Source organism: Marmota flaviventris, chromosome 16 (assembly GCF_047511675.1).
Source record: "Marmota flaviventris isolate mMarFla1 chromosome 16, mMarFla1.hap1, whole genome shotgun sequence".
Taxonomy (NCBI): Eukaryota; Metazoa; Chordata; class Mammalia; order Rodentia; family Sciuridae; genus Marmota; species Marmota flaviventris.
Window position 1 is genome coordinate 36668419 of NC_092513.1, and position 121896 is coordinate 36790314.

At 39.3% G+C, this 121896-nt stretch overlaps 4 protein-coding genes and 1 pseudogene across 7 annotated transcripts; 3 read left to right on the forward strand and 2 right to left on the reverse strand.

The window, feature by feature from the left end:
• The first annotated feature begins 9841 nt into the window (after positions 1–9841).
• Znf396 (zinc finger protein 396) lies at positions 9842–18188 on the forward strand. The gene is made up of 4 exons (XM_071602813.1): positions 9842–9893; positions 11942–12442; positions 12703–12847; positions 15597–18188. Exons 2-4 carry the CDS (start codon positions 12023–12025, stop codon positions 16040–16042), a joined length of 1011 nt encoding a protein of 336 aa, XP_071458914.1. The 5' UTR covers positions 9842–9893; positions 11942–12022; the 3' UTR covers positions 16043–18188.
• A 15407-nt stretch (positions 18189–33595) lies between these two features.
• On the reverse strand, positions 33596–34813 carry LOC139702222 (lysocardiolipin acyltransferase 1-like; annotated as a pseudogene).
• Positions 34814–40582: 5769 nt separating this feature from the next.
• Znf24 (zinc finger protein 24) lies at positions 40583–51686 on the forward strand. 3 transcript variants are annotated; one of them, XR_011704820.1, is made up of 6 exons: positions 40583–40681; positions 42927–43429; positions 43671–43818; positions 46250–48065; positions 48840–48900; positions 51289–51686. XR_011704820.1 is itself a non-coding variant. In XM_071602811.1 (4 exons), exons 2-4 carry the CDS (start codon positions 43010–43012, stop codon positions 46786–46788), a joined length of 1107 nt encoding a protein of 368 aa, XP_071458912.1. In that variant the 5' UTR covers positions 40583–40681; positions 42927–43009; the 3' UTR covers positions 46789–48794. The 3 variants fall into 3 exon arrangements, 1 of the variants encoding a protein (XP_071458912.1); XR_011704821.1 differs by having other exon boundaries at positions 48850–48900; XM_071602811.1 differs by lacking the exons at positions 48840–48900; positions 51289–51686 and having other exon boundaries at positions 46250–48794.
• A 17696-nt stretch (positions 51687–69382) lies between these two features.
• Positions 69383–113751, reverse strand: Znf397 (zinc finger protein 397). Its single transcript, XM_071602812.1, is given in 6 exon segments — positions 69383–70028; positions 70030–71452; positions 108546–109586; positions 111164–111305; positions 111504–111998; positions 113678–113751. Coding segments are annotated over 6 exon segments (3456 nt in total). The 5' UTR covers positions 113750–113751; the 3' UTR covers positions 69383–69745.
• Zscan30 (zinc finger and SCAN domain containing 30) lies at positions 89554–104599 on the forward strand. 2 transcript variants are annotated; one of them, XM_071602810.1, is made up of 4 exons: positions 89554–89611; positions 95510–96020; positions 96296–96434; positions 101665–104599. In XM_071602810.1, the coding sequence occupies exons 2-4, from the start codon at positions 95613–95615 to the stop codon at positions 102594–102596; spliced, it is 1479 nt and encodes a 492-aa protein (XP_071458911.1). In that variant the 5' UTR covers positions 89554–89611; positions 95510–95612; the 3' UTR covers positions 102597–104599. The 2 variants fall into 2 exon arrangements, with proteins under 2 accessions (XP_071458911.1, XP_027791521.2); XM_027935720.3 differs by lacking the exon at positions 89554–89611 and having other exon boundaries at positions 95180–96020.
• Positions 113752–121896: the final 8145 nt, after the last annotated feature.

The following is a 121896-nucleotide window of genomic DNA, read 5'->3' on the forward strand; positions in this document are numbered from 1 at the left end:
CACTAATCAGTTTGTTTGTTTTGGTTTTCTGGTACCAGTGATTGAATCCGGATGCACTTAACCTCTGAGTCACATCCCCAGCCCTTTTTATTTTTTATTTTGAGACAACATCTCGCTTAGTTGCTGAGGCTGGCTTTGAACTTGCTATTTTCTCATTTCAGCCCTTGGAGCTACTGGGATTACAGGCATGCTCCACCAGCCATTGATCAGTTTATTGATCCTAACATTAGTACCACACTGTTTAAATTACTCTAACTTTAAAAATCTTCATAGCCTTTAGAACTAATCCTATCATTACATTAGCTTTTAAGAGTGTCTTGACTCTTAACATTTTGTATTTCACAGTTAATATCAGCTTTTCAGTTTCCTCAAAAAAATTTCAATTTGGGGAGAGTTGCATTAAATCTAGAGGTTAATTTTGGAAGAATTGTCTGTTTTACAATATCAGGTCACCTAATCCACAAAAACAGAAAGTCACTCCATTTATTTAGATCTTCTTTAATTTCTGGCAGTAATATTTTTACTGGTTCCTGAACATTCTTCTCTATAAATTTTTATTTTATGAGTCCTGTTAGATTTTAACAATTGTGATGACATACACATGACATGAAATTTACCATCTTAACCATATATTATTGTGCAACTCAATAGCGTTAAATACATTCACATTGTTGTGTAACCAATCTCCAAAACTCTCTTCATCTTGCAAAACGGAAACTCTATACCCATTAAAGAACAGATCCTCATTGCCTCCTCCTCTCAGCCACTGGAAACCACCATTTTATTTGCTGTCTTTATGAATCTGGCTACTCTAGATACCTCACATAAGTGGGATCATATGGTATTTGTCTCTGTGACTGCCTTTTACTTGGCATAAAGTCCTCAAGGTTCATCCATATTGCAAAATGTGTCAGAATTTCCTTCCTTTTTTAAGGCTGAATAATATTCCTTTGTGTATGTATCATATATTATTTATCTACTTGTCTATCAGTGAACTTTTGGGTTGCTTTCATCTTTTGTTAAATGAATATTGCTGCTAAGAACATGGGCATAAAAATCTCTCTTCAAGATGTAGCTTTTTATTCTTTTGGGTATATGCCAAGAAGAATAATTACTTTTGATTCTTTTTCCAACTTTTAAAGAAATTGCCATTCTTCTTTTTTCTTAATGGCCACACCATTTTACATTTCCGCCAATAGTGCACAAGAGGTCTGATTTCTTCACCTCCTTGCCAACGCTTTCTTTTTTCTGTTTTGTGTTGATAGTAGTCATTCTAATGAATGTGAGGTGGCATCACACTTTGGATTTGATTTGCACTTCCCTAATGATTAATGAGGTTAAGCATCTTTTCACATCATTTGCATAGCTTCCCTGGAGAAATATCTATTCAAGTCCTTTGCCCAGCTTGTAATTAGGTTGTTGTTGAATTGTAGGTGTTCTGTTTCATAGAATTTGCTCTGTGCTTCCCAGGTACCTAAATAAGGCTATGGGTTTATTTCACTTTCACACAAAAGTCCCAGTGGTTGGATGATCCAGGCCTCTGTATCTCTGTCTTTTACTGTTATTCAGAGATGCAGGCTATTCTGTCCGTGATGTTAGCTAATCCCTACAGGGTTGTCCACATTCATAAAGTAGAAACTGGTCAATTGTTCCCATGTGCATAGTGTTAAGTCAGTTTTCTATCACTAACAAAAAAGAACTAAAATAATGAACTTCAGAGGAAGAAGCTAGATTCTGGTTCATGGTTTCAGGGATTCAGTCCACAATTACTTGGCTGGGTTGCCTTGGGCCTGTGGTGAAGAAGAACATCGTGGCAGGAGTTCTTAGAGGAGAAGTTTCTCAACTCATGATAGCCAGAGAGCGAAAGAAAGAGAGAGGGAGACGCTGGGGTCTCAATGTCCCTCTAAAAAAACACATCCCCAATACCTAACTCCTTCCATTAGGCCTCACCTCCTGAGGTTCTGCTGCCTTCTAATAGCACCACAGGTTGGGACTCTAGTTTTTAACAGATAAGCCTTTGAAGGGATAGTCCAGATTCAAACTATAGCATACATGTTCTATTTTATAGAAATAAAGAACACCTAAGTTAAGGGCAAGGAACTTCCTTTCCAGGATATAACTGGGAAGCAATAATATATACACTAGCACACCTTGCCGTAAGGGAAGCTGGGACATGTCCTTTGCTCATGAGTGATTGTATTAGTTTCCTATAGCTGCTGTAACAAATTTAATGGCTTAAAAAAAAAAACAAAACAGATTCATTGTTTCACGGTTATGAAAGTCAGAAGTCTGAAAGCGCTCTAACGAGGCTGAAGCCATCATGACATCAGGGCCGTGCTCCTTCTAGAGACTCCATGAGAAAATCTGTGTCCTTGCTTTCCAGGTTCTAGACATTGCCTACACAGCTTGGCTCATGGCTCTTTCTTCTATCTTTAAGTTCAGTAATGTGGCATATTCAAATTTCTCACTCCGAAATCCTTTTCTACCTCCCTCTTCTACTGTAAAGACCTTTGTGCTTTCACTGCGCCCACCTAGATAATTCAAAATAATCCCTTAAAGTTAACCAATATGCAACCTAATTCTTCCATGACAACAACAACGTATTCACAGGTTCCAGGGGCTAGGACGGGGATGTCCTGGTGGGGGCATTAACTGACTATCACTCTTGCCATCTTCAGTGTGCTTGCATTTCATCTTTTTGTTATTGGCATCACAGTTTCCAAATAACTGGTGCAACTTCAAGCATTACCTTCTCACATAGCTGCATTCAAATCAGGACTAAGAGGAGGGGGTAAAGAGCTTCCTTTTATAAGAGGAAAGTCTTTCATAAAAGCTTTCCAGATTTTTCCTACATTTTCCTCACTAAGAATGATCTCTCTCAGCCAGCCCTAACTGCAAGTGAGGCTTGGAATGTGAGTAGAAGGCAAAGAGGAGGAACTGGATTATGATCCGCCAGGGAGGCACACTGGTTTCCCCCCAAAATAAGGGTTCTTTTTGCAACAAAAAGGGGGAACTGCAGTTGGACAGGCAACTACTGTATCTCTCCCCCAGAGAGCCACCAGCCACTGTTTTAATCACTTCCCTCCAGCATTCCTGTTTTCCCACCCACTTGCTGGCACCATTTTAATTCATGCCATCACCAGGACAGTGGGGATGTGGCTCGGTGGTCAAGTGCCCTTGAGTTCAATCCCCAGTACAAAAAAAAACCCCAAAAAACAAACAAACAAAAAAACTTCAGTATTGTAAACAAACAAACCTTAGCTCTAAAGACTATTATGCCTGTTATGAGATTTTAAAAAATTATTTAGCAAAACTCTTTGGGTTTTTCTGTCTCCTGAAAATATCCTTTCAGGCTTACGAGTTAACGTTCATGATAGAAGGCGAGGGGGACATTTACAGGAGTCCACAGAAGTTGACATTTCAAAGTCCTGTCCTCTCAGAATTTAGTTTCTAACTCACTGGAATCTGCATGTGCTCTCACACCTTTTCCTGGAAACAGTTCTGGGAAAGGGGATCACAGATCTGCCACTCTTGGATTCAATAAGGATTTTCAATAAGCGGCTCTAGGCAGAAAGCCCCTGCGAGAAGCTCCCCTGTAGACTCCCAAGACTCAGCAGCCCTGGCTTCTGAAATCGCTTGCCATGGAGCCTTTAACATCTGGGGTGTTCTACAGCACCAAAGGACTGGGCTGCAGAGGAGACCAGCCCTGATTCAATGGGTGACAGGCACTTCCTGTTGGCAGAGAGAATTCAGTGAGCTGACAGGTATAAAGCACTTGTCACAGTGATAGGGGACAGACACATGTAAGCAGTGGGAACAAGAGGTTAAGAGAATAATTATATAAACTGGGCCCACTGGGCTGACCTCCACATGCTTTTTCTTTTAAAAAGCAATTTACCTGCAGTCCTGCCTGGCTTACGCTGACAGGATATATTACATTCCTCAGCAAACTACCTGCTATCTATAGGAGAAATGAAGGCCTGGAATGTTGATAAAAACACAAGTTGCCCTGAAGGGAGGCACTTTTAAGATCCTTATGTGGAAAAGATTAAGATTCCATAACTTAGGGAGACAAGGATAATTCCCCCTAACCATAAAATCTATAAGAACAGCTTCCAATTAGAACCGTCAGCATGGACCAAAGTGACCTAGGGTTGTTATGGCAGTGAGGACTTGAAAGTTTGATGCCATCCTCTTGTCAGTCAAAGGTCAAGAAGTGGACATGGCAAGACTCTCTGGAAACTACCCTAATAAAACTTTATTGGGACCTCAATACAACTGGAGGGCAGGAGAGGTGTGCTGCCCCTCTACTTTCTGAGAGGACCCACTCTCTTTCTTGAGAATATTCCTTATCCCCTTTCCTGTCCCTTCTGATGAACTCATGCCCATTATTCTGAGTGACATGTCTGAAATCTTTCTGGACTGATTGCAAGAATCAGGGTTTGATAGGGGTGCGGGGTGGGGTGGGGTCTGTATGCTGCCTCAGTTTGCAGAAGATCCCAGCCCTGTAACAACAGTAATGTTAAGTTCTTACAAAGTGTAAGTTCTGTTGTTGCTAATATTAGTGAACTGATTTCCCATATGGGAAAAGGAAAATCTCAAAGTTAGGCTCTTTGGCTTTCTTTTGTGGAAAAGAAAATTTTGGAAAATGCATAATAATCTGTATTCCACTCTTAACTCCATTATTCCAAAGGAAAGAATGTCTTTCTTCCTGAATCACTATATAAAATTCCAGGAAAGAACTTTCTATCCAGGTCACAAGCCCACCCCATGTCACCCTAAGGCAGTTCCCTTTAGCAGGGTAAATATCCTGTATTAACCGTAATGGGAGCCGTATCTTCATGCTGGTAGAAGTTCAATCTCCTTATTCCAAGTTCAATTTAGTGCTTTACAACAAAAGCATTGTTCTAAAATAAATGTGACTGTTTGTATAATGGTGTTATAGCAGCCTTGTAAATTATTTGGGAAACTTAATTATGTTTCCACTGACAAAATTCTCTTATCAAATATTGCCCTCATTAGGAGATAGAAGTCTATGTTCCAAGGAAGTTTTGCCATTTGCCATTCCTGGTTGACTTCTGAAGAGGAAAACTCACGATAATGACTGTTTTTTCTGTTTTGCTTCACAGCCAGGATGTCTGTTGAGTTTAGAATAGGCACCATGCAGATTTTCTGGGCTGTAAAGAAAAGAGGAACCAGTATAAACTGAAGGGGGAAGAGAAACGAAGCCGAAAGCCACAGGCTGTAAATCTTTCTAAAATATTCCAGGAAATTTTGCTATTCTGCTTCACCTGAACCTTGTACAGATCTGAAGTGCCTCTAAGAACCTTGCCAACTATGGTTGAAATAAATAATATATGTAAAAGGGCAGCCTCTGGTGCTGTGGTACTGGAACAGTTCCTAGCCTTTTTGTCTAAGGATCTTCAGCCAAACTCCAGCAGCAGCAAATAGAGAAGAAGCTAAAGTCTGTTGGAGAACTATTCTTCCAGAAGCAATTCAAGAAACACCAGAGCAGCCAGGTGCCGTGGTGCACGCCTGTAATCCCAGTGGCTCAGGAGGTTGAGGCAGGAGGATCGCGAGTTCAAAGCCAGTTTCAGGAATTTAGTGAGACGCTAAGCAACTCAGTGAGACTCTGTCTCTAAATATTAAAATACAAAATAGGGTTGGGGATGTTTCTTAGTGGTCGAGTGCCCCTGAGTTTAACCCCTGGTACACCAAAAAGAAAAAAAGAAACATTAGAACACTCAAACTGGATCTCCTTGTGCTTTTATTTATTTGTATATTTAAATAACATTTTTGTTTCTGAGGGGCTCCCTAAACCAGTGCCTTGCACAAAGTGCTGAACTATGCACCCAGGCTCCCAATGTGCAACTTCTTTAATGACCAATGAGATGATCAAAGTTTCATGTGCTTATTTGCCATGTTTTGAAAAATCAGATCATTTGTCTGAGTTGTAAGAGTCTATTTACTATGAAGACAAATGCTTCACTGGTTATTTTTTGCAAATATTTTCTCTCAGTTTGCCTTTTAATAGTGTCTTTTGAAGAGCAAAAAAAAAAAAGAAAGAAAGAAAGAAAAATTTCCCTATAGTTCTTCATTCTCATGTCTTATCTTAAATAAACCTTTGCTTAACCTAAGGTCACAAATGGTGTTTTTTGGTTTGGGGTTTTTTTAAAAAATATTTTCATCTAGGAGTTTCAGTTTTAACTCTTATATGTAGATTGGTTACCTATTTTATAACAATGTTGTATATGGTATAATGTAAGGGCCAAGATGCACTTTCTAGCAGATTTGCCCTTTACGGAACATTTCAACTTTCCCTTTAGAGGCTTAATGAGATGAGGGGAACAGATAATATAATGGTAAGGAGTCAGAGGAAACCCTCTCTCAGGTAAGGGCAAAACATAATGCTTTTGTACGAAATATGGGCCAGTTTTGAACTGCCTGGGTTGTTCAGCAAATCTCAAGGCTCGTGTATGGTTCAAGGTGGTCCTGGGCAGATAGTGCTTCCTGTTTTCTGGAAAGTAGCAAATGAAAGCCTTCCCTAGAAGCAGGTACCTTCATTCTAATCTCAAATTATTCCCATGAGTAGCTTCAAATACAGCCAAGCAGCCAGACATACACCTGTAGTCTCAGCTACTTATATCCACAAAGTGTGTCGTTTTGTCTGCCTGATTACTAGAAGCCTCCTCTGCAGTACATAGTCATGGCTCACTGGAGAGCAGAAACATCACTGTTGTGCCACAGTAGTGGAACTTGCTGGAAATCTGCCCTTCAGAACTTGCCAGAAATCTTCCCTCTAGGGTGCAGAGGAAAACGAAAACCATTTACTGGGAAGCAGCTCATTGGAGGCACTCTTTTACAAGACTGCCAAGAACATGCAGGCAACTGCTGCCAGGCAGGAAAGGCTGCTGCTAGGTCCTGGAGAATCTGGCTGCGGAGTTTGCCTTGCCAACACATCAGAATGGGAAGGAAAGCACTCCTTCCTGCAATGTCCCTCCAGCGCCTTCTACTGACAATCGCAGCTCCACATTCCTTACTATAGGGAAAGGATTGATAAGGTCCATTTTATGTTAGTAGGAAAATAAGGATGAATTTTAATAAATTGCTAGCTGCACCATACTGGATTGGGAAGCAGATATTGCCTTGGTTTCTTTGTAGATAAGATACAGGATCTGGCTTCTAGATTCACAGCCTTGCTACTTAAAACATTATCATCATCTGGGGAGGGAGGGGTGAGTGGAGGGTGTTAGAAATGCAGAAAGTTGGTTCCCACTTCAAACTTACTGAATCAGAATCTGCCTTTTGACAAGATCCCTCAGGGATTCATATACATATTCAGGGTTGAGAAAACAGTGCTCTGGAGCCTAGATGTACTTGAGAAGCAGATGGAAGATGAAAAACGAAAAGTCTCAAACCCAAATAGCAGGTGAGGACTTTGACCAAACTGAGGAATTCATATTTTATGTAAAACAGGTAGTTAGTACTTTACCCTAAGCATTTATCCTAAAGGAACACAGGACCACTACTTCCAGTTTCTTCAGTTTTAAGAGATAATTGAGTAGTATAGCTTTTTGGAGATATAGCTCAGTTGGTAGAGTGCTTCGTTCATATGCACAAGGCCCTGGGTTCATCCCTAGTACCATCACCACCAAAAAAAAAAAAACCCTTAAATATTTTTAATGTATAAAATCAAAATTTACATGTTGAGAATGAACTTAATTTTTAAACAATGAGTCAAGTAAAACATATCAACATACTAGTTTTTGCCAAAGTTAGTAGCTTGTGTCTTCTGTTAAACCTTGTCCCCAGAAAAGTGCACATGTGCACCTTGAAACACATATTTTAGGAGGCAAACAGTAGTGTCTAATGGAACTTTCTGCAGTGATGGGAATGTTCTATCTGTGCTGTTTTGTATGGTAGCCAGTAGCCACACGAGGCTATTGAGCACCTGAAATGCAGCAAATAAGACTAAAGAACTTAATTTCTAATTTGCTTTAATTTAAATTTAAACTGAAGTAACCACACGTATCTAGTGGTTACTACACTGGGCACACAGACAGCCTACATGCCATGGGTTAAAACTCCTCTGAAACATCTACTTTCTCAAAGCTTTCCTTTTGAGGCAGTTTTGCATTTAGGTAAAACAAAGTTGGCTGCTATGTTAAGTTTTAAAAGAATGGCCCTTTAAGTTGTCAGGTACTAATTTAGTGAAATGTAAATTTTACTGAATTTGGAAAAAAATGGTCTTTGCAGATGTAATTAAATTAAGGATTTTGATCTGAAAAGATTGCTCTGGATTATCTGGGTGGGCCTTAAATACAACCACATGTATCTTTAGAAGACAGAAGTAGAAGGACACTTGAAGATGCTGGCCTTGAAGACTGAAGTGATGAAGCCACAAGCCAAGGAATACTGGTTTCTACCAGAAGCTAGAAGAAGAAAAGAATGAATTCTCCCCCTAGAACTTCAGAGCAAATATTTCCCTGCCCTGCTGACACCTTGACTGACACCCAGTGAAACAGATGTTTTGCTTCTGGCCTCCAGAACTATGAGGGAATAAAGTTTTATTTTAAGCTGCTAGGTTTGTGGTCATTTGTTATGGAAGCAACTAATTTGGTTGTTCATTGTTTTTTGTTTGTTTGTTTTTAACTTCAGTCTCTGAGATCTGGCTATATGATGGAACCCATACCCATGAATTCAACCCTGACATCTTGTCAAATCTTACAGCTTTTCACAGTTCCTCATTCTCTTTCCATTTTCTCCTTCAATCACTTGTTGTGACTTCACATCCTGGCCAAATATCACCCTTGTTTCAGAGTCCTCATTGCCTAGAGTCATTTAACCCAAATACATCATCTTAATAAACACATTGCCTTCTGCACTTCTAGGCTATCATGCTATTTGTGCTGCCGGTTGGAGGGTTGGGGATTGTTTGATGTAGGAGTTTCCTCAAAAGTAATGTCATTGTAATTTGAGAACAATTTTAAATTGTAATTTTTCAGTGTCTTCAAAGTTAGTGTCTTTGTTTCCCCCCCTAATGCCCTAGGTCATACTGAGTAGTAAATCAGCCTTTTCTTTTTTCACTTCGGGCTCCAATACTAACATACTCTTTTTTTTTGGGGGGGGGGGTTACTAAAAGGGTTTTAACCTTGTTATTGCTGTTTATGAATAAGCGAATGGCTTTCTAGCATCTCTGTCCTGTCCCTAATTCCCCACTTCTCTCTACATTTTCCAGGACTCCCTTAGAAACTGGAGGGTGAAGTTAGGAGGCTGGGCTGTTATATTTTTTAGTTCCAAACTTTTTTCAATTACACTTAAAGTCACCTGAGGAAATACAAGCGTGTGCACCAGTGACGAAATGAGTGTGGGGACAGGCTCTCACCTTTTTAAGTACCACTATGTCCTCCTATGAAAAACATGGGAGTTGGGAGATTCTTCTTGAAACGTCCTACTCGGGGCATAAGCACAGTCAGTAGCACGGAGGGCATCAGAGGAACGCTGTGCCCAGAAAGCACGGTGGTCCTCCCACCCCCACCACATCTGTGACCTGGGCAAGTCCAGAAACTTAGGGTTTATTTTTGTAAAATGTGGATAACTTTACCTAGTTGTAAATGACATGATGTTACGTAGAAGCACTCGGAGAGATAGCAGCGCCGGTTTATTGGAGCCCGACGCAGAGCAGCAGGGTTCCCACCGCGCCAGGCGACTCCCGGTCACTCGCCCCCAAGCCCGCAGTAGGAAGCCAGGTCGCGCGCCGCTCGTCTCCAGGGCAACCGCTCGCGCATCCCGAGCCCCGCCCCGCCCCGCCGCGAGCACCGGAAGCAGCTTGGAGCAAGGCGTTCCCGGGGTTTCTCCCAGGCTGCTGTGGGCCAATCCTTCCCAGCTGGGAGGTGAGAACCCGGGGTGCCGAAGCTGCGGGCAGAAGCGGCCATCACGGGGTGGGTCGGGCGCAGACCTGGCGCCACCTGTCCCTCTGCCGCAGGCGCAGCTCCTCTGCACCCCCGTTGGGGTCCTCTCGGCACCCCCCCCCATCTCCTGCCCCATCTGGGCTGGCACCTCCCCCTGACTTTCCAGGTGCTTCTGCCCCTCCAGCTGAACCCGCGCCCGCGCCCCACCCACAGCCCGCGCGCCCCGCACGGTCTCGCCGAGGCGAGATGGGGGAGCGGGAGGAAGGGGTGGTCGGGGCGAGTCCCATACCTGCCCTCCCAAGGAGAGTTTAGAGTGGTTCTTCCCCGCAAAGACTCCTAGATCCAGGGGTCTGGGGGCAGCCATGGCTCCAGGGACCCCACCCCTTATAGGTCATTGTGTGATGTTGGGGAAATCGTGCCTTCTGTAGAGCTGAGAGAGTTGCAGAGACAATTGATTCTTCCCCAGACGATGAAGTGGCAGTGTTTCCCTGGTGACTTTCTCCTGCGACTTCCAGAAGGTTCCTTCAGCCTTAGGGTCCCTCACATGGTCCCTAGAGTTCCTGGAAGGCTCCATTTCTTTTACCCTTCCCTTACTCTTTTCTGGCCCAGGTTCATCTGTGTGTGCTGCTCCTGGCCTTTTTCTTTTCTGCACTGGGCCTGTGAGCAGTAGTCCCTCAAAAGGCCTTGCCTGCCTCTGGCCTCATGACCACACAGCACCTGGAAAAATGTGAACCTCTTGGATTTATGCCCCTGCCCTGACCTTTTGTTCTTGGCCACTAAACCTAGCTTTTTTAACAGGTTCCTTATCGACAACATGGAAATAAAAATAACCTCCTAGGGCTTTTGTGGGGATTTTAAGTGTGTTTTATTTATTGAGGGCTTGGAACAGTGCTTGACACATACTAAATCCTGTATGTGTCCACTATTATTTGCCTCATACCATAAATTATATAAAGTTGTATCATTTATGCAATGTTTGTGAAGCCACAAACTTTATTCAGGTAACCATCAGGTCTCAGTATATATAAATGCTTGGTGAAGTGAAGGGGAATCAAATAGCAGCCTATAAAAAGAGGAAAAGTGATAGGGGCACACCTAAGATTTTTTAATTAGTCATTTCTGAACTTGTACGATCATTATAACATACTACTGTCCAGCTTTTAAAATGTGATTAGTTATTGGTGTTGCATATCCTAAAATGGTACTAAGAAAATGGTCTTTCCTGCTACCTTCCAGCCAACAAGCTAATAATAACTTACAGAAATCATCACCTTGACTCATTATTGTATTACTGGTGGCACTGTGAATTGATATGGTCTATTTTGCAATTTAGTTGAATGTACATAGCAAGACAGAATTTTTAACACTCTTTTGACCCCAATAAGCAAAGGCCTTGGTACATGCTTGAAGGAAATGACCTGAAAGGAGAAAAATAGTATATTCATGAAGATGATCCTCCCAGCATTAATTGTAATAGTGATAATTAGACACATGCAAATATTCTATAATAGTTGAGTAAATAATATAGATGTTATGATGGAAAATAGAAGCAATTATGAAAATGGGATTACATTTAGATACATGAATATGGCATGTTTTTTTCTTTTAAATGTTTTAACGTCAAAGTAACATTATTTTAACAATTAATGTAAGAATTCACAGCAAGTACTACTCTCATAAGACTGTTTTATCCAGTTCTTTGCAGTAGACTAGATAAAACTAATTGATTCTTTGAATGTGCTCCAGAGTCATAGCTTTTCCGGGGTTTCCCTTATTTAATTCTTTGGAAGCTCCTTTGAAATCCTGGCTGATCTCCTTTTGTAATATTTAGCCTCATGGGCATGAATTTCAGAATAAATTGGGAATTACTCATGCACATGAATTAATGAGTCTTAACTCTTCAGTTCTCTAAGGAAGTATTCTTTGAAAGCATGGTTTATGTTGAGGTTAAGGTTGGTACTTTCTTGCAGCCTTATATTCTAATCTTAGTTGTTTGGTTCTGAGAAGCATTTGTCTTTTTTCTTTTTTAGTTGTATTTAAGGAGTGTCCATAAGGAGAGTACTGCCTCCTTGAGGGGAGAGCCTAGCAGTCCTGAGCCATTGCCAGTCAACATGTCTGCAAAATCGAGAGAGTCGTCAATGTGCCTCCCACAAACTCCACAGGAGCCCGACAGGATTTTAATAGTGAAGATGGAAGAGGAAGAACAGGCCTGTGATCAGGACTCCAGACTCCATTGGAGCAACTGCTGTAGCCCAGAGACCTTTCGCCAGCGTTTCAGGCAGTTTGCCTATGAGGATTCACCCGGGCCCCAGGAGGCTCTGAGCCAGCTCCGGGAACTTTGTCATCAGTGGCTAAGGCCAGAGGAGCACACCAAGGAGCAGATCCTAGAATTGCTGGTGCTAGAGCAGTTCCTGGCCATCCTGCCTAAGGAGCTGCAAGCCTGGGTGCACCTGCACCCACCAGAGAATGGAGAGGAAGCTGTGACTCTGCTGGAGGATGTGGAGAGAGAGGTTCATCAGCCAGCTGAGCAGGTAAGAAGGGCACCTGCTGGGGCATGACTGTGGCAGGTCATGGGGAGGGGTGTGCTATCAAATCCTATTCCCACTTAGCACAACTGGAGGTGCTGGAGGTATGGGCTATGAAATGTGTTCCTGTATATCTCAGGAAATAGGATGTCTGCACATTTTCCCTCCCTTTTCTTGTGTCCAGGGTACTTTCTTCTGTGTTATTTTATCTTCAAGTCCCTATCCAATGCGCTTCTCCAGCCTCAATTATACCTAACTCTTCCCAGGTCTTTTTTGGACAAAGAAAGGACAGAACTGCAGAGAAGGTGGCACCTTGGGAAATCACTGAGGACTTAGCAAGCAGTCAGCTCAAGCCTTTGAAGAAGCAGTTCCAGTGGGCACCGTGGGAGCTACACTCCTTAGGACGTCATGGTGAGGGTGCAGGGGGCAGGACTTAGCTCATGGTGGGGATGAAGGGGCCCCAGCCTACCAAATACAGTTGGCTGCTTTATTAAAGAGGTCCCAAATCTCTTGTCTCATCCTCACAGTGGGAATTTCCAATTATTTGTCCTGTTCAATGAACAGTCTTGGTGTTTGGGTTTTGTTTCTTTTTTATAGATTCTTAGAAAATCTTTAATTATAAAATCCTTGAATCAACTCCGTCAGGATTTTCAAACTTTTTAAAAGTATGGCATGACCTTTTCTCATATGAAATTTTACAAGGAATTCCATTATATAAACCAGAGGAAAACACAGCTACTTTGTCTGAAGCAGGAGTGGGCAGTCTCAGCCCACAAGACCTCCAGATCAGCCTCATTCTCATCTTTTCCCTTCAGGAAGCCTCTGAGGCCCTTCTGTGGGACTTCAAGGTACGCAGCATAGCCGCTAAACTGTCTCATCAATTTCTGTGTAACCGCTTGCTTAGTTACTTGTGGGAGTTGCCCACAGTACTCCTGAGATGACTTGGCTCTGTCACAGCTCTGAATATATTTCTCTGCTCCTTCACATCCTAACTGGCTTCTTTTGCTCTTTGCATCAGTTTTTACAAAAACGCTCCAAACTGGCTGACATAGCAATCTGTTCTTCCATTGCAGAAACTTAAAAAATGAGTGTTACGGGAAGAAAACAAAGCAGAAATAAGGGGGTTGAATGCCAGAGATCAAGAGAGAAATCCCATTTGGGAAGGATTGCTATACACACACACACACACTGCTTCATATTCCAGAAGTGGTTGATCAGCTAAGCAAAGTTAGGTTTTTTCCAAGGAAGTTTTGATAAGAAACTACAGGAAAATGAAAATATAGAAATTTAGAGAGAGATTTACTTTTGCTTGGCACTTAACACCCCTAGTCTCAAAATCATCTTGGCTTAACCAAGAAGATTAATTGTTGGAAAAAAGTGAAAGTCTTTCCATACTCCACTAAGAGTAGGAGGGTAAACATCCCCTTCTGTTATGGTGGGAACTACAGAAGTGATCATCCTCAAAGCCAAGGCCTGTGCTCCTGGTATTGTTAAGGACCATGTTCCTCCTGTGAATGTCCTCACAGGACCTTTTCTACATTTAAAAAAAAATGAATAAAAATTTGAAGCAGCCAAAGACCCCAGGATTTTGCAATACAAAACATACAGAACCAGGACAGGATAACAAGCATCGCTCAAAGCCACAGCATGATTTCAGTGGTGTGGTACTCAATCATGTTTTATCAGGGCTTCTACAGATGACCTGTGTCTCAGTACTCTAAAGTGCTAACTTTGCCAATATTTTGATAGTAGTGACTAAACTTTGAGGTCACTTTATAATGTGAGCTATCAAAAATGAATTTGAAACAAAATCTTTACAACTTATAAAATGGTAATTATAAATAAATTATAAACATGTAATTATAAATAAACATGTAATTTGTGAACAAATGCAAGAAATAATTAAATTCATTTTGTAATAACTATATGTAGACCCATTTTAAGTTAATTCTAAAGATTAAAAAACACTCATAATTCTCTTAGCAAGTATCATACACAGTACTAACATCTTTTCTCCCTCAAATCACTTTGTTATTCTTTTGATTAGGCCTTGAGAGGACCTACAGAATCACTTATCATCAGTCCCTCTCTGTGTTTCCTCAGTCCCATTTATATAATTATTTCAGATGAAGGAACCTCCTGCTGTCACAGTTAATCCCAGCCAAGTCATATCCTCAGCCATTCCTCAAATTGCCCTGCTTTGTTTTTGCAGATTAATTTTAATGGCCATCTGTGTTCAGCTTCCATTAAAATGCTACCCTGAGGATTGATGAAGTGATCCTTCAGTGAATACTCAAAAGTTGCCATTCTGTATAATAAGTTCTAGAGCTTCAGGCAGCCTGAGTCAGAAGGTACTCTGCATTAAGCCATATTTGAGTGGCTGCAGCCCCTAAGCAGATTTTTTTTATAGATATTAAATGCAATATAAAAATAATATAGGAAACTGGGCTGAGGTTGTAGCTCAGTTTTAGAGTGCTTGCCTAGCATGCATGAGGCAATGGGTTCGATCCTTAGCATCACATGCAAATATAAAAAATAAAATAAAGGTATAAAAAATACAGGAAACTGAGCTATTCAACCAGTACTAAAAATATATATACAGGAGAGGTTTTCATAGATGGGTATTCTGTGCTGCCCTTTATCTTTTAAGGTGCCAATTTTCTTAGTCTCCCTTTTTTGTGTAAATTTTATTTTCTGACTTCATTTTCCATATTTCTTTTTGATCCCTTGGCTTTCTTCAGCTCATTTCTTAATTATTGATTCATTCATCATTACTAAGCTTTTGTTTATCAATGCTCTTACACTAAATCTTGTTTATTACTCATATTTGACTCCTCTCTTTCCAATTGCTCTTCTTCTCTAACAGTGCTTTATCTTTTAGGCCCTTTCTTTTCTCCCAGTCTTTCCTCAATCTCTGACATATCTTTTTACCCCTACTCATGATTCTCTGTTTTCCATGGAGCTTTGCATCTTTATATTTGGATACCTTTTTCTTTGCCTTATGATCTCAATATCTTATATTACCCTCTGCATCCTCCACATTGTGATGTTCACGAACATTCTTGCTAATAATTCATATATTTTTTCATTTGGATCATTCTTTTCCCTTTCTTTCTGAACAGAAAACTGGTGACATTTACTTTTCTGTTTATTATTTCAGATGCAGACACCAAAACTACAAATGTAAAATCTGCTTCAAGGCAGAAGACTTCCTCAGGCATGGGGCTGTGTGCTAATACCCTTCATCTGAGTGCCTCCCAGAGTTTCATATCTAGAGGAACCTGGGAACAAGGTGGCAGGTTTGAAAGAAAACAGGGAAACCTCTCTCGCAAAAAACAACACAAGTGTGAAGAATGTGGCAAAATCTTTAGTCAGAGCTCTGCCCTTATTTTACATCAAAGAATCCACAGTGGAGAGAAGCCTTATGCATGTGACGAGTGTGCAAAGGCTTTCAGCCGGAGTGCAATTCTGATTCAGCATAGAAGAATCCATACTGGGGAAAAACCCTTCAAGTGCCATGAATGTGGCAAGGCCTTTAGTCAGAGTTCAAATCTTTTCAGACATAGAAAAAGACACACTAGAGAAAAAGTCCCATCAGTATCATGAGGGAATCAAAGCACATAGAGCTTTTACAGATAAGACCCGACCCAAGTAACAAACACACCTTTAGTATAAATCAGTGGTTTTAGTGGGCACCAGTTTCCTTTCAAGGGTTATAAAAGTCATGGGAAAGGATGTAGAATATCTCAAGTCAGCATTATTTGCTTTTCTGCTTATCAGTGCAGGTCAGTTTAAATGTTTGAGATTACAAAGCTTAATTCAGAGTTTTATCCTTAAGCAGCCCTTGAAAAGACGTCTTCAGATGTATTTTACTATTTCCATTATCAACCTAAATGATGAACTAGTGTATTTCCTTTTTAGACAAATGTTTTTTTTTCCCTTTTGAGAAGGAATGTGTTACTCAGTTTAAAAATAGATATTGTCCTGTGTTTCATAGATTAATCACTAGAATTCTGAAGACCCAAAATTCAACGGCTCTTTAAAATTTTTCCAATTTGGTCTTCTGTTACTAGATTTACACTATGAGAGCAGGATTGAGGAGGCCTGTTATGGTTTGGGTCTTAAATGTCCCCCAAAGGTTCATGTAGGAAAACTTGGCCCCTGGCTGATGATGCTCTGGGAAGGCTGTGGAACCTATAGGAGGTGGAGCCTAAATGAAGCATGCTGGACCACTGGGGTAGTGCCCTTGAAGGGTACGTTGGAATCCTGGCCCCTTTCTCTCTCTTTGCTTCCTGGCTGCCATAAGGTAAGCTGCCTCCTCCGCGTTGAGCTCTGCACTGTGAGAGGGACTATCTTGTCACAGACCCAAGGACAACAGAGCCAAGCAATCATGGACTGAAACCATAAGTCAAAATAAATCTTTCCTCCTTTTAAGTTGATTTTTCTGGGGTATTTTGTCACAGTTATGTAAAGCTGACTAATGTAAAATTAGTACCGAGAAGTGGGGTCATTGCTGTAACTACACCTGACAGTGTAAAATGGGTTTGTGAGAGGAGTTTGGAAATGTCTGGAGGGGCAGACTAGAAAAACCCTATAGTGCTGTAAGTGGAGCTTAATAGAGATTGATGGGTGAGCAGAAGACCGGTTTCTGTAGGAATGCAGACAGTAAAGGTTGTGCTAATGAAGCTTTGGCTGGAAATGAGGACTCCATTAGGAATTCAACTAGCAGCTATTCTTGTTACAATTTAAGCAAAGAACTTCTCTACATTTTGGCCATGCTCTCAGACTTTGTAAGAGACTGGATTTAAAGGTAATGGACTAATTACTAATTAACTCCCAAGTTTTCAATTCTGCAAATATTTCAGTGATATAGGTGTATTAAAATAGGTTTTAAATCAAATCTGAAATTTATATATCCTTTCTTGTCAATGATAAAAAAATACAGATAGTCCTATAAATAGGACACTGGGACAACATAGTATCTTTTACATATATGTATGCAATTCTATAAATAGGACATTGGGCACATGTTACATAATGTACAAAGAACTAACTTTCAACAGTTATTTTTTGGTGTAAAGAAGCAAAGCACTTCAAACAAAGGGTTACATTACATTTTGGATAATATGTTGGTTTCCCAATACATGGTTTGTTTTTACATCATAGTTGTTCCTGCTTTTTGAGAATAATATGGCTTTTCTTGTTAAATCTGACATCATCTTGAACAGTAATAGGTCCAGAAGTATTATATTTTCTTCCTGATGGGTTCTCCTTCCATAATTTTAAGTATGATAAGCACATGTCTCTTTGGGAATTCAACAAGCTTATGAGGTCTTTCTTATCTTTGTTCACAAATTTGATAATAATTTATGCACATATCAATTATTTAAGTGAAAAAAGGCCAATACCAATTTTTAACCTCTAATAAAGCAAAATATAAACCTACCAATCATGTTTATCCACACCACCACTGAAATTATTACAGGTACACACTACCCTTGGTTGAGTCACACTGGCTCTATTCTCTTTTACTTTGTCAACTTGTTCCACTGTATTTTAATTTATTCCAGTCATTTATTGTGTAACCATTTTACAATAAGAATTTCATTATTTGTATCAAATCTGAAATTATACAGCCTTCTTGCTTGTTTTATTCATTAGTGTTGTCAGTTTCAGAGGACACTGATTAGTCTGTTTCCCCTCATGGTGTGTGTAACTTGGAATCCAATATTTCAAAGGTATTTCAAGAAGTCATAAGCAGTGAATAAATTGTTGGAAAAAACAGGGTATGATTGTGAATTATCTACCACTTCAAGTTTTCATAAAACTATCATACTCCCAGGCAAAATATGACTGTTGGATTCTTCTCAAGTGCTTTTTCCACAATATTAGTCACAGTTATAGCAATATCCTGATTCTCCACACAGTACCAAGCATTTTTTTTTAAAGAGAGAGAGAGAGAATTTTAATATTTATTTTTTTAGTTTTCGGCGGACATAACATCTTTGTTTGTATGTGGTGCTGAGGATTGAACCCGGGCCGCACACATGCCAGGCGAGCGCGCTACAGCTTGAGCCACATCCACAGCCCCAGTACCAAGCATTTATAACCAAATTTTTTGGACTTCCCTTTTAAACATTGTTTCAGTGGATTATGTCTATAATAGCTGATAATAATTTCATCCACTCTCTTTCTTTAAAGATACCCAATTTCATGCATGACTTTGGAATCACACTTATTAAAGAACAAATTTTAAAAAGAAGCTAAATACTTCACAATGAGATAATAGGAAAGATGCCTTGAGGACATCTCAGAAATCATCAAGATTCCACCCATAGCCAACTCAAAGACTTTTGTTAGAGAAGAGAACCCCAGAGCACCCTGCCATGCTGGGTTGTCTACAGAATTGTTTTCCAGGATTCCTTTTTCCAAGTTCAGCCATCAAGACACTCAGAGGCCACAGTAGCAAAGGTTCAAAATGGCCCTGGTGATAACACCATATGCTGGTGGCAGACTGTGGCATTATCCATGTGATGCTGGTTTTGCAGGCATGCAGGAAGCAAGACTTTGGGAGGCATGAAGGCTTTTACTAAGATTGCAAAGGAAAGCCTGGGAAGCCAGGCGGTGTGTGATAGGAGCAGAATCCCTGCAAGCAGCCTCTGTGAGGGTGAAGCCCAAGACATCCTGGAGACATTGGAGAATTGGAAATGCCAGGAACATGGAATGCCTGTTGAGACAAACTTCAGGCAATGAATGTAGCCATGTGGCCGGGTGTGGTGGCACATGCCTGTAATCCCAGTGGCTCTGGAGGCTGAGGCAGGAGGATCAAGAGTTCAAAGCCAGGACTGGGGTTGTGGCTCAGTGGTAGAGCACTCGCCTAGCACACATGAGGCACTGGGTTTGAACCTCAGCACCACATAAAAATAAAGGTATTGTGTCCACCTACAACTAAAAATATATATTTTAAAAAAGAAGAGTTCAAAGCCAGCCTCCGTAATGGCAAGGTACTAAGCAACTCAGTGAGACCCTGTCTCTAAATAAAATACAAAAAAGGACTGGGGATGTAACTCAGTGATTAAGTGCCCCTGAATGCAAAAAAAAAAAAAAAAAAGTATCCATGTGGATTATAGCTAGTGAAACAAAGAGGCAGGGCTTCCCTGTTTGAGGTCCACATCTTGCCACCATGGGTCCTTGGATGCTAGACACAGAGCTATAGGGTTTAATGTTTGCCTGCTAGGTTTTGTTCTTGTATTGGCCTAATTTCCCCTTGCTATTTTCCTAAACCTGCCTTTTGGAATGGGAATGCTTACCCTCTGCCATTATATTTTGGAAGAACATAACTTGTTTTTTGATTTTTTTTTTATGGGTGCCCACAGCTAAGGTTTTCCTCGAGTGTCAGAGATACTTAGGACTTGCACTTTTGCATGTGTGCGTGTATGTGGTATTGGGGATTGAAACCATGGTCTCACACTTCCTAGGTATGTCTCCACCACTGAGTTACATTCCCAGCTGAACCTCAACTTTTGAACAGTTCTGGAACTGTTGAGACTTTGGGGATTCTTGGAGATAGACTAAATATGTTTTGCATTATGAGGTTAATATGAGACTTTGGGAGCCAGGGACAAATTGCTATGGTTTGGATCTGAAATTCTCCCAAAGGTCATGTACTAAAGGTTTGGTAACCAACTTAAGGAACTATTGAGAAATGGTGCAACCCTTAGGAGGTGGGGTAGTGAGATCATGTGCCCTTGAAGGGCCTCTTCTCCCTCCCTTCCCTCTGCTTCCTAGCTGCCATGGTAGAGCACCTTTGCTGTACCACATGCTCCCTGTCATGATGTTCTACTATTCAACAGAACTCAAATGATGGGGCCATATGATGATGGATTAAAACCATAGCCCCAAATAAGTTTTTCTTTCTTTCTTTCTTCCTTTCCTTCCTTCCTTCCTTCCTTCCTTCCTTCCTTCCTTCCTTCCTTCCTTTCTTTCCTTCCCTTCCTTCCCTTCCTTTCCTTCCTTCCCTCCCTCCCTCCCTTCCTTCCTTCCTTCCTTCCTTCCTTCCTTCCTTCCTTCCTTCCTTCCTTCCTGGGATTGAACTCAGGGGGGCACTCAACCACTGAGTCACATTCCCAGGCCTATTTTGTATTTTATTTAGAGTCAGGGTCTCACTGAGTTGCTAAGTGACTCGCCACTGCTGAGGCTGGCTTTGAACTTGCAATCCTCCTGCCTCAGCCTCCCGAGCCGCTGGGATTACAGGCTTGCACCACAGTGCCAGGCTTTATTTCTTTTAAGTGCATTATATCAGGCATTTTGTAACAGTAATGGAAAGCTGCCTAACCTAGGACCAAAAAGAAAATATATCTCAAAACTTTGACTCAAGTTTCCAAAGTCATTTTTAAAGGGTAAATAAATAAAGGGATTTAATCTCTTATAAAAGCTCACAAGGGCCTACATACTGCTGATGATACTAAGTAATTTTCTGTGTTAGAAGAAATAGTCTCCTTTATTATGCAATTAAGAAATAACTCAATGGAAAATTAAGTTGCTGAGACTGGCTTTGTACTTGCAATCCTCCTGCAACAGCCTTCCAAGTCATTGGGATTATAGATGTGTGCCACCGCAACCAGCTAATGGAAATATTAATATGCGTCTTAAAGGAGTGGCCTAACCTTAACCTAATAAATAGGGCCATTCTATGGGTGCTTATGTAAGATTGATGATCATCTTAATATAAAGAAAAGAGAGATATGAGGAATAAGACCATCCAAACAAGACTGATGCAGCACAAATGTTGGCAAGGACAGTGTGTGGCTAAGATATGGACCACAGCTTGCCTGGGAGGCAAGTCCTCAACAGCTGCTGAATCTCCTTCAGTGTTCTTTGTGTCTCCTTTCCTGGCATAAATCAGCTGTATACATATTTCAGGCATCGTAAGACAGTCTTTTCAGGGTTGGTAAGATAAGTTTCTACATACACTGTCATGAAATGAGATGCTTAATTTTGATGCTCTTGTACAAATGAAGAAATCACTGAAGTTCAATTTAAAGAATCTACTCTGGGGACTAGAGATATGGCTCAGTTGGTAGAGTGCTTGTCTTGCCTGCACAAGGCCCTGGGTTCAAATCCCCAGCATCACCAAAAAAAATCCACTATAATTTTAAGACAGAACTGTGAGTTTTAAGGCGTTTTTTGTATACATCATATGTAGGAGATGAGTACCTAGTTGTATATATCATATGTATGTATATACCATAAGTATAAGATTAGTAGGGAAACAAGTAAATGCAAATTTTATTATACAATTTTCTGATAATGATTATTCTTTGTAGTTTTTTTGTATATATCATATGTAGGAGATGAGTACCTAGTTGTACCCATATTTATTCAATCAGATTTCCTGTTTAAAAATAAAATGATAGATGTGTTTGTTAAGTCCAACATTATACAACTTAGTGTTTCTTTTCCTGAGCTTCCCCATAAAATTCTATAATGTATCACAAGAACACATGTATGGTTGTGTTTCCCATGGAGCAACAGTTAGTTACCCATGATGGAGGCTGCCATCAGAAGTAAAAGTCCTTGTAAAGATAAGAGAAGAGGTTCATAGTTAGCTTCTTTGTCTGACTGGTCTCCTGATAAAGTGTTAACATTCTATTCTCAGAAAATCCAACCATACCTATTGCTGGATTCCAGAATGAATGTGGAACTAAAAGTGCTCTGTTTAATTAATATATTGATAAGTATAAGATTAGTAGGGAAACAAGTAAATGCAAATTTTATTATACAATGTTCTGATAATGATTATTCTTTGTATTTCTAGTGAATGTGTATTGGTTTTGTGTATTATCAGATATTAAAAATTACTTGGGGCTCATTCTCTTTGCAATCAAGAGAGGAATAAGCCTTTTATTATGCAACAATACTTCAGAGATATATGTTTTGTGGATTGCTGCTTACTTGTGGAAAGAGTTTTTTAGATTCTACATGAATAATGTGGCAGGTTTTATATCAAGTATTCTGAGAGAAGCATCTATAATACTTTCAAAGATTGTATTCTCTTTATTGTAAATAATCTGAAATTAAACACCATAAAGTAATGTAACTCATATTATCTAAGTATATGATAAATCTTTAGAGAATATTAATGGGCACCTGGAATCATTTTGCACTTGTATAAGTCTCTCCTAATAAGTAGATAGAACTAGTTTGTCTAAAAAGAAAATTACTATGACTTAGACTAAAGTTGATAAAGATTAGCATGCTATTAGCATCCTCATTAGATTGATTCATTTTCGGGGATAATAAGTACTCCAAAATGAAATTGGCAATGTTTTACAAATATTACTTTACCTGGACCATTAATATTACCAATAATCCTATGTTCTGTCTTTACTTCTGTTGTCTTCAGAGACCAAGTCAGATGTTCATTACTTTTATTCATCTTTCTGTATTAGTTTGGAATGCTTGCAGATGCAAAATCCATCTTTGGTGGCTTAAACAGAAGTTTACAACCTGAAATTCAGAAGGTAAGTTGCTGCTGGTTCTCAACAGCAGCAAGACAGTGATTGGTCTGGTCCTTTTGGCTCTTCTCTCATGCTTATTTTCTTGGGTTTTAGAGCTGTCCAAGCTCCAGGAACTACATCTGGAGTCAAGACAGGAAGAAGGAGGAGGTGCTGGTCATGCCCATATCCTTGATTAGGAGGAACAAAAGTTTCCAAGAAACCCTAGCAAATTCTGCTTATGTTTCTTTATTGCCTGTTCAGCCTCTAGAGGGAAAGCAACAGGGCCAAGGGGAATTTGGACTGAGACTCAGGTCAAGTCAGTTAGCAGTATTAGCCACACTGACCCATTGATTCCTTCCTTTTTATAGGCAGATGACTATGCTTTTGACTACTGCATTATAGAAAAAATGATGAGGACCCTAACAATCTCCTGCCACTAAATTTTCCAACTTATTTATACTCCACCCATTTTTCCTCTCTCCTTTCTCTCAGGATAAAAGAGAGCTATCTCCTTTGATCCTTACTCTTCCTTCCCATGTATTTTAGTCACCTTTTCTGTTGCCATGACAAAGCCTAACAAGAACAATTTTAGAGGAGGAAAAGTTTATTTGGAGGCTCATGGTTTCAGAGGTCTCAGTCCGTGGACAACCAACTCCATTGCTCTGGGCACGAAATGTGACAGAACATCATGGCAGAAGAGAGTAGTGGAGGAAAGTAGCTCAGGACATGGCCACCAGGAAGCAGGGAGTTTTCCTCTCACCAAGAACAAAATATATAACCCAAAGCTATATCCCAGCAACCCACCTACCCCAGCCACACCCTACCTGCCTACGGTTACCACCCAGTTAATCCCTATCAGGGGATTAATGCATTAAGACTCTCACCCATTATTTTACCTCTAAACTTTTTTGCATTGTTTCACATATAAATTTTTGAAGGACACATCACAGCTAAACCATAACACCAGTCCATAGGGCTTTGGCTGCCACTGCTCATTCTCTCTCTTCTGCTTCTTTACCCACTGTCTTCCTTTAGGATCCATCACTTCAACATTTAAAAATGCTGTTGTGATCTCCCTCCAACTTAAACTTTTCCAGCATATATCTGCAAAATCAAGGTGGTAGCTAGTCTCTGAGTGAGGGGACACTTAATGGTTCTTGATTTTGCCCTCTTCATATACATTCATTTCTTTCTACCAGAATAATCTTTCTAAAGCACAAATGGTATCGTGTTCTTTCTTGCTTAAAGTGGGTTTCCCACTGCTTTTAGGATAGAGTGAGACCTGCTTTATGAGTTTTTGAGGTTTTTTATGATCTGAATACAATGGCACTTACAATTTTCTCTCTTGCCATTGGCTTCTTTCATGCTACAGCTATTTTGAATGATCAGAAGTCCTTCTCCTGACTCTGCACCTTTAATGTGTCTTTTTTGAACTTCTAGACAGCTTCCACATGTCATCACACCGCCTTGTATTCCTCATGTTCTCATTAAAGTGCCACTTCCTCCAGGAAGCCTTCCCTAACAGCCCAGGAGTAGGTTGAGGAACAGCACCACTCTGCTATGGATCCCATAGCAGTCTAATCTGGCTTTATATTTATCACATGAAAGAAAATATTTTTTAAATATTAAACTGTGAATATGGCCCCATGAAAGAGGAGGAAAATGAGTGACACTTTGGGAAGGAAGAAGTCATGAGGCAGCAAAAAGGAAAGTTTTAAATTCCCCCCCCCCCTAGTCCTGGGAATAGGTGAAACAATAATGGGATCAGACAAAGGGGTCCTTCAGAAATTGTGGAGAGGGTTGAGGGAGAACTTGAAAAGAGGCAGGGTTGTTCTTACTTGCCATTGAGTGCACTGGGAGGACAAATGTTGAATAGGTTGCCTGTGCTCCAACACTGGATGTCTATAAAAATGGCAATGTAGTGTTAGACGAAAGGCCTCTACCAGGTTGGAAGAGGTATAGCAGCTTCCTGTGCCCACGGGGAACATAGAAATTGGCTAGCTATATAGCTGGGGGAGTTGGAATAGTTGTGCAGAGTGAGCTTGTGGATCCTGTAGCTAAGAGCTGGCCACAACCAACTGTGTCTGAGCCAGAGCTTAGAGAGGATCTATAGCTCTTTCTAGAACAAAGTGTCAGGCAAATCAGCAAGAAAGGATACTGGCTCTCAGCCCAGTCAAAAGAACAGACCACTTGTGGCTGCTGTGGTGAGCAAACACCACAGCAGACCAGCTGGACAGCATCAATACCAGAGAAGATCCAATCCACAGCACTACCTCACCATGAGGAATGAAGCCCTCTTCTCAAGCCTCCACAGGGCAGGGAGAAGCAGAGACAGAAAGAGTCAAGATAGGAGTCAAACTCAAATGGACTGAGTAATTTAATTTAACTCTTTCACTGCTGGAACCCTTAATAGAATAGAGATTCAAAAAGCAAAAACATCAGTTATTTAAAAAAAAAAAAAAAGAAGCTACATTTTCCTTTGCATGTTTGAGAAGCAAACTTTATGTATAACTTTAGGCTATAAAGTTATACTTTATGTATAACTTTAGTCCTAAAAGGACACTCTATCTGTTTCTGTTTGGGCCCCATTACTTATGCTTCTTGAAAGCATGAGTTGCCTCATTCACTGTTAATTCCCAAGCATCTGGTTTAGAACATAACCCATAATAGACACTCAAATGATGTGGAATAAAAATATTTGAAAATCATATATCTGATAAGGATTAATATTCAGAATATATGAAGAACTCCTTCAACTCAACAATAAAACCGACAATTTTAAAAATGGGCAAAGGACATAAATAGATATTTCTCCAAAAATATATATATAAATGACTGATAAATCACCAGCACCAAATGAAAGATGCTCAACATCACTAATCTTTAAGGCAATGCAAATCAAAACCATAATGAAGTACCATTTCACACTCAGAAGGAAGGCTATTGTCAAAAACAAAAGAAAATACATGTTGGCAAGGACATGGAGAAATTGAATTTGTAGTTCTTTTTTGATGGAAATTTAAAATGGAGCAGCCACTGTAGAAAACAGTTGGTAGTTCCTCAAAATGTTAAACATAATTAACACATGATTCAGCAATTCTACCCCTAGATATACCCAAAAGAATTGAAAGCAGAATCTTAAACAGATACTAATACACCAATGTTCATAACAGCAGTACTCACAATACCCTAAAGAAACAACCCAAATTCTCATCTATGGATAAAGAGAAAAACAAAATGTATTATATGTGTATAGTGGGATATTATTTAGCCTTTAAAAAGAATGAAATTCTGAAAACATGTTACAATGAGGATGAACCTTAAAAACATGCTAAGTGAAATAAACATGACAAGAAAAGACAAATATGTGATTTCTCTCATATGAAGCATCTAGAGTAGACAAATTCATAGAGATCTAAAGTAGAATGGGGTCACGACAGGCTGGACAGAAGGGAGAATGGGAGTTATTTAATGGATATAGAGTTTCTGATTAGGGTGATGAAAAAGTTCCTGAAATATCTAGTGGTGATGATTATATAACATTGTGAATGTAGTTAATACCACTAAATCATACACTTAAAAATTATTAAAATGGAGAACAGGCCCAGCGGCCCGCTGGCGTGGTAGACACGTCACCCCAATTGGAGGAGGGGCAGAGCTGCCGCCCGTACCTGCAAGGTCGACAGAACTGCAACCTGGAGAACAGGCCCAGCGGCCCGCCAGCGTGGTAGACAGATCACCCTTATTGGAGGAGGGGCTCAGCCTTTGCCCACAAGGTAGGCAGATCACGCGACCTGGAGAAGGGGCCCAGAGGCCCGCCGGTGTGATAGACAGATCACCCCAATTGGAGGAGGAGCACAGCCGCCGCCCGCCCCTGCAAGGGAGACTTTGCAACTATACAAGAGCAATATAAATATATAGGTGGAAAATTCAAGAACACAACAGTTTCACCAAGCAGAAAGAAACGCGAGCAGTATGAAAAGACAAGGAAAGAAAGGACCACAAGCAATGCAGGTCAACTCAACCTTAGAAGAGGTAATAGCTGCAACAGATGGAATGTCAGATAAAGAATTCAGGATTTACATGCTTCAGATGATCTGGAGTCTCAAGGAAGACATTAGACAGCAAAATCAGACAATGAAAGATCACTTCAACAATGAATTACATAAACAAATCCAAGAAGCAAAAGATCAACTATACAGGGAGATAGAGGTTATAAAAAACAAACAAACAGAAATCCTAGAAATGCAGGAAGCAATAAACCAACTTAAAAACTCAAATGAGAATACTACCAGCAGAGTAGAACACTTAGAAGATAGAACATCAGAAAATGAAGACAAAGTATTTCAACTTGAAAAGAACATAGACAGCTCAGCGAGACTCTTAAGAAACCATGAGCAGAACATCCAAGAAATATGGGATAACATAAAGAGACCAAACTTAAGAGTCATTGGGATACAGGAAGGTATAGAGGTCCATACCAAAGGAATGAGCAATCTGTTCAACGAAATAATATGAGAAAACTTCCCAGACTTGAAGAATGAGACAGAATCCCAAATCCTAGAAGCCTACAGGATGCCAAACGTGCAAAATCATAAGAGATCCACACCTAGACACATTATAATGAAGATGCCAAACATACAGAATAAGGAGACAATTTTAAAAGCTTCAAGAGAAAGGAAGCAGATTACATTTAGGGGTAAACCAATCAGGATAACAGCTAATCTTTCAACACAGACTCTGAAAGCTAGAAGATCCTGGAACAACATATTTCAAACGCTGAAAGAAAATGGGTTCCAACCAAGAATTGTGTATCCAGCGAAATTAAGCTTCAGGATGGAAGATGAAATTAAAACCTTCCACGATAAACAAAAGCTAAAAGAATTTGCAGCTAGAAAACCATCTCTTCAAAACATCCTCAGCAAAACATTACAGGAAGAGGAAATGGAAAATAACAATGAAAACCAACAGTGGGAGGCAGTACAGTAAAGGGAAAAAATAATCAAAGAGGAAAAACAAACCATGTTAAGTAACATAAATAAACAAATATGGCTGGAAGAACAATCCATATCTCAATAATAACCCTAAATGTTAATGGCTTAAACTCACCAATTAAGAGACACAGGCTAGTAGAGTGGATCAAAAAAAAAAAAAAAGATCCAACAATATGCTGCCTACAGGAGACGCATTTGATAGGAAAAGACATACATAGACTGTAGGTGAAAGGTTGGGAAAAATCATATCACTCATATGGACTTCGGAAACAAGCAGGAGTGTCCATATTCATATCAAATAAAATAGATTTCAAGCCAAAGTTAATCAAAAGGGATAAAGAGGGACACTACATACTGCTCAAGGGAACCATACACCAACAAGACATAACAATCATAAATATATATGCTCCAAACAATGGTGCAGCTATGTTCATCAAACAAACTCTTCTCAAGTTCAAGAGTCTAATAGACCACTATACAATAATTATGGGAGACTTCAACACACCTCTGTCACCACTGGACAGATCTTCCAAACAAAAGTTGAATAAAGAAACTATAGAACTCAATAATACAATTAATAACCTAGACTTAATTGACATATATAGAATATACCACCCAACATCAAGCAGTTACACTTTTTTCTCAGCAGCACATGGATCCTTCTCAAAAATAGATCATATATTATGTCACAGGGCAACTCTTAGACATTATAAAGGAGTAGAGATAATACCATGCATCTTATCTGATCATAATGGAATGAAACTGGAAATCAACGATAAAAGAAGGAAGGAAAAATCATGCATCACTTAGAGAATGAACAATAGGTTACTGAATGATCAATGGGTTATAGAAGACATCAAGGAGGTAATTAAACAATTCTTAGAGATAAATGAAAACACAGATACAACATATCGGAATCTATGAGATACAATGAAAGCAGTTCTAAGAGGAAAATTTATTGCCTGGAGTTCATTCCTTAAAAAAAGGAAAAACCAACAAATAAATGATCTCACACGTCATCTCAAAATCCTAGAAAAAGAAGAGCAAAACAACAGCAAAAGAAGTAGAAGGCAAGAAATAATTAAAATCAGAGCTGAAATTAATGAAATCGAAACAAAAGAAACAATTGAAAAAATTGACAAAACTAAAAGTTGGTTCTTTGAAAAAATAAATAAGAACGACAGACCCTTAGCCATGCTAACGAAGAGAAGAAGAGAGAGAACTCAAATTACTAGCATACGGGATGAAAAAGGCAATATCACAACAGACACTTCAGAAATACACAAGATAATTAGAAATTATTTTGAATCCTTATACTCCAATAAAATAGAAGATAGTGAAGGCATCGATAAATTTCTTAAGTCATATGATCTACCCAGATTGAGTCAGGAGGATATAGACAACCTAAACAGACCAATATCAATTGAGGAAATAGAAGAAGCCATCAAAAGACTACCAACTAAGAAAAGCCCAGGACCGGATGGGTATACAGCAGAGTTTTACAAAACCTTTAAAGAAGAACTAATACCAATACTTTTCAAGCTATTCCAGGAAATAGAAAAAGAGGGAGAACTTCCAAATTCATTCTACGAGGCCAACATCACCCTGATTCCTAAACCAGACAAAGATATTTCAAAGAAAGAAAACTACAGACCAATATCTCTAATGAATCTAGATGCAAAAATCCTTAATAAAATTCTGGCGAATCGGATACAAAAACATATCAAAAAAATTGTGCACCATGATCAAGTAGGATTCATCCCTGGGATGCAAGGCTGGTTCAATATACAGAAATCAATAAATGTTATTCACCACATCAATAGACTTAAAGATAAGAACCATATGATCATCTTGATAGATGCAGAAAAAGCATTCGACAAAGTACAGCATCCCTTTATGTTCAAAACTCTAGAAAAACTAGGGATAACAGGAACATACCTCAATATTGTAAAAGCTATCTATGCTAAGCCTCAGGCTAGCATCATTCTGAATGGAGAAAAATTGAAGGCATTCCCTCTAAAATCTGGAACAAGACAGGGATGTCCTCTCTCACCACTTCTGTTCAACATAGTTCTCGAAACACTGGCCAGAGCAGTTAGACAGACGAAAGAAATTAAGGGCATAAAAATAGGAAAAGAAGAACTTAAATTATCACTATTTGCAGGTGACATGATTCTATACCTAGCAGACCCAAAAGGGTCTACAAAGAAACTATTAGAGGTAATAAATGAATTCAGCAAAGTGGCAGGATATAAAATCAACACGCATAAATCAAAGGCATTCCTGTATATCAGCCACAAATCCTCTGAAATGGAAATGAGGACAACCTCCATTCACAATATCCTCAAAAAAAATAAAATACTTGGGAATCAACCTAACAAAAGAGGTGAAACACTTATACAATGAAAACTACAGAACCCTAAGAGAAATAGAAGAAGATCTTAGAAGATGGAAAAATATTCCCTGTTCATGGATAGGCAGAACTAACATCATCAAAATGGCGATATTACCAAAAGTTCTCTATAGGTTTAATGCAATGCCAATCAAAATGCCAACGGCATTTCTTGTAGAAATAGATAAAGCAATCATGAAATTCATATGGAAAAATAAAAGACCCAGAATAGCAAAAATAACTCTAAGCAGGAAGTGTGAATCAGGCAGTATAGCGATACCAGACTTCAAACTATACTACAGAGCAATAGTAACAAAAACAGCATGGTACTGGTACCAAAACAGGCGGGTGGACCAGTGGTACAGAATAGAGGACACAGAAACCAATCCACAATATTACAACTATCTTAAATTTGATAAAGGGGCTAAAAGCGTGCAATGGAGGAAGGATAGCATCTTCAACAAATGGTGCTGGGAAAACTGGAAATCCATATGCAACAAAATGAAACTGAATCCCTTTCTCTCGCCACGCACAAAAGTTAACTCAAAATGGATCAAGGAGCTTGATATCAAATCAGAGACACGGCATCTGATAGAAGAAAAAGTTGGCTACGATCTACATACTGTGGGGTCGGGGCTCCAAATTCCTCAATAGGACACCCATAGCACAAGAGTTAATTACTAAAATCAACAAATGGGACTTACTCAAACTAAAAAGTTTTTTCTCAGCCAAAGAAACAATAAGAGAGGTAAATAGGGAGCCTACATCCTGGGAACAAATCTTTACTCCTCACACTTCAGATAGAGCCCTAATATCCAGAGTATACAAAGAACTCAAAAAATTAGACAATAAGAGAACAAACAACCCAATCAACAAATGGGCCAAGGACCTGAACAGACACTTCTCAGAGGAGGACATACAATCAATCAACAAGTACATGAAAAAATGCTCACCATCACTAGCAGTCAGAGAAATGCAAATCAAAACCATCCTAAGATACCATCTCACTCCAGTAAGATTGGCAGCCATTATGAAGTCAAACAACAAGAAGTGCTGGCGAGGATGTGGGGAAAAGGATACACTTGTACATTGCTGGTGGGACTGCAAATTGGTGCGGCCAATTTGGAAAGCAGTATGGAGATTTCTTGGAAAGCTGGGAATGGAACCACCATTTGACCCAGCTATTCCCCTTCTCAGTCTATTCCCTAAAGACCTAAAAAGAGCATACTACAGGGACACTGCTACATCGATGTTCATAGCAGCACAATTCACAATAGCAAGACTGTGGAACCAACCTAGATGCCCTTCAATAGACGAATGGATAAAAAAAAAATGTGGCATTTATACACAATGGAGTATTACTCTGCATTAAAAAATGACAAAATCATAGAATTTGCAGGGCAATGGATGGTATTAGAGCAGATTATGCTAAGTGAAGCTAGCCAATCCCTAAAAAACAAATGCCAAATGTCTTCTTTGATATAAGGAGAGTAACTAAGAACAGAGTAGGGAGGAAGAGCATGAGAAGAAGATTAACATTAAACAGGGATGAGAGGTGGGAGGGAAAGGGAGAGAGAAGGGAAATTGCATGGAAATGGAAGGAGACCCTCAGGGTTATACAAAATTACATACAAGAGGAAGTGAGGGGAAAGGAAAAAAAATAACCAGGGGGAGAAATGAATTACAGTAGATGGGGTAGAGAGAGAAGAGGGGAGGGGAGGGGAGGGGAGGGGTGATAGTAGAGGATAGGAAAGGCAGCAGAATACAACAGACACTAGTATGGCAGTATGTAAAAAAGTGGATGTGTAACTGATGTGATTCTGCAATCTGTATACAGGGTAAAAATGGGAGTTCATAACCCACTTGAATCAGAATGTGAAATATGATATATCAAGAACTATGTAATGTTTTGAACAACCAACAATAAAAATTAAAAAAAAATTTGTTAAAATGGGACTGGAAGTGTAGTTCAGTGATAAAATGCTTGTCTAGTATACAGAAAGCTCTGGGCTCAATCCCTAGAACTGCCAAAAAAAGGTGGGGAAGGGTTAAAATAATAAATTTTTTATTTACAAATTGTTATTAGTACATTATAGTTACAAATACTATTGGGGTTAATTTTGACCTAATTATACAAGCATGGAGTATAATTTATCCAATTTAGTCCCTAGTACTTGTGCTTTCTCTCCTCTTCGCCCTCCCTCGTTCCCTTTCCTCCACTCTGCTGGTCTTTCTTCTGTTTATTTACAGGGTTTTTTAAAAATAGTACATTATAGATATACAAAAGGTGAAATTCACCACGGTATATTCATATTTGTGCATAGGATAGTCTGATCAGTTTCATTCTGCCATTCCTCCTTTTCCCATCCCTCCTCCCTTCTCCTCAATCCCCTTTATCTACTTCATTGATCTCTCTTCTATTTTTATGAAATTTCCCTCTTCTTTTGCCCCCTTATTTTGGTTTAGCTTCTGCATATGAGAGAAGACATTAGATCCTTGACATTCTGATTCTGGTTTATTTTACTTGGCATGATGCTCTCCAGTTCCATTCATTTAGCAGCAAATGCCATAGTTTCATTCTTCTTTATGATTGAGTAAAACTCCATTGTGTATATGTACCACATTTTTTAAAATCCATTCATCTGTTGACAGACGTCTGGGCTGCTTCCATAACTTGGTTATTGTGAATTACACTGCTATAAATATTGATATGGCTGTATCCCTAGAATATGCTGATTTTAGATCTTTTGCATGTATACCAAGGAATGGGATAGCTGAGTCACATTGTGGTTCCATTCCTTGTTTTTTTGAGGAATCTCCATACTGCTTTCCAGAGTGGTTGTACTAATTTGCAGACCCACCAAAAATGTATAAATTTACTTCCCCCGCCATATCCTCACCAGTATTTATTACCGTGTGTGTGTGTGTGTGTGTGTATGTGTGTGGTAGTGGTGCCAAGAATTGAGTCCAGGGCCTGTGCATGCAAGGGAAGCACTCTACCAACTGAGCTATATCCCCAGCCCCCAATACCATGCTTTTTAGTATTACTATTATTATAGCTCTGATTGGTATAAGGTTTGATATTGTGATGCCTGCAACATTACTCTTCTAGTTTAGGATTATGTGGCTATTCTGCATCTCCCATTCTTCCAAATGAATTTTAGAACTGTGTTTTTAGTTCTGTGAGGAATGCCACTGGTATTTTCATTGAATATGTATAATGCTTTTAGTAATATGGATGAAGGTTCTTCTTGGACATACAACATATTTTATGTCAGTGGACATGAAAGTGGATTTTCTTGGGGAAGTTCCCATGGAGGAGGCATCTCTCTGTTTGAGGAATGTTGTGATATGCCGCAGTGAGGTCAAGGATAGCATCAAGATTCTTACCTTCTCTTGGGCGGTCTGCTACAAAAGCAAAGCCTGTAGCTCTTGGCTGTGAGACATATTTATATTTCTGAAGTCCATTATTTTTAGCAAAATCATTACTTTGAGCTTTCCTGTTTTCTGTGAAATCAATCCCTTCTAGGAATATGAGGAACTGAAGTAGTTCACGGATATCACAAAAATAATCAAGCATATCTTCAAAATGGCTTTGTCATCCTTTCACTTGCTTTGATAAAGATATAGGCAGCAGTCTGCATGGCCCAACCAAATCCAGAACATTTTTGAGACTAGCTTTAAGGCCAATTTTCTCCCATCTGAGGTAGCCATATCTCATCAGACAATTTCACAGGCACATCCAGTCCATTCTTGTCTGGTGGCTCATGATTGTAGGAGTTCTGTGTTTGGGATTGGGGTCTCTGATAAACTTTGTGATTGTGGCATGCTTGGTGACTAGGAAGTTTCTGTGAAAAGACACAGAATGCCTGTCTTCTAAGGAGTTTATGTGCAAAGACATGGAATGCCTGGCTGCTGGAAACTCCTGTGCAAAAAACAGGATGCCTGGCTGCTATGGCAATGTTCTTCACAAAGAAACTATGTTGGAGCCTTATCAGTTTCGACCTTCATCTCAGGAACACAGATCTTCAGAATATAGAATCTTGTAGGTATTCTGACAGTGAAATGTACAGGTCCCTCTGGTGAGCAAACTCCCAGGGGTGGGGAGGGGGGCTGTGTAACAGGCATTGTTTCCCACGCTTGGAATGCCCAGCAGTTTCTCCTTGAAGCTAGCAATATAACTATACAGGTGCAGTATCTAGTCACTATGGTAATGTCCTTAGAAAAAAGGGGGCTGTCTTAATCAGCCCTGACTGAGTATCTAGCACCTGGGATTAAAGGAATACTAAATAATAATGTAGTCATGGTACTAACGAGTTATGTGATGTTTGAGATAAATAAACACAGCTGATTGGAGGGGCAGCCACTCTTTCTTTCCCTTTTCTGCCTCTGCATCTTATCTTTGTGTCTCCTTTTATTTTCCTTAGGTAATAACATTTCTTTCTCCGGGTACAAATGCATCACCTGTTTTAATCACTTTTACAACAAACATGGTCTCCAACAATGCCTCAAGCTTTTATTTTTTGATACTGAGGACTTAACCCAGGAACGCTTAACCACTGAGCCACATCCCCAGCCCTTTTTCATATTTTATTTAGAGACAAGGTCTCAATGAGTCATTTAGCGGCTCACAAAGTGCTGAGGCCAGCTTTTGAACTTTGATCCTTCTGCCCCAGACTCCTGAGCTGCTGGGATTCCAGGTGTGGGCCACCTTGCCTAGCTAGGATCCTGCTTTTAGAAAATTTGTTTAGTAAATAGAAATCACTTTGTTAATGCTCGTGGGTAAGAAGCATCACATCTTATTTTTTCCTGAAATAAATATATATATATATATATATATATATCACCTCGTCCTTTTATTGCCAGCTTAGATTCTAGGAGTCCCAATTCAGTCTTTTAGAGAATTTTTTTCTTCTTTTAGATAAGAATCCACAGCTTCATGATCTCTTGACAAGAGGCTAGGGACACAAGGCCCCAGGTTTGATCCCCAGTGACCCGTTGGCTAGTGCTTACCCCACCACCACTTGCTTTGAATAAAGATACAGGCAGCAACCTGCATGGCCCAACCAAATCCAGGAACATGGATGAGTGCGGGGGAGAGGGTACTGGGGGTGGAGTGTCAGACCCTGGGGCAGAATACACCACTTATTCATTGCCAGTGTTTATAGTGACTTTATTCATAATTGCAAAAATCCAGAAATGACCTAAAAGTCCTTCTGGGGTTGAATGGATAAGCAACTTTGGTACATATAAGTAGATAGTAATCAGCAATAAAATATTGATTCATACAATAAAGTTAATTCTCAAAAGCACTGTGCTGAATAAAAGAAACTAGTCTTAAGAGATTTCATACTTTATGATTCCATTTCTATTACATCTGGACAAGTCAAAACTATTGTGATAGATAGCAAATCAATGGCTGGCATGGGTTAGGGATATAGGAAAGGTGTGAATACCCTAAGCAGATATCCTTTCTAGAGTTTTATAGAGATGAATCTATTTTGTATCATTGATAGTTTCATAATTCTATGTATGTCTTAAAACTCATAGAACTAGATGCCAAACACACACACACACACACACCCCAAATTTTCTGTATGTTATCTTTTTAAAAGAGCAAAATTCCACAAAGAAAACAAAGCTAAAAGTTAATTCTATAAAGACCGATAAAGTTCATAAATCTTAAGCAAAGCTGATCAAGAAAGGGAAACCAGAAACTACAGAAATCGCCAATTTCAGGAACAAATGAGGGGGCACACTATTGGTCTTACAGACATTAAAAGGATGTTAAGGAAATGTGAACAACTTTATACCAACAACTTTGACAGCTTAAATGAATTGGATAACTTTTTAGGAAGAAGAGAACTACTTCCTCATACATTTCATTGACTAGAACTAAACAATATGGCTGTTCTTAGCTGCCAGGAAGGCAAAGTGGAAAAGCAAAAGGAAAAAGGATGGTTACGAATATCTTAGCTTAATCACAGTTGTTGCCTATGGCTGGGCATATTATTGCCTGCCTGCATAAATCCAAAATATCAGGGTGTCCTAGAAGTAAGGAGGTGGGCTTTATGTGGGAAGCTAATGTCTGCCAGTGTTGGGTTTTCAAATCACTTGTAATCCAAAGATTCCTGGCATCACTGCACTTATTGGCTCAAATGGAAGACTGTTATGGAAACTGCACTCAGCAAAAGACCAAGCACAACTAGGAGGGTTGGAGAACCCAGGCTTATTTATGTCCCATTGGACCCAGATGACCTAGTGCTCTGAAGTTCTGGGCCTTGAGCTAGGTCACATGGGTTCTTTATAGGAAATTCGGCATCATTCCTTAACCATTACAACAATGGTAGGTTATAATTCTTGACTTTCATGATGAAGGATCTTATGCAGAAATTTTACGATAAGTAGTTCACAGGTGCAGGACAGAGACAGTAAAACATTTGTCTTATCATGAAGTGTCCTTTTCCACAGGCCACAATAACTAAAGATGACTTGAGTTTATCTCCCTAAGATAGATATAGATATAGATATTTTAAAAGAGGACCCTATTTTTCCAGGGTATTCTCTTTTTTAAAATATTTATTTTTTAGGTGTAGATGGACACAACACAATGCCTTTATTTTTTTTATGTGGTGCTGAGGATCAAACCCGGGTCCCGCCCATGCTAGGGGAGTGCTCCACCACTGAGCCACAATCCCAGCCCAAGAGCTATATTTCTAAAAACTAAAGTTACAGTTTAGACAGCAGTTAACTGTCATGGTGACTTAAAATTTATAAATTTATACTATTATAAATTAATTTATAATAGTAATTAATTGATGTAGCTACACTCCTAAAAGGTTTACAAAGCTTAAGAAGAAACTTCACAGGTATCCATTGTCTCTGGTCTTGAAGATTGTCACAGGGATGTTTACATATCAAGAGAGAGTCCTCAGGCTTCCTATGATAGCTATTTACAACCCAATAGATAGGGACCCAAGGTTAATTAGGTTCCCTGCAGAGAAGCTGGCTTAGGGTTGGGGGAGAAATTAACCCTTTCCCCAGGCACTGATTCTTTTTTATAATGTTCATATAATTCCATTTATAATCAGGTTTGGTTTCTCCACCACAAGAGTACTTAAAATGCCCAGCTGAAAGATTGGGAGTTCCAAATTAATTTTTAGAGAAAAGCCAATGAAAGATTGTCTTGGGTAGAATCTGATAACACCAAACCAGAAGGTCTGTGCTTTCCTAACAATGGGAAAACTTTTCTTGGTTCCCCTCCACTATCTCGGGGTGTCTGCCTTTTCTGGGCATAATAACTCATATGAAAGCACCCCTGGTGGTATTCTGTTCTTCTCTATTGTCACACTTCTACACTGCCTTGTAGATATTTGTTTTCTTGTCTATCTCCTGAACAAGATGGTCATGTTCAAAGAAAGAATCATAACTCATTTTATTTCTAACTCTCTGGCAACCAGGTAGTATCTGTCTTTTTTGTTTGTTTGATTTATCATTAATGAATGGATGAGATGTTTAGTATCAAGACCTGGCAAGGTTAAAAGATTTAGTGGTAAAGAAATGAGCATTTTTAGACTTAGATTATTATATAGACAATGGAAGCAAAAGTAGTCAAAGGTGCCAGTCCTCCCTGAGCTTCTGTCTCATGAACTCAAATGATGACAGCAAAATAAAGGGGGCAAAATGAGTTATGGAAACTTTGTTGCTGAAGGGCAAATGCTGTTGCAGCTAAACATTTAACAGCCTACCACTGTACTGTTAGGGGGTGAGATAGAAGCCTCACTAGAACCCAGGAAGCAATAAGAAATGGCCTCCTAACAGTCTCCTTGAAAGACAGGGAGCTGGGAGGGAAATGGCCTTGTAGTAGCTGCTCACAAGCCTCCCAGGCTCTCATGACCACAGGATGCTTTGCCAAGACTCAGATTAGCTGTGGTTCAAGCCTTGCCTTGGTGGCCTTAGTGGATTTGTCAGCACTGGTATCGAGCTGTTCCCTATGCTCAGGCTGCCAAGAGGAACACAATGCTCTATCTTGACTAGAGCTATAAGATGTTAACAAGGGCCACCATTCAGGAAACAGTTGACACAATGGAGCTCAGAAGGATGGTATTTCAAAGTGGGTGTTGTTGGTCCCCATCTTCAAAAGAGTAACTTAGTGAAGAAAGTGTCATTCTGGTTTCAATTTACTATTTTAGAAAGAATCAGGAAAGGCTTTTGTAAAATTTTGCAATATTTTTAGCTTCTGCAAACATTTTTATTTGATACTTACACTTTTTGCTTTCCAATGTTAATCATATGTAAAAACAAAGTAAAACAAAACAGAATAAAAATATCTTGCATAGTCACAAAAGAGGGAAAGGTTGGAAAGTGCAGCCAAGCTGGATGGAGACAGTAGCCAAGAAGGAGAGTTAAAAAGCTGGATTTCTGCAGCCTCCTACAAGACAGTTAGCAGGGGTTATGGGAAGATGAGCTGTGGTCAGAGTAAACAGTAGTGCTATGCCATTGGCTGCTCACTCACTCACCCTTTTATTCGTAAAACTGAGAGAGGCTAAGGGCACTTTTCAGAGGGTACTTTCCTGAATGGGACAAAAAAGAAGAAGAAAAAAAAAGAATTCTGAGATTTTTGGAATGTTTCTAGAAGGCTGGACCTAGGCTTCTAACAAAAGATCTTAAACAGCAGGGCTCTCTTGTGTGGTTTCTGATGCCTGACATCAAAGGCAGAAATCTGACCAGCCCACAATTCATTCATTTATTCAACAAAAGTTTACCGAGTTCTGTATGTACCAGGCAGTCAGCATCCTGGGACTGGGTGGGGATACTGTGGTAAACAAGGCAGTAGAAGTTCCTGTCTCTACCGAGGACTTACAGACAAAAACAAAACAGGTAAATAAATACATGAGATTACCTCTAAATAGTGCTATGAAGGATGTGGAGGCTTCCAGAAGGAAAGGCTGGCAGTGAGGCTGAAGCTCCTAGGCCACATTGAGCCGAAAAGCTTTGGTCAGAGAGGTAACAAACTATAGAAGATCTTGCAGATCAATGTTAGGAGTTTTTATGTTATACTTAAGGTAGCTGAGATCCATTGGAGGACTTTAAAGGGAAATGAAGTGTTCTGACTTACATTTTTAAATGATTATGTCTACAATTGTTTTTTGGCACAAAATACCCAGGCTGAAGTCAGATGCTCACACATTCTGCAAATTCACTGCGACCTTAAACTGGAGTTTTGAGATGAGACTATGTTTCCCACTTGGCCAATTTCCTCTGGGTTCTTGTCTCCTATATTTTGAAGAATAAAGTCCACAATCCTGGAAGGGAAGAGTAAATGGAGCAGGATTTAGTTAAACAAGAAGAGAGAGAACTCCTGCCACATGGGAGGTGGCCTGATAGCAGAAAAATCCATTTTGGTGTGTCAGCTTAGGAGTTTATATATAGTTCTGGCTAGAGCATGCAGCAAAAAATATGTTAAACAGGCATTGAAAAGTATTATGGCTATTGTCTTCCTTTCCATGCGGTTCACTCCCACATTCCTTCCTGGAATTTCCATCTCGGTTCCACCCCTGTCCCCCACCTTCCCAAGGAAGTAATTGGCTGGAGGTATTCCCATAGGTGAGCCTCAAGTCTGTTATATTTGAAATAGGCTGTGGTGGTGCTCAATATGTCTACTGAATAAGACTGACCATTGATATTCTTATTCAACATCATTGCTAAAACTCAACCTGCCTCATTTTGCTTCTGATATACATACATAAATTGGTCATAATAAAACTCTGTGACATAGCTGGTGTGAGCCAAAGGTTTGGGCCATGTCTTGGTTTCAAATCTTGATTTCAACGTAAGAGTTAGGAGCTCTTGGCAAATTATTTCTGCCTCACTTAGCCTGAAATGGGCATAATAAAAGTTCCTACATCATAGAAGTTTTGAGAAAAAACAAAACAGCACAGTGCATGTATAGCACAGGGACAGTAGCCAGCATCAAGTCGTAAGCTTTCATAAATACTGACTTTTACTCTTCCAGGGGATTACTCACATGATATAATGCATGAAAGGGTTTGTGAAACTGAAAAGACTATCTTAACGGCAGCATTCCCCCTTTTCCTTTTTTTTAAAAACGGATCAGAATGCTGGGCTATTCGAGCAGAGGCGCCGAGCCAAGCGCAGCCTCAATGCGGTCATTGTCGTTAGGCCGCCCTTCCCCCACCTGGAGTGCATCTCCATGGCAACGCGGGGCTTTGCCTCTCTCCGCCTCCTCGGGCCTGCAGACCGGAAGGAGTCCGTTCCGGGGGCTTCTGGGAAACGGCTTGTAAGCGGTGTTTCTGCGTCTGCCTTGGACAGCGAAGCTGCTGCGGTTCCTGAGCCAGAGGTTTGCGCGAGTTGAGGGAAGGGTATGAGGAGGAGGGGGACGCCGGGCTACGGTCTGCGGACCTTTTAGCAGAAACCGGCAAGGAAGCTGGCGGGAACCTTTCTCAGCTTCACAAGAGGCGCGGAGAAAGGGCCATGGTCTCCGCGCCTAGCAGTTGAGGGGCGGGAAGGGGTTAGTGGGAGGCCCGCCCGAGCCTTAGGCATTCGCCGGGAGTTGTACGTTGCTTCTGCCCTCCGAAACCCTCGTTTTCCCCCTCCCCCACCTGCCGGTTTTGTTCTATTTCGAGGCCCTGGCGTCTCGCAGAGGCTTCTGGGAGTTATCTCGGCGGAGGTGGAGACTGGGCGGGCCTTGCGCGGGGGCTGCTGGGACTGGTAGTTCCGCTCGCCGCGGGCGGAAATGCCGTGGATTCGAGGTGGTGGTGACTTGTTGGCCTCTGGTCGTCTGTGGTCGCGGCTCGGAGTGCTGGGAGGAGGGGCTGGAGGACTTCGGGACGAAGGTGGTATAAACAGCGAGTCTCTGCAGGACTGAGGCAAGATCACCTGGGATCAGTCACCCGTCCAAACACTGGGGACTCGAGGCCTGCCTCCCAGCTCTCCCCGTGCCCCACGAGCCGAGTGCTATATAGCATAAAAGGAAAATAAATTTCTCTTATATAGAAATGCTTGAGCCATTGGTAAGGTCGGATCCTGGGATAGGGATGAGTAAATCTTTTGGCTAGACTGCTTGTAAGACCACCACATCCAGAGTATTTAAACCCGTATGTATTACCTGCTGGATAAAGCATTTTCGGATTCTTACTCTTCGTCTTGATCAGTTACAAAGTGGTTTTTGTAAGTTACAGCTTTTATATTCTGGAGCTTGAATACATGTAGTAACTCTATGGCTCATTCTCAATTCGTGGCCTCCGCATGACTATGCAAATACTAAGTAAGGGATCAGAAAGTAGCACAAAGATTCCCTGAAGTTAGAAGCTGGGAAAACTGAGTCATCCAGTATAAGAGCCTCTGAACTACTGCAAGAAGTTAAAGTGGTTCTGAGAATGTCTTTTCTTTTTGTTATTATTATTTTTTGATACTGGGAATTGAACCCAGGTGCGCTTAACCATTGAGCCACATGCCCAACCTTTTTTAATATTTTTATTTAGAGATAGGGTCTCACTGAGTTGCTTAGGAACTTGCTAAGTTGCTGAGGCTGGCATTGAGCTCACAGCCTCCTGAGCTGCTGGGAATTCGGGCTTGCCCCACCATGCCCGGCTTTTGAGAATGCCTTTTCTTAACAGAATTTGCTGTTTAATGCCTGTCATTATAAATTTAAATGTATTTATGGTATGGTGAATGAATAATATTTGCATGTTACTATGCAAAATAGCATTTTTTTCCAGTTTATGTGATCTGTTACTGAGCAAGTAAACATTTTTTTACCCTATATTTTAATTCCACAGAGTTCTTAAATGTCTTTTAAAGTAGATAATTAAAAAGCAGTATGGCTGTGCATGTAACTCAGTCAGTGGTCAAGCACATTTGAGAGCATCTGGACCATGGCACCACACAAAATAAAATAAAATTTAAAAAGCAGTTACTTTTGAGTTGACTCAAGTAAGTCAGAGAACACCAGCCCTAAATTGTACATAATGTGTTCCAAGATCAAGCACATTTAGAAGACCCTGACATAGACCAGTTCTTGCTCGGATTCGTTTGATTGTTGAAATAGGGTTTGTCAACTTTGTAGGTCATAGTCTGGCAAGGTTTTTCTGTAAAGGACCAGATAATAAAAATTAAGGTTTTTAGGTCATATCGTCTGTGTTGAAACTACTTAATTCTGCCATTGTAGTATGAACCATGAACAAATAAAACAATTTATGGATATAGACATTTTAAATTTACATTTTCACATCATGCAATATTTTTTTCAACCACCAAAAAATTTCAGACTTTTCTGATGTGTTATAAAAACAGGCATCAAGCTAGATTTGGTTTCGATCTGTAGTTTTGCTGACTCTGGTATAGGCTTTTTATTGCTCTTGCTAATGATGAAACTTTATTTATTTTTATGTGGTGCTGAGAATTGAACCCAGTGCTCACACATGCTCGGCATGTGCTCTACCACTGAGCCACAACCCCAGGCCTGGTGTAGGCTTTTGATTGGAATTTTTAATCCAGTAGAAGACAAATATTTTTACTTTATCAGTATTAATCCAAATTCTTAGTATATTTGGTCACATGTGTTTTTCTTTCTTGTGCCTCAGGAGTACCTGTGAAGAAAACAGGACATTTTTTTGAGGATTTTATCCTGCCTTTATTGTCTTTTCTTGAAGTATTACAAATCAGGATGTCTGCACAGTCAGTGGAAGAAGATTCAATACTTATCATCCCAACTCCAGATGAAGAGGAAAAAATTCTCAGAGTGAAGCTGGAAGAGGATCCTGATGGTGAAGAGGGAACAAGTATCACCTGGAATCATCTCCCTGATCCAGAGGTTTTCCGACAGCGATTCAGGCAATTTGGATACCAGGATTCACCAGGGCCCCGTGAAGCAGTGAGCCAGCTCCGAGAACTTTGCCGTCTATGGCTCAGGCCAGAGACGCACACAAAAGAACAGATCTTGGAACTAGTGGTGCTGGAGCAGTTTGTTGCTATCCTGCCCAAAGAGCTACAGACTTGGGTTCGAGAGCATCATCCAGAGAATGGAGAAGAGGCAGTGACAGTGCTGGAGGATTTGGAGAGTGAACTAGATGACCCTGGACAGCCGGTGAGCCTGCTTGCATCACTTTTCCTGGGGTCAGAAGCACTGACATAGCAGTTGGTCAACTGCTGAGTTAATTTCACTTGATTGGATTAAAATTATTTCTATGCCTTCTTCCATATTTCCTTACCACTCTCTTTCTGTGTCTTTTGGCCCTCTGGGCCTCTGCAGTAGATATTTTGTATGGTTTTTGTTGGATGTGTTTAGTAACAATTCTTTCTCAACTGAACCAAAATCATCTTTCCAGGTTTCTCTCCGTCGACGGAAAAGAGAAGTACTAGTAGAGGAGATAGTATCTCAAGAAGATGCTCAGGGATTGCCAAGTTCTGAGCTTGATGCTGTGGAGAACCAGCTCAAGTGGGCATCCTGGGAACTCCATTCCTTAAGGCACTGTGGTAAGGACCAAAACTTTGTGTGGGCTTTTTTCCAGAACTGTTTGCTTGTTCTTATTGTGGGGGGACTTTTAACCCAACTCCTTGGACAGACATACTATAAAATCCTTGATTTGGGGGGCCAGGGATGTAACTTAGTGATAGAGTGCTTGCCTATCAAGCACAAGGCCTTGGGTTTTGAGTCCCAGAACTACCAAAAAAAAAAAATCTTGATTCTTTTCTGATAAAATTTGATTGCTGACCTCAAATCTTCTACCCCGCTCCCTGGGACATCTCAGCCTTTTCTTCCCTCTTTTCTGAAGACCTCCCATGTCACACTAGCATTTGTCTTACTCTGAGCCAGCACCCACCTATAGACCAGGTCCTTCTATTTTATACTTAGTATTGTTTATTTGTCATCTGAATCTGTTTTCCATTTACTCTTAGTTTCCTGTCTAATTCTATTATAATAAGTTTATCTCATGCCTCTTACCTTTTAGTTTATTATATATCACTAAAGTTTTCTAAATTTTTAGCTACTTCTTTTTTTCCTCAATGTGCTACTTAGAATCATTTTTTTAAAAACTTTTTTGTAAAAATGATTTTTAGGGTAAATTCTTTCCTTTTTCTAAGTATTTATGCAAAAATAGACTTTCTAGCTATAATCTCTGAATGCAGGAAAATTAAGTTAAAATTCCATAATTGTAATAATTCACTTAGATCACTTGTTCTCTCTATATTGGCAATTAATGCCGTGTACATACTTTTTTATACTTTGATACAACCCAGTGTATTTTAAAAATGGCTGGGTTTCCTTTTATATTTACGAGTTTAAATGAAACTGCTTTGGGGATCATTTCTTGATATAATTGGTGATAATTCTGGTATGCCACAGAATGAAGTCTGAGCAGGTTTCCTTTGCCAAGGGGACAGTGCTCACAAATCAAGTTTGCTGAAAATCTGCAATTGTACATGTTTTGTGGGACATTCTTCTGTGTAAGAATGTTTTAAGAACCACAGCCCTTGATCTTTGGACGTGTCATTTGCTTGAGTAGAGAAGTTCTCCTTGTTGTGAAATTTAGAATAATTTTTTTACCTGTTTTTTAATAGCCTCATTTCAGCACTCTAGTCTCCTACACATTTGGGACATTGATTTTTTTTCTGTGCCCCATTGTCCACACTTAATCTTCATACTTCTCTGTTCTTCAAGTTTCCATGCCTTAGTTAATTAATCTTCTATAAACCTTTAATTGTCAGAGTCTCCGTCTCTTCTCCTGACTTATTATCTCTTTATTGATCATAATACTGTTGACCACTTTTTTGAGTGATGTTACTTACCCTATCTATATCAACCGTAATTTTTTGAGACTTGAAGTTTTAGGGAATCCTTACATAAGACTTACTCTTACTTCTGACTATAGGTTGGTGATGGTACTTCTTTTTTTTTTTAGAGAGAGAGAATTTTTTAATATTTATTTATTAGTTCTCGGTGGACACAACATCTTTGTTTGTATGTGGTGCTGAGGATCGAACCCGGGCCACACGCATACCAGGCGAGCGTGCTACCACTTGAGCCACATCCCCAGCCCCTGGTGATGGTACTTCCTGTTGGTAATTTAGGTTTGTTTTCACTGGACATCTCTCACTGAGGCTTAGAAATGACAGTTTTTCTAAATACCAAGTAGGGCAGATACCAAGTAGGGCAGGTTTCTTTTATAGGAAACCTCTTATTGGTTAAAGATATATTGAATTTTTAAGTACCTTGTCTTCAGTTAACATAGGATGCTCTCAACCCTTCTTCAGACCCTTTTTTTTTTTTTTTTATCAGAACCTGTTGTCTGCTTTTAATTTAATCTTGGCTATGATCTGCCTTGCTTATTTTCAGAAATAGCTACTTTTTGACAGACTACTTATTATTTACACCTTTGTGTTTTGATTTAATTTTTTAAAAATATTTATTTTTTAGTTGTAGATGGATATAATACCTTTATTTTTTATGTGGTGCTGAGGATCGAACCCAGGACCTCGCACGTGCTAGGCGAGCTGAGCCACAACCCCAGCCCTTGATTTAATTTTTCTTAAAGAACATTATGATTTCCTAATGGCCATTTTTTTTCTAACAAAATTTCTTCTAGACCTAACTATTTCATTTTGACTATCTCCCAAACTATCTTAGAATCTACCGTTTATTATTCTCTAGGTTAGTGTTTAATTTAAATAGAACTTTTTATGTCATCATGTTATGCTGTTACTTCATTAGCTTTATAATTAGTCATTTTATTTTTTGGTGGGGGGGAGCATCCTTAACACTAATTATCAGAATGCTGTTTATAGATGTGCAGAAACAATTTATTCTTAGTTCATTTAAATTTTTTTTCTTTCGAACATCTTTTCTCCCCAGATAGGCTGTGCATTTTCTCTTTATTTCATATTTGCATTTTTCTCTTTGTTTCAGATGATGATGCTCGGACTGAAAATGGAGCACTAGCTCCAAAACAGGAAATTCCTTTAGCAGTAGAATCTCATGAAGTTCCTGGTACTCTCAATATAGGTGTTCCTCAGATTTTTAAATATGGAGAAACCTGTTTCCCAAAGGGCAGGTTTGAAAGAAAGAGAAATCCCTCTCGGAAGAAACAACATATATGTGATGAATGTGGAAAACACTTCAGTCAAGGCTCAGCTCTTATTCTCCATCAAAGAATCCACAGTGGGGAGAAACCTTATGGCTGTGTTGAGTGTGGGAAGGCATTCAGCAGAAGTTCCATCCTCGTACAACATCAGAGAGTCCATACTGGAGAAAAACCTTACAAATGTCTTGAATGCGGGAAAGCCTTTAGCCAGAATTCTGGGCTTATTAATCATCAGAGAATCCATACTGGGGAGAAACCTTATGAATGTGTTCAGTGTGGGAAATCTTATAGTCAAAGCTCAAATCTTTTTAGACATCAGAGAAGACACAATGCAGAAAAACTTCTGAATGTTGTGAAAGTTTAAGAAGTCACACACACACACACACACACACACACACAAATCAGCACTCAGGTCTTTTTCTTCAGAAATGAAGACACAGTTAAAAACATGAAGTGATATAGAATAGTTTTTTTTCCCTATTGACTGTCAGAAAATCCACTGGGAAATATAAAAAAGTCTTCATTCACCATTATTATTTTATCTTGGGAAAAAATGGTGTTATACCTGCCTGGAAACTGAAATTTTAAACTTAATTCAGGTGTTAATGCCTAATTTCTCCATGTGATGTTTATATTCTCTATTTTTTCCAAATAATGAACTACCTGATTGTTTTTCCCTTTCTTTTAAGTTTTATTTCCTAGACAAATACCTTATTTCTATGTTGATCATTGAAATGTTCTTTGTAAGGATACATTCCTTTCTACTTTTAAAGGGTAACGTAGGAACTATAAAGTCTCAAAACCATCTTTTTAAAATATATCTTTCTGTTTTACCTAATTAGAATATACTTTTGAGAAAACAGAAGATAAAGAATGGCTGAAAGCATCAAAATAAAAGGAGCCTTAAGATCTCAGATAAGTGATGGTGATAAAATCTCAAAAAAGTGAATGGAATGTCTAGGTTGGGAAGATATACAAATACTTTGATCTCTGCATTGAAATGTAGGAATTTTAAGTATAGTCCATCTCCCACAGGAAACTGACAAACTGCTCATTGTATCTTATTGGGGCCTGTTAACTAATGAAAATATTTTCCCATTTATTATTTAAAAGTAGTTTAACAATAATTGTAGAAGTGTTAAGGTAGAAATTTTAACACTAAAAATGGCAGTATTGAAAGGCAAATGTAAACACAAGTTAATGGTCTGACTTGGCTTTTGGGAAAAGAGACTCAAAAGATCTAATTAATCATTCTTTTGCCTTCATCTTTATTAAAGACAGATGATTACCTAACAAGGCATCATGTATCAGGTTTGCTATTTTTATTCCTATGGTACAAAAGGGTTGAACACCAGGCTAAAGCAGCCATGCATTTATTATTAAAACATTTTCTACCGACAAGGCACTGTGCTAGGTACTGTAATCCTACCATTAAGTTGGTAGGTGTTTCTTCCACTGTAAATCTTAGGGGATTTAATATAAAGCTGTTTCATGTAGTTACCCTCTTTTCCCCTGTCAGCATTCCCAGGAATGTCACCTCTGAGATTCCCAGAGCCATAGTTCTCTTACCAGGGTGTTGTATTTGGAGGGGGATGAGGAATCAGCTCAAAGAGCTAGCCAGCTCTCCAGCATTCTTCAGAGGTGAGTCCAGGATACATTCTTATCACAGTTTGGAGGTTTATTAATCTCTTTAAAAAAAAAAAAAATCAATCTCTAGTAGTGTTGAGGTTGTACCTACATGTTAAGTTAAATGGACTGTTCTTTAAAAATAAACAACTAGGCTATTAACAACTAGTTTATTAACTATCAGATTGATTGAACTATTTTTAATTTTCAGTCTTAACACATTTTTTAAAAATGTATTAAAGTAATACATTGTTAGTAGTAGGGTTATATACTCCTTGACTGAGAATTCCAAGTACTGTGTTTCTACTGCTTAGTGGAAAACTCTGGAAGTTAAAATATTGAATGAGAAAAGGCTTTTTACAGTGGGCATCATTGTATGGAAAGTGATCCATGCAAATCCAAATATTTCATAGTTGCAGAGATTTGGGTTGTATTTGGTGCTTGGATCAAAATGGGAAGATTATTTGCATGAGCCTGATAAAAAGCATAGTAATAAATGCAAGGCCAGCTGGTGGAGAAGTGAGGCAGAATGGAGCTTGTTTATAGATTTTCTGATAACAATTATAAGAAATGTGCTTTATAGATTAAGATTTATTGAAGTATAAATATGTAGTAATGATATAATGTATTTTAAGTTATACAAGAAAATGTAGGGACTTTTGTTGGGGTCTTTTTTTCCTTGTGACTGAGAGGAAACAAGTCAATGTCCAATAAAGCTATAAACTCCTCTGCTCTGAGATAAAATGATCTTGAGTTGATTTATTTATTTATAACTTGCTTCTTTCCAAGTACGTTTTAGGTGGCATATTTGGAAGACTGCTGGGATGACAGGATTCTTGTATCAGAGTAGGTAAGAAGGGAGTGATGTCTCAGAAGTTGGATTTTGTGCTTTCTAAGATCTTATATTTGAGGAAGCTTCCCTTTGGTAGATTTGTCATAAATGCCAAAGATGTTGGGTGTTGTGAGAGCACAGAAAAAGTAGCATTATATTTGGCAAATATGTTTTGGTTTTGCCAGCTGATACCTGTGCATAGTTCAAATTCTAAGGCAAGGCATGTGGGGAAAGCAACTAGATAAGGAAAAAAAAAAAAAACAGATGGTGGTACAGAGGGAGAAGATGTGATGGGATGTGTGCTCACCATCTTTGGTTAGGGTTAACTAGACATTGATTTAGAATAGCTCATTAGTGATTTATGGTTTCATTCAGACATTTCACTTATGCCCATACAGAAAATCATTGTAAATTGGTTGCCAAGCAGTGACCTAACCAGAACATGTGTTTGGTTAGCAATGAACTATTGTGTTAGGGGCTTGCAGTAGCCTTTAGCTACTGGGAGCATTTGCTAGTTACTGTTAAGTTTTATAGTTTCTTGGAGGTTATGCTCTTTACATTGACAACAGTCGATACTTGACCATTTAATAGTGTCTTACATTTGCGTCAAATGAAGGTGAGGTTACACGTATTGAAATAATCTGCATGCTAAGTATTGGATTAGACATTACCTATCCCACCTAGATTTGTAGACTAGGAAAACAAGATTCAGAGATACATGACTTACATGTTTCCAATTAAAACTAAAACCCAAATCTAGTTCTGTGGACTCAAGTACAGATAGTTTTCACTATAAGGCTGTTAAATCTTGGTTGATAAATCTTACATTTTTATGTTTTTTGGTTAACAAATGTGAAAACAAGATGCTCATTGATTTTTTAAAAAAATTTTTTGTAGTACAGAAATGTAAAGTTAAAAAGGACATATCCTTTCAAAGCCTTCCTCAGAAGTGATGGCGGTTTGATTTGTTGTTCTTCTAGATTTAGGTATACATATTTAAGCAAAAATACTTTATTTGGTAACACTTGGGGTTGGGTTGCTGCCTATAGACACCTATTAAAGTGCTTTACCATGGATTAACTCTTTAACCCTCAGCAACCATATGAAGTTGGTACATATGCCCATTTTACATATATTGCACTAAGACTTGCCCCCCTCCCTCTACATTGATACAGACATTTTTTATAGCTGAATACTATTTCATTGCATGAATATACTCTTAGTTAACCAACCCCACGTTGATGGATTATTGGTTTTTTTATAAATAACAGGCATAGTTAACATCCTGTACATACATATATTTTGTTACCTTTGTGGGTATTTCTGTAATACAAATAGCTAGAAGTGTATTTATTGGATCAGGGAATGCACATTTGACATTTTTGAAAAATACCATCAAAAAGATTATATCAGTTTACAACTCCATTCAGTAGTAAGAATGACTGTATGCCTACACTCCTACCAGTGCTGTGTCCTTAAAATTTTTTGCCTGATATAGGCAAATGTGGTTTTTGTTTGTTTGTTTTGTTTATTTCTTTTCTTTGATTAACAAGGAGGAACATCTTTAACATCTTTTCATATGTTTACTGGGCATTTTTTTTCCTATTGTGAATTGCTTTTGCCCATTTTTTTTTAAATTATGAAAGTATAAATGACTACCTTCTCATTATACAAAACTTAAAAGGTACACAAGTATAAGAGCAAAGAGACTATTTTTTTCAGGGCTTCCAGTCAAATTCCACTTTCCATAGTTCAGTATACATCCTTCTAATAACCTTTCTATAAATTTCCATGTGACCATACATAAACACTATTTTTACATAGGATCATACATCTGAAATTCATTTTTTTATCTCAGAAATGACACTGAGGTCTTTAAATTTCTTTTACAGTTAAATGGGATTAAAACTATGAAAATACCATTATTTAACTATTTACCCCTTTTTTTCTTCTGCTATTACATTGCCAAAGTAAACATTCAGATCTTTGTGGATGTGTTGAATAATTCCTTAGGTTGGAGTCCTGTAAGGTAGATGGTTGGGTTTAAAAGTTTGCAGTCTTATAGACCCACCTTAGCCTTCCAAAAGGTCTTCATGAAAACTAATATATTTTCACCAACTGTATGGAAAGTGCTCTTTTCCCCACATAGCCTTACCTATACTTGATAGTTTTTAAGTGTTGGGCAAAAAAGAAAAAAGAAAGCCCTTTATTTTGCATTTCCCTGATAAATAGTGAAGTTGGAATTATTTGGTTATCAGTCATCTATAATTATACCATGGATTGTTCGTTTCTTTTACCTGCTTTCGTATTGGGTTGTGTGCATTTGTTTTTATTTGTTCATCTTTTTTCCCATCTTCTGATAACAACCCTTATTTATTGCGGTGAACCCATTCCCTTGTGGCTTAGGTGAGCACGTGTCCTGGCCTCAGTCCCACAGCTCCCTAGCAGCAGCTGTTAAAAAATGCGTGTGTCGGAGCTCCAGTGGCGCAATCGGTTAGCGCGCGGTACTTATAAAAATGCGTGTGTAGTTTAAGCCAGGCTAAGGAGAGCCCTCAACAGAACTGCTAAAACTACTGGAAGAAGGCTTCACAGAGATCCCAGGAACCAAGGACCACTGGAGCTTGAATTTGTACTATGTGGAGAAAGCCTGTCTGAGGAGAAACTTGGAGGCCAACTAAAATGGAAAGAGAAAGTTCTGATGTCATTTTTCTGGAGGCCCTAGATCCAGCTGTGCCTAAAGCCTGCCCTACCTCTGGACTTTAAAGTTTTGTGAGCCAATAAAGTCCCTTTCTTGTTTAAGATAATTGGATTTGGTTTCTGTCCTGATAAACATATAGATTATTTGTATTTTCTCATTGATTTATAGAAGACCTTTGAAATTTAAAATTCTAGGCTTAACACTTCACACACTATATGAATTAATAAAACAGCATGGCCTTCCATTATTTGGCCTCTGTCAACCTCTGCCATTTGTCATCCTGCTCTCTCTATACCACATGCCATACACACACACACACACTTTTCAACAGTAACTGCACATCTATGTTGAAATGCATGAATCAACAGTTTCACACAGCCACTTTGACAGTTCTCTTCCCATCCTTCCTCCAGATTAACTTGTGTGAGACTCGGGTATGACACTGTTGGGTCTGTGTTGCACCTACTTTCTAATGCTGCTCTTAGAACACTCCCTATGATTTGATATCCACCCCACCACCAACAACAACATGGTTCTTTGAGGTTATCAGACCTGTGGATTTGTAGATGCTCAAGACCTGCGCAATAAATTAATACGTTTGGCTTAATAATACTGGTTTAATACTTAGAAATGGGGACAGGTCTTTAAAGAAACATCCATATGAATGTATAGAGAACAAAATGTTAGTGGGGTGTTACTAGAACTACGTATGACTGGGTGATTTTTATTTCTAAACATTACCTTCATAAAATATGTAAAGAAACATTTTAAGAATTTAAAACCAGATGGTGATTTTGTTTTGTTCAACTGTTCTCAGCATCCTGTCATATTCCTTTGCCCAAAACTTCTAATGGTCTATCATCTTGTTCAAAGGAAAAGTCAGTTCTGCCAGTGGCCAACCAGGTCTTCACTGACTGCCTGCCCCCCTCACCATCTTTGTCTCTCTGGCCTTACCTTTTCCCGATGTTCATTCTCTCCAGCCACATTATCCTCCTTGCTAATCAAGCATGGCTTCCACATCAAGTTCTTTGTAATTGCTGTCCCCACGCCTGGAATAGCCTTCCTCCAGTCTCGTGGTTGGCTTCCTTAAAGTTTGCTTTGTGCAAACTTCCCTGGCCAACCTGTCTAAATCGCATTACCTTTCCTCAATATGTATGTACCTAAAATGTATTTATTAGAAAACAGGAAACCACTTACGATTATCACAGGTTGACTAGTTAATCTTGTATCTTTCTTCTCAATTTTAGACCAACTGCTTCTGTGTAAGACTAACCTCTCACTGGATCCAAGTCCTTTCACATAACTCAACATTCCAGTAATCCTTAACCTCACATCAAATCACCTTCTGGGTTTTTCTAATTAACAAATAGTTATACTGTTTTTGTCACTGAAAACACTTCCGAAGACAGAGGTGCATGGTGGAGCATACCTGTGATCCCAGTGATTGGGGAAGCTGAGGTAGGATGAGCACAGTTTGAGGCTAGTCTCAGCAATTTACTGAGACCTTGTATCACTAAAAAAAAAAAAAAAAAGTCTGGAATGTGGCTCAGTGGTTAAGTGCCCCTGGGTTCAATCCCCCAGTACCAAGAAGAAAATAACCCTTCATGTCAGATGGGGTACAGGGACCAGATCTAACCTGCCTGGCCAAGTAGAATATTGGACAAAATATATCACACAGAGGCAAAGAACGGGAAACATGAGATCTCCACAAGAAAAGAAAACAGTGATGTAAACTTAAATTGCCCCAGTTTAATACCGGGCCACAGCACAGGGACCAGGAAACCAGACCTAGCTTGGAATTAAGTGGAGAAAATGGAGCAAGGGGTCCCAGGAGGCCATTGTAGCTGACTTTTGCAGGTCAGAGTACCAGAGAGGAGATAAGTGCACAGAAAGAAGACATGAATTTTTCAGAGGATTCCTCCTTGAGTATTCAGTTGAGTACTTAAAAGCACAATTGAGTTTGGGGAAAGAACAAAGAGATTAGAGGGGAAAAATCACTAGAAATCACAAAGAGCCAGAGTAGGAAACTTTGTAATCCACCGGACATGAGGAAGAGCAGTGGTTCTCAAACAAGAGCAACTACGCCCCAGGAGACATTCAGCAATGTCTGAAGATGTTTTTAGCTGTTAGCCAGGAGAGATGGGCATTATTGGCATCTAGTGGGTAGAGGCTTGAGATATGTTGCTAATCATCCTACAAGGCAAAATAATGACCTAGACATCCCTGAATGTAATATATATACACTAATATGTACATGTGTAATATATAATGATATATATTATAATATATATGTATATATGGATGAATTTTGAAATATGCAGCACCCAACAAAACACAAAATATACAATGCCTGTCATCTAATGAAAAGTCATACAAAGATTTAACTGTATACCAACAATGAACATATGAAGCTTGAAGTTAAAAACAATGCCAGTCCCTCTAAAAAAATGGATATAAATCTAATAAAAATTTCACAAAATCTATATGAGGAAAGCTACAAAACTTAGATTGAAAAAAAAAAAAACCTAAATAAAATGGAGACATCCACATTTATGGATAGGAAGCTTAATATCAAGATGTCAGTACTCAAATTCTCTAGATTTAATGCAATCCCAATAAAATCAAAGCTAATTTGTGAATACTGACAAACTGATTCTAAAGTTTACATGGAGAGGCAAAATGCCCGTAACAGCTAACACAATACTGAAGAATAGCAAAGCTGAGGACAGGTAATATCCAATTTCAAAACTTACTATAAAGCTACAATAACAATAGTCTTGGTGAAAGAATTGTCAAGTAGATCCACGAGACAGAATGGAGACCTCAAAATAGACCTACATAAATGTAGTCAACTGATCTTTGACAAAGTAACAAGAGCAATACAATGGAGTTAAAAGATTGTCTTGGGGCTGGGGATGTGGCTCAAGCGGTAGTGTGCTCGCCTGGCATGCGTGCAGCTGGGGTTCGATCCTCAGCACCACATAAAAAAACAAAGATGTTGTGTCCGCCGAAAATAAATATTAAAATTCTCTCTCTCTCTCTCTCAAAAAAAAAAAAAAAAAAAAGATTGATCTTTCCAACAGATAATACTGGACAGATAATACTGGAACAGCAGGGTGGAGTAGGACACACCTATAATCCCCGCAGCTGGGGAGGCTGAGACAAGAGAATTGCAAGTTGAAGCCCAGCCTCAGCAACTTAGCAAGTTCCTAAGTAATTTAGTGAGAACCTGTATCAAAATAAAAAATTAAAAGAGCTGGTGGTGATGTGGCTCAGTGGTAAAGCGCCATTGGGCTCAATCCTCAGTACAAAAAATTAAAAATAAGAATCAAGACAGATCTTATATCTTTCACAAAAATTAAATCAAAATGGATCATAAACCTAAATATAAATTGCAAAACTAAAAAACAACAGAAAATCAGATACTTCAGGGCCAATTGAAGGATACGGGTTTACCATAACCCCCAGGACAGGGAAATGACAACCCCCCCTAAAAAGTGTCTGACCCCAAGGAGGAGGAGGAGGGTGATGGAAAGCAATTATTAATCCTCTCCCAGTAAGTCTTTTCCCAGAAACAATGGACCCCGAGGGAAATAAGCAGGTTCAATCCCCAGCATCTCCACCAAAAGCAAACATTCATCCCTTCCCAACAACCAAGGGTCCTGAAGGTAGGAGGTGGATACTGAAACGCTGGGTTTTGGACTTTCACCCTTTCCCATTGTCCATGAGTCCAGGAAGGAGAGGGTAAACAGTGAAGCTCTGGGTAACAGTGGACCCCAGAGGAAGAAAATAAGCAGTGGGGGCCTGAACTCTGAGCTTTCATCCATCCCCAGTAACAATAAGTTTCGAATCTTTACAACTCTGCCCAGACCGCCATGTTTTGCCTGAGCCTCTGATAATTAACCACTCATACTGTAACCTATAAAACTCAGAATTCTTCATAACCAGAGGCCATTTTCCACCCCAAAAATGAGCCCCTCCGATGCCTGACTGATTGACTCCACTGCTGAATAAACAAAAGCTTGCTGATCCATTTGAGGTCTGCTTCCATTTCCAGTTATTTGTGCTTACACCAACCAGTGACTTTTTAGATACAACACCAAAGGCATGATCTATGAAGGAAAGAATATTGATAAGCTGGTCTTCATTAAAATTAAAAGTTTTGCTTTGTGGAAGACATAATCATGAAAACAAAAGGTAAAGCCAGCTGAGAATGGTGGCACACACCTGCAATCCTTGCAACTCAGGAGGCTGAGGCAGGAGGATTGCAAGTTCAAGCCCAGCCTCAGCAACTTAGTAAGACCGTGTTTCAAAATGAAAAATAAAAAGGACTGAGGATGTAGCTTAGTGGTAGACTGCTCCTGGGTTCCATCCCCAGCACCCAGAATGAGAGAGAGAGAGACAGTCGGGGAGAGATGGAAAGGGAGAGAGCACGCGCAGGGGTGGACTCACAAACTGGAAGAAAATATTTACAAAGAAATACTTAATAAAATACACTATATAACACTGTACAAAGAAGGTCATGGATTTCCCATATACTCTATACCAAAGTAATCTGAAGAGGTTACATATCATGTGATTCCTACTATATAACACTGTACAAAGTATATTTTCAAAATACACAAAGAACTCTTAAAACTCAACAAGAAAACAAAAACCTGATTTAAAAATGAATCAAAGTCCTTAAGAGACACCTCACCACAGAAAATATATTGATGGCAAATAAGCACTTGAAATGATGTTCCACATCATATCATCAGGGTAATGCAAATTAAAGCAAGAATAATATATTACTACACAACTACTAGAATGGCCAAAATCTGGAACACTGACAACACGTGCTGATAAGGAAGTAGACTAAGTGGTATTCTCCATACATGACTGGTGGGAATGTAAAACAGTAAAGCCACCGTAGAAGACAATTTGGCAGTTCACAAAACTAAATGCAATCTTACTATACAATTGAACAACTGTAGCTCTTGGTTTTTACCCAAAGGAGTTGAAAACTTACATTCACACAAAACCTCCAAAAAGATGTTATAGTAGCTTTTTAAAATAATTGCCTACATTTGGAAGCAACCAAAATGTCCTTCAATAAGTGAATGGATTAACGTGGTAATTCCAGATGTTGAAGTTTTATTCAGTACTAAAAATAAATGAGCTATCAAAGCATGAAAAGACCTGATAAAAACTCAAATACATATTATTAAGTGAACAAAGTTAATCTGAAGAGGTTACATACCATGTGATTCCTACTATATAACACTATACAAAACAAAACTATGGAGACACCTAAAAAAATCAGTGATCACTGGAGTTAGGGGATGAATGGGTGGAGCACTGAGAATTTTTGAGGCAATGAAACTACTCTGTATGATTCAACAATAGTACAGTATAGTATTATATACATATAATGTTATATATAATATTTTATTTATATATATATAATCTCCAAACCCACAGAATGTACCACACTGAAAGTAATCCTAATGTAAAATACAGGCTTGGGTGATGTGTCAAGGTAGGCTCATTAATTGTAATAATGATATCACCTTGGTAGGGAATAGTGATAATGAGGGAGGCTATGCATGTGTAGGAGTATAGAGTATAATGTGAAATCCCTGACCTTCTGTTCAATTTTGCTGAAAGCCCAAAACCACTCCTAAAACAGTCTATTGCCTCCTCACAGAATCACCACCCTGCTCAGTGCCTAAACCATGCTGTGGTTTCCTGAGCTTGGTACACTCTCTCCCACTTTCTCCCTTTCTCTCTCTACCTCCTCACCTACACTCCTCTCCTTATTGTTAGTTTTTGTTTGTTTGCTGGCTTGTTTGGTAGTATTCAGGGTTGAACTCAGTAGGATTTCCACTGGTTCTACCACAGAGTTATACTCCCAGAGTTTTTTATTTTGGGACAGGATCTCACTAAATTGCCTCCAACCTGAGATCCTCATACCTCAGGTTCCAGAATGACTGGGATTATAGGACCTCACCATTGAGCCCAACTATTTGTCATGTCAATTGTACAAAATAACAGGATTTATGGTGATGAGCTCATATATGTTTGTTAAGTAGTTCGTACTTTGATCAATCTGCCCTCCCTTAATTCCTCCCCTAATCCCTCTCCTCCTCTTCTTTATTTCAATAACCTCTGGATGATCTGATCCACTTGTAAGGCATCAATTTTTAACAACCAGATTTACCACAGATTTTTCCTCTACCCAGAATCATATTTACAACTGCCTAGAGGATATTCTGACTTGAATGTCTTGTGACAGATTTTTAAATAGTCTATTAAAATAATACCATTAATAACTAATGAGGGGGCTGGGGATGTGGCTGAAGCGGTAGCGCGCTTGCCTGGCATGCGTGCAGCCTGGGTTCGATCCTCAGCACCACATACCAACAAAGATGTTGTGTCCGCCGAGAACTAAAAAATAAATATTAAAAAATTCTCTCTCTCTCTCTCTCTCTAAAAAAAAAATAACTAATGAGATAACAGCTTAAGTAGTACTAAGAGGAAAATTTGTATCAATACAATACCTATATTAGAAAAAAAAGGTTCTCAATTCAATTACTTCAGCCTCTACCTTAAGAACATAGAAAAACAATAAATTAAACTCAAAGAAAATAACAGATTAGAAATCAATAAAATAGAAAAGTGAAAAATATAAATTTCTTCTATTTACACCAAAAGCTTTCTTGTGAAAAAAAATAATGAAATCAATAAACTTCTAGCCTGAAGGATCAGAAAAAAAAGAAGATACACATCTGTACTAGGCATTAGAAGGGTGACATTACCATATATTTTATACAAATTCTTTTCCACATAAAGAGTTCTAGCAAAATTTGCTAAAATCCCTGTTATTGATAACAATTCTCATTTCTTAGACTTACATTGCTTAGTTATCCATAGTATTTTGCAAAATTGACATATTTTTATTTGGTTTCCAGGACAATGTTCTTTGCTTCCTCATCTTTCTGGTCTTGTTTTTATATGTTGGAATGCTAGAGGGCACACTGTTCAGATCTCTTTTCTTTATCTATTCACTCCTAGTTGATCTCAGTTGGTCTTATATCTTTAAATACTATCTACAACTCCAAAATCTATATCCCGAGCCTCAACCTCTTCTGTGAATTCCAGATTCACATCTCTTTGCCTACCAGTTATGTGCACTTTGATGCCTGCCTTACTCTGGATTCCTGAAAGAACACAGCCTATGGCAAAAACCTTATTGCTAACTAACACATTGTCAGAATGATGCAATTCCAGAAAAGCATGACTGAGGGCAGATGAAAGGTGAGGCAAGGAAGAGCAAATATGAGTAGGTGTTACTGAGACATGCAGCTTGTAAAGAGGCACAGGTGTTTGCTTACTTTTAGTCGGTGGCCAGCACAGACGGTGTGAATGGTTCAGTGGCGAGGAAGGACACACGGATGAGTCTCAGACTGAGGGAGATGAGTCAGACAGTGAAATCCAGGAATTACCAGGAAATTTTAACAGATTACGTCTAGCAGGACCTGCTCCAGCCATTCAGATGCGGCCACTTCCAGTTAGGAGGATAAATTTTAACAGGCACTCTGAGCAAGCAATGACTTTTCTCATACTGTTACAACACCAATTCAGGAAGGCTCAGGAAGCCAGGGAGGACATTAGTGGATTTTAGTTTTTCCCAGTTTTTGAACAGGTTAACGACCAAGATCAGCGTGTTCGCGTCCATGCAGTAATACCATTTAAAACTATTAAGGAGTTAAAAAATGTTTGTGATGTATATGGTCTTAATTCGCCATTTGTGCAAAGCTTACTCAAAACAATTTGCCATCAGCCACTTCCTCCCAGTGACTGGGTGTCTATCATGTGCTCTTATTTAAGCGGTGGAGATTTTTTGCTTTGGAGGTCCTATTGGACCGATTATTGTTCGTAGCAAGCAGAAAGAAATCGAAGGCAGGATATTGAAACCCCTGTGGACATGTTTTTAGGGATGGGTGAATTTGTGGACTTGGAAAGACAGTTGAATTACGAATCTGAAGTCTACTATCAGATAACTGCATGTGCTAAATGCATGGCACCAAATTAACTCTCGGAACCAGTCTAATTTAGTTCTGACTAAGGTTAAACAGGGCACAGATGAGCTGTACTCATACTTTGTAGATAGACTTTATCAAACAGCTAACAGATCAATCAGAGACCCAGGTGCTTGTGAATTTATTATTAAGTAATTAGCATTTGTAAACGCAAATAAACTTTGTCAGGATGTTCTGAGACCCCATAGGAAAAAAGGAACTGTTTCAGAATTCATTCGCTTGTGTTCAGACATTGGCCCGGCTAGCTCAGTCGGTAGAGCATGAGACTCTTAATCTCAGGGTTCATGCCCCACATTGGGCGCCATATTTAGTCTGCAGCCAGTGCAGATGGTGTGAACAGTTCGGTCACGTGGGAAAATCCTCAGGGAGTTTAAATTAAAGACACAGATTCCAATCACCTTTAAACCGGCTCCAAGATAGCTCCTTGAACCCCAACCTCAAGCTACCCCAGGAAGTAGTGAGGTTTACTGAGGAGGCTAGTGAGAGAGAGAGAGAGAGAGAGAGAGAGAGAGAGAGAGAGAGAGAGAAAGCACTCTAGGGAGAGAGCTTTTATTGGGGAACAAAGAATTCTGGGGAAAATCCCATCCAATGAAGGTCAAGGGGAGCAGTGTTCTAAGGTCAGGTGAGATGACTGGATCTTCGAGGGCAGTGGTGAGACACACCTCCACACGGACAAGCTCTCAAACCCAAGAAGGGTGGGGAAAACTCTAACACAAAAAGTGTCTGAGCGCCTCACACCCAGCTGGGGAGGAAACTCAATCACGTGCAAGGATGGTCTCCCACACTTACTCTCACTGAACAACTTGAGAGTGCAGGCAGTATGAACTCCATTTCCTCTCACTATGTGGTATGCAGGAGAGAGAAGACTTTTTGGCAGACTCCCCTCCTCCTCCGGTTGACCTTACACTACAGAGCATCAATTCCTTCACACTTCCAGTTCCCACCATTCAGTCCCTCCAGCAGCAACCCCTGAAGAAGTCAGGCTCCAAGAAAACAGCATAGGATGAGAGGCAGGCAGTGATCAGGAGTCAGCAGCCTTGGGGGTGGATGGCATCAAGCAATCTGCATCAGTAACATGCAGCAGAAAACTTTGGCCCTACAAATAAGTAGAGGCTTATAAAATTGGTTTGGCACAGTGATTAATTAGGCAGGAGTGCAAAACACATGTAAGTCAGACCATGCCATACCTCTGCCCCAAACCCTCTTTCATTCTACTTTAATTAAATATCAAAAAGGAATTGTGGGGCTGGGGTTGTGGCTCAGTGGCAGAGCACTTACCTAGCATGTGTGAGGCCCTGGGTTTGGTTCTCAGAACCACATATAAATAAATAAAATAGAAGTTTCAGGCAGATGGTGGAGATGCACGCGTCTTCAAGTAGGTGAAGTCCTATCTTCGGAAGGCTGCCTGGCCTGCTCTGCTTCTGGCCAAGAAGCTTTGTCGCCCTCTGGGATGATGTCCCATCTGTCCTTTCCACTTTGAGGTTCCTGGTGAGGATGTGGGGCCTCCCACAAAGGCAGCCTGGCGCTCACCACTGTGCTCCTGTTGGACATTGTGGATCCCAGAGGAGAGCCTCAGTGATGTTGAACATTTATTTAATATATTTGTTGGCCACTTGTATTTCTCCTGTGATGTGCCTGTTCAGTTCCTTTGCCCATTTGGTGATTGGAATACTTGTTTTTACAGTGAAAGAATGAAAGAAGAAAATGGATAAAAAGGCACAGGAACAGATAAGAGAAGCCAAATCGTAAGACCACAAGCATATGGAAGACAGGGTTACATTCCCAAGAGGCTGGACTGTGGTACCTGGAGTCTTCTGTACCATCCAAAAAATAAATAAATAAATAAATAAATAAATAAAATAAAGGTCTATTGAATATAAAATAAAGGTCTAAGGAATTGTGCCTGCAACTCACTCTATAATACAGGCAAAACTTCAGTACACATATGGCAATACACACAGTATATATCTATATATATGTCAGAATAAATAGATTCATAATTAGAGAATTATAAAGCAAATGTGGAAAAATGTTAACATTTGAGAAATCTGGTTTTTAAAGTATGTTGGAATTCTTCATATTATTTTTAAATTTTTCTGTAGGTTTGATATTATGTCAAAATTTAAAGTTCAAAAAGCTAGTGGTCCAGAAGGAAAATTAGATGAGAAAGCTTAGAGTAGGGCTGTGGGGGGTGGGGGGTTGAGAAAGCAATTACAAATATCCACTATAGACATAATTTAAAGTGATGATGTAAAGCTATGCTTATGGATAGGTAATGTGTTATGATAGAACAATAGGGAAAATTTTTATTTTACTATTATAAATCAATAAAATTTTGTAAAAAGAAAATTCTCATTTAGATCAGAGGTTGGCTACCGTTTTCTTTAAAGGGACAGATAATAAATATTTACAGCTTTGTGGGTAAGTTTCTGTTGCACATACCCAACTCTGCCATTGCAGCAGAAAGAAGATTTAGACAATACACAAATAGGCTGTGGTTGTGTTCTATTACTTATAAAAGCAGGTGGCCATCTAACTTTTCCTGCAGTGTGCAGATCCTTGATTTTGCAAATGGCCACTTTTTCCTCTACAACATGGTTTATAGGGAAGGAGCTCCTGTGAAGCTTCTTGTGGGCCCCCTAGACCTATAGGTAGGCAGTATGAGAGTTCCACTAGTCCCAGGCAATTGCCTTTTGATAAGCAGATCAAACGAAATTTAGTGAAAACATTAAATCAAAGTTCAGTACCAACACAGTGAACTTCTATACAGTTAGAATACTTACTGCCATTCAGAATAACTGAAGCTATAGAGGTTTTACATTTCATAGTTTCACTATCAATTAAAGTTTTATGCTAAAGTAACCTGGTCATCAGAGTTGATTTTCCATTTCTTCAACTTGAACTTCTTGATTAGACTAACACATTTGCAGTTCTGCACTGTTTAGCACCTCACTGAAAACCTTACAGAGCTTAATATCACTCTGGTCCTTGGCACAGTTCAAAAATTGTTTTCTCATAAAAGCAGAGGCCACCAAACTGCTGCTAGCTGCCTTCCCTAAGGCTCTTGGTAAGTGATATCACTTATATTGAGGGCTCAGCATTACTTCCTTGACTGAAGCTCCCAGTGATGTCATGGCCCAGCATGTGCCAGACAGCAGAGCCCAAAGCCACACCAGCTGCAGTGGTTGCCACCTTAGTCCATCAGAATTGGCTTCTGGGGTGCAACAGCAGGTGAGCTAACTGCAGATGGTGAGGCTGCTGCTGGTACTGGCCTAGTCACAGCTCTCATCTGAGGGGCCAGGCTGGCTGGGGACGGGGGTGGGGGTGAGGTGAGGCTCTGGCCAGGCCAAATGCTGGCCAGGCCAAATGCTAGGTGCCTGGCGGCTGGCATCCCGAGTGAGAAACTCTGTTTTTTCTATTTATGCAAACTTGTCATTGGGATTTTGATAGGAATTGTACCTATCTTTCCACTTATATGTGTTTTCTTCTTTAATGTTATTATAGTTTGAACCTTAAAATGTTCTTCAAAGACTCATGTGTTAAAGAGTTAGTCCCCAGACAATGACACTATTGGCAGGTGGTGGAGACTTTAGGAGGTTGGAAGAAGTGGGTCACTGGGGGTGTGCCTTTGAAGGGTATATTTTGTCCCCAGCCCCTTAAACCTTCTCTCAGCTTCCAAGCTGCCATGAAGTAAGCAGCTGTGCTTCCCCACAGCCTTCCACTGTTACGAGCTGCCTAACGAGGGACACAGACAATGGAGCCAACTGACCATGACTGAAACCTTTGAAACCATGAGCCAAAATAAATCTTTCCTCCTTTAATCTGTTTCTCCGGTGTTTTTGTCATAGCAATGGAAAGTTACTAACAAGTGTCTTTGAGCAGTGTTTTGTTGTTTTCAGGACTCCTTGGTTAAATTTATTCATAAGTATTTTATTTTCTTGGGTGCTATTATAAACAGAGCTTTTTTTTTTCACCTTCTTTTCAGACTGTATGATTGTATATTGTTCATTAATAGTGTGTAGAAATATCACTTATTTGGGGATGTTAATTTTGTATTTTTTTTCTTTTTTGTGGTGCTGGGGATCAAATCCAGGATCTTGCACATGCTAGGCAAGTGCTCTACCACTGAGCTACATCCCCAGCAGTATCCTGAAACTTTGTTTCATTAGTTTATTAGTTTTAACAGACGTGTGTGTGTGTGTGTGTGTGTGTGTGTGTGTGTGTGTGAGAGAGAGAGAGAGAGAGAGAGAGAGAGAGAGAGATCTTAAGTGTTTCCTGTATATAAGATTATGTCATCTGCAAAGAGAGATTTATGTAATTTGAAAAGAGATAATTTTACTTCTACCGTTCTAATTTGGATGCTTTTTGTCTAATTGATCTGGCTAGGATTTTTAGTACTATATTGAAGTGATGAAAGCAGCCGTCATTGACTTAGAGGAAAGCTTTCATATTGTCACCATTGAATATGAAGTCAACTTTAGGTTTTTTCTTTTTCACAGCCTTCATTATGTTGAAATAGTTTGCTTCTATTCCAGTATGAGTACTATCATGAAAGAGTGTTGCATTTTGTCAAAATGTTCTTTCAGCATCTAATGAGATTTATGTACCAGCATCTAATAAGATTTATCTTTTCTTTCTTTCATTTAGTTCCATGATATATTGACTGATTTTTTTGTTAGATTATTCCTGTTACTTCAAAATTAAGTCCCACTTGATTTAACAATATACACTTGATTTACTTTAATGTGTGTTGATTTTTTTTTTTGCTAGCATTTTGTTAAAGATTTTTGCATCAGTATTCACAGAGGGTATTGGTCTGTGTGTGTGTGTGTGTTTTTTAACAGTCATCTGGCTTGGTAACAGGTAACTTCCAAACTCATTTTATTCCCTGTACTGCAATATTTTAATAAATTTTGGTGCTGTGGTTTGGTTATTGATGGTCTTCCAAATGCCCATGAGTTAAAGTCTTGGTCCCCAGGATGGCATTACTGGGAGGTGGCAGAACCTTTAGAAATGGGAAGTCTTTAGGTCATTGGGGGTATGCCCTTGAAGGGGAGTATGAGACCCAAGGTCTTTTTTTTTTTTTTTGCTTTCTGGCTATCCATGACATTGACTACTTTTGGTCAAAGCAACAAGCAACAAGGACAATCATGGATTGGAACCTCCAAAACTATGAGCCAAAATAAAACTTTTCTCTTTATATGTTGATTATACCAGGTATTTGTTACAGTGACAGAAAGCTGACTAACACAACTGGTGTTTCTTTTTAAAATGTCAGTGAAGCCATTTGGCCCTGGGCTTTTTGTTGTTTTTTTTTTTTTTCTGCAAAAACAAAAATTCTGATTCAGTCCTATCAGTTATAGGTATATTCATATTTTCTATATAATTAGTAAATTGTTTCTAGAAATTTTTCCATTTTTATCTGGTTTATCCAATTTGTTGGTATACAATTATTACTCTCTTGTATTCCTTTTTTTGTAGTATTATCAGTAAAATGCTCTTTCATTTCTGATTTTAGTTATTTTGGGACTACAAATTATTTTTTTAAAATACTATAGCTGGGCATGGTGGTGCATTCCTCTAATCCCAGTGATTTGGGAGGCTGAGGCAGGAGGATTACAGGTTCAAACCCAGACTCAGCAACTTAATGACTTAGTGACACCCTCTCTCAAAACTAAAAAGAAAAGAACCACAAATATAGCTCGGTGGTAGAGTACCCCTGGGTTCAAGACAAAAAAACAAGCTAAAAACAACTATAGAGCTGAAGTGATCTTCTAGTTGCATCATACCAAGTGGTACATGATATCTACAAAAAATAATAGTTATTATAATCTTTAGGTATTCCTTCTCAGGCAGATGAGAAGCCTCTCAAGGGCAATTTGGCAGTATCACACACATTTTTTTTTTTTTTTTTTTGAGAGAGAGAGAGAGAGAAAATTTTTTAATATTTATTTTTTAGTTCTCCGAAGACACAACATCTTTGTTTGTATGTGGTGCTGAGGATCGAACCCGGGCCGCATGCATGCCAGGCGAGCGCGCTACCGCTTGAGCCACATCCCCAGCCCTTACACACATTTTTGATTGTCATAACTAGGAAAGAGTTGCTACTGGTATTTAGTCGATAAGGAGAGGGATAGTTGTAAACATTTAATTTGACAAGTCAGGTCCACCACAGCAAAGAATTATCTGGCCCGTTGCTGGTAGCAGGCCCGCCCTGGCCCCTGGGGACTCAACCCCCAGTTCTTTTTTATGCATGTCAATGTGGCCAGCTCACAAGGCCTTGACGCGGGCTTGCGGTTCCCTGTTTATCTGCCTAGAGCATATGAGTCTCTCGGGAACATCTTGACCTGTTCGAGCCTCCTGATAGGGGACGGTGATGTGACGGTAACCCAAGGACGCAGTTATTACTCTTCCCTCCTCACTTTTGAGTGATTTCCTGCAGCTGTTAAAAAGATATATAAGGGGAACAAATTTGGCAATAAAGCGCACACATGCTCCCTCCTGGATGAAGAACCTTGGTGTCCTGTGTATTTTTTAACCCCGCCGTCCCTCGCTGGACTCGGCTCCGTTAGCCGGACGCGGCAGCCCATAATATCAAGAGTGTGAGGTTGAGAAACCCTACGTTAAGAGTTTTTGCCAGATTCCTCCACTATAGTTAGTATTTTCCCCTTTCCACGCTGCATTTCTTTGAAGCATGTCAATAGTTGCAGTTTCCTCTGAGGGCCTGGGGTTCAGATATGTCCCCCACATCCTGGAGGAGGTTAGAATCTAAATATATCATTTGGAATTCTTCCATAAGGAAGCTCTCTCTTCCATGTTTACTTATAGTATGGACTCATGTATATTCCACCTTGTAAACGCCTTCAGGTTGGCTTTGTGCTCCTTAAAAAAACAAAACAAAATAAAAAAACATACACACACACACACTCTCACACACACACGTGTGTGTGTGTGAGTGTATTTTAGTTTTAGATGGACACAATCTTTATTTTTTTATCTTTATGTAGTGCCGAGGATCAGAACCAATGCCTCACACATGCTAGGCAAGTGCTTTACCACTGAGATACAACTCCAGTCCAAGGCTTTGTGCTCTTCTGACATGCCTTTATCCTCTTGTCATTAGATTTCTTGTTCATTTTCTGTACTACAGGATGATTCAAGTTCATCTCACACTTTCTGTGTCCTAGCCCTAGAATCATCCATTTCTCAAAGGAGCCCTGATTCCTTTTCTGGAGAATAATACATAGAAACCAAGATCTGGGTAGGCTCAGTTACTGGAGTATCATTTCTTCTAGGTCCCCTTGGAGAACAGAGCCGGGTAGTGTGTGTACTAACTCATATATAGACATATGTCCTGTAGTTGCTTTTCTCTGTATGTGTGTTATGTGTGTATACAATATATACATGAGTTAATATTGATGTCTCTGACTCTAATAGATCTGATAATAGATCTGGTAATTTCTTATTCAACACTTATTCACAAATTATAGGCATGAAAAATTAAAGTGTCTGGATCAGGTGATCACCTTAAAGGATGACAAATTTAGGAGCTCCACAAAGCTCCCTTTTCTTTCTGATCAGAATGGAATCCTTCCTACTCTTCCTCCCTTTTTTTTTTTTTAGTTGTAGTTGGACACAATACCTTTATTTTATTTATTTAGTTTTATGTGGTGCTGAGGATCAAACCCAGGGCCTTGCACATGCTAGGTGAGCACTCTAGTGCTGAGCCACAACCCCAGCCCCCTACTCTGAATTCTTATAAGCATCTTATGATTACATTGAGCCATGTGTTTTCTCAATCACTAGCAATACATGCTTTATTAGAAGAGATCATATATTCTTTGCATAGAGTATAACCCCCCAAAGTCTTGACTACATAATTTAACAACATCTATTAAATTAAAATATTTAATTAGATAATTATGGGAGATAATCAAAGAAAGTGATAGTAGAATTTATCAAATGGCTAACATCAAAAAGACAAGGATAATTTTTTATACTTATCTTTTTAAAAACCATATTTTTCAGTTGAAAATTCTGCATGTATGTTTCCCTTTATCAATACATAGTTTTTTGAAGTCTGATGAATGCTACCACTTGAAAAACAAGAGTAAAGGTCTTTTTATTTTTAGACAGACTATACCATACAAATTAATCACATAGGTCATTACTTTAGCTTCTGTACAGGAAAAATTTGCTATCTTCTCTATACTTACACATGTCTGTTACGAGAGATATGTGAGGTTTTTGAACTCCAGCAATGGGATATCACATAATTCAATTCTGACACTATCTATCTGGAGTTCTCTCAGACTTCTCAGGCTAAAGACAGTCTCATAAGACTGTCAGCAACTTTAGGCACATATTACATGTTCATATTTTCACTGGTGCTTCTGACTAACTGACTATAAATCAGAGGTTCCTATAACCCTCTCTATGGGTTTGATTTTTTGCTAAAATGGTTCATTGAACTCAGGAAAACAATTTACTTACTAGATTACTGGTTATTATAAAATAATGCAACTCAGGATCAGCTAGCCAGAAGAGATGCATAGGGCAAGATTCTGTGAGAAGTGACACAGAGCTTCTATGCCCTGTGGGCTACCTTCCAAGTACCTTCTGAGTGTGTCAACCTGGAAGCTCTCTGAATCCTGTCCTTTTGGGCTTTTATAAAGGCTTCATTAATGTAGGCGTGGTTGACTAAATCATTGTCCAGATTAGTCACTTAGTAGCTGTTTTGGTCATCAGACAGACTGACTTATATCATACTGTGTTCAAGTAACTTTTGTTTTACTAAATAATGGCCCCAATGCATAATAGTGGTAATTCTGGCAATTTGGATATACCAAAGAGAAGCCAAGACACTTCCTTTAGTAAAAAGGTGAAATTTTTATTTATGGAAAGAAAAAAATTGTATGCAGAGGTTGCTAAGATCTATGGTAAGAATGAATCTTCTACCTGTGAAATTGTGAATAGAAAAAACGCATTCTAGCTTTGGTGTTGCACCTCGAATTGTAAAAGTTACAGCCAAAGTGCAGGAAAAATGCTTAGTTAAGAAGGAAAAGGCATTGCATTATAGAGTTCAGTGCTGTCCAAAGTTTCAGGCTTCCACTGGGTATACCCTGTGGATACAGAGGAAATACTGTATATATTTCTTATTATAAATAACAATATCACAGCCACCATTTTTGTTCAATAGATGACAAGATAAGCAGTAATAGAAAAATCTTCATATTTTGACAAATAAATTTGCTTTTAAAAATCCTATTCCACATTTCAAAGCTGTAATTAAATGGCAGTGAGAAAGTGATTTCACATTTCAAAGTTTACGGGCTGCATTACTGACAGTGAAATAAATCAGCATTTGTTGTGTATAGTACAGGAACTCGCACAAGCTCATGCTTACTAGGAAAACCAAACCAAACCAAAACAAAATAACTTTTGAGAAAAGGGGGCACTTGGGATATCTAGTTAGTAAGCTTAATACCACAATAGCATAGTGTGTTCACACATGATGAATGCATAGATACTTAGCATGAGCATAAGGTAGGACTCTCTAGTTGTCAGACATCTATATAAATGCCAACTTAGATATGAAAGGGATTTGTTTTCTCCACATTCTCTAAAATAATTTCTATATACCATTGGTAATATAGACTCATTAAAGATTTGAGATTCTAAAACTAATACATTTCCTTTTGAGTTTTGATTAAACACCTCTACACATTGAATTTTAAAATATTTGATAACTTCTGCATTAATGTTATTATATATTTCCTACAATGATACAACTCCTCTTTTGTGGACTATGTCTGAATAAAAGACAGCTTTTCTTACATTATAGCAAAGATAGAATTTTCTTTCTATTGTTGCTAACAATTGGTAAAAAAAAAAATATTCACACTGAAGGGTTTCCCACAAATCTCAGAACTCTTCCTCAGATTTTTTTCTTAATTTTAGTAATGTATGGGCTTCAAATTAAATTGTCATTATAAAAACTGACTTAGTTTTCTCTCCAGTGGGTTTTGTTTTTAAATTGAGCATAACAGCTAAATATTGATTAAAACCTTTTTCATGGTCATCAATAGCATTCATAAGATTTTTGTTCTGGTATAGTGTCTCTGGAACTGAATAAAGTTGGTGTATACAGTAAGGGTTTCCCCTCATTCATCACATTTAAACTGTCTTGCCCAGAATGGAGTTTCTCATGATTAATAAGATCAGAGAATTGGCTAAAACTTATGCTGCACTGAACACACTGGTACATTTTGTCCTCAGTGTGGATCTTCTGGTGATCAATGAGATCTATTCCCATAGTGAAGGTTTTCCCACATGCATCACATTTATATGATTTTTTCACCTGTGTGGATTTTTTGATGATTAATGAGTTCAGAGCGATGACTAAAGCTTCTGCTACATTGGTCACATGGATATGGTTTCTCCCCAGTGTGGATTCTCTGATGCAGGATGAGAGCTGAGCACTGACTGAAAGCCTTCCCACACTCATTACATTTATAAGGTCTTTCCCCAGTGTGAACTCTTTGGTGTCTGATGAGGTCCGAGTTCTGACAGAAACTTCGGCTGCACTGTGTGCATGGATATGGTTTTTCTCCAGTGTGAATTCGCTGATGAAGAATAAGGTCAGACCTCTGACTGAAGGTTTTCTCACAACTATCACAACGATAGGGCTTTTCACCAGAGTGCACTCTCAGATGTTTAGTGAGGTCTGAACTTTGACTAAAACTTTTATTGCACAAATTACAAGCATATGGTTTCTCTCCAGTGTGTATTCTGTGATGCTTTACGAGATCTGAACGGCGACTAAAACTTTTAGTGCAATCACTACATGGATAAGGTTTCTCTCCAGTGTGGATTCTCTGATGTAGAATAAGGTTGGAGCTCTGACTAAAGGTTTTCCCACAGTCGTCACATTCATAGGGTTTCTCACCTGTATGAATTCTATGATGTTTAACGAGATCTGATCTTCGACTAAACATTTTATTGCACTGATTACATGGATAAGGCTTCTCTCCAGTGTGAATTCGTTGATGATTAATAAGATCTGAAAGCCTACTGAAAGTTTTGCTGCACTGATTACATGAATAGGGTTTTTCTCCGGTGTGAATTCTTTGATGCAGAATAAGAACTGAGCTTTGATTAAAAGCCTTTCCACACTCATTACATTTATAGGGCTTCTCTCCAGTGTGGATCCTTCGATGTTTAATAAGGTCTGAATTCTGACTGAAACTTTTGCTACATTGATTACATGGATATGGCTTCTCCCCAGTGTGGATTCTCTGATGCAGAATAAGGTCTGAGCTCTGACTGAAGGGTTTCCCACATACATCACACTTATATGGTTTCTCCCCAGTGTGGATTCTTTGATGTTTTATAACATCAGAACTTTGACTAAATTGTTTGTTACACTGGTTACACGTATAAGGCTTCTCTCCAGTGTGAATTCTCTGATGTTTAACTAGGTCTGAGCGCTGGCTAAAACTTTTATTACAATGACTGCATTGATAAGGTTTCTCTCCTGTATGGATTCTCTGATGTATAATAAGATCTGAACTCTGACTAAAGGCTTTCCCACATTCATCACATTTATAAGGTTTTTCACCAGTGTGGACTCTTTGATGTTTAATAAGGTCTGAACTCCGACTGAAACTTTTAATACACCAATTACAAGGATAGGGTTTCTCTCCAGTATGAATTCTCTGATGCATAACCAGAGCTGAGCTCATTCGAAAGACCTTTCCACAATTATCACATTCATAGGGTTTTTTCCAGTGGGTTCTCTGGTGCTGAATAAGGCCTGTACTCCAAGCAAAACTTTGTCCACATTCCTCACAGTTATATTGTCTTCTTTTAAAAAGGGTCTGATACTTTTTATTCAATTTATCTCGAAATTCACAGAATTCTCTGCCTTCAGAGTTCTGGAGATCATCCTCTTTGGGGTTACCAAACCCTTCAGTCAACATTTCAATTTTTGCTGTAATTTCTTCCTCTGAAGCTGGTTGTCCAATTTTGATCTTAGTCTCAATATCTGGAACAATAAACAAAATCCAAATGGAAAGTGTTCTCCATGCTGTAAGAAAGTTCAGGTGAAACAGATTACAAATATAACAATATGGGAATGCTGAAATTACCCTCTTCTTTTCTTTCTTTTTTTTTTTGCACCAGGGATTGCACCTGACCACTGAGCCACATCCCCAGCTCTATTTTGTATTTTTTATTTAGAAATAGGGTCTCAGTGAGTTGCTTAGTGCCTCACTTTTGCTGAGGCTGGCTTTGAACTCACAGTCTTTTTGCCTCAGCCTCACAAGCTGCTGGAATTATAGGTATATGCCATGGCACCCAGCCTGAAAATACCCTCTGAGAGGAAAACTGGGAAGAAACAATAGTAATGGATCATATTAATCACTTATAGAAGTGACTTACCAGATGTGCTCTGTATGATTGTTAAAGGACATCTGGGAATACTGAAACCTATTTACTTTGATTAGGAAAGTATGACTAAATTAGAGCTAATACACAAGCAATTTATTTTATTCACATATTTAAGGTAAGCAGTGTGAAAGAGTGCAGAAAAATGAAAAGAAGTTGACTAGGCTCTACCCAGCATTGTGCGGCTATTTGGGCCAAAAAATAAGGTATTAATTTAAAAAAAAAAAAAAAAGGAAAGAAAGAAAGAAAAGGAAATCAAAACCTTTCCATTGTTTTTTTGTTTTTTGTTTTTAAAGACAGAGTGGGTCTCATGAAGTTGCTTAGAGCCATTCCCTCTTCTGACAAGAGTTTTTTATGTGAAGCAAATCCTGGCTTATTATTTATTGGGCACTGTTAGACTTAATGCTTGATCACAGAGTTCCAGGTGGCTATATATTACAAACGGCCATTGTGTACTTGTTACCGATTATAAAAAATGATGCAAAACCCAGCATTCCATTGTAAAATTAACTAGCAGTAAATTCCATGGGCAAGTGATTTGGATTCCATATTACTTTTTCATATGGTTTTGTTACTTCTCTCTCAACGACCTTATAGGAATTCCCTGTTACTAGTTAACAGACAAGCGGAAATTAAACAGTCAGTTTTCAGATGGGTTTGGCAGCATGTGGGCACCAGCCCAAAGCTTTTACTTATACCCTTACTTAGTGATGGCCTCAAATACATTGATAAAGGCAAATCTTTCCAGTTGACAGAATTTCAGGTATACACGTGGTTATCTGTCCACTTTTCATGAAAGGCAGCACAGTCTAAGAAATATGCCTACAATGATTTTTAGGTAGTTACTAATGGGTTATCAGAATATATAGTTACTTTAAAAGAATTAGATTGGAATAGCAGAAATGAGGATTATAGAAGCAAAATATGAGGATGGACTTCCTAGAATGAGCAAAGAATGTGAAAATATTTGTATTCCTTGTGAATCCTCAGTAAAAGGCATCTACTGTAGAGAAAGAAGCCCCTAGAACAATTAGGCATAATGATCCATAATATGAATGTCAATCAGCCTTCTTCCAATGCTTATACAATGGACTTAGGTACGGAGTGGTCATGGCAGCAGCAATGGAAGCTGTATATGGCTTCAACAATATGGACTTCCCCTCTCCAAGGCTGATATTCCTGTTACCACTGCTATGTGCCCAAACAGCCAATATTCAAAGTGAATACTATACCCCCAGCCCAAAAGTACCACTCCCTAGAGAAGAACCAATTAGCCTTTAGAGGATAGATCCCTTACTTTGGACTACTTATATCATATAGACAGCAACAGTTTGTTTTCAAAGAACGAAATACATAGTTCAGATACAAATTTGTATTGACTTAAGAGAATGATATTTTTAATACTATGGTATTCTTTACAGTATTGCCTCCAAATAACTCATCTTATAAGGGAAAGAAGTATACCAGTGAGTTCAGATATGTGTAATAAATGAATCTATCTATACGCCCCATCATCCAGAAGTATGTGGATTGAGATAATGGCTAAAGGCTAAATCTGGGGTGATGTCTTATAGGACACAATATATTTCCTAAACTAAAGACAACTAAGTTTTTTCTCCATGACCAAAATACATAAAGAGGTATAGGAACCAAAGAGAAGGAGAGAGAATGGTTCCTCTCATATACCTAATAATCCATTTGTATTATTTTGTTTCATATCTCCATAATCTTGGATTTGGTGAGTTTTCCAGTACTCAAAGGAGAAGTGCTTCTACTATGAAGCAAAGTAATGATTTTTGTTAAATTTGAAGGTAAGACTGCCTCTTGGCCATTTTGGGTTCCTTATGCTATTCAAACAACAGATGAAGAAGGTGTGTAAGTGCTCTGCCACTGAACCACAGCCCCAGCCCCTTCCAGATCTACTTCATATTTGCTTTGTGGCTCTGGGGATTAATACTGATAAACTGCAAAACCTGTGGTTCTATGCTCTGGCTTGCAATTAAATTTGTACAAGAGTAGGAGAATTGTGGGGAGTCATCTTCACACGTGACTGGGCAACTCCCGGTTTGGGTCTGAGGCGTTCTGGCTAAACTGTGTCGGAGCTTTCCCGGCCCTCTCCTGGTGCGAGAGCCTGTCCGTGTGGGGGTGTGACTGACCACTGACCCCGGGGGCCAATCACTGACCCTGACCTTGGGGTGCGGCCCCCCTCAACCTTCATTGGATGGAATTCTCCCCTGAATTTCTTGTTCCTCAATAAAAGGCTACTCCCTGGCGTGCTCCCTCTCTCTCTCTCTCCTGCTAGCCCTGAGTAATCCTTGCTGCCCTACTGGGTGGTTCGAGGTGGGAACCAGAGGGGGAGCCGTCTCGGACCTGGTCATAGAAAAAGGTAACCGAGTCTGTGTGTTTTATTTCAATCTCACTAGTAAACTTTTATGCCAAGAACCTCTTTAATGAAATCAGTGCGCTGGTCGCATGGTGGAAGAGAATAGTTGAGAGACCAATTGTTCTAGTTTGCCCAAACTGAGGGACTATTGGGATGTGAGACTGTTAGTGCTAAATACCAAGCCAAAAGGTAAGCTGTCCACCCTAAATCCTTGATTTTTTCTTGCTGAGCTAGTCATTCTCTCAGTATCTGCAGGGAATTGCTTCCAGGATCCCTCTTGGATTTCAAAAGCTTCAGATGCTAAAATCCATTATATAAAATGGCATAGTATTCACATATAACCTACATACATTCTCCCATGTTTTAATTCAACTCTAGATTACTTATAATACCTAATACAATGTAAGTACTATGTAGTCATTAATTTGTATTATTTTTTATGGTTTGTTTCCAAAATATTTTTAATATATATTTTTTTTAGTTGTCAATGGACTTTATTTTGATTCTTTATTTGTGGTGCTGAGTTTCAAACCCACTGCTACACACATTCTAGGCAAGCCCTTTATTACTAAGCCACAATCCTAGCCCTCCCCTCAATTTTTTAATTTGTTTTTGGTAGTTGTAGATGGACAACATGTCTTTATTATTTATTTATTTTTATGCAGTGCTGAGGATCAAACCCAGTGCCCCACACATGCCAGGCAAGCACTCTATCATTGAGCCACAATCCCAGCCCTCCCCCAAATATTTTTGATCTACAGTTGGTTGAATCTGTGGATGTGGAATCCATGGGTAAGGAGAGCCAACTATACTTGTATTTCTTTAAGCAAAGGCAAAGTTCATATCAAGTGGTTCTATCCTCCAGGATACAGTAATCAATCTCTCCCCTTCCTAAATGTAATAATGGCTTTCCACTGTTGTATGCTCAAGGCTGTTCTCAACCCCATAATTTTTGTAATCTTAGCCATCATTCTCACAAAACTTAATTACTCAACTGTTTGAGTAATGTTTCCTGCTAAAATCCTAATACTCCTGACTTAATTTCTCTGTAACTGCTATAATTATGTGATAACATAATGTACATTTATTTATTTTCTGTTTTTCCCCACTGGAATGTAAGATTCATAAGGGTATGGACTTTTTCTATATAGCAATTCACTGCTATATCCCTAGCACTTAGAACAGTGCCTGGCACAAAATAAAATCTCAATAACTAATAAAATTACATGACAAGAAATAATAAGCTATGATTTTATTAATTAATACACATTTATCAATGGAAAATATTTGTTGAATTAGTTAGCTAAATGATATAAAGGATATATTGATGTTAACTATGACTACTTCTAGATGGTGGAGTTGTAGGTTATGTCTAAATTTTGTTCTGTGTTTTTCTATACTTCACAAAAGGACTCTAGTATAATTGTATAACTCTATAATAAAAAAGTGTTATTTTTTACACATTCTAAGAAACATAAACATATGGGATAAATATGTTTACATAAAATTTCAAGGAAGAGGCCCAATTCTACGCTGATTCTCAGAAAGGATGAGGTGCCTTGTAATAGATTTTTAGGGAAGGACAAATTCTAAATTCAGGAAATAAACTAAATAAAATAAAATATAATAAAGATGCTCAGAGACTAAAAAGAGGCCAGATCTAGAATGAAAGCAACGGCAATGCAAGGTAAATTTCACAAGCAAACAACAGCAATGGGAGAATCAAAATGAAAAAGAAGTAACATGATGTAGAAATGGAACCCTGTAGCACTTCTGAACAAAGTCAGGATCAAAATGATCTTACTACTAATTAAAGTGGCCACTATTTATAAAGGATTTACTACAAACTAGGTCTGTTCCAACCTTTACACATAGGATCACATTTAGGGTGCATGGTTGCCGCAGTCTGGCTGGGCACACAATCACGAGCCACCACACAGCTTGTAGATTCAAACAGCAACTCTTTATTCCCGAACTCACACCAGCCGTCTACAATCACGTTCTGGGGAAATCCACGTTCTCTGCCCAAATCCCCCTCCACTGGGCTTCTGTCTCCCAAAAAATACTGTCTGAATCCCGTGAGAACTCAAGGGGAACTCAGGCAGCAGGATACGCCCTATTCCCAGCAGGAATAATCTTAAACCTGGAACGCACTAAACCCGATTATCCTAAACCGGGAACACCCTAATCCGCCCTGGTCCTTGAGCAAGATCACCTACATGCAATGTCACTGCAAAATGTCCTATTTCCACGAGTCCTTCCACTAACTGGCAAGGAAATTGTCATACCTACTTGGCTAATGGCTCCCAGCATATGGTATTTCATATAGTAGTAACAGAACCCAATGAATCATATCTCCATACCTTGGTGTACTCCCTTCCACAACTACTCTGGAACTGGGCATTGGCCAATGAGACATTAACAAATGTAACACAAACATATGTATGAAAAGTGCTTCTGTATCAAGAGCTTTCCCTTTCCTTGAGTTTGGAAATTTGAGTACTGTGAAAAAGTCTAGGCTAGCCTGCTGATGGATCCAAGCCATAACAAATAGCAACAGTTACACATGTGATTGATACCATCTTAGATCCAGCCCTATCAGAGACACTAGATGACTTCCTGAATGACCCCAGATAGTATTAGGAAAAAAAAAAAAACCTGCCCAGCTGAACCCAGCTCAAGTTAGCCACCTACAAACTATAAGAAATAATATGGTTTAAAAGTGTGATGTTGGGGCTAGAGTTGTGGCTCAGTGATAGCACTTGCCTAGCATGTGTGAGGCACTGGGTTCGATTCTCAGCACCATATATAAATAAATAAATAAAATAAAGGGCCATCAATATTTTTAAAATATTTTTAAAAACTTAAAATTAAGTCTGATGTTTTAGGTCATTAAGTTTTGGGGTCCTTTATTTTGGAGTAATACATAGACACAATTCTCAAGAAACCCCCCAAGACATGAACTATTATACACTTATAAAGTGGGGAAACAGAACTGTAAAATTACTGGAGGCAGTGACAAAGCTAGTATTTGGATCCATGTCAGCAGACTCCAAATGTTCAAATTTGACCCTATAGGAGATGAGAGAGATGATGTGAAAAGATCATAAGGAGGACATTCCAAACATTGACAGATTGGTACTAAGGTGATAGACCATAAAGGCAAAAATAGATGACTCGGGTCCTAAAAAAAAAAAAAGGGAACTGCATGAGAATTTGATAAAGATGCAAGACTTTGCTTGAAGCACTAAAAGATATAGTATTGCCTGACACAGTGTAGACATAGGTAGTGAAGAATACCAATATTATTTGAAGAAACCAGCATGGGGCAATATTCTATCCCCTCAAAACACTAAGATAAACTATGTTGCTCCTCACCTGAAAGAAGGTGATGTTGTTGAAAATCACAATTGAACTGGATCTCCATGGACTGAATATGGACACCTCAGGGAGCAACTGGAGAATTATCATTTCTTCTGTAAGATTTTCTTGTCCACAAAAGGGTCTGAGACCTGGAGGCAACTTGGCACCACTGGGCTCAGAAGGGAATCACTGTGCAAACTAGAGATATAATTTCTGAGACTAGTCCACCAGACACAGCCTCTAGATATAAAAGAAGGGAAGGAGAAACCGAAATTTTAATTTCCAAATGCTTTTCTATTAGAATTCATTTATTTTCCTTCCCATTATCCAGGAATCTAGCATTAGCCCTCTCGGACATACATTCCCCATTCCAAGTCGAGAGCTAGTAAAACAAAATCGGGGGTTATTCTGCCGAAATTGGGGTAACTGGAAAGAACTCTGGGGAGAGAATTTTGGCATTTGTCTCAGTGGTTAAGAATATGTTACTTGCTGCCTTTACAAAATGGTCACTACTGATCACCAACGTGATCGCTTTCCTTTCTTTGCCTTCTAACACTCACAAATTCAGGCAGCCCTTTGCTGGGTCGGTCGGCTGGTTCGCGAGGATTCCTCCACGCACGTGATTCCACCAGCTCCCCGAATTTTCTGGCGTTCATTCATTTGAACGCGACGCCCATACCGACAGCTCCCCGTGCCCAGGAGCGACCCTGGCGGCTCTGACTCTCCATGGACTCAGGAAACCGCTTGTCAGACAAGATCACCTGGGACACCTTGGCCTGGGGTGAGCCGACTTCTTGCGTACCTCGAACATCTCCCAGGCTGCCTATCCAGACTCACCCGCAGCGAGCCAGGCATCGCCCTGTCCACTCTAGGAATCTGGGAGGATTGCTCAGCTCTATGGCGCCTGGCCGCGGGTGCGCAGGGCGGCACCGAGGGTTGGCGGTCGGATTCCCTGGAATTAACCCATGAACATCCGCTGAGCTGCTACCAGCAGATCCTTAGCTAGGTACTCTGCTAGCGACAGGTCCCTTGCTGTCCCGTCTGTAGATTCTTTTTTTTTTTTTTTTTTTTAACTTTTTTATTGTTGGTTGTTCAAAACATTACATAGTTCTTGATATATCATATTTCACACTTTGATTCAAGTGGGTTATGAGCTCCCATTTTTATGTCGGAATCCGTTGTCTTTCGGGTAAGCTCTCAGGGGCTGGCTAGGTTTTCTGACCGAATAATGAATTCTTCGTTAGCTCGCACACGCTTTTTAACCCATCCTCTCTCACGTAATCAGATTCACAGGAGAGCGTTCATTCAACTTTCTTACCGTGCTCTCCCCCACCACCCTCCAGCCTCAGAATAGGGGCAAGCAGAATCACGTGGAGGCCTCCTTAAAATACTGATCTCTGGACCCCACCTCCAGAGATTGTGACTCGGGTTTGGGATGGAAGTCCGTGTTTTCAAGTGATCCTGCTGGTCCTGAAACCACACTTTGATAACCGCTGCCTTAGAAATAGATGAAGCTCAGCAATAAATCCTTTAGTGGCTGGAAAACTGGGGGAAAAAAATGAGGTTAAGGAATGGCAGGAACCAGGCGTCCTAACACACACCTGTAATCTCAGCGGCTGGGGAGGCTGAAGCAGGAATATCACGAGTTCATAGCCAGCCTCAGCAATTTAACGAGGCGCTAAGAAACTCAGTGACGCTCTGTCTCTAAATAAAATACCAAAAAAGGGCTGGGAATGTGGCTCAATGGTTGAGTGCCCCTGAGTTCAATCCCCAGGTAAGAAAGAGAAAGAGGGGAGGAGAGGGGAGGAGGGCTAGGTGGAAGAGGAGGAGAAAGAAAAAGAGGGAGGGAGGGAGAGAGAGAAAGAAAGATGATTTCTGATATGTGTAGGGCTGTGAAACCATCATCACAATCAAAAACAGTGAACACATCTGTCAACTACAGAAGTTTCCTACCGCCATCAGGCTATCATTCCCATCTCCTACCAGTAATGATCAATCTTCTGTTACTATAGATTTTTTAGATTCCAAGTTTTGTAAACTTAGAAATTTATTTAAATGAAATCATTTAGAATGTACTTTTGGGGGAGGGGTAGACTTCTTTCGCTGAGCTTTATTATACTGACCTTATCTATACTGCTGTATCAATAATTCACTGTTGCTGAATAAAATTTTATTGTGTTTATATATATATATTATATATATAAACACAATATATATATTATATATATATATTATATATATATATATATATATATATCACAGTTTGTTTATCCATTAGCCCACCAGTTGATGGGCGTTTGGGTTTTCTATTTTTTTTCCCCATCACAAATAAAGCTGCCATGAACATTCATGTACAAGTTTATATGGAGGGGCTGGGGTTGTAGCTCAGCGGTAGAGCGCCCGCCTAGCACGTGTGAGGCCCTGGGTTCAATCCTCAGCACCACATAAAAATCAATAAATAAAATAAAGGTATAAAAAATTACGAGTCCTTTAAGAAAAACAGTTTATATGGACATCTGCTTCCCCCTTCCCCCATGTGTATGTTTAACATTTCAAGAAATTGCCACACTGTTTTTACAGAATGGCTGTGTAGTTTTGCTTTTCCTACCAGCTATGGATGAGAGTTCCAGTTTCTCCACATCCTTACCAACTCTCTGTGTATCTCACCATGGTTTTAATTTGCATTCCCCTAACAACTAATGATAGGTAGCATTGTTTCATTTGCTTATATGCCACCTGTGTATCTTCCTTTGGTGAAGTGTCTGTATAAATATTTTGTCCGCATGCTATACAAATATATCATGAATTTGTTTTTCTTTCTCTTAATTGTTGTTTGAAGCCAAAAGTTTTAAATTTTGTTTAAGAATATAATTTATAATTTAGTTCTTTTATGGATGATGTTTTTGTTGTTGTATGTAAGAAGAAATCTTTACAAATTAACCTAAGTCATAAGATTTTCTTATATTTTGTCTTTCAGAAATTATTTGGAGTTTTAGGTTTTACGTTTGGGCCTATGATTTTTTTTTTTTTTTTTTTGTACTGGAGATTGAACCCAGGGGTGCTTTACCACTGAGCTACATCCCCAACCCTCTTTTATTTTTTGTTTTGGGACAGGGTCTTGGTAAGCTGCTTAGGGCCTTGATAAATTGCTGACACTGACTTTGAACTTGAAATCCTCCTGCCTTAGCCTTCTGAGTCACTGGGATTACAGGCATATGTCACCATGCCAGCCCAGAATTAATTTTATGGTAAACATACTCTGAGATTTGGGGCAAAGTTTCTTTTATTGTATGTGGATATTCAATTGTTCTGCACTTTTCTTTCTCCTCTGAATTTCCACTGAACCTTTGTGGAAAAATTCTCTTCTTCTTTTTTTTCCCCTTTCCTCCTCTCTGGTGCTGGGGGATCAAACTCAGCGTCTTAGGCAAGTACTCTACCAATGTGCTATGCCCCTAGTCCCATGATAATACACTTTTCATTACAGTAGCTTTATAATGAGGCTCAAATCAGGTAGTGTGAGACTTATAATGTTTTTGTTTTATCTGTTCTAACTCCAATGCATTTCTATATAAATTTCCAAATCAGCTTGCCAATTTCTAAAAAAAAAAAAAATCTCCTGGAATTTTGATTGAGATTGAATTGCATTTAGAGATCAATTTGGAGAGAATGAATATCTTAGATGTAACTTTTTGGTAGATATCATTTATCATATTGAGGAAGTTATTTTCTATTTCTAGTTTATTGAGAATTTATATCACGACTGTTTGGTGGATTTTTAAATATCTTTTAAGAAGACAATATGTTTTTCATTTTTAGCTTGTTAATATGGCAATTCACCTTTGCAGAAAGAACTGTTCCCAGTGTATGAGAACTTGCTCTATGAAACTAAAGAAAGAGGCAGACATATCCAGGATCATAGAGTGCAGTTTACTGGGGTATCTACTGACAGAAGCATGTCTTGGGTGGCTGCAAGACAGGTGGCTACCTGTCATTTGATTTGGAGGGAGGGGACTATGGTCAAAGTGACTTTGTTTAAAATCAAAATGTACCTGGTTTATCTTAAACCAATAACAAAGATATCAGGCACATCTCTGGCACTGATGGCACCAGGGACCAGTCATAAAGCTCCACATATTCCTTTAGTGGTTGTAAAAATTATAGTATGCTGGGAAACTATTCAGGGAAAACAGACCAGGGTTACTCAGGGGAAGTCACGGCAATTAGAACTCAAAGGGGCTGCATAGATCAAGATGAATCCCTAATTTCCTTATTTCCTTCCTTCCTTCCTTCCTTCCTTCCTTCCTTCCTCCCTCCCTTCCTTCCGTACTGGGGATAAAATTCAGCCTGTGCCTGTGCATGCTAGGCAAGTGCTCTACCACTGAGCTACATGCCCAGCCCTTACATACATTGATTTGAGGAATATTGGCCTGTAGTTTTCTTGTAATATATATATATATATATATATATATATATATATATATATATATATATATATATATATTTTTTTTTTTTTTTTTTTTAACAATCCTAATTGGCTTCATTTTTATTTTTAAAATCAGGTAACACTTCATTCCATAAAACAGAATCAGTTTTCCTGTGAGCCAAGCACTCATCAAAAATAATTTGATGAGTTAACATCAGATTATTTATTTTTTTTACACAAAATAAGGACAAGGGAACTTCACTATTTCGCCAGTTGAGAATGGCTCTTCTCCCTCCAATCCAGATTTCTCTTGGAGGACCAGATGTGTCAGTTTGGTTTGATTAACTCCATGTTGTTGTCCCCCCACCCCCCCGCCCCTGGAATATTGTCTCTGTTGAAAAACTGGCTTCACGAAGAAGGTGGCAGCAGGAAAATTTCAGAACCCAAAGCTTAAAAGTAAGTCTTGGGCAGTGTGGGGTTATTTTATGTCTCTGGGGGGGATCATCCAATGTCTGAGGCCTGGGGACAGAGGCAAAGTCCCCAGCCTCCCATCTAGGAGATGTCACTCTCAGTAGCGTCTGGTGTCCTGACCTGTGCTCGCCCAGGATGATGGTGGGTAAGGAGCAGCAGGTCACAGGGGCCCCCTGACCCTCTGGGAGACAGAGCCCTCCCTCGGCAGACCCCGGGACTGAGGGTCAGTGGCCAGGGGAGAATCAACGACTGTCCCCGCCTGTGGACCCTGAGGTCCTGGGGCAGGGATGCAGGAGGCAGCCAGTGTCACAAGACGTCCCTGTCCCCAGCCAGGCTGGGCACCTGGCTAAGCGAGGAGAAAGACCGTGTCCCTCCTCAGGGCCTGGCCCCTGCGCCTGGTCTCACTTCCTTCCCTGCACCGCCTGGAAGGGGAGGAAGTGACACCCAAGGGAAGGCCTGGAAGTGAGGCCACTGTCACATTCAAGCTCAGGGTGCGACAGCTGAGTCAGCCTCCCAACAGGCCGCATGCTCCGCTCCTCTTCATGTACCACATCCCTTCTGAGAGTCACGCCCTCCCCTTTATAGGCACAAGGACCCAGAAGTTCCAGAGACACATCCATGTTTAGGTCCTCGGATCCGGAAGTGCCTCAAGTGTCCATGTTTAGGCCCCTGGATCCTGAAGTTCCTCAGACATCCGTGTTTAGGCCCCCGGATCCGGAATTTCCAAAGGTGCACGTCCATGTTTAGGCACCCGGATCCGGAAGTGCCTCAGGTGCACGTCCATGTTTAGGCTCTAGGACCGGAAGTTCCTCAGGTGTCCATGTTTAGGCCCCTGGATCCGGAAGTTCCTCAGGTGCACATCCATCTTTGGGGTCTTGGATCCGGAAGTTCCTCAGTCCTCCATGTTTAGGCTCCCGGATCCGGAATTTCCAAAGGTGCACGTCCATGTTTAGGCTCTAGGACAGGAAGTTCCTCAGGTGTCCATGTTTAGGCCCCCAGATCCAGAAGTTCCTCTGGCGTCCATGTTTAGGCCCACGGATCCAGAGGTTCCTCAGGTGCACGTCCATGTTTAGGCCCTTGGATCCGGAAGTTCCTTGGTGCATGTTCATGTTTAGGACCCCGGATCCGGAAGTGCCTCAGATGCATGTCCATCTTTGGGCTCTGGGATCCGGAAGTTCCTCAGTCCTCCATGTTTAGGCCGTAGCATCCGGAAGTTCCTCAGGTGCACGTCCATGTTTAGGCCCCTGGATCTGGAAGTTCCAAAGGTGCACATCCATGTTTAGGCTCTAGGACCAGAAGTTCCTCAGGTGTCCATGTTTAGGCCCCTGAATCCAGAGGCTCCTCAGGTGCACGTCCATCTTTGGGCTCTCAGATCCGGAAGTTCCTTAGTCCTCCATGTTTAGGCCGTAGCATCCGGAAGTTCCTCAGGCGCATGTCCATGTTTATGCCCCTGGACCTGGAAGTTCCAAAGGTGCACGTCCATGTTTAGGCCCCTGGATCCGGAAGTGCCTCAGGTGCACATCCATGTTTAGGCTCTAGGACCGGAAGTTCCTCAGGTGTCCATGTTTAGGCCCCCAGATCTGGAAATTCCTCGGGCGTCCATATTTAGCCCCACAGATCCAGAGGTTCCTCAGGTGCAAGTCCATGTTTAGGCCCCGGATCTGGAAGTTCCCCAGGTGCACGTCCATTTTTAGGCCCCCAGGTGCACATCCATCTTTGGGCTCTTGGATCTGGAAGTTCCTCAGTCCTCCATGTTTAGGCCATAGCATCCGGAAGTTCCTCAGGTGCACGTCCATGTTTAGGCCCCTGGATCCAGAAGTTCCAAAGGTGCATGTCCATGTTTAGGCTCTAGGACTGGAAGTTCCTCAGGTGTCCATGTTTAGACTTGTAATATATTTTTTGAAAATGAGTTGACAAAGTCAGGGAATAAGAAGGCTAAAACAGGGGGTTCGGGTTGTAGCTCAGTGGTAAAGTGCTTGCCTAACGTGTGAGGCACTGGGTTTGATTCTCAGCACCACAAATACATAAATAAAAATAAAGTTCTATAAATAACTAAAAAATTAAAGTTGAATTTAAAAAAAAAAAAAAAGAAGGCTAGAACATGTTAACCTGTTTTGCCCCATCATCCCAGGTATGGAACACCTATAATATCTTAAAGTGAACAACAAATATACTACTTATGGTAATTTTGAAATAATATTTGAATATTTATTATATTTGCAGAATTGAAAACTTGAGGCTTAATGTGTTAAATGAACATTTCTGGCTAAAAGTGTGGTTAGAGAGATTGGCAGCAGCCAGAATGGGTCGTTGAATATGATCATAAAAACAATTGGGGAACCATTAAAAGGTTCTTAACAGGGCAATGACATACACCTTTGACTTTAGTGTGAACATGTGATGGTGGTGGCTTGGATTAGAATGGTAACAGTGAAGATGGAGAGCAGTAGGGATATGTAAGAAGTACTTGTAGGAGATACCCTATGGTTACCCCTAATTAGTTATACCTGTGTGTGATCCCTTCCCCTTGAATGTGAGCAAAACCTGTGATTTTTGGTTAACAGAAAATGACTAAGATGATGAGCTATCAATTCCCTTGACTGAATCTCTATATACAGCAAAGGTGATAGGATGTTACTATAAATAGTAAATATAAATATTTACTTATTTATTAGTTAAAAATTTTTTGATGGATAAATATTTATTGTAGATGGACACAATATTTATTTACTTATTTTATGTGGTCTTGAGTAGTGTCTCACACATGTAAGGCAAGCGCTACTGAGCTACAGCCCCAACCCCTCTCTCTACTTCTTGACCGCCATGATGTTCTGCCTCACTTCAAGCCATGAGGAATGGAGCTGGCCTTCTCTGGACTAAGAGTTCTGAAACTGTGAGCTCTCAAACAAACTTTTCTTCTCTTACAGTTGTGCTGGTCAGATCCTTTAATCACAGCAGTGAAAAAGCTTACTAAAACAGTGAACAAGGTGGTTAGAAGGTATCTAGAAGAAGCCACATACAGTGGCCTGCTCAGGGATTAGGAGACTCAGACAGGAGGACTACAAGTTTGAGGGAACTTGGAAACTTAATGAGATCCTATTTCTAAATAAATTTAAGAGGGAGTGGGGACTTGGGGACTCAGAGGTAAAATGCTCCTGTGTTCAATCCCCAGAACCACAAATGGAGGAGGAAGAGGAGAAGGAAGAGGAAGAGAAGGAGTATGGATGATGGCATAGCTGAAGAAGAGGTTGGGACAGGTGGAGGAATAGGTCTTTGAGATACCAGGAACCCTCCTTCCATACTAATCGAAAAGCTGCAGGAGAGATGGGTGCAAGATCAGGTAGGTGAGTGGGAAACTGAGATTGTTCCAGGCTGAAAGCTTTTAAACTCACTGGAAAAAAAAAGTTGAGTTATGCATCATTTAAGAATAAAGGTGAAGATAGAAACTGAAAATTTACGTAAAGTGGAAATGCTTTGAAATAGTCTTTGTGCAAAGTTTGAGCCAGCTAGAAAACAGTAAGACTGGCAAGCAATATTGAGTGACTTGTAGTTTTGATATGTTATTTGTCATTCTTAAATTGCTAGCTTTGTGGATGGGTGAAATTGCCTACAGAAACTGCCACCACACACTACTTGAGGAATCAAAAATAAATAATCTAGCTGAGAGGTAGGGAGTGTAAAACACATTTTAGCATGAATCAGGTCCTGGGTTCAATCCCCAGTAACAAAATCATCATCATCATCATCATTATCATCATCTAGGTAGATGAGCTGGCATGAAGAACAGTGTGAAAATAAAGGACAGTTCAATAATTGACTCTTGGATACTTGATTCTTCATTTGGAAATAATTAGATCCCTTCCTCATATTGCACACAAATTAAGTATATCACAGACATAAATGAAAAGCAAATATTTAATAAAATTTATAGAAGAAAATATGCAGAAGTATCTTTATGACTTCAGAATAGAGACAAAATCTTTTATTTATTTATTTTTGTACCAAGGATTGTACCCAGGGTACTGAGCCACATCCCCAGCCTGTTTTTTTTTTTTTTTGCTCAGGGCCTCACTGAGTTGCTGAGGCTGGCTTTGAACTTGCAGCCATGCACATTTTTTTCACAGATATAAAAAGCAATATAAAAATAATATAGGAAACTGGGCTGGGGTTGTAGTTCAATGGTAGAGTGCTTGCCTAGCACATATGAGACACTGGGTTCGAGTCTCAGCACTACATAAAAAATAAAAATAAAGGTATTGTGTCCATCTACCACTGAAAAAAATTTTAAAAACCCTTAAAACAATGCATAACAGAAATAGGGATATGTTTAAAAGCAAATTATATGTAACTGAAGAAAGAATTAAAGATCTGGAAAATAAGTCACAAAAAAATGTAGATGAGAAACAAAAGAAAAAGAGCAGGTAAGACACACAAAGGTTATAGTGAGGAAGTCTAGCGTTTTATTGGACCTCCCCAGGAATGAAAGGGGACAGAAACAGCATCTGTCCCTAGTTTCCCATTCTTATCTTTTTTACAATTAAAATATTTTTGTTAGGACAAATAACATGCCCACATGACGAAGTCAAGAGATAGGAAGCAAACCTCATCAGCAGGTTTTTCTTTATTCAGCATTTAGCATCAGAGTCAATTGGTGGAACCCTGGCGTGGCTCATTTTCAGGGCAGAAAATGGCAGGTGGCTGAAGCTAGGGTCTGGGTTACTTGGCTTCTTTTAGGGTGGAACAGGAATGTGAATATAGGGAGTTTCCCTGGGCTTATAGTATTGGCCTCAGGTGACTCATGAGGGTCGAGGGTCGGTCAAGTGCCAGTCTGGAGGGGGTTCCTTTTGTGTTCCTTTGGTCTGGCTGAGGCCTGGGATTTTCAATGACAAAAGCTTAGAGAAAAAGTCTTTGGACTTATTTCCATATCCTTCAATTTAAAAATTCATCTTGGGGGCCAAGTCCCCACCTCCCTTTTAAATTTATTTAGAAATAGGATCTCATTATTAAGTTGCCAAGGTCCCTCAGTAAATAAATAAATAAATAAACAAACAAACAAATAATTAAAAATTCATCTTTAACTTATGTATTGGCTTTTTCTAAATAATTAAAAAAAAATAGAACAGTTTTAGATTCAGAGAATTATTGCAAACATAGCACAGAAGTTCCATATTACACCCTGCCTCCCCCCCTTTTTTTGGAGGTGGGGATTGAACCCAGGTCCTTGTGCATGTGAGGCAAGCACTCTACCAACTGAGCTGTATCCCCAGCCTCAGGTTCCCCTTTTATTAACATTCTCCATAAAATGATCTGTATGCCGTAGTGTCCTAAACGGAAGTCATTAGCCACTTGAGGCTCTAACTTGAAATATGGCTGGTGAGACTGACAAATGAGTTTTCATCTTATTTAATTTGAATTGAACACATTTAAATAAAATTTAATAAAATTTTACATTTAATAAAATTTGTTGCTTTATTATTAACTAAAGTCAATGTTTTAATCAGAATGTTAAAACATTTTTAAAAGAAAATAAACAAATGATAGAGAATTGTTTACTATTGATGAGTTCACTAACTGTCTTAGGTATATTTCATTATCCTCTCCCCGGGATAATGTTTGTATTCATCTATTCATTAAAGAATGGTGGAAATGAGGGCTGGGGATATAGCTCAGTTGGTAGAATGCTTGCCTCACATGCACATGGCCATGGGTTCAATCCTCAGCACCACCCAAGGTGAAAATGAGATAGGGATTTTCCATAGAGATACTGAATCCTTAAAGGGAGTGTCCACAACCACTGAGATGCAGAGAGCACACTTGTAAATCTTGAGGTTGAGCGGCATGCCCCTATAAAATGAGGGAAACGTGCAAGTAAAGGAAAAACTGATGAAATTGTGGAGTTCCACTTTGCCTGCACCTCTTATCCACCCTCTAGCACCGGCCCTCTTATTAGCACCGCACACCAAAGGTGGCTGTCTCTCCCTCTGGAGATAGCCTGCATTCTCCCTTGAGTTCATATTCCTTGCTTTTACCCCAAAGGAATCTCTATTTTGAGTTTATCCTCCACCCTCCATATGTATCTACTACCTCTGTCTATGCCTTTGATCCGCATGTGCTGAAATTCTTTCCCATCATGTTGGTCAAGAACCCCAGACTGGTTCTGGGTCAAGTTCCCTTTTCTCTCTGGGAACTCCTCACACCCTTCTGCGGAGACATCTCTTCTTCCGTGACAAAATTAGGTATTTATAGACCAATAAATGTGTTGCTAGTTCCCTCAAGGGAATGAACAAATTGAATGTGTTCTGTGTATAAACTTTATGGACTTTTAAAATGGGAGACAATTTTACAGTCTTTTATTGACACTCCTTATTTATTTGATCTACTTCATTAAAAATCTTTTATCCCATTTCACTCACTGGAATTTTGCTGTCTCATATGGTAGCCACTAATCACATGCAGTAATTTAAATGTGTTCAATTCAAATTAAATAAGACGAAAACTCATTTGTCCGTCTCACCAGCCATATTTCAAGTTAGAGCCTCACGTGGCTAATGACTTCCGTTTAGGACACTACGGATACAGAACATGCCTTAAAAACCTACGGCTTTCTTCCAGTCACTGACCTGATTCAACCCTCAAGGTCAGCTCCGACTGTAACTACCGATTACACTTTTTATCAAGAGTTCAAAACCATCTCCTTTTCCCAGGACACTAGTCCAGCGCGGAGAGGCGTATGGACCACGGAGGTGCAGTCCTCCGGTCTTCCTAGAGGGGCGCGCCCGCTCGCACTTCCGGTAAGCAAGCAGCGGGAGGCCTTCTTTCTCCCTCCTTGGGGTCGGTGCCCGCAGCCGGCAGAGCGAAGGGTGAGTGGGGAGGTCTGGCAGCGTGGCCCCGGGTGCTTCCCAACCCGCCCCTGTCCGGCCTCAGTCCTCCCCGCCCGCCCCTGTCCGGCCTCAGTCCTCCCCGCCGCCTTACCTGGGCTCCCGCGGCTTGCCTCCGTAGAGCCGGCGGCTGTACCAGGGCCCGCCCCTCGAGGTTAGGTGTCAGCTGGCCGGTCGGTCAGCGCATCCGTTCATCTTTTCCACCGCTCATTCACCGGTCACTGACTCCTCCAGCACTCACCGAGCCTCGTGTGTGCCCGGCTGCTGGTTTAGGAGGTGGACTTGGCGCTGATGGGCTCCTTACTGCCACTTCTCAGGCGGCCAAAGCGAGCTTTTAGGTCTCAGCCATCCGTCCTGGCTTTCCAGTCTGGGTGTGATCCTATCAGACACTCCCGGAACACCTTCCACTTTCCCCTTCGTAGTTTTCATCACAATTAAGTTAGGTAATTAAGTGTGCTTTCTGTTTAACTTGCGCCTCTCGCTATTTTTAAGTTATGTGATGGCAAAGACACTGTCTTGATACCTCTTTGCTCAGTGCACAGATAGGCATTCAATAAATATTTCTACTTTTATACTTGATTTGTGGTACTAGGGATCGAATCCAGGCAGGGCCTCATGCATTTCAAGCAAGTACTCTACCACTAAGCCACATCCCCAGCCCCTTGATAAATATTTTAAACAAGTATGTGGGAAAATGCAGGCCCTTTTCTAAAGGGCGTTTTGATTTGGAGGGAGAATGCATTTATGAAACAATATTTCGTCAGAGTAGGCATCCAAGAGGATGTACCCTGGTATCAGATGAGTTGGTTTCAAAACAATCAGACCATATCACTTAGAAGCCATATAGCCTAGGATAAATTATTTCATATGTTCTGTTGCTCTTCAAACAGTTGAATGTACACCATAGAATGCTGTGAAGATGAAATGAATTAAGACACTTAAAAGGTAGATAATGCTGGAGTCTAATAAAGTTTCAATTGGTGTTTTCTGTTACAATTAAGTGATCAAATAGATTCATTGTAATGCATTACATTAGAAAGCAGATACATTGTAATAACCGAACGCCTCAGCAAGCAGGATTGCCTGGATATACTCTGACCAGGGAGGGAAATGCCTTCTTCCAGAGGAAGGGGCTATAGGCAAGCTCAGTATTCCCACCTCCCCAAGGCTTCACCCACCCACCAAACACCACACACACACACACACACACACACACACACACACACCAGGTACTAGAAAGCTGGTTTGCTAGACAGCTACATAAATACCTAAATCCAGAATTCTGATGAGAAACAGTTGGTTTCTACCCCCACTGACAAGACTGCTTTCTCAAATTTGCACTATAAGAAGGTAGCAGAAGCTCTCCCCTGAAACACTAGAACACCTTTTTCCAAACTTTCTCTTGGTGGGATGATGGGAGAATCAGTGGACCTATACTTTCTTTTACCAATTGCTGGCTGGCAAATTTTCCCCAATAAAGTCTATTCTGTAACCCATACTTTGTGATGTGGAATTTACCCTTATCTATGATGTCTTGGGTACCTACTCTTGGCCAGTTTTTTTAAAATGTAGATTTTATTGTTCAGGTTTAGTGAGGACCACAGATCAGAAGATGATTGCCTTTGAAAATGTACTTTGTTATGGTTTTCAAGAAAAGGGGGCATGCCTCCACAGGAAAGCATGTGGAATTACTCTGCCAATTGGTCAAGAGGCAGAGGGAATGAGGGGAAATGGGCAAGAGCCTGTTTTGTGGGTTCTATGGGAAGAAACCATCAAGACAGGGTAAGCAGGGGTAGGATTGGCTGATTTGGATAATTTTAGTGAACTCTCAGGGAGAGGGGCTCTTCCTAGTTGTTTGATACTTGATCCTGAAATGTGAGTAGAGGGGAGTGATGGCCTTGAGTATGAGAGCCCTTTAGAGAAGGTGGTGGGGCTCTGGGACTGTTGGTTTCATTTGGAAGGTATGCTCACAGGTGAGTTGTTTACTATCTCTAGGGATTGGCTAGTCCTGGGAGGAACAGTCTCTCCAGTATCATTAAGTACCCAGATGCCAAAGCAACATAATAAAAAGACATGTTTTGTACACCAGCCCACAAACTCAGATACTTGTTTGTTGTTTCCAATTCCTATAGCTCTGCAATGTTACATTATTAATTCCATGTTTAGGAGAGGAAATGGGATTTCAGAAGGATTCATTTGGTGAATGATGTTGGACAACTAGTTAGAGACTGCATCATGAGTCTAAATTGGGTGGTGTGACTTCAAAGTTGGTCTCCAGCTCATACTGGGTACTGAACCCAGGGCCTTACACATGCCAGGCAAGCACTTTACCACTGAGCTATACCATCATCCCTGAAACTGGTGCTCTTTCTGTGAGCAAGATCACCTTGCTATAGTAGATACGAGAAATGCTGTGGGAACAATTTTCAGTCCATACTAGGCATTTGACAATGTTGACCACTACCTCTTTGAATTTTCCAGTTCATTCTTTTATATAGATAGACAGCTAGAAAGCTTGGCTTGAGGAAGTAACCGCTTGAGCTAAAGCCGACCCACTTTTATATAGATAGAAGGTGTTATGAGTTATGCATTGGGTTGAGTGATGGAGATACAATAGTGAGCAAAAATGTTGATGTACCTTACAGTGAAGTCATAGATAAGACAGGTATTAACCAAATGATCCCACTAAAGTATATGCACTCACAAAGTGAAAAAAAGTGCTTTGAGGGAAAGAAATGTTTTTTAACTTTGTCTCCTGTGTCTCCTTGACTAATCCAGGGTTCTTAACCCCTGGTTGTACATCAGAATCACTTGCAGAATATATTACAAATATAATTGTTGGGACCTCATCTAGGAGATTCTGATTATACTTTAGTGCATTCCAGATAAATGCAATGAGTGCAGTCAAAGAGAGCTTTACCTTGACTAAAAGTACTTTGCTTTTATTAAAAAACAAACAACAACAACAACAACAAAAAAACTGGTCAGGGGCACACAGAGAGAAAATGTGTAAGCATTCCTATTAATAGCCCCAGCCAAGCTTCCTGACATTAGCCACAATCAGTTGCTAGACAGAGAGTAATACCCCTTGGAAACCTTCTCCACTGGAACCTTCAAATCTCCAGCCCAACTGATAAAAGATCACAATCACATTAGGGATCAAAAGTTGAAAGTAGGGCCTGGGGCTGTAGTTCAGTGGCAGAGCACTTGCCTAGCATGTGTGAGGCACTGGGTTCAATCTTTAGCATCACATAAAAATAAACAAATAAAATAAAGGCATGCTGTCCATCTATAACTACAAAATTTTTTTTAAAGTTGAAACTAATAGTTAAACTTGATCAATAAACAATACTGTGAGAAATACTAGTCTATTTTTGTTTAAAATCATTAAAAACAAACAAAACAAAACTGGTTATAAGAACAGATCAGATTTGCAATTTGAAAAGATCACTCTGGTTACAATGTAGATTAATAGAGTAATGGGGTTACAGTGCATTGGGGAAGTCAGTAGATAAGTTATTGTAAAGTATGACAGATGGGACAGTTAGGATGAATATGTGGTGGCAGAGTTTAGGACGGGCAGACAGGCAATAAAATCAGTAGGCCAATATGCATTAAATAAAGGAAGGAGGTAAAAGAAAGAATTTTGTTATGGATGATTTCTGGCTATACAGCCAGGTAAGATATTCCTGTTACCTGAAAGGGAACCAATGGAAGAGGGCAGATTTGATATGGGAGAAATCATGAGTTGTTTATGAATGTACTATTTGATATGCATTTGAGAAATTCAAGAGGAGTTATGATAGGAGTGAAGAACTGTGGGTAAATAGGTCTGGAGCTCAGATAGGAGGTCTATACTAGAAGATGGTAAACAAAGGTGAGGATTAGGTAGCCTTGGAGGAAAGTGGAGAGTTAAAAAAGGGGAGAATTTAGGACTAATCTTAGAGAATTCTGATTTAGAGGGGGTGGACCTATGAAGGAGATGGAGGAGTTTATATCCTTCCTTCAGCCACACACCTATGGAAGATGAGTTGGTGAGGCATAATATTTATAATAAAATTGAATAATACCACAAACATTGAAAAAAAGGCAAGAGACATAACAGAAACTAATAGTCACTAAGGATACACATAGATGTGCTGCAGCCCTTGGTAAATGCTATGTACACAGGTCTGACAGTGCAGCATCATGTGATTCCTTTTTGTTTATTTTTTTAATCTTATGATTTCTTAAATTACAATTATCACATAATAAGAACTAAAAATATATTTATTATTTTTCTTCTGCAAAAAATTAAGAAAAACATCCCCAAGTTTCTATTGTGTTTTGGTGTATTTGAAGCACCTGTTAATATCTGGTAAAGCAGAGTTTAGGAAATGCTGCTTTGTTGGTACCTCAGACATAACTTTCTTAGTGAATAGCTCAGCAAATGACACCAGCAACCTCCAGTCACCAGGCATAGCCAGAAACCTGAGTCCTTCTAGATTCCCCTTTCTTCCAAACCCTTATTCAGTGTGTCCTATCTTTATATTTTTTGACTCCCATAGTCTAAATGGTTGCAACAAACCCTTACTTATCTCTTCTTCTCTCTCTTTGTGGGCACATAAATCCTCCAGCCATTCCTGTGGCCATGAGGGATCAACCCCTTGGACCCTGGAGGGCTTGGCTGTTCCCCTATAGTTATCTCTTCTCCTTAATTGTACCCCAGGCTCTGACATATTATTCTTAACCAGGCTTCTACCTATTAGAAGCACTTAGGGACACTCACTTAAGCCCCATCCCTGGAGATTCTGACTCCATGAATCTCTCATGGTGCCTCTATACTAAGACATAGCCAGAGGTGACACCCATTAGTCTGGCCTCCCTAAACCATTTTCAGTTTCTTCAATAGGCTACATCTTCTCACACTTCTCCCCTCTCTCCCTGGGCTTGGTCAGTGGTCTTTCTCTTGTGCTCATCATCTTTCGATTTATCAATCTGTATTTACCTGTCAATTTCACATACTAAATAAACTGAGTCCTTGCAGACAGAACTCATTATCTTGAGACTCCTGTTTAGTATGCCTGCTAGCACATAGTTAATGTTCAAGTATTTGTTGAAAAAATGGATGAAGGAATCTCTTTCTCTTTTCCTTGTGCTGTTTCAGAATCTTGTGACAAATTCAAGGATAACTTTTCCTTGTTTGTACATGTATAGCCATTCTTCATAACTCCTTTCTAATCTTTTCATCATTATTCCTAGTTTATAGTAACAATCAAGGTTGTCCTGGGCATTAACCAATTCTGGAATAAAAAGGAGACGTTCTTGAGGCCAGGCAACCCTGAGGTCATGTCTTGACTGGTTTGGGACCTTGGGAAAATTCATTAACTTTCAAGAAGCTTTCATCATCTGTAAAACACGGGGATCAAAATATCACATAGTGTTACTGTCATGCCCCAATAAAATAGAATTTGTAAACTACCTGGCCCATAGTAGGTACTTATGAAGTGTGAGTTCCTTTCTTTGGGGAGTTAACTACTTTGATTGAAGAGCCCAGTGCTCTGCTCACTGGCTGTATGCCTTTGGTCAGCTTATGATTCTCAGTAGTCTAATTTGGAGAATGGGCACAATTAGGTTTATCTTTATATAATACTATTTATTATCCCTAATTTTGTGCATAACATTATTCCCAAAGGTCAAATTGGTTTTGATTATATTAAAGTTTTGTTTTACATCCCCAAAAATTCTTGAATCATCTATAGATGTATCATTTATATGGAAGCTCCCTTTTAGTAAGTTTTCTTTATAGTGCTATATTCCCTGGCAACTGGCCTTCAAAAACATGTATTTACATTCCAAGCATATGGTTTGCTTGTATAACACCAGCACTATCCACTTCAGGGCCTCCCTGAAGAGTTGGAATTCAGAAGGAATTCCTCAGATACAAGTTTCCATCTCTTCTCTGCCTCAGCTGGATAGCTTTTTCAGACTGTCTATTCCCAGAATGTCAGAAGAGATCACAGCATTGGCTTACCATGCTCCAAAAGAACAAGAAGGACTTATAATTGTGAAGGTTGAAGAAGAGAATTATGTTTGGGGGCAGGACTTTGGCCTTCAGAGGAACTCCCAGAGCCAGGAGGTCTTCCGCCTGCGTTTCAGGCAGTTTAGTTATTCTGACTCCAGTGGGCCCAGAGAAGCTATGAGCCAGCTCAAGGAGCTTTGCTCTCGGTGGCTGAAACCAGAGGCACACTCTAAGGAGCAGATATTGGAGCTGTTGGTGCTGGAGCAGTTCCTGGCCATCCTGCCTGAGGAACTGCAGGCCTGGGTGCGAGAGCAGGGGCCAGATAATGGAGAGGAAGCTGTGACTCTGCTGGAAGAGTTGGAGAAAGAACTCGATGAATCAAGGCAACAGGTAAGAAGTAGGTGTTTTGTTTGTTTGCTTGACTATTTCAAGTTAATGGGGAAGCTGTTATGAGTCGCATTGACTCCTCATGGAATTATCCAATTTCTATTTTATACTGTATTAATTATTCACTCATTGGTTCATGTCATTAGGATTTTTAGACCTGTTGTTTTCTCACTGATATCTGAATAGGTTTCTGATTCCTTCTGTTTAGCCCTGTTGTTCTAGGGAGTTTCCTCTTGTGCATCCTTAGAATCACAGTGCTAGTACTTGATTACTTCTAGGACTCTGCTTGTGGCCAGAAAATGATCTGGAAGAACACAACATGCACAGGAGTTCTGAAGTCTCTAAGTCACCCTCTGCGGTCTTTGGAGAGCCAATGCAAGAGTGAGACTCAGGAGCCCCAAGATTTCCATGAGAGAGGTGAGGATCTTTAACCCCTTTGGGGTTGAGGATGAGGTAAGGGCGATCAAGTGTTCCATGGTACATTTTACTTAATAACAGTCACTTGCAGCTGTCACTAAGTATTGTGGAAAGAACCCCCATTTGCCTTGAAATACTCTTCCATTGGCTCTGCATTATTGTTTTAACTTGGGTTAAAAACAAAGGTCTTTAATAAATTCTCTATAATACCATAATGTTCAAAGACTAATATTCTGTTTTTAAAATAATACTTGAATTCCATTAACAAGGCAGTTTCTAAGATGAAGATGAATACTGTATCAGTAACAGAAACTTGAACACAGAAAGTTTAACATTAAGAATTATGAACTGTTTTACAATGAATATATTCTGCTGTCATATATACTTAATTAAAATAAATAAATAAAAGAATTATGGACTGTAACTAGCATTAACCATTAAGTGGTATAACTAAATACTAAAACTCTAAATTGTCAGGAGTAAGGTATTGGGGGGGGGGGGGCTCTCGGCTTAAGGCAGAATGCCCAAGGAAGGAACGTATCTGCAAGAGGGTGCTATGTCTTTCCCCCACCTGCCAGGGCTGAAGTCCAGATCTCTCTGGAGAGGTAACAGCCATGACCCACTAGTTGGAGATGTTCAGTGAAATGCCCAGCTGGTCACACTCACTGAGGAGCTACCCTATGGGTGCCAGAAGCCCCCAATGGGGAAGTGACATGGCACAGAGTTTGCAGGGAAGCTGCTGAGGGGGGCAGTGCCTCTGAAACTCATTGGAGTATGCACTGCTGGTTGTCCCCCACACTGCAGAAACCGAGAGAGCACACCAGATCAACAAAGAAAAGTTCCTTCCTCCTCCACTGGCACTCTAGCCCCGTATACTATTAAAACCCATATCATGCCAGCTTGATGCCAGTATTGCAGATAGTACAATGAAGGGTAGATTCTAAATTAGGAGGCAATAAATTGATAGATGTCATGGGTGCTGAGAATTAGTACAAAAAGGACTTTGATTAAGGCAACATCATCCCTAGGGGCACCAGCTACATCAGCTTATTACTTTATTGTCATTAGACTTTCATTATCATTCTGATTTCATCTTCATCAAGCAATCTTATTAACTTCCCATGAAACTTAGCTATAATAAAAATGCATTAATTCACTCTGTTTTGTATGATGATTACATAGTAATTTTCATGATGGCCTTATTGCTCGGTTTCATGAACTTGGTTTATAAGATTCTACTCCAAGAGGGAAATCCATACCTAGTGTGTTGATTGAGAGGCATGTAATGACACAAACTTCAAGGTCAGATCCTGAACCTTAGCAATTCACCAAAGTAATCAATTCTATTAATCCAATGAAGTGTCCTTGAAAACTCCCTCTCAACCTTCCCCCATGCATCAGACCCTGATACTACCCTCTTAAGTATCCTTTGCACCAAGTAGGAGCTACATTAAAATGCATTTTTAAAAAATGATCAAATCACCTATCTTAAAACAGCTAAATGGATTATAATTGGTTTTTCATCACTATAATGTAATACATGGGACAGCTAACTTTATAAAGATAAGAAGTTATTTAGCTCATGGTTTGGGAGCTTCAAGTACATGTCACCTGCATTGGCTCAGTTCTGCTGTGTTGCATCATGGCAGTGACATGATAGGAGAGCATGCAGGAGCAAGTGATCACATGAAGCAGTGAAAGTGACTCAAAGGTCAGATTCAGGCTTTTCTATCCTCTCACAAGAACTCACCAGGGTCCCATGAGAAAATACCTTATCCATTTCCAGGACAGGCTTCTAGGGACCACCCACTGAGCTCCATCTCTTAAAGATCCCATCAGTTCCTGCATCATGGCACTGGGAACCAAGCTCCCAAGACATCAACCCTTGGAGGCCAAAGGTATTCAAAATATGTATTATCTGAATCATTTAGGGTAGATTATTTAAGGTCTCAGGGGCCAGAGACTCCACTATAATTCCTTAAGTGCTTTTGGGATTTTTCTTATTGGCATTTTTAAAGGGACAAATTATATATTTCCAAAATTCATATATTGAAGCCCTGAGTCCCAGTACCTTATGATATAATTGTATTTTTTGGAGATAAGGCCTTTAAAGAGGTTAAATGAGGTCATTAAATGGGCTCTAATGCAATATAACTGGTGACCTTATAAGAGGAAATTAGTACACAAACAACACAGACTGAGATGACCACATGAGAATAAGCAAGAAGATGGCCATCTGTAAGGCAAGGAGAGATTGACTTGGAAAGACACCAAAACTTCTGATATTTGATTTTGGACTTCTAGCCTCTAGAACTGTAAGAAAATAAATTCCTCTTCTTTAAGCCTGTTTTTGCGGTATTTTTTTTATAGAAGCCTAGCATACTAATATTAAAGTTATTTCCCAAGTCTATATGAAATATTCCTAGCCTCAATTTGGTTCCTTTTGTTTGTTTAGCAGAGCTTTCATAAAATACTTGTACTTGAATAAGTAAAATGACCTTTGACCTTTGTCTAACTAAGCCTCTCACTGTCTCTGACTCCTGTGTTCTTTGTCTCTGTTTATTTCGACATTTCTCTGGTCATGTTTCAAATTCTCCACATTCTCTTGAGGTTCAGGGATAAAGACAAAATAAAATATTTTAGTGATGATCTGACTACTTTAAAATATAAAGTAGATTTTTCTCCCCAACTCTTATCTGTTACACCTTATTTCATTGTTTTTCATTTCACAATGTCATTATGTTATAGATTCAATCACATTATCAGCAATAGTGATTGTCTTTTAGACATTTTTGGACTTAGCAAAATTTCTCATCCTCATTTATGCCTGGTGTCCAAGTGTGTGGTCTTGGATGGACTTGACTGGGTTCCTGATAAGTCACTTTATGCTGATGTCTGAAGAATTAATGTGAATAATCCATATTTTCACCTAAGTCATAAAGTTTATATCACTGGAAGGATCTGCCTTGATATGATTATAAGAGTCACTATGCCTTTTTTTTTTTACAACCTTGGGTTATAATTTTCTTGTAGGCTCTTTACTAGCCTAACAGCATGTCTTGTTAGAAGAAGAATTGGTGGTGGAGATATGGATGCAGGTAATTTATTAAGGACATGTTCTTTGGGAAAAATCTTAATAGAGGGTTTACAGAATCAGGAAGGGAACCAAGCAAAGAATGATATAGTCTTAGGTAAAACTTAATCTTGGTTGAATCCTTGGAAAGGTTCTGGAGCCTTAAGAGCATGATTGCATTGCAGAGTTGCTCTTTTGATGCAGTGGGGGCAGTGAGGGTGAAATAGTTTCCTGGGCTAGTGGCTTTCATCATCCAGGGCAATTCTCCAAAGAAGGGGGCCGTTGTGGAAGATTAGGAGTTGTCTTTGTTTTTCTCAATAGTACTGGAAATTGAACACAGGCCCTCATGTAAATGCCCTACTCCTGAACTACTCTCCCAATCTTTTTTGTTTAATTTTGAGTCAGGGTCTTACTAAGTTGCCCAAGCTTGCCCTCTTCCTGCCTCCCAATAGTTGAGATTAGAGGTATGCACCACCACACCTGGCTGGAGTTGTCAGTTCTGGCTGCTATTCCACAATGTCATAAACTGAGTAGCTTATAAACAGCAGAAATTTATTTTTCACAGTTCCAGAGGCTAGGAAGTTCATGATCAAGATGCTGGCATATTTGGTGTTTGGTGGAAAGCCATTCTCTCATAGATTGCACCTGTGTACTTACATGGTAGAAGGAGCCAATGAGCTTTCTTGGACCTGTTGTATAAGGGCACTAGTTACATTTATGAGGGCTCTTCCTCCATGACCTAATCATCTCCCAAAAGATTCCACCCTCTAATACCATCACTTTGGGAATTAGGATTTCAGCATATGAATTTTGGGGGGACACAGATATTCAGACCATAGGAGGAGCCAACACTCGCTGCAGCCAAGGGCAAGAGACAGCAAGCTAGTAGTGAGGTCTGCATTGGCAGTGCAACATCATCTAAAGAACATTAAGGCTAAAAGTATCTGTCATTGAGCAATCAGAGGTCACATTCTTAGTTAAAAGGATTTTATACCAAACATGACACTGAACAGGTAGCAGGTGTGATAAAGGAAAGAACTATTCTAACAGAGAAACCTATTACTTCTTTCTCAAAGAATATAAAATGAAAGACTTGTTTTCATACAAAAACATAACTTTTCCAAAGAAAAAATGAGTTTTAAATTATTTTTTTAGTTCATCTACAGTCCTGCTTCATTCCAAAGGGAAGGCAGATAACTCAGAGAAAAACTGAAAACTTTGAGTTTAAGCAGATTTGTTTGAATTCTCACTCTACCAATTATTAATTCTATAGACTTTCATACTCTTTCTGAGCCTCAGCTTCCTGATCTGTAAAATGTATATAAGTTTAGAGGACTTTGGGAGGATGAGAGCAACTTCAGAGTTCTAGAAATAATTCAATTGATATCACTGTTGTAAGTTACTAGAAATCTAGAAAAAAAGAGGAGCATGTTGTATGAGAACTGGATTTGGATCCAGGCAGTCACATTTGCCAATTATTTCCATCGACCTTCTTTGATCCCTTACACTTGAAAAGATGGACCCCTAAGGCTCCCACCTAACCCCAGAGTGAGTCAGGAACCCCAATATATTCCTTTCTCATGCTTTGTGCATCTTATTATATTGCTTGTATTTATTTGTTCCATTTGAAACCTGCTAGAATCTGCTATTGCCATCATGCTTTCTAGTTCTTGACCAGCTACCTTTGTTCAATACTAACCTCCTAAGCATTTTATAATCATATCTCCTGCTCTCTTACTTTGCTAGAAGTACCATTGATTTAAGACTCAGACATCTTTACCCTGATCATTCTGCATCATATATTTTCCTTTCCTGCATTACTTAAAATATATTCTTCTCCAGAATCATCTCCTAGCTTTATAATTTCTCACTGATACTCCTATTTATCACCTCTAACTAAGGGCTTTCCTAGTTCATTGTCACTCCTCTCCAATATTAACTCTCCTTGTCTGTCTACTTGACTTCAGGGGTTCACCTCCCACTACTCCAGGCCACTTCACTGAATTTTCCTAGATTAGGAAGCTAGTTTTAAGAAATTTTCCTCCTAATAAGCAAATACCTATTTCATTTGTTTTATTTTCTGCTCTTACTACAATAATTTCCTTTCTTTCAACATGGAGAGTAAATGACACTTGCATTTTCTATTCACACTTTTAGATGGCAAGATGGTAGCTGACAAAATGTTGGCAGCAAAGCAAGAAATTATTGAATGTGTAGCCTCAACTGCTATGATATCTCCAGGAAGACTTCTTGGGGAAATTGCTTCAGTACAGATAGTTGAAGAAGCTTTGGACGGTCTGGACAAGTCTGAGAAGCAAAGGGGAAGTGCTACAATGAACAAAATGAGTCAGCTCCCTTCCCAGGAAAGACAGTACAGCCTGGCAATGTTCAACAAGAAAATCCCCACAGAGCAGTGTTTCCCTGAATGTCATGGAATTGAAGAAAATCTCAATCTGAACTCAAATGATATTACACCACAGAGAATTCACACAGGGGACAAGCTCTATGAGTGCTTTGACTGTGGGAAAGCCTTTTGCCAGAGCTCAAAGCTGATTAGACATCAGAGAATTCATACTGGAGAGAGACCTTATGCATGTAAAGAATGTGGCAAAGCCTTCAGTTTGAGCTCAGACCTTGTTAGACATCAGAGAATACACAGTGGTGAAAAACCATATGAATGTTGTGAATGTGGAAAGGCTTTCAGGGGCAGCTCAGAGCTCATTAGGCATCGGAGAATTCACACAGGAGAGAAACCTTATGAGTGTGGGGAATGTGGGAAAGCTTTCAGCCGGAGCTCAGCCCTTATTCAACATAAGAAAATTCACACTGGTGATAAAGGCTATGAATGTATTGAATGTGGTAAGGCTTTTGGTAGGAGCTCTATCCTTATTGAGCATCAAAGAATTCACACTGGAGAGAAACCTTATGAGTGTAATGAATGTGGAAAATCCTTTAATCAGAGCTCAGCCCTTACCCAGCACCAGAGAATCCACACTGGGGAGAAACCTTATGAATGTAGTGAATGTAGGAAAACATTTAGACATAGATCAGGTCTTATGCAGCATCAAAGGACACACACCAGAGTTTAAGTCTGAGTAAGAGTTGTATAATTGTGAAATGCAAAAAATTCACTTTGAGGATGAGACTCAACAGAAGATAGAATTTTCCTGAGAGTAGGGTGTCTGTCCTTCCAGCCCAGTTCAGTTCTGTAAGAGGAGATCCACATGATTGTTACGATTGTTAAGTGTTAAGTGGAAAGAATTTTTTTTAAAAAATCAGGTCTTTGAAAAGAATGGTGGGTATTCTCTAGAAATGCCTAAATTTATCTGCATGAAGTCTCTCATCAATACCACCTTTACCTCACCAACCCAAATATAACTGCCACCATGCAAGTCCAGAATTATGTACCTAAAAGAGCTCCTTACATGATGGCAAGGATAAGATCCCTGCTCAGCGTTTGTGCATTTGGTAGGTGAAGGCATGTACTAAGAATTATTCAACTACCTGAAATGTTGACTTGTATGGGAAATGTTGAATTATGCCCTGGCTTGTTTTAACAAGATCCAAGGCAGTTTAATATTATCTGAGGAATGGTGGTTCATTGTTCCCACTTCCCATTTCTCTCCATAGCCCTATGCTTCCTACAAGGCCAATTCAGGTTTGCTTATTTATTAAGCACCTGTTGTGTTTAGCTATTTGGGACAGATATGGTCATTGCTGTCCCAGAGTTAAGGGTTAATGGAATATACATATTTACTAAATAAGTAAGTAAAGTGCAATAAGTATTTTGATAGGATAAATCCAGGGTGTTTCTGGAGTATATGGCAGGGCTACCTTACCTGATCTCTAAAGACTTCTTGGATGTGATAATATCTCAGTTGAGACCTAAACTGTAGAAATTAGCCAGGTCAAGGGCAGAAGAAGGCAGAGGTTATAGGACATATAGGGCATGAAAAGAAGAGAATCTGGAGACATCAGGACTCTTCACTTAGCAGGAATTAGTTGTCATAGTCTGGTAGGACTTGTGGCTAAGAAGCCAGGACATGTGCCTAGAAGACATGTGTTGGATTTTCTCTATAATCACTATACAGAACTTATAACCTATTACATCTTCAAGTACTCAGAATGAGGGTAGTAGAAGACTGGTACATCTTATGGAAACAGGCATGATGCACACCAAATAAAGAATATACATCGGAGGCTATAGGGACAGTGAGGTCTAGAGTGTGTGTTTCATGACCCTGGATCTCAGGAAATGGGAAACTTCCAGGGACCCAGAAATGAGAAGTTTGCCTTCCCAGACCCTATATTCTTCATTCCCTTACCCTTACCCTCAGCACCAGCTCTGCAAACTCTAAGCCACTTGAGGGCAATAAATATTTGTTAAATTAACCAGATTCCTCAAAATTATACTTTCCTAATTTTTATTTTTACTTTGGCAGTTTTAATTAACCTACAATTGTTGAGGGCAATTAATACTTAAGAACTTTTTTTCTTTTTTGGGTACTAAGGATTAAACTCAGGGGCAGTTGACCACTGAGCCACATCCCTAGCCCTATTTTGTATTTGATTAGACAGTGTTTCACTGAGTTGCTTAGCTCCTTGCTAAATTGCTGGCTTTGAACTCGCAATCCTCCTGCCTTCGCCTCCTGAGCTGCTGGGATTACAGGTGTGCACCACCATGCCCGGCCCTTAAAAACATTTTTGAAGACTTGATGTTCATAGTTATTGTGGGTAATAGAGATGAAATTGGGAAGGATCTTTGTGCCCAAAGTTTACGCAGTTGTCACTGAGTGAGATCAACCATAAGACATGGGATAGTGAGTTGCCTTTTCCTGTAGGTGACAATCAAATGATTTAATGTTTTAAACAGCATTCGATGGTTTTTCCTTATTGTAAATGCTGATAATACAGAACATATAAATTACCCACAATCCCTTTACCCATAGAAACACTTGACATTTTAGAGTACTTTGTGTTTTCTTCTCCAATCCTAACATTCTTGGCAAAAATATTGTAAATAAAAGTTACTAATTTTAACATTTATATGTTGAGTATACCCTTTAACTGTTCAGTATGAGAATGTAAAGCAAGATGTAATAAAATTTGAGTTTTAAAGTTTTGCTTTGAAATTATTCATTCAGAAATAGGGAGAACACTAGCAGGAGTGGAAGATAGGAGATAAAGAGGTTGTGGGAATAATTCATGGAATTGGTATTCTCAATTTTTATATTCTGGGCCAAAAAGTGTCAGGAAACTATCTGGTCTCTATGATTGCAGTTCACTGGCAAAGTCATAAGAGGTGACATCTGGTGGTGGTGTTGGAAGGACCATGAGAATGAGACTACTAGGGAATCTCTTTAAACACATGCATCTCCTAATCCATTAGAATTAAGACTCTTCCTTTTCTTGGGGGGGGGTGGTGGTGGTGGTATACACACCAGGTTAGAATCCTCAACATTAACTGCTGGATAAGACCAAGGACCTGGGAAACCATCATGTCCTTCTTCTCACTCAGCAGGTCTACAATAGAAATCTAAGCTTAGAGAGACCATGGCCAAGGTTCAAATTTCCAATCCTTCCAGATAACCATTAGTTGTAGTCTATGAAACTGAGGGAGAAAGGGAAGGCAAGAAACCAATATTAACATACTCTGCCTCAATTGTACATTTTCTGTTTTTAATCCATTTAAAATTCATTTAAGGCAGACATTTTTCCCTCCAGACTGCTTCTAGTGCAAAAGAAACAAGACAGCCATGAGCAGGGGGAACATTATTTTTCTTTCCCAGAAAAGGCTAGTGAAAGAAAAAAAAAATTCCTTTGATAGCTTATTAACAGTGACTCTTTAAATAAACAGAAATGTTGAAGCTTCTTCAACTGTGGGATTATCTTCTTCAGCTCCTTTAACACCTACAACCAAAGGTCTTGACCACAAGGCTACTGCTTTTTTATATGTATATATTTTTTGGTACCAACGATTGAACTCAGGGCGACCACTGAGGCCACATCCCCAGCCCTATTTTGTAGTAGATAGGGTCTCACTGAGATGCTTAGTGCCTCATAGTTGCTGAGGCTGGCTTTGAACTCGCAATTCTCCTGTCTCAGCCTCCCAAACTGCTGGGATTACAGGTGTGTACCACTGAGCCTGGCTGGCTACTCCCTTTTTCAAGCGTAAGTCTTTAGGGAATGGCTTCTATTTGTACAGGATTTATAATTTTAAGAGGACTTGTTTAATATATATATTAAATATATATTTTATATATATATATATATATATATATATATATATATATATATATATATATAAACAAAATGTAAAATGGGTAAGTCTGCCATTTAAAAAAAAATCAGTGATAAAACCAAGGATAAGTTAATTTTGCTAACAAACTTGAGATTTGGAAAGGACAGTGCTGTGGAAAGCAAGTATTTTTTTCATAATATTTCCCCAATATCCTGCACTTCTTTTTGAGTTTTCCTAATTTTTTTCCTTTCCAGTTTTTCGGTGCTGGGGATCAAACAGTGTCTTGTGCATGCTAATAAGTATGTGTTCTACCACTGAGCTACACCCTCCTATCCTGTCCTCTAGCCTTAAATAGTGCAGAAAAATTTGAATATATAAAATCACAAGAAAACATTAAATTTCCTATAACCTCACCAACCCAGAGACAACCACTGGGATTGCACATTTCTAGTATTTTTAATGCATAAATATATTTTTTACATGGGGTCATACAGTACAATTATAATATTTAACAATCTATCATGAATGCTTTATTTCAACATTAATCAACAAATTTTAACAGCTTTTAAGATTTTGTACATTCATGATGGTTTCTGAAGTATATTTATTTTCAGATAGAATTTCAAAGTCCAAAGGCAATGCTTAAGGCTTCTGGTAGTGATTGCTAAGATATTGTCTATTCACATGACACCAGCAATAGAGTCCCAATTTCCCTGAATCTCTTATCAATTTTGGAAGTGCCATATCAATTGCTTCAATGAACATTTTATAAGATTGACATACATGTATTGTCCCTTGGCACTTAGTCTTTTGTGATTTGCCTATTTTAATGCTAGTTTTTCAACTAGAAGTTTTTCATGGGAAGATAGCACAGTGATTTTACATAGGGTTATGAGTTCTACCTTCTAGACATGACCTTTAGCCTTCACTTCATCTGCCTAGAACATGGGCTATAATGAGAAATAAATAATGTATACATACAGAGCCCTTAGCAAATACCTATTACATTTCTTACATGTAAGAGCTCTCTGGAGTATTTTTTCCTTCTGCTATCTTTGTGGAAAAAGAGGAAAATGAATTGAGCAGCTCTCACCATGTATTGTTACATTTTACCATATTTCCAACTCATATTATTCTTCCATTTTCTCATATTCTCTTTAAAAATGGACATTAGGTGTGCTGTCATTCTTACTAGTCACCATATGCCTACTTATATTCCAATAGGAGCATTAATTCTCTTTGCTTCTCATTAGAATTCTTTTTCTAGTCACAAGATTCTAGAGGATTTCCACACATATCTGTTTTTGGTATGTTGTTCCTCTATCCTGTTAGGTCTTTTGAATGGGGTCATGTCTATTGCTGATTAACCTGTACAACTTTCCACCTTATAGTAAATACCAGCTTCTTTGTACTAGGTTCCTCAGAAGAGGGGAAGTCTTGACTGATCACAGTTGTTACTTGTTGTCATTTTCCTTTGCAAAAGCTATGAAATATCACACATGAGGTGTCTAGAGAGTAAGTCACAGACCCAGCAACTGACATATTTTTTGAGCACCCAAGTCCAAGGAAGTATACTAGAACTTATAAGGACAGAGCTTTGAAAATGAATGATTTGGCAGATTCCAACTCAGGGACTTGGGGATTAACCTGACAACAGTTCCAATACTGTAACAAAGGTGTCCTCATACCTAGGAGAGGGAGTCAGAATCTTAACATTTACCAAGGCTCTTTCTTAACCTCCACTTCCTCTACCTACTCCATAGAAATTCTAGCCTAGCCTGTAGGTTGGGCAAAGAAACCACATATTAGCCCTTTCTCTTGGGTCATATCAACCAAGACAAAGCTATTCACTCCTCTGTTGTCCAAGTATTCTAGGTTTTTCCTTTTTAAACAGAAATTTCTCGATTGGCTCATATATTGCATTAGGCACTGTGCTTCAGAGACTGGTTCTACCCACACTTCTTATGGACATGACTCCACTTCAAAAGAGCTCAACAGAAAATGCTTCATTGGCCTTTACCTGTTGCTCCTTTTACTATGAACACTTCCCCCTGGCTAAGTCCTTTCATCTTTCATGTCATTTCCCCTATTCCCTTACCCAAAGTTGAGAGCTCCTTGAGTCACATAGCACTGACCACACCATGGTGCTACTACATGACTGACTGCCTTGCCCATTACATGACAGAGATTATGCCTGATCTTCCATTGCATCTCAAGTCTCAAGTACAAAGAAAATTCTCAAAAACAAAATAAATTGTTGGATACATTAATTTGTATTATTTCTTCTCATGCATATCTAATTTCTGACCTGCCCTGGACTCAACACTGATAAAACTTTCCCCACTTTTTTTTTCTGCTGTCAGTTCTGATTTAATAAAAAATTTTGATTTCCTGAGACAAACAGTCCCTTATGCTGTCCACTCTCTCCCAAAGTGGGGGCACATTGACAATCAGATGCAGTGACTGAGCCTGAGTCCCTAACCCCTTTCAAGACATTCTCATAGAAAATGAGGTTTCAATGTCACATTCCTGCTTTTCATATTTCCTGAGTATTTTTAACAGTAAGCGAAAAGCTGGAAGTAATAATTCTTCCATCCTCTGCTTTCATTAGTCACAGGAAAAAGCTTTTAAGGAACAATTTGCACTAGCTCTGTGTAGTGTTGCATAAAGCCTTAGAATGACTCAAGACCTAGTAGTTAACCTTTATGGAGTTTTGCTCCAAGAAAAACACTTCTAACAAAGATAAAAAATCTTACTGAAGCATTTATAATATTCGTTGTATTCACAAGTTACTTTACAGTGTGGACTCTCTGATGGCGAATAAGGACTGATCTGTGCCTGAAAGCCTTCCCACATTCATTACATATATAAGCTTCATCCCCAGAATGGATTTTCTGATGCTGAACAAGGGCTGAGCTCCTTTTGAAGGTTTTGCCACATTCATTACACTGATAAGGTTCCTCTCCACTGTGAATTCGCTGATGTCTGATGAGGTTTGAGCTCAGACTGAAGGCTTTTCCACATTCATTACATTCATAGGGTTTCTCCCCACTATGTATTCTCTGGTGGGTAATCAGTTCTGAGCTCTGCCTGAAAGCTTTCCCACATTCATTACACTCATACGGTCTCTCTCCTGTATGAATTCGCTGATGTCTAATAAGCTTGGAGCTCTGGCTAAAGGTTTTCCCACACTCATTACACTCATACGGCTTCTCACCAGTGTGAATTCTTTGATGTATAATAAGATATGAACTTTGACTGAAGGCTTTACCACACTCATTACATTTACAAGCTTTCTCACCAGTGTGAATTTTCCGGTGTCTAATGAGGGCTGAGCTTTGATTGAAGGCTTTTCCACATTCACTACATTCATATGCTTTCTCACCACTATGAATTCTTTGATGAATAATCAGATATGACCTTAAACTAAAGGCCTTCCCACACTGGTTACATTTATAGGGCTTTTCTCCAGTATGGATTCTCTGATGTTGTGTTAGAGATGAATGCTGCTTGAAACTGTGCCCACACACATCACATCTATAAGGTCTCTCTTCTGAAGGAACTTTCTGACTTGTTATAGGGTTTGTACTTAGAATCAAGCATCTTTGAGGCTCATCATGATGGTCTCTCTTTCCTAAAGATTTGTGTGTGAAAATCACCTGCCTACAACTACTCCCGTGTGGAGAGGATCTTCTTAATTTCTGCCCCATAGCACTTCCTTGTTGCCAGTCTAAATTGCTTTCACGCTCACTAACCACTCCAAATGAAGGTTCCTGAGAGAATCCCTGTGAATTTTCTCCTGAAATGTCCTGTGTTGTTGTTTCATTGTTTTCACAATCTGAAATGATAAACAGCAAACAAACAAAAAACACATTAAAGTTTTCCATTCACTCTCTATATTCATTTTCTATGAGAGAAAATTGAAGGGTCTGCCTACAAAGATGTCACTGTCCATGTCTCTTCCTTGCTTACATTGTCAAGCAACCTCATTCTAACTCACAGTATATTTCTTGACATGTTCTCATCTCCATTTTGCAATCTAGTTTCTGCCTTACCTAACTGCTCATACCCACCACTTCCACTGACACTACTCTCATCAAGGTCACAAACTTGATACCTACATAAATCAGTAGGTAATTTTAGGGTCTTATTTAGTCAGCATCTCTGTAGCATTGATACTAAGGACCACATCTGCCTTTTAGAGACATTTCCTTCCAGTCATATTTGACTGAATTCTCGGACTATTCCTTTTCAGATTCTAGGCTAATAACTCAAACACCAGTGTTCCTTCCTTCAGTTCTTTTTTTCTGTTTCCTGGATTCTAATGTATCCTTACTCTACAAGCTCTCTATCCCCTAGGCTCCATTTGCTACTTATATTGTAAGTTAATGCTTCCCCATATCCCAATCCATTTTGTGCTTATTTCCTAAGTATTCAAATGCTCCAAACCAAGTATATCATCAGATATATTTGCTTGTTTTCCCAGTTAAAACACAACACCACTATTATCCAGGTATTCAAGACTGAAACACCTTCAACTCCTCTCTCATACTCTGCTTTTAACAATGACCAGAAACTGCAATGCAATTTTAATGTTGAAGAACAGTTTTCAGCTTTGGTCTTCCCTATGCCTCACCATAACACATGATGATTTATTTACTTTAGCCATTTGGATTATAAGACTCTAACAGGCCTCTAGTCTTGCTTCCCTCAAATCCATTCTCTACCCTAAAGCTAAATTCTACATTACAAATTCAACCATGGCTCTCCTTCCTCCAACACCTTTCAACTATACCCCTCTATTTAAGAAATTGTATATGTGAATCCCATTTTCTTCTCTATTTTTTCTCAACCCTCCTCCCTTGTTAATTCTCTTCGCAAGTCAAACTGAATTCTACTCTTTCTAGGATGAGTTCTGTTCTTTCACCTCCAAGACTGAGGCCTTTGCTTGGGACACTTATCCTTCTGCCTATTTGCCTGGCTTTCTTCTACACATAGTTCAAATCTTAGCTTAGATGATTTTCTCCAGGAAGTGTTCCTTGAACCTTTAAGATTAGGTGCCATTTTTTTTTTTTTTTTTTTTTTTGGTGCTCCCATAGTACCCAGTGCCTACTTTTAGTCCATAACTTACTATACTAGAAATGTCTTTTTGTTCATCCACCACCCACCTAGACCTGAAAGCTCCTTGAAAGTAAGACTCAGTACCTACTATAGTACCAGACATGTATTAGCACTCTATAAAGTTTGAATGAATGAATGAATGATAAGGAAATGGACACAAGGAGGGCTGACTGAAATTCATGTGCATTACTGAATACAAAGCTCCTAAAGTGAGCACCACTGGTTTAGAATAACAGCAGTGATGCTCATGTGTTGGAAGTTTGATGAGTTCCCAGACAAGTTCCTATTCCTCACCACGTTTAGGGGAAAGGCAGGGTTTCCAAGATTTCAGTTGTGACTTTAAAGGTTGGAGTTGAAAGTTTGTTGACTCTTGGGATGCTGCTAGACATGTCAAATCCTTCCATGGCACTGTTGGTCCCTGTGGATTAGCTGGGACCTGAAATTAGTAAAATATGGTTAGCTTTGTGGCAAAATCTCTAGGAAAACAGACCTTGTGAGAGTAGAGGCATAGCTCTGATATACTTCAGGGTTATGGTTCAAGAGATATGTAACTTTTTATCCTATTGTTATGATACTACATGCTCCAGGCTGTAAATTCCATTTCCCACAGCACATGACTTCTGTCTGTTCCCACCTGCTGCACTGGATCATCAAATTCTCTTTCCAAATCTTCCAACAGGGTCACAGCTTCCTCCCCATTTCTTGGACTATGTTGCTGAACCCAGATTTGCAGCTCCTCAGGTAGGATGCTCAGAAACTGCTCCAGCACCAGAAGTTCTAAGATCTGCTCCTTTGTGTGCAATTCTGGCATTAGCCACTGATAGCAAAGCTCCTGGAGTCGGCCCAGAGCTTCCCGGGGCCCAGGTGTCTCATGGTAACAAAACTTTCTGAACTGTTGTCGAAACAATTCTTGGCAGGATTGGATACTCCCATTCTGTTTAAATTTCTGACCCCAAGAAAAGCTATCTTCTATTTTCACTAGTATTAATTCTTGTTCCTGATGATCCTGAGGTATCTGAGTTGAAATTGCTCTGGAATCCACAGCCATTCTGGAATGAAACAGCTTAGCAAGAACTTCAGTACAACCAGGTTCTGTGTGTGAGAGATTTTGGGGGTAATCTCTTCTTTCCTAAAGGATATAAAATCACAGTTAACTTATGGTAGGGAAAAAAGTCTCAGGAAGTTGTAATAATATAGATCAATAACTCAAAGAACATTTAAAGGGAACAGGTTTGAGTCTAATAAGCAACAATAGAATGATCAATTAAAAATCATTAAAAAATCATTACATCTCAGTGTCTCCTACTCTCTAGAATTTCTACTACTGTTAATTTTTTTTAAAATTTTGTTTTAGTTGTAGTTGGATGCAATACCTTTATTTTATTTTTATGTGGTGCTGAGGATTGAACCCAGCACCCCGCATGTGCTAGGTCAGCAGTCTACTGCTGAACCACAACTCCAGCCCATACTGTTAAAATTTTTAGAAGCAAAAGAATGAAACATTAACATGACTCACACAGCGAGATAAATACTTCCTTTTCAATTCCCTCTCAATCATGATTACACAAAGGAGGGAAATTTGATTTAACATGTATATAAAACTTACTTACTTTTAAAAATAAAATATAGACCTCAGACTGACTTCCAAGAGTAATAACATCTAGGTAGAATTTAATTAAAAAATTTTATTTGTAGATGAACATAATACCTTTATTCTATTTATTTATATGTGGTTCTGAGGATTGAACCCAGTGTCTCACAGGCACTAGGTGAGCACTCCACCAGGGAGCCACAACCTCAGCTGGTGATGCTGACTTTTTATTTTTAGCTAGCTTCTATCTATAGCAGGTAATGCTGATTTTCATTTAAGGTAGTAATAGCACATTTTCAAAAAATTCAAATTAAACATGAGTTGACTTAAATAAAAATATTACAGGGGGCTGAGGCTGTAGCTCAGTGGTTAAGTGCTTGCCTCGAATGTGTGAGGCACTGGGTTCAATCCTCAGCACCACATAAAAATAAGTAAAGATACTGTGTGTTCATTTACAACTAAATAAATATTTAAAAAAATATTACAGGATATTTTCCATTTGATCACATTTATTCACTTAATTTCTTTACCAAACACTGAAGCACCTATTACAGGCTCTGTCCTGAGGTGGCACTGGGTTAAAAAGGTTTTAGTTCATGAATCTATTGAGGAATCAACAAAGATAGAACTGTAAAATGCTTATCATGAGTTCAAAAACATGACAGATATAGACACAAAAGATGCAAAAAAGATCAGGCTCAGCTGTCAAAAAGCTTAAGGCTATTCTGGGAGCAAAAATTTAAAAATAAACGAAACGTAGTAACAATTATATACCAAGTTTTGAGATACAGACCAAACACGATCTGATTTCCGGATGGGAAGGATAGCCACAGAAGCGTATGCTTTTTATTTTATGTTCATTCAGAAGGATACAGTAAAAATTATTAATATTACGGTAACTTTAGAAACTAATTAGAATATGCAGACTACGAATCTCTGGTTTACCAACTAGCCCGGCTGCACTCAGCCCTCCTATTCTTTATATCCCTTGTTAAACCACAGCATTTGCGAAGTCACGGAGGTGGAGGCACAACTGTGCTTTCCGCTGGCAGGCAGGAGCTTGAGTGCTGGCCTCTACTGCCTCCCCAGGACTCTCGGAGTCTTTGCCCTGACCCGGGGGTGGGCAAGCCGAAGAGCGGAACGCCTTCATCTTGCCCCGGCACCCAAATAGGGCGCCAGCCCTACCCTCCCTCCGCCTTAGGGCCCGTGTCCCTCACCGCGAAGCCCAGGAGCCGCCAGGGACAAGCTTCGACCCAGAGCGGCGAGCCACAAAGACCGGAAATCTGCATCTCGGCCTTCCGCTCGCTCGCCCTCGGGAGCTTCCGTCCGCCCCGCCCCTTTCTCGAGGGTAGCCAATCAGAGCCGCGGGTTCTGTTCTTCCCACCGCCTTTGCTCAGGGTTCGCTGGGCTGGCAGAACCAGAGATGCCAACGAGGTTGAGCGGACCGTAGGTGGCCTCCTTGTCTGAGGCCGCTTTTGCTTGCTTGAACCCCGTCTTCCCGCTCCCCGATCGTTGTGGGTGTGACGTCATTTCCGATTCGTCTCACTCCCAATTTTCTAGCAAAGTATGCAGATTTTCCTGTAGAAAAGACTGATTTTCCACTTCTTTTCCATGATCTCTGACAAAAGTAAACGGATGGATGAATGAGCAGAACAAAAAGTAACAATCACTTATATTGATCTTTAAGCGTGCCATTCCAGCCTTGCAACAGCTCTGTGGGCTACACTCAAGTCCCCAAAATTTAAAGACTCAGGTCCCAGGCTACCGTCTCTAGTGCCGGCTTTCCCTCCCTTTTTTAAAACTGGCATTAATCTTGCTATTAAAAAGAAAATAGGCAATTTGTAGGTAAAAAATGATGCCTCATGTCTTCACTTTGTGAGCTTGAGGTTAGTCCTTCTCACCGTGTGGGGTAGTGCACACCTGTAATCCCAGAGATTCGAGAGGTTGAGGCAGCAACATCGGAAGGGCAAAGCAGCCTCAGCAATTTAGTGAGGCCCTAAGCAACTTAGAGAGACCCTGTCTCAAAAAATAGAAAGAGCTGAGGATATAGTTCAGTGGTTAAGCGCTCCTGGGTTCAATCCCCAGTGCACCCCAACACCCCCCTCCCCAAATTTCCTTCTCATGTTTATGGTTCAGAGAAATGACTTTCCCTGTTTTTGAAATTAAGGTGTTATTGTTTTTGAGACTATTACTTCATTGGTTAATTTTTTTTACTTATTTGTAATTATTTGTAAATGCTAGTTAAAAGGAGAATAATAATGTGATATATACATAGAAAATTAAGTTTTCTTTGTGATCTAACACACTTAAACCAAAGCTATTTGGAAACAAACGTTCTTTAGCATTCAGCGCTAAGTTAATAAATAATCTCAATCACTGTGAAATTGAAGCCAGAATTAGACAGGCAGTCAGTATAGATAGGTAAATGGAGTCAGGTCGGATCCAGGAGGCCAATTTTGATTGAGTCTGGCAAGCTGGAGACTGTCCCCTGATGGATTGAAATGTTAATTTCATCGAAGCCCTTTCTTCTGCTCCAACCTGTTGGTAGGGTTGGAGGTCCCAGGAATTGTGCCTCCCTGTAGGAAGCTATAATTAATGTGTCCTTAGCAGCTCCATCCTGCCCTTCCCCCTTAAGCCCACCTGATTCCCACATTTTGGCCAACCCACAGAGCATTCCCAAGCCTAGTCACATTCTCAGGCAGGAGACAGATAAGGGGAAGAGGGCAGGAGAACAAAGGAAGCCTAGGACATATAAAAAGGGCTCAAAACCTCGCTTCTTAGGATACCAGGATACAGCTATGGCCCTCTTCCCTCTCATTTGAGGGGAAAAGTCTGTGTTACCCCTTTTTAAATAAACCCTACTTTATATTTTACATTGCTTGTCTCGGCATGCTCTTCTAATGTTCAAACTTCAACATTTGAGGAAGCAGAACTTGTCACCAGTAACTGGCGGTATCAACAACAGCTATTTTATTTTTTTTATTGGTTGTTCAAAACATTACAAAGCTCTTGACATATCATATTTCATACATTTGATTCAAGTGGGTTATGAACTCCCATTTTTACCCTGTATACAGATTGCAGAATCACATCGGTTACACATCCACATTTTTACATATTGCCATACTAGTGACTGTTGTATTCTGCTATCTTTCCTATCCTCTATTATCCCCCTCCCCTCCCCTCCCATCTTCTCTCTCTACCCCATCTACTGTAATTCATTTCTCTCCCTTGATTTTTTTTCCCTTTCCCCTCATATCCTCTTATATGTAATTTTGTATAACAATGAGGGTCACCTTCCATTTCCATGCAATTTCCCTTCTCTCTCCCTTTCCCTCCCACCTCTCATCCCAGTTTAATGTTAATCTTTTTCTCATGCTCTTCCTCCCCGCTCTGTTTTTAGTTGCTCTCCTTATATCAAAGAAGACATTTGACATTTGAACAACAGCTATTTTAAAAAGCAAGAAAATACTGCTAGTTTGTGTTTCAGTTATCTATATGCCACTACATCTATATGTGACTCCAAGATTAGAGACTATGAATAGCAGATGTTTTATTGCTCACAATGTGTGGCCAGGAATTCAGGCAATGTTTAGTAGAGATTGCTAGTCTCTGCTTTATGAGGTGTCAAGATATGGTGGCTTAACGGGCCTGGAAGGTCCAAGATGGATCTTATGTTGCTGGGATCTTGTTGCTGCATTTTCGCTAGAGCTACTTGATTCTTCTCCCCAGCACTTCTCTACAGGTATCTAGTCTGTCATACATTATTCAGGAGTTTAGCTAAGATTTCTTAGCCTAAGCTGGCCTCCTAGAGAGTCAAGGAGGAAGGGAAGATCCTACTTGTTTCAAAGACTAGATCTGGAACTCAAATTATAATCCACCACTGTATAGCCTTGATAGGACTAGATTCATGGAAAGAGGAAATAGTGTCCATCATTCAATGGGAGGAACAGTTAGCTTGAGTTTAAGAAGAAATTGTGGCACTTATTTTAGCATCTAATGTACCATACCTTGTTATATTGAGAAGCTACTCTTGAGGAATGAAATTATTGAGCGTTTTATCAGTTAAAATGCTTTCAGCTGAAATAATGGAAACTCTACTAAATATCTGTATTGTTTAACCTTTTAAAAAAATTCTACATAAGTATATGTAGTGGAGGCAAGGCCATTCCTAGGGTTGGTTAATTCAGTGTCTTGACAATATATCAAGGATCCAGGTTCCTTCTTTTTGTTCTGCCCTGTGTGTGTGTGTGTGTGTGTGTGTGTGTGTGTGTAGTGCTGGGCACTAGAACCCAGGGCCTTGTGCATGCAAGGAAAGGAAAACACTCTACCAACTGAGTTCTATCCCCAACCCTGTTCTGCCATCTTTAAGTGTATTGGTTTAAGTGTGTCTTGTGTCCTTTATGGTACTAAAGTAGCTCTCTCAGTTCCTGATTAAAGATGCTGAGGCAGAAAAAGGGTCATCTTTTTCTTCTGCTCCCTTTTAAGACTAAGGAAACCATATTTCCACAACAGATTTTCCTCTCATATATTTCATTAGCTAAATTGCCTAGGCCTAGGTAAGGTGGGTAAGGCCTCCATAATGGGCTTAGACCAATTAAGATCACATCGCAGAACTAAGGAGCAAGTTCAGCCACTCCTTAAGGGCACAGACTTTTGGGGAGGGTATGTGAAATTTTATTATGATTAAAATATAGATGTCATGCCAGGGCTTAGACCCAGGAAACAGATTCATAATCCCAGCAGGTGGGAGAGATATAAGACACAGTTAGGATATTAGACATGCTTTAATCAGAGATGGTAACAGCCTCCAGTCTCCTTCAACTTCAGCTTTAGCCCCCAGCCAGTTCCATTTTGCCCCAGTCAGTTCCATTTAGCCCCATTATTGCAATACAGTTCAAACAAAGAAGTAACATCGCCAATTGGTTAGATCAGTGCACACATGCTCACAAGCAAATGTTTATGACCTCGAGTACAGGTATACTGAATCAGAATTTTTCTGACCTTGACTACACATTAACCATAACTTAGCTGATTCATGGCCTTGGCATACTAAAAACATAACATAAAACATAACAGTGCACTGGAAGATTCAGTGAGGGAGCCTAACAATAGCCATTTGGGGCTTGCCCCAATAGTAGAAAAGGGGATAAATCAATGAATGTTGAGCAAGCAATGGTAGTATCTATTTAAGATATAATCTGGGGCTGGGGATGTGGCTCAAGCAATAGAGCACTCGCCTGGCATGCATGCAGCCTGGCTTTGATCCTTAGCACCACATACAAAAACAAAGATGTTGTGTCCGCCGAAAGCTAAAAAATAAATACTAAAAATTCTCTCTCTCTCAAAAAAAAAAAAAGAGAGATAATCTGATTCTCTTTAGGTAATAAATGAGACACTAGGAAAAAATTCAGATTCTAATCATTCCTTATAATATGGTATATGTAGTTAAAACATAAATCAATTACTTATTTGCAAGAGATCTAGACTGGAGATTTAGAGCTAATATTCTGTTTGGGGATAGCAACTGAATACCATGTGGAGTCTTAGCCAACAATTTTCCACTTATGTGGCTTAACTTTCTGTGTTCTCAATTACATCAGTGCCCTCAAAGATCATCTCTTGCTAAGTGTGGTGGCATATACCTATAATCCCAATGACTCAGGAGACTAAGGCAAGAGGATCACAAGTTCAAAACTAGCCCCAGCAACTTATTGTGAATGTCTCAAAATAAAATATACATATTTTATTTTAAAAATAAATATATATAAATAAAATATTTTATTTTGTCTCAAATAAATTTTATATATATATATATATATATATATATATATATATATATATATATATATATATATATATATAAACTAACCAGCGGTGTAACTCAGTGGTAAAAGCACTCCGGAGTTTAATCCCCAGTGGGAAAAAAATTGTTCCTTAACATTTCATCCCTTTATCTTACATAGCCTGTTTTAATGTGAAAATTTTTGTTTCATAAATTGTTGAATTAAAGGTAGAAAAATATTATTTTGTTTTTTCCCCCTTCACATACTCTTAATAATTGTTTCTGTTTTTTAATGATGGGTTTTGATAATTGTTAGGTAAAATCTGCCCTAGGCATTGCTGATGATTGGTGAATAAGGCTCTTCATTTGGTAACATCCATTTGAGAGAATTACTATATCATTCAAAAGTGCTTTTATGGTCTTCATCAGGTGATATAAGCCCCTTGAAAATATTTTGATTAAAAGCTGCTATCAATAATAAAGGATGGAGAAAGTCTTCTGCACATGTAAGGGAAATGATCATTTCTTCATTCAGCAAATATTGTGGAGCCTTAGTATACATATGAGGAACTGGGAAGAAAAGTGGAGATTCAAATGAAATAAAAGATATTCTCCTTCACCTCTCTTACTAGTGTGATTTCTGGAGTATAAACTTCATGAGAGCAGACATTTTGTTTTCCAATGTTATCTGAGCAATGACTGCAGCCTAGTATTATATAGGTATTTGGATAAAAGAATGAAAGAGTTCACATATACATATATATAAGACAAAAAATTGGTGCTAAAATGAGCAGAAGTATTTGAAAGATTCAAAGAATCTTTCAAGTATATAAGACAATTTTAATACTAAGACTATTTTAATATGAACTCACTCAGGATTTGTTTAATCAAGTTTAGCAAGATAGACCCAAAGACAACTACCTGTGAAAGAAGAGTTTATTATGATTTTTTAGAAGATGGGAGGCATGGTACACCACACAAGACCCCTTTCTTGGAGAAGAATAAGGAGGAGAAGGAGAGAGGGGGATTGGGAAGGGAAAGTAAGAAACTGGGGATTAAGCTTTTAGTACTGTAGGGATGGAAAGTAGCTAAATGGAGATATCCCCTGATAGGCAGAAAGCAAAACACACTTGTTGAAGTCCATTTTGAGGTCTACAATAAAAACTCCCAGTTCCTGAAAAAACATTGGAATAGTGGATCTGCAAACAACCTTGAGTGAGCCATTAGCATGATCCTTTGACTCGGCCATTAGTATGATCCCTTGACTCCAAGATCTCAAATATTCAATTGTAAAATTGTAGAGTATCAATAATAGTTGAGGATAATACTGTATTCTATTACTGTTATCATGATGTTACCAATTTAACTCTTATCTTTTAGAAACAGATAACAGATGTATTAACAGAATAAAACAGTGCTTATTTGTAGAATCCAAGACAGTAAAAAAAGACCTGGTTTACTGAATTGTTTCTCTATGCTTCAATGTCAAAGAACGCCCTTGAGTTTGCTCATGTGATACATTCTTAGATGTATTTCACACTAGGTGTGGTGGTTTACTGAGTTCTTTATTGTTTGTGTTATGCATTAAGTTCAGTATAAAAATAAACATTAAAAAATGAATATATTTGGGCATTGCTGTTAGGGAAATGAGGTGTGTATGTGTGTATGTGACATTTTAGATAGCTGATGCTTACCTCTATAAGAGCCAAAATCATATTTTTTTCACATTCTAAATATTTCACATATTTCCAAGACTTTTGAAAGGTTATATTGGGTTCTTTTAAAGCTATAATTTATTCTTACACTGGGGCATGACTTTTGGAAATTATAGAAATATAAGAATCAGGATACTTATTTACTGCTCAACCTCATACAATCTAGTATCTTCTTACCGTTCAACTGAAGTGGAACCTTTGAAAATAATAACATTTCAGTCTTTTTTTAATATTTATTTTTTCATTGTAGTTGAATGCCATACTTTTATTTTATTTATTTTTATGTGGTGCTGAGGATCAAACTCAGGGCCTCGCATATGCTAGGTGAATGTTCTACTGCTGAGCTACAACCCCAGCCGCAGACATTTCAGTCTGTATTCTTCTTGAATGCAAGCATTTTTCACTGCTGTCTGTTTTTGTTTCTTTTTTTTCTCTCCCTCTTTGTCTACATCTTGACTTCATAGCTGGATCCTCTTTATTACCTAATTGCTTTATCTAAATTTCTACTAAGCTTGTCTATTTCTCCATACTCTCTATTTCTCCTCTGGAGGAGTGATTCACTCTTATGTGTACATATTTCCATCCCTGACTTGTTTACTTGGCCTCAAATCTTTATTTCTCACTTGTATAAATGTGTCTTTTGGATAGTCCAACAGCATCTCAACATTCACACAGCCAAATCCAATTTGAATACATTCATCCATGTTAAATTTTATTATTAATCATGAATTATAATTATCATTATATAGTTATTATAATAGAACAATTAACTTACTTTATTGACTTTTTGTTGTGCAGTGTCAAGACTAAGAAGAAAATTTAGAGCCAGTATAAGGAATTAGAAAAAAATTGTTGATTAAGTTTATCTCTGGTTCTATTGAAGCATCATTTAAAATAGCTCATTTTTTTCTTTTTCTTTCTACTGTTTCAGTTCAGGTCTTTATTATCTTTATCATATTAGCTTTTGAATTGGTCACCTTTCCACTTACCACTCCTCTTATTCCAATACACCTCTCAGATTGCTGCCAGAGTCTTAACATGATCTGACTTTGTAATCACGCTGTAAATCTTTGCTGCTGTTTTAGTCAGCTTTTTCTGTTGCTGTGACTAAAAGACCTGACATGAGGAAAAGTTTATTTGGGGGCTCATGGTTTCAGAGCTCTTGATCCATAGACCGCTAGCTCAATCATTCCTCAGGGTTCAAGATGAGGCAGAACATCCTGGTGAAAGAGTGTGGTGGAGGGAAGCGACTCACATGATGATCAGACAGGAGAGAGAGAGAGAGAGAGAGAGAGAGAGAGAGAGAGAGAGAGAGAGACTCTACTCATCAGATACAAAATATATGCCCCAGAGGCATACCCTGGATGACCCACCTCTTCCAGCCACACTCTACATGCCTTCAGTTGCCACTCAGTTAATCCCATCATGAGATTAATCCGCTGATGAGGTTAAAGCTCTCATAACTCAATCATTTCTCCTCTAAACCTTCTGGCATTGTTTCACACATGAGCTTTGGAGGACATTTCACATCCAAACAATAAACAGCTGACTTGCTGGGTCCACAGAACCGAGGGCAAATACACTTACCAAATCATCCAACATCTTTCTCCTTCTGGCCCACAGCTATTATCCACTCTGTATCCTCAAGCACCAAAGTTCATATACTATTTTTTCTCATCCTGCCCTATCCAACTTCCTTGTCTTCACTCTGAATATTGTCTTTAACAACATTTTTGCTTTTGGTTGAAATCTTCAGCATTTTTCAAGACCAGCTTATTATTTTATTTTCCTTGTGAAATCTTCCTCATTCCTCAGCTGCCCAGGAAATGCTGTTGATGATTTGGTCCTCTGATTTATTTAAAAATTAACAATACTTGTTTGTAGAAAAATTCCTTAAAGTATAGTTATTACTTTTTTTCAGAAACGTTCTTTATCT

Coding starts and splice junctions, on each gene's coding strand:
- Znf24 (XM_071602811.1), top strand. CDS start 43,010: ATGTCTGCACAGTCAGTGGAAGAAGATTCAATACTTATCATCCCAACT. Junction 43,430..43,670: donor TAGATGACCCTGGACAGCCG/GTGAGCCTGCTT, acceptor TCATCTTTCCAG/GTTTCTCTCCGTCGACGGAA. Junction 43,819..46,249: donor CCATTCCTTAAGGCACTGTG/GTAAGGACCAAA, acceptor TCTTTGTTTCAG/ATGATGATGCTCGGACTGAA.
- Zscan30 (XM_027935720.3), top strand. CDS start 95,451: ATGTATTTACATTCCAAGCATATGGTTTGCTTGTATAACACCAGCACT. Junction 96,021..96,295: donor TCGATGAATCAAGGCAACAG/GTAAGAAGTAGG, acceptor GATTACTTCTAG/GACTCTGCTTGTGGCCAGAA. Junction 96,435..101,664: donor CCAAGATTTCCATGAGAGAG/GTGAGGATCTTT, acceptor TCACACTTTTAG/ATGGCAAGATGGTAGCTGAC.
- Znf396 (XM_071602813.1), top strand. CDS start 12,023: ATGTCTGCAAAATCGAGAGAGTCGTCAATGTGCCTCCCACAAACTCCA. Junction 12,443..12,702: donor TTCATCAGCCAGCTGAGCAG/GTAAGAAGGGCA, acceptor AACTCTTCCCAG/GTCTTTTTTGGACAAAGAAA. Junction 12,848..15,596: donor ACACTCCTTAGGACGTCATG/GTGAGGGTGCAG, acceptor TTATTATTTCAG/ATGCAGACACCAAAACTACA.